This window comes from Botrytis porri (assembly GCF_014898465.1).
Source record: "Botrytis porri strain MUCL 3234 chromosome Unknown BPOR_029, whole genome shotgun sequence".
Taxonomy (NCBI): Eukaryota; Fungi; Ascomycota; class Leotiomycetes; order Helotiales; family Sclerotiniaceae; genus Botrytis; species Botrytis porri.
Window position 1 is genome coordinate 1,847 of NW_024066103.1, and position 139,537 is coordinate 141,383.

The following is a 139,537-nucleotide window of genomic DNA, read 5'->3' on the forward strand; positions in this document are numbered from 1 at the left end:
TATAAAGTACTTGAGTACTTTATATCAATTAAATAATTGAATGCTTAATAGGTATATTAAATAGAACTATTAATTAATTATAATTTTATTATTATATACTGTTCTGAAAAGAATAATTCATTTAAAAATATGCTTATATATTGTATTAACAAATTAGATTAATAAAATAGTATTAAAAAGAAAAATCGCTTGTAATAACTTATAAAAGATAATTAAATTAATATCAAGATTATATGTAAATCTTTTCAATAAAAAATAAATATTATTATAAATCTTAATTTAAGCGTCAATTCTCTGCTTTTTAATATAATCAATTATATTATTAAAGTAAATAGATTCTATTCAAGTTTAAAAGCTTTATATAATTATATAATTAGATTGTATAAGTATTTTATTTTTGAAAAAGGATTATTATTTTATAATGATTATTTATATATACTGAATATTAACAAATTTATAAACTTATTTGATTCGTAAAGCTTATGACTTAGTCTCTACTACATATTTCAGTATAAAAAAGATTTATGCTTTTTTAATCAAATAATATTATTAAAAAAATATAAATATTATAATCAACTAATATATATGAAATTACTATAAATATAAGTATAGCTTTATTTTAAAAGATTACACTCCCGATCTTTTTCATCTACTCCTTGTTTTTATATAAGCGTGATAATATATTACTATAAATTATTATAATTTTAATAAAGACAAATACAATTATAATAATGTATTGTTATAATTAATTGATTAATCAAATAGATAATTTCTATATCTTTTTACAAATCAATTGATTTAAGAGATTAAGTTTGTTTGTACTATATTATATTTATAAGTATTACGAACTCTTAAAGTCTATAATCTTTAATTATAATCCTTAATATATATCAAAATTCTAACAAGAATTTAATAATATCTTAAGAATATAAGTAAAACTATTTATTATTCATTATTTACAAACTAACAATTAAATTGAGATTTATAATCAATATCTTTAATAATACTTATAATTTTTTTTATAAGCTATTATTAAGATAATTAGTTTGAATTCCTATTAATAATGAACTACGCTTAATTTACACTTCCTTATGAATTATTAGATAATTAGATCTTATATGAGATTTTATATAACCACCTACCCCGTAATCCTTAGAATTAGAAATCTAACAATATTATGCTTATCAATAATTTAAATATAATAAATACTAAAGAGTATACTAATACAATAAACTAGTATTTAATTAAATAAAAGAGAATATTTTTTATATATAAGAGAAGATATCAAAAAAAAAGAAATCATTCAACTACTGAAACGATCACGAATCAACTACATCTAAGGGCCTCACAGGAGGCTCCCCTATGCCGCTAGTGATGCGCGCCCCCGGCGCGCCGAGCGGCTCCCCAACCCAAGAGGTGATCCCCCCTCAATCAAGTACCATTACCCCAGGGGCAAGCATTGCCCCTCCACCAATTATAAGATCGCTCACAGGCTCTGCCCTTGGCGTAATTAAGGATCGATTCGAAAGGATCGATAAGACAGAACGGGAGAAGCGAGAGGTGATCGAGGCGTTCGCAGCACTAGCGGATAAGCTTGCACAAGGCTTCCAGGGTCAACAACATAGACTCGCAGTGAATATTAAAGGGACGATCATCTCCACACTGCTGGGAGCAGCAAAGGCTACTTCTGATCAATGGATAGGGCTCACAACAGAGCATTCACGAACAGAAAGCAATAAGCAGAAGACCTACACTGATGCACTGAAAACTCGGATAGTGCCTGAGGCAGAAAGCCCCACTAAGGCCCCCACCAACACAGGACGCCCTGCTCCTATTGGAGGAGCGAACACTGAGCGTATAGAAGCACGCAGACTCAAGAGGGAGAATGACCGGATCGAGAAAACGATCCTTATAATAGCTAATGGGGAAGCTCTGCTCTCAGAGACAAATCCCTTCCTACTAAGACTCAGAATAAAAGAGGCAGTTACTGGACTCACATTAGCAGAGATCCCCTTCCTTCAAAGGAATAATACGGGCTGGACTCTACGATGCAGCTCTAGCGCCAGCCGGGAGAAGATCATGAAAGCAGATAACTCTGAGCGGGTGCTTAAGACCCTCCATGCAACAAGCATGCGCAGACTAGAGAAGTGGTTCATGTATGCAGTCCCACAAGTACCTCACGATTTTTATCACATCGAAGGAGCTCCTGCTCCTATGCCTACTGAGCTTATCAAAGAAGAGATCACAGCTCAGACCGGCAAGCAGCCGGTCAACTACCGACTGGCACGTAGCGGGGTTAACCCGATCACTAAAAGAGCCACCTGGATCATTGGCTTCAATACTGCAGTATCGCGGTTCCGACTATTCAATAGTAGCTCCTACTCGGTTCTCCTAGACAAACCCCGGGAAATTCAACTTCACAGTACTGGCTGCCTAGGGTACTGCAACCCCTTCACCTGCAACAGAGCCTCACGATGCTCGACATGCGGTAAACTAAACACTGAGCACGAGGGTGCACTCGTACACCAACAATGTACTAGAGCAGCTCAATGCGCCAACTGCCACGGACCCTTCCGCGCTGGCCACTCCAACTGCCCAGCTGCCCCTAGGGTCTATGCTAAGCGACGGATCGTTCTGACCGCAAAGGAACTGGCCGCAGTCAGAGCTGTCGGCAGAAAAGACTACGAGACGCTGCACAGAGCAGATATAGACGAGGCAGAACATACCTCTGAATCACCTCTGTCTCCTATCGTAACAACCGCAGAAACCCCGATCACTTCGGGGGCGAGGATCATAGCATATGAGAATGAGCGCCTCAGCAAGCGCCCACGCAGGCTCAGTACAAGTCTGCCGATCGCACCAACCGGATTACGCACACGCTCAGCTCGTAACCAGAGCCAACGGAATCTCAATATAGAAGCGCTAGCAGAGAAAGCCTTCACTCCAATAGACCTGGAGATGATCGATACAGAAAACTCTATAACAGTTGCCACTGCACCTAGACCCTCTCTATGAGTGATGCAATCAATGGGTACACTCAAAGAAACAAAGGCCTCACTATCGCTTGGGCGAACGCAGGCCGGGGACACGCGAATCATATCACACTACTACAATTAGCAGCGGAGGCTCAATTAGATGTGATCTGTATACAGGAGCCAAGACTATACTGGAATTCAACAACACAAAATCACAACGCATACGATCGATATCAGCCGACCGACAACTGGAACCTCCGAGGAGACTTGGAGGAGAACGAGCAAGGCCCTAGGGTCATGACATATATACGAAAAAGCGCGAACCTGAAAGTAGAGCAAATGAGTCGACTCGGAAACAGAGACCTACTCTGGATACGAGTCAATGGATACTCGATCCTGAATGTCTATAGAGCTCCGTGCACTTTGGATATTATTAATTACATTACACACCTGGTTCCAAATGAGCGTACAGTCGTAGGAGGGGACTTTAATGCAAAGCACGATCTGTGGGAACCGGGGGTGATCACAGCCAACCAGGGGGCACAGCTCGCAACATGGGCAGACGAGCAGGGCATGGAGTTTATAGGTACTCCAGGCATACCCACTCACGCAAGAGGGCACGTGATAGACCTGACCTTCTCCAACATACCGTTCGCTTATACAGAGGTACTGGAAGAACTCCATTGTGGATCTGATCATGCTACCCAGGTCACTACTCTGACGAATCGTGGAACAACAGAGTGGGATCAGTATCGCTATCGGATAAAGGAAGTGGATCTGCCTAGATTAGATGGACTAATGGCCAACCAGCTAGCTCACCTCAATGATGTAGACATTCAGACTACAACTGAGATTGAAACCCACGTCAGTGAGCTGGCGAATGCGTTAGAAAAAGCGATCCGAGCAATCGGCAAGATTGATCGGAAGGTAGGAAAAGCCTCGCCGTGGTGGACGGACGAGTGCAGAGAAGCCCACCGAGCACACATAGAAGCACGGAGGGGATCAGACCCGGAAAGGAAGACTAATGCTACTCATCTCTTACAAAAGGTAGTGCGACAAGCCAAGAGATCCTACTGGGCAATGCGTCTCGACGGAGTCAAAGACGACAAAGAACTCTATCGGGTTATGGGATGGCACAAATTAACCCCCGAAAGTAATGCGAAATCCCCCTCCCTAATAATCGGCGAGCGGGTGATCTGCGATACAAAAGAGAAGGCAGATGCTTTATTCACAGCGGTTCTGGATCGTTTCAGGGCAGACGACGACCTACCAAACGATCCGCTGCTCAATCAAGCACACAAAGGGATACTCCCCTGGAAAAGAACGATCTCTGCAGAAGAAGTGGAAAAAACATGTCATAGGAGCTACTTGCACTGCGCCTGGAGTGGATCGAGCCACTGTGCGCATCCTCAAGGCATGCTGGCCGAGCGTCAAATCACTGATCCGGGAGATATTTGCATCTTGCCTAGCTCTAAACTACTATCCAGAAGGTTGGAAGCTAGCGGAAGTAGTAATGATCCCTAAGGTGGGCAAGAAAGACAAAACGTCACCGCGGTCGTGGCGACCGATAGCCCTGATCTCCTGTATCGGTAAGGGGCTCGAACGGTATATAGCTAGTCAAATATCCTGGACAGCCCTGAGACACAAGGTAATCAGCCCGCAGCACTGCGGAGCGCTCCCCAGAAGATCAGGTACTGATCTAACGGCGGCTTTCACTCACGATGCGGAGCTTTCATTAGCAACGGGTAATGTGGTCTCGATTGTTACAATGGATGTTCAAGGAGCTTTTGACGCTCTCCTAAAGCGCCGACTCCTGAGCCGAATGATCAAGCAAGGATGGCCAACTCCGCTGCTCAAACTAATAGACTCGTTCCTTACAAATAGGAAAGTCAGAGTAAGACTCGAAGGCATCACAACAGAGGAATACCCAGTAGCATGTGGTACTCCTCAGGGGTCCCCCCTATCACCTATACTCTATATGCTATATCTCGCTGAGCTCCTCAACCGAGATACCAAATATCGCTTTGGCTACGCTGACGATATTGCGATCTATCACTCCTCCAAGCATCTCTCCACGAATGCCAGGATCCTTCAACGACGCGTTCGACAGATCATCCGATGGGGTAAGGAGAACAAAATCCTATTCGCCTCAGAGAAATTCGAGCTACTCCATATAACCAGACGACACGATACCACCAACCCACCACTAGTCGTTAACCCGGATCTGATAATCACTCCAGTACCGATTGTAACGAGTGGAAGCACTCAACCCACTCTAAGATGGCTTGGTGTCTTCTTCGATCGTCGGCTCTCGTTTCTACAACATGTCAAAACACGCACAGCGAAAGCCATGAAAGTAGCCTCGCACATCAGGTCGATCGCCCGCACTCTGCATGGGCCACCAGCTTCCTACTTGAGAAAAGCAGTGATCACCTGCGTCCTTCCAGTAGCACTATTCGGCACTGAAGTATGGTACGCTGGCAAACTCAAACCGAGCCTCGGTCAAAGCGAAGCAAGCACAGGCACAGGTATCAAAGGCCATCTCCGCTACATCAACAAAGTGATCAATACCGCCGCAAGAGGAGCGATCCCGGTATACAAAACTACACCGACCGCAGCTCTTATCAAAGAAGCCGGCCTGCCATCGGGGATAGTCGCATTAGAACACGCCAAGCTGCGATTCGCACTCCGCTTAAAAACGGTCGACAATCAGCACCTGCTAGTGAGCCGCCTGAAACCCACAGTACGAAAGCGCGGGCGAGGAGCAGGCACAGCTAGAAGGCCCCTTACAAGAATCCAACGGCTCGGCCTCCTCATCCCAGAGACCCAACGGCCGAAGTTACTTCGCCCGCACTTCTCGATAGGCTGCAGAACGGATCCGACGGAAGGGTTAACCAAAGAGGAAGCAGCTCAAGCCTTCAAAGAGTGGTGGCTGCAACTCCCACCTGAGGACTACACGATCTTCTCCGACGGATCAGAACAAACCATTGATCGTAAACACTGTGTCGGATACGGATATGTAATATATCACAATGGCACTCAATTAGCCTCCGGATCCAAGCAGATCCGGAGCGATTCACATGTGTTCGATGCAGAAGCGATCGGAGCGTGGCGAGGGCTGGAGCACCTGATCAGCACGTTTAAAGATCCCCCGAGTGGCCGGATCTGGATGTGTATTGACAGTACATCGGTCATCTGGGGTGTTCGCGGAAACGCGCCGCCCACAACGCAATGGGCCTTCCATAAGTGCCATAAGGCAATGAAACAACTTGACATTAGAGTGAAGTGGTCACCTGGTCACATGGAGATCGAAGGGAATGAGGAAGCAGACCGCCTAGCAAACGCAGGCGCAATTGGACCCATGGACCAGGCGATCGACAAGCTACCAACAATTAGCGGTGTCCGGACGATCGTTCGCCAAAAGCGCCTACGCGCAGAGACTGAGTGGTGGGAAGAGATGAATCCCTCTCTCTCTGCTAATTATAAAGAATGGTCTCCCAAGTACAACACAAAGGAGCCGAAGGAACTAACTCTGCCAAGAGCAGTCCTTCACCGACTACTAGCTATGAAAACAGGTCATGGCGACTACGCCGCTTACCATCAGCGATTTGGTCATCAAAACAACAAGCTGGACTGCTTATGCGGCAGCGCTAAGGAACCATATCACTTCTTTAAATGCACTATAAACAACCTAAAACGTTCAGACTGGCCCCTGGCCCCTGTAGAAATACAATCTAACAAACAGGCGATCACATATATCAAGAAACTCTTACACACACCTAGCAAGCTCACTCAGCTGATTACCGACTCAGAGTTCTACACTCAGATCTGTCCTAACTACTAAAGGACCCTTAGAAAGCGACCATCTTTTCAACAAAGCCCGCCGCCCCTTTTATAAACTTACCACTCAACTGATCACTCGAATATACCACACCCCTAAAAACCGCAAACCCAATATACAATATAAGAGCCTTGCCGCTCGGCTAAACAAATAGCAACCCACTCCCACTTCTTCTCCTTCACCATAGGGATCGGAGCCCACAACGAGCCTATCCACCCGGGAACCAAGCTCTACCCTAACAAGAACCCGGATCAGACGTACCCTTCTGGAAACAGAAGTGGATCGCACCTGCAGAGGAGCGAACAGCCCCTGGCATTGAAGTTAAATTGCTAAATTCGGTTGCGACGATCACGCCGCTCAAATAGTCCCTTATCTTAGCACGTCTAAATACCCTTAGGGAGGTTCAAGACAGACGTTAATTAATATAAATAAAATAAATAAATAAATAAAATAAGAGAAGATATTTTGATTAGCTAATTTATGTTACTATTTAATTGATTTTGATATGGAAAATTATATATGATTTAATATAAAAGACTTTTCGATGTAATAATCTTTTAAGAAATTAGATTACTTTATTTAAGAACGATTCAAGATTATTAATTGTATTAAAGATTCTTTTAGATTAGATTTACTATCAATTATAAAAGTCCATTTTATATTTCTATCCAATAAACTCTACAAAACAGTAAACAACCTATTGTTACGACAGACATCACATGACACATTCGCGTGTCACGTGAGGGAGCCTTGGGGAGCTACGGGCTCCAGGAGCATACGGATCCCAGGGGCTCCAGAGGACGAAGGTCTATATAACAGAATGAGTTTCATTATAATATGGAGCTTCGTGCTCAAGAACAATCATTAGTTTCATTACTATAGTTACGAGAATTGCAACCAGTTACCAACCTTATTGAATTCCTACTTGAAGTTTAGTCTAAACCACCTCGAGAGAACTCTAGACACTTCCACGTGACCCTAGAGGCAGCTCCCGTAACACTGCTCTCGCAGTTCTTCTACGACAAAGTGTTACACGTATTACATCTCTAGTTATATATTCTAATAATTATAAATTATTAAATTTGACTTTTGAATTTTTAATGATTTTTTATTAATATATGATTATGAGAATTTTAAATTATAGTTATAATTTAAAATACTAAAAAAATATTAATATTGAATAATACTATTAATTTAAAATTAATTTAGAATTAATTTGAGTAATTTAATAAGAAATGAATAATATAATATTAGAGTTATAAGAATTTCTTTTTTAAAATAAAAAAATAGTATGAAATATTAATTAGGTTTTACTAATTAGATATTATTAAGATTTCATTTATATAATATTTAGAATCTAATTGTTTGTTACGACGGGTAACATTGGATCACGTGATAAGTGTTATGTAATAGGACGTTAAAGCCTTTAAAGCCTAGGATTCAAGGAGCTAGAAGTTTTTGGAGTTTAGGATCTAAGGGATTTAAGTAGAATAGAATTATGAGTTCTGTAGAATAGAAAGGTTTATATGAAAAGAACAGATCTTATTATAATACAAAGCTTCGTATTCAAGAACAATTATTAATTTTATTATTATAGTTAACGTAACGTATGGGGAACTCGGACATATGGGGAACTCGGACACTTTTTCAATTATTCTACACGCGATCTTGTTCTACGAGCCACACAATCCTCCAATTCCAATTCCGAATCACTTGAACTATTCTCTAGCTCTTCTTCTTCAATCTCTTCTTCTGATTCTTCAATTGGGCGTTTGCGTGGCCGTCCTCGTGGCTTTTTCTCCTTCGGTTTTTCCTCCGCCTCACGTACCATTTTCAATACTTCCTTAGTACTAAAGACAAATTGACCTTGTAATTTGACTCTTTTGCCTTTAGTTCTTTTCTTTCGAGTCTCAATTACCTCCTGAGCATCAGAGAGCTGTTTCCGAAGTAGGGCTATCTCAGCATTTTGAGATTCTACAAGCCTAGTCATTCTCTTGGCATATCGACGAGTTGGCGATGCAGGAGAACCACTGCTTGCTAGAGCTGTATTAAAGATCTGATTTGCTTGCCTTAGCTCTGTTCCATCTGGAGGAGAACTCCTGAGTATAGACAAGTCTAGGTCTTGATTGGGGGTTCTCATTTGTGGAGTAGAAGGTTGCTGGGAGGAGTTAAATGGTAATGAATCGAGTACTTTTCGTGGGGCAAAAGGTACTAAACCAGCTCCTCTCCAGCCAGCTTTAATATTAGAAGAATTCAATGCTTTTTTTCTAATATTTTGAAAGAGTTCTACCCATTCAGCTCTTTGGATTCGCTTTACACCAGCTCGAGAATATCGATCGACCTCTAAAGCATGATATCGTTTCATTGGCCCATACACCGCAATATCAAGTGGCTGAAGCAAGTGAGAGCAATGAGGAGGTAATATAAGTAAATCAATATCATTATCTATACAGAAAGCAATAAAGCTACCTGTAATATGGCTTGAATGGCCATCCATGATCAAAAGTCGAGGTCGGTCACCTGACACTTTCTTGGATTCTGGTTCGAAAACCCTTTTTAACCATTCTAATCCATGGCTATTTGAGGTCCATCCATTTGTACTAGTAGAGAACTGCCAGCTTTGAGGTGTGTCCTTTGGAATCCATGCAGAATTCGTATTCTGAGCCTTGAAAATGACCATAGGTGATAGAGCATTTCCAGCTGCATTGACACATTCAAATGCAGTTATCCATTCTTGCTTGCCAGCTGTAACTTTCCAATTCGATTTCTGAGTAGAATCGACTATAATGCGCGTACTTTGAGTACTTCCAACTCCAAATCCGGTTTCATCCATATTATACATATCATCTAATTCATACTTTCGCTCAATGAGACGCGTGCGAAACGCGTCAAACCAAGCCTGAATATTCTCCGGAGTTGCTTCTTTAGCCCGATTAGACTCTAATTGACGTGAATAGCATGTTTTAAGTTCTGGATGTCGTTTTTGGAATCTATAGATCCATTCGTGGCCTATAGGTGGAATTTCTGTCGAGGTAGGATTTCGAGATGACGCGACCCGAACGCGTCGAAGACGAATTTCGTCGGCCATTTCCTTCACCAACATAGGTGTAGCAGGGAATCCAGTGATGGTAAGTCGTGAAATCCATCGTACAAGAGTATTTTCTTCTGCGTTTGAAAGAATTTGAGCCATTTCGTGGGTTTGGGAACGTGTTTTCTTCCCAGCCAGCCTATCAGCTAGGGTAGACTTAGGGACTTCAAAATGCTCTGCAGCCTTTCTAATTGATTTAAATTCTTTCAATTGAAGTGAAATTATAGCCTTTTGAAGCTTCTCTTCAATTTGAGCAGATGTAGAAGGTGATTGGGTATGCATAATAAAAGTTATTGCGGTTTCAAGTTGGTGATGGGCTAAAAGTGTCCGAGTTCCCCATATGTCCGAGTTCCCCATACGTTACGTTATAAGAATTACAATTAATTATAATCTTATTAAATTTCTACTTGAAGTCTAATCTAAACTATCTTAAGAGAACTCTAAACACTTCCACATGACCCTAGAGGCAGCTCCCGTAACATTGTTATATAAATATTATCGAGAAGAATATTTAGAATGAAATAAAATTATATAAAAGCTTATCAATAAAACAATCTAAATTAATTAATTATACTTTCTTTTTATAATATGAAGATTCTATAAGATTCGATTTTAATCTATTTTATTTATAAGTATAAAAACTATCAGATTTATTACAAACTATATAAACTCAAAATATTCTTTAAAAAAAACCTAGAAAAAGCAAGCAAATTCAATTCAATCAAGCTTCTTCCTCAAATTTAACTTTATTTTAATTCTCATATTATATATTCAATTTATTACTAAAAGCTAAAGTGACTGAGTCTTCCACTAGTACTAGAATACTAATCTTATTATTATTATTCTAGATTTTAACCTACAAGAAGAAGGACATACGGAGCTATCTCGTTTTGTAAGAACTAGCTCATCTCCTTGAAAATAAATCATAATATCGAAAAATCAAAAGAGTTAAAGGGTTTCATGATTTTTTCTTTCCCTCTGACCAATGCAAGACCATTCAAAATTCTTGAGATGCTTTCCAAAACGCCTTTCAAATGGTAAAGAGACCAAAGATTCCTTGATTTGTTGACTTTTAAGAATAAAGGTCTCTCCACAATCAAGCAAGGAGTTTTGACGAGTCAAAAAAAGAAAGTAGAAACATTTTTCAAAAATTTCATGGCTCTATTGGTCGGAATATATCGAGCAGAAAATGAACAATTGCCCTTATTTCCACAAATACGTACTCATAAACGCCATAAAATTCAAAAGGGTATTGAAGCTAAAGAATCAGAATCTTTTTACTACTCCTCTTAACTCCTTGATTAGTATTTCTTAGATTCATAAATTTCTGGCCAAAGTAGTCTTACAACAAAGCACCAATAACTCAATCTCATCATGAGATTCAATAACTTTGTTCAAATATCATTTTTGACTTCATTAATTCTTTTAGCTATATTCATCGCAGTTCCATCAAAAGCCAGATCGAAAGTACCATTTTCCATACCAACATTAAGAACTTTTCATTTCATACCTATATCACGTCCAAATCTCAATACATTCATGCAACAATCCGAGATTATATATCAACGAGGAGTAACAAAAAGAAGAGAAATTAGACATGATTTTCCAAATCGAGGATTTTTTCCTGCCAAGGATGAAATAACTTTCAAAGAAACTCCATGGAGTATTTGGGATTTAGTTACTCCAGGTTATGGTTGTCCATGGGAAATGGAAAGAATTGGTAGAATTGGAGAAGGAGGTTGGTGGATTTGTGGAATTAGTAAATTTATTGAAAAGAAAAAACCTTGTGTGGTTTATAGTTTTGGTAAGTAATTGATTCATGAATGTTGGATCAATTCATAGCTAACTTCAAATCAAAATAGGTGTTGGAAGTGATTCATCATTCGAAGCCGAAATACTTAGTCGAACGAAATGTGAAATTTGGGGTTATGATCAACATGTGCCGGGATTTAATTTTGGTGAAGAAGTTACAGAAGAAATGAGAGCAAGAGCACATTTTGAAAGAAATGGAGCAAGTAGTGCAACAGATGATGCAAATCGACTTGTTACAATTCAAGATATGATGAAAAGAAATGGACATGATTACATGTGAGTTTTCTAAAAGTCGCATATTCCCCTAGTCCTCATTGTCAAAAAACTTTTCCTTGACAAGAATTAAAGAAAAGAAAAGCTAATGGTTGAATTTTTGTGGGTATAGTGACATTTTAAAGACGGACATCGAATATTCGGAATACAATGCTCTTTCTTCCTTGAATGGTTATACACTTCCTGGTGGCGCTGGTGCACTTACATCTCCAGATCCGTTAAACCCAGAATTTCCTATTGGTCAAATACTGGTGGAAATGCATATATTTGAGTGGCAGGGTATTACTGCAAGTGTTTATTTGGATTGGTGGGAAAGTATGGAATTTAGAGGATTGAGAGCTTTACACAGAGAAATCGATACGGTAGCACCAGGTATGGGAGTTGAAGGAGGGGGAATCAAATTGTGTAGCGTAAGTATTCCCAATTCTTTTCGTTGTCAGAATAAATGAAATGAAGTGCGCTGACATTTTTTATGTAGTATACATTGTTAAACGTACAAGATTCGAGGAATAAACTTTATCATAGGTAAATTCGCTGAGGACATGAGGCGGATATGAGGCATGGTGGACATGAGGTGTAATGAGGTGTGGTGAGAGACTCTTTGAAAATAGATTTGACACAATGGAAGAGAATTATTGTGTGAATGGATTATTGGATGTACGAATGATCGCTGGATGTTAGCTGCCGGTTGCTGGATGTTGGTTGTAGGGCTTGACAAATAGACGTCGAGAATGAATAGAATATTGATATGGTTATGAAAATGCATGCGATGCGAAATCTTTTCGTCGTAATTGTTTGATTCTTATAGTGATACAGTTGAGGTTGAGACCCATGAACGAGAATAATTAACCTGGCGCGGTAATGAAAATCATTTTATGAGGTGGAATATCTATATTATATTTACTACATTACAGAGCGACCAGCGTTTCCTATGAATGATTGTCTCTGTCGACAAGTTGACGTAAAGCACCAAATCCATAAATCATGTAGTAGTACTAGGCATTTTACAACCTTTAGTTGCCGCCTCCAGATTCTTCATATTTTGTACAATTCCACCTGCAAAATCTGTCTTCAATTTTGCAACTGTCGCATTACTACTAGCCACATTACTTGCAGTCAAACTCATGGTCAAATTCAGTTCTTCCTGTTGTGCCATTGCGACAATTGCCAAACCAGGTAGGGCACCATTTCCTGCTGGAGCTATCTTTTGATTGTTTTGTCGAATTTGAATTCCTTTTTGAACAAAAGTCATAAGTGATGATTGTGCTGCATCAAACATGGAGGTATTAAAAGGTGATTGTTGAAGAATCTTTCCAACAGCAGTCACAGCTTTTTGTTCATTCCGTTGGTCTGCAATATTCGAACTGATTCCTGATGCAAGAGCTTGAACTTCTGGTGAACATGAAGTGGATGTTCCAGTTGATTTGGCACCAGCTGAACTTGTAGAAGATTTAGGGTTGGTATCATCGCTGGTCATATTCATCTTTTGACGAGATGAAAGACCATACATCTGATTGGCGGATATTGTTGGCTTTGGTGTAAACGGGACAGTTGCAGGTTCGGTTTGAATAGGAGATGCGAGGATCAATGTACCCAATAAAAGGAGGAAAAATGAAATGCTCTGAATGGAACTTCGCATATTGACGATTTTGGTTTGAAGTTCTAGGAATTGGAAATGAGTGTAAGGCTTTGTAAGAAAGGTCAACTTTCCCGATGTGTGATACCTGCCGGCTGGTATAATTAAGTAAATTGAATAATGATTGTTTGGGATACCAGAAATACAAGTGGACATCATAAGATTATGTATAAAATTTGTAACCCCGCGGTTTCAAAGGATTCCATGTGTTGAAACCGTATGTAAATGTTTCATGAGACAAACTTTAATGCGGACGTCATAAACCCAATGTTGTTTGAGGCGACGAAGGGTATTCAGTTGAGGCTAGGTAACATTTGACATTTGGTATGGAGGGGATTATGATCGTTGGGCTTGTTCAATTAACCTTTGCAATCCCGTTTCGATTCAAAACTATAAACTTCCCCGACACAATTGTGGTAGAAGTTGGCGAAATCTGGCTATGTAATGTTGTGGGCATCGGAAAGAATGTTAAAAAGATTGCGGGCAGAAAACTTCGCAACCTACACTCGATCTGACTATAGTAAAGTCTTGTTTTCACTTGACGTTTTGGTCTAACGTTTGACTTGGAGCGACGAAAGCTGTGTTTTCAAAGCATCTCAACGAGGGGTAACTTCGTATAATGTACGCAAAGCCTATGATCTCCTGGCCAAGAAAGCTATCCCTGGCGACGACTATATTCAAGAGTCGAAAAGCATATCCGAACACTTTGCATAAATTGATCCGCGACGTGATGCGCCCCAGATTTGTTTCTATAAAAAGTTTATGATCGCACTGACGATCAGTCAAAAGTTCAGACGATTGCAAATAGCAAATAGCAAATAGCAGATAATCTATTTTCAAATTAAAGATATTACTCCAGTGGCTGTGAATTCCCCAGTTTCATATTTCTTCTTTCCACTGCCCAATGCCCAATGCGATGAACTATGAAAACACACGCAAGGTATGTGAGATACTGAAATAGATGGATAGTCGAGACCCTAAATGGATTGTGTTTATGGGTCGAAAGACTAGATGTATCATATCAGGACATTTCTCATCCCGTAACTCATGATACTTGAACAGATAATTGAATAGATTGATCCGATGTCCTGATCATGCAAAATAGAAGTCTTAGAATTATTCGCAAGTAAAATTCCATTTGACACGCTAAATTGCGGACTCATAGCGCCTGGACCCCACCATTGACTTAGGCGTTGATAGGCATGCTCGAGGCATGACAGTCGTAATAGGCTCTGGCAAGAATGACCATGGTGTGTACATAGCCTGATGATCGCATACTTAATTACATCACCCCCCTAAACCCCCCCCCTACACACGAAAATCGCTTTCGGTGCGCACTCAATCACCACTGCGCTTTACGAATAATCAACGCTGTATTTACTGAATAGCCGCGAAGAATGATTTCAAAACGCGGGATGGATTGACCAAGGTGAATTCATGAGAATCCGACGTTCCAAATGACGGAATGAGTAATTAGATTTAAGCTAACCGCCCCGCAACTAGATAACAGAGCGACCCGATCAATCCATAAATTTTACTACAACATTAATGCGGTAGCTTGCGAAGTTTTTCGAACTCTATTATCAGACTGGCAGAAGAACTACACCCGGCGGCAGAACCATAACCGTTGCGAGCATGCCATGAGGATTGGATTTGGCCATGGCATCTTTTGAGTGCGCGAGTTGGAAAGGCGCAGATGACTTCCGCAGGACAGGGACTTGAGCGTGCGCCATCGAAGGAACCTTACAAAACTTCAATTCAATCGGCGGAGCACATACTATCTAGCTCGTCGGAGTAGCTTTACGACCGGCGGTGCATTGAGGTCAAGCCCGTCCAAGGAGTTGATTGATTCGGCTTCAGATGAAAGTAGGTTGGGAAGCCAAAGGGTCGCTGGATGCCGGCAGATATCCCATACAAATGCGAAGTTCTGAGAAACATACTCGCTATGGCTACGAGTAGATACATTACCGTCGAATCAATCAGGCAGTACCACCCACACAAATATCGAATTGACGGTCGACGAAGTAAAACTTGTTGTGCAGAATATCCTCGCACCTTTCCGCACCTTTCCGCACCTTTTCGCACACCCTCCCAAAGAATCCTAGAGGCCGTTCAGAAATATTTTAGAGCAAAATCGATTGGCACTTTAAAGACTGGTGTCAGACCATCCTGGGAAAACTTGGAGGGTCAGCCGTCAATGTCTCAATCGCTTTGGAGTAAGAGAGGAGGGAAGAGACGATGGAAACCGCCAGTACCAGAATAGCAGCAGGGACAATGCTATCTCCATTCGTTTGGTCAAAACGAAATTCAAGTAATTATTATTCTAGGCAGAGAAGAGAGTTTGGGAGAAGGGCATGCGCATCGGCAACTCTCACCAAAGGAGGACAAGCTAGGATCTAGTATTTGTTGGCGTTCCCAAGGTCTAACATTGAGCGATCTTTGGGGAGATATTGATGGGGAATGTTCGAATTGTTTGAAACCAAAAGAGGGTTTGAGTATTGAGAATTGGAGGTTGGAGTATATGTTGTGTTTTTAATCTGTAGATGAGAGCATTCGAATGTTGCTGGACTTGAAGAGTTGAGCTCTCAAGTATTTCAATATTATCATTCGATATTTCCCTCATCTACCATACAGTATTCCCAACATCATGCTTTCAATGCCCCAAGCCAGTGTATGTATTCAAATAAATAAACCACATCTTTCCTGTTAACCACCAAAAGCCACCAATCTTTACTAACCACCATTGGAAATTCAATAAATCTTCCCATCCCAAAGCAATCCAATCACAAAGCCACATCTTGAGCAGTATCTTTTTGTATAACAATGAAGTGACATTATCGGTGTGCTTCAGAATGTATTTGTCAAATGATGAAAAAAGATCCCCAGTAGGGTCGACATGGGGGCATATACGAGTGGAACGAATTGCTCGGAAAAATATACAGGTAAGAGTATTGTCATCCGATGAATCGAAATCTTCTGGTACTGCTTGCTGCGTCTCTAACTTCAAAGGTCGTGTCCATAAGAGATTGGAATCGGAGACGAATACAGTTTCATTTTTCGATTCCATTTCAAGACCTTGGATGATGTCGACATACTTGATGAATTGGGTGTAGAAGATCGGTGTAAGTACTGATATTTCTATGGATTTTGCTAATTCCGGTGACATTTGAGCTGACGGAGAAAACATAATTTCTGGGATATTGTCAAGAAGCCCGGCAGGTCTGTACTTTAAAGTCAAAGGCTGGTCCGTTACCTCAATAAGATGTTGTAAGAATTGTCGAAATAATGCCTCAACAGACATCTGGGTTTTATCGGCATGTCTTGAGATAGTCTTTTTGAACGGTTCCGGGCGCGAAACCCATGGTAAGGACCGTTTGAAAAATAATATAGAGGCTTGGACCAATGTTCGTGGGAATGTAGCAAATCCTACCCACCACCATGATAGAAGAAACTTAGTCTTTTCGAGTACCGACATGGTAGATGGGTCGAATGCATGGCCATCGGAGAAGACTCTTGCTACTAAGAATGGGCGTTCAGTAGAACTAAGCGTTAATGTGAGATCCAGAGGATTACTTCCAGAAAGCGATGGGAAAAATGGATCAGAAGCTGAGACGGAATATGAACCACTTCGAGAATTGAATGGAGAAACAAAAAATTCCTTCGACCAAGTGTTTGTGAACCTTGGTGGTTTGCCTTTTGGTTTCTCTATTTTGGAATCTTCCGCATCCTTTGGTGTAACAAAATAAGTATGACGTTCATCGAATGTATTATTGACTTCAAGGATAACAGCTTTCAATTCTCTATTCCTTGAGTAAAGATTCCATATTGAAACTGGGTTATTTTGATACCCAAGAAACTTAGAAGATGTCAAAAGATATGCAAATGGATAATCTTCATGATTTATACCCTAGATCTTGTCAACAAAAGCCTGAACATTGAAAGATCAAAATTACCTGATCGTGAAGAAATCTATGCAATTTCCCTTCCAGCCCACCAGAAACATGACCCCTCTCCAAATAAAAATCTCCATCCACGACATACCAAGGACTCATTGGTTGAAAGGATAATAACCTTCTATACCATGGGAGTCCATCATTTTCATCGACTGAAATCATTCCTCCAGAAGATCCCGCCCAACCAATGGGTATGCCAGTCAAAAGGTAGGAGTAGGAGAAACCATGTCTCTTTGGAGATAACCTCAAATGACTTGTTTTCGTAGGAAAAAGCATAGGCTTAAGGAATTGATCATCTAGATAAATAGATGCTACCTGAAGCCCTCGGACATATCGAATAATTTGAAGGATTGAAAACAGGGCACCCGTGCTCGAGGCAATGGTAATGATGGTTGATTGGTCAACATATTTCTGGATTGATTGTAAAAATGAATATCTATTCCGTATAATCGAGAAGGCGAAGATAGTTAAGATATCGGACACTGATCCGAATAACCCAATGAGTGTAATTGAGGTGAAGGCAAAATATGAAACACCCATGATGTGGTTTGGAAATCTAGGGGAGACGATGTTGAGTTCTTTGATAATGCATTTTCTTTTTCAAATGTTCCTAATATCAAGAATTATGAATCGTGAGGAAACCGAACGTAGAGGTAAATACGGGACAGCCTTTATATACAAGACCTCGGGGTTCTCGTATGATAGAAAAGCAATGATGTTTTAGAGTTGTCCGAACATGTAAAGTACATATGCTCAATGGGTACGTACGGATTGGTAAAGTCTAAAGTCATACAAGGATATATTGCCACACCATTTCATCTCAATACAGTAACGTTTCCCTTCTACGGCACTCACCGCTTGACGACATAACTTAACCCTGCTTACATAAGAAATTCTTTTTGTATCTGATTCATTCGGCGAGAGGAAGCGCTATTCAGTTGCCACAAATAGAAGTCATCAATCCTTCTTCAGCTTTTTACAACATACAACAACATCAGCGTCAAATACCTCGATAAATTTTCGGAATTCCTTTTCATTCAAGTCAACATTCTATTACTTCAAGCAACACTTTTTAATCGAATACCCACATAAATCCCAATCAAAATGGATGACTGGGAGTCAACTACAAAGATTGGAAAGAATGTTCGTGGAGGAGCTGGCGCAAACAGAGAGACTGTCATTAGAGGAGCTGCTGCATTGAACGCTGCTAAGAGAAGTGGAGGAGCTATTACTACTGAGAAGAAATTTGCTTCCGGCAATGCTGTAAGTCGAGTTCATTCAATCATTAACAATTACTCCGCGACCCCGCGACCTTCTTTCCGCGAGCCTTACATTCGACCGCCATGTGCCATAAACTGACCTATTCAATTAACAGGGTTCTTCAGGAGAAGGCCAACATCTCACAAAAGTCGACCGCTCCGATGAAATCATTAAACCAAAGACCGTTGGTATGGAAGTAGCCCGAGCCATTCAAGATGGTCGCAAGGCCAAAAACATCAAAACCCAAGCCGACCTCGCCAAACTATGCAATACTACACCAAAAATTGTCAACGACATGGAAAGGGGTGTCGCCACTCCTGATCAAAAAGTTTTGAACAATATGGAACGTGTTTTGGGTATTAAGTTACGTGGAAATGACATTGGAGGTTCGAAGTTTGGAGGACCGAAGAAAAATGCTACACCTGCTCCTGCAGCAAAGGCAGCACCCGCTAAGACTACAATTAAGATTGTTCCTCCTACGGCTGGGCCACCGAGTGCGAAGAGTGGAACTCCTGTTACTGGAACACCTAAGTCTGGTACTCCAGGTGGAGCGGACGATGAGTAAATGCGGGTAGTGTGATGACGATAAAAAGAGGCGTGGCCCATCAAATGAGTATTGGTGGACGGTAGATGGTGAAAGGTAGCTGCTTCAAGCTATGGAGTTTATGAATAGATGAGATGCATGAAAGAATAAATGAAAGCATTAGACATCAAGAGGTTTTCATTGCGTTGGATTTCAATGTTGTTATACCTGGCGATTATGGTCTATCAGAGTAGACAAATCATTTACTCAATTCATACCTTTTTCTCCAATTAATTCACAGTGTCTTGACTGTTTCCTGGCGAATTCTGTTCTTCCTATTAAGGAATCTTTTTTCGCCTGATTTTCTCCTCGATCTTGGCCGACACATAAACAAGATCTCCGTTTTGAATGCGCTATGGTGGGGTCAGTTCATGATGAACATTAAACATGCCCCCATAAGATGGCGCCGAAGCGATGCAGAAAGTTGGCCCAAAAGACAACATTCGGCACGGGAAGGCTGGTGACGGGCACCCACTGCCAGTGATGTTATCACTTAGGGCGGTAAATAAAAGGTCATTGGTAATTATTCATTCCGTTTAATTTTCTGGTTATACAATTCTATTGTTTCTTCCTTTCCTCCCTCCTGTCCATTGTTTCTCAGTCCTGTGTCCTGTATTCTGTGACCCGTATCTCTTAAAGAGCCGAGTAAAACCAACAAACCATACATAGTACATTGTGCTCCTAATATATACAAAACAACGGTATCTTTTTCAACCAATACAATATACAAAATCTTAAAACAGTCGTTTTCCGACACCCGATCTCGATATCCAATTGAATTTGAGGTTCAAGCAGCTTGGGCTTTCTTGACCCTATCTTTAACACTCTCCTCCAAAATCTTCTTCTCCCTATCAAAAATCACAGCTTCCATCTTCCCAATCTTAGCCAATTGAACCCATTCCGGCGCAATCTCGACCGCTAAAAGTCTCACAACGGTAGTTGCTTCATCTTTCGATATAGGAGTTTTGAATGAATCCTTCAATTTCCCAACCAAAGTCGGCATGGTGAAAGAGATTCTTTGTTGACCAGCTGACCCCGACGTACTTAAAATACCGAGGACCTTGACAACTTCCTCCATTCTTGATAAAGCTGCTTTGCGAGCGACTTGCGCAGGAGAAGGCGCCTGAGGAAGGAGAGATTGTTTGAGTTGTTTTGCACGGAGACGCTCGAGGAGTGTAGGTTTTTTTTCGGTAGAGGAAGGGGAGGAAGTGTCTGCAGATGTCGCAGCTTGAATAAGAGCAGGGGAAGATTTCGTTCTTCTGAGATCTTTTTTAGCAACAATGCCAGCTTTCATATCTTCAAGTCGTCGTTGACCCTTGGCAAGGAGGGGTGTCATTTCCGAGAGTGAAGAACAAGGTGTGATTGGTTCCGATGGTAATTGCTTGATGAAATCCTCTATAGTAACATCATCCTCTTTCGATTCCCACTGACTTATCAATATCTGCGAAAATATTCCATTGAGTCTTTCTTCATCAATTGGCCTCAAATTATTACCTTGTTCACCCCCATCCCCAGCTTCAATTTCGACACATATTTTCCCGGATCCATAATCTGATAGAGTAATTGTAGAAAGCTTTTGATCTTCCGTGCCAACTTTCACATGAGAGTTCAAGACACCAAGAGCCCGGCTGATATCATCCAGCAAAACCTTCCGTTTCCCCCATGCTCTGGCAACATCCGGACAGAGATTCCGTAAATCTGCGGGTGCATTGGATCCATTGTGGGCGCAGTGGAGGGTGAGCGTCGTGAGAAGTGCAGCGTGGAGGTTGATAATATCGATGAGCTCGGCAGGAAGTGGTTCCTTAAGGTCCTCTTGTTGACTTGCTTCCTCCTTCTTTCCTTCAGCGCCAATTTGTGAATGTTTAAGAGGAAGTGTCGAAACTGCCGAGCCAGAACTCGAAGAAATGGATCGTAGCGACGAAAGAGAAGGTCTTTTTTGGACAGGTCTCTTGGGGGTTTGTAAAAGGAGACGATCGAGGAGAGTGCGCGCGCCTTTTGTTGGGGTATCGGTAGGTATTGAGGATGTTTTGATAAGTTTGTGCGGTGTTTGTGGAACCTTCGACGGGAGAATCGGTTTTGATGGAAGTGTCTCAATTTCTTTGGGATTCGTCGTAGTCGTTGCTATCCCAATGACATTCGATTCCTCCTCTGCATCCAACTTTCTCTTCCTTAAATTCGTAGTAGTCGTTGCTATCCCAATGACATTCGATTCCTCCTCTGCATCCAACTTTCTCTTCCTTAAATTCGTAGAAGGTTTATCTAATTTAGTGACTGTCACTGATACCACGTCCTCTGGTTTATTCTTTGCAAGGTTTGACTTTGCTCCACCCTTTGTAACTGCTTTAGAAATCGTAGTAAAGGAACTCAACGGTTGAATCTTGGTAGTTGCTGCATTTCTCGAAGTAGGCGTCGCGACCTTTCTTTTTTTAACCGCAGAAGGCATGATGGTAATTGTGGTGGAAAGCAAGAACAATCAAAAAGACACAAGGCAAGAATTACACAAGCAAGGTATGCGAATGCAGTCAAATTAAGATAGCAAAATTGAAGGTGCCCAGGTGTTCGTTACTTTCGTACAAAATTTGAACAAGTTGGTTGATGGAGGAACGAGAGTTATAAATGAATTCACGACGCGTATAAGGTTAAGGGTCAAAGCGTGTTATAACGCGTTAATTGATTTTCATGACGGTACTCGACTGTACGTCAGGCTGTAGTGAAATGAAATACACATGAACCAATCAATCACCACCCGACCTTTCATTATCCTGTCAGTCCAGTTCCAGTGATATTAACATAATGCTTACTGCTATCATTTAATCAAGACCTCTTTTTTTTTTTTGCATAGGGCCGATTCTTATCAAATACGCACGCCACTTCAAATCCACAAGCATCAAAGGTAGAATCATTTATGATAGCCAGTCGGCAAGATGTTATACACCAGCAGGAACAATTCATTTCAGTGGTGGTGGTGTACCCAGCTAGGCTATTGAGAGTGTCTTGTCGATTGTCAACAAGAAGAATAACTTAAGTATCATCAAAGCATACATTTTGGCCTTAAAGCATTCTGAGGCTACTATACTGGGTAACCGGAATTTCTCAAGAAAAAAAGTCAGCTGTCAATATCACCGTCTTCATTTCAAGAAAAGTGCAATTTTGATTGCAGTTTCAATTTCGAGAAGCCCCCCGCGACTTCGTTTAAGTCTACTGCTGGAAAATTGACGAAACATTGTTAGGTCCGGCCAAGACGCATTACTGAGAGAATTCTAGAGGCAACTATTGAAGGTGCAGGATAAACTCCATCAGACAAAACTTACTGCGATCAAACCTCTGGCATATACTGACGACATACAAGCAGCACTGGGCATATAGCGACATGTCTCTCCCTTTCCTCCAAACTTTCCCACGAGAGATCCGCGACTTAATTTACACCTTTATCCTCGCAGATCCGAATGGTATCATTACTCTCTCGCCATGGTCTATGCAAGTGGCGCGGTCCTTTTCCATACTTCGAACATGTAAACAAATACACAGAGAATGCAAGGAAATAATCTGGGAGCATAAAGGGCTGAAACTGCGGGAGCTTCCTGTCTTAAAATCCAAGCTCGACAAGAGGATGTCAATACATGGCGAAACAACGCGATGGCATATATTCATACAACTGGAGGTATTAGATTGGGACGAATTGGAATGGGTTGAGCGTAGTCTGGCAGCAATGGCAGGGTCTCCACACAAATTGCATGGTATTACAATCAAAGCGAGCAAAGAACGACCACAAACAGTCGAGGAATTTGAGGATGTTCTAGACTTAAGGGAAAATGGGGAGATAGTCGATGGAAGGTTATATCAAGAGTATCCTGGAAATGCTTCAACGGACAAAGGATATCGGACTTGGATGATAAACACCAGTTGGCCTCGATTGTCTCCTTGGGCCAAGAGGAAATGGTTGGCAGAAGTGCTAATTGACACGACAGATACAAGCAAGCTTCTAAATAGGATTCATGACAAATTTGGCGGACAATTATACGTTGATGGGGTGTTATGTTTGAAAGATGGAAAACAAATTGCGAAGGGGTTTAAGCTTGATTCAAAAGATGGGGAACTCAAAATTATTCCAAGGCGCAGGTAGGAAATTGTTCAACGAGATTGAAGACGCTCGCATGATTTTATTTTATTTCATTTTTATTTCTTTGGGGGGGGGGGGGGGGGGGGGCGAATCCGAATCCATAAAGAATTATTTATAGGTTCATAGTTCTCTAGAATATTCAAAGCTGGTCCGACCTTGAGCTATCAGACTATTTAGTATTCCGATTTGATTCAATCATCCGAAGTCGTCATACTTGGGTCTCGAATTATGATGATCAATTCATTAATGACTCTCGTTGACTCTCGAGTCACTCAATCAACCCTTGTGAAAATCATCGGAGAATATTCAAAATGTAGGTTACCGGCGCTAGTCACAACTTTTTAAGCCACGCAACCAATGATGTACAATGAGGCTGTGACACTGACAGTACCGTTTCTTCACCTGCAACTTCTATGTGTAGCGCATGATTGTTTTTTCTATTCAATGTGCAGATTTGACTAAACCTGACAGCAGAATACCACTTCTATCTGAACTTTAAGCTCATGGCTCCTTAGCCTTGACCTCTGAGCCCAGCAAACCCCAGTTCTCATACTAGGTACCAGTCTCCAGTTTCCAGCTCCAGTTTCCAAGTCCTAGATTCAAAATGCGAATTGAAACACATCTCAATATCTTAATCGATATTCCACGGGAGATTCGAGACGAAATATACGATTATGCCTTTCAAACTCCATTCAATTGTGTCACTTACCGTTGTACTCTAAACAATACCTATAAAATACTCCCTTATGATCCTCAAAACGACATTTGTCTTTCCAACTCTTCACTTCCCGCTCTCGGTCTGTTAAGTACTTGTTCACAATTATATAATGAAGCTATCGTTTCCCTCTGGAAGGTCAATAGCCTTGGACTCTGGCCCGCGGATTTACTTTTTCGCATGGGAGATTTAGGTGACTATACTTTTATACATGTTCAGTCACTACAAGTAAATCTCGATTTGATTGATTCGGATGATTTGAAATGGGCAGAAATGTTATTCTTGAGAATCGGAGGGAACTCTGGTCTTTGTAATGAAAGGACCGAGGGGGAAAGTTGGGGTGGATTAAAGAAAGTTCAAATCAACCCCATGAGAACCGAGGAAATTAAGATGGATGTCAAATGGATGCAAAGGGTCTCAGAAGCTATGGACTTGCGGTGGAAAAGCGAGGAACTTTTCACTGGTATGAATCCAGATGCAGATAAAAGTTGGGGGTTATACTCTCGGTGGATGGAGCTTCTTCGTAAGGCGGGAACACCGGGCAGTGATATATACTTAGGAGACGGGGTGAAAAGGTCGATTAGTGTAAATACGGCTTGGGATGACTGGGTGTATTGGGACCAGAAGGAGTGGCTGAAGAAATCACCTCATGGGGCTGGTTTGAAGGGAATGGAAGAAGTTATGGAGGATTTTAGTGACACTTTTGGAGGAAAATTATGGGCAAATGGGAAATTGTGTTATGAGGGTAAGGAGAGACTCAAGAGGGTTTTCGAACTGAAACCGGTCGAACTTCTTGGAATTTATCCAGCGGGATGCGAGTGATTAATATGCTAACGAATGGAGGGACGAATAACCGTGAGATTTGATCTTAGAATCCCCGCGGCTCCTAAATCGTGGTATGGACATAAAGGATCGACGGGGGCGTAGGATTTCGATGGGTCAGAATAGAGATTCTTGAGCGATTGGCGTTGAAAGGAACGGGGGGGCGGTCTTTTAATGAAATGAATTGGCTTGTGACGAGATCTAAAAGTGCTAGCTATCTTCCAGTTCTCGGAGTTGTGAGTTCCTTTTGGGAGGTGTAGCATTGGGGAAACGGAGGATGCAAAGCGGGAGAAATAAAGACGATGAATCTTGGGGACGCGATCATGCGGAGGCTATTTGGATGAAAAAAATCGACGACATATAAAATGGTCATCAAGGATGATTTTCATAAAAGTGCGATCAAGACAACTAGCAAGCGATAAATCAATAATATGGTTAGTTTCCCACTGGGTACATGAATGAATGTAATTCGAGGTATGTCTGATACATGGGTGCGACTGTCTAGAAATGTGTCGAGTAACTGAGGATGGAAGACGGCATGAAAGATAGCATAAAATATGGGTATCAAGTCTCATTTCTTTATATATCTTTCTCTAGAAATCTACAATCCTCCAGCGGGTGGAACATATGGAGTAATGAGCATCTCACTAAACTTCTCCAACCTTTCTTTTCCTCTTACTTCCTCAACTAATAATGGCATCTTAACCACATTAAACTCATCATACAACTCCTCAATTTGTTCCAGATATTTCTTCTGCATCTTCCTTCTTGCATTACATTGATCACAATCACTTCCTTTCTTGGGGAAAAGTAATTGATTTACAACTATACAATGGGTATCAATGTGATAGGAGCCCAATTCTTGGATCATACGCTCCGTTTCGTAAAGAGAAAGGAATTCGGGTATGCAGACGCAAACAAAGGTAGTAAGGTTTTCGTCCTTGAATTGTCCATTTACTTCCGAGATAGTTTCGCGGAGACCTTCTAATTTCTCCATCATTTCGTTGAGATTTTGTCCATTTGGTAAAGAACCGTTGGCTCCAAGTAACCCATTCAACATAGGTCCAAATTGTGTGGATAATTGGGAGACTTTCGCAAGGGCTTTTTCGAGAACGGTGGGGAATTGAAGGAAGCGGAGGGTATGACCTGTTGGAGCGGTGTCGAAAATGATGGTTTCGTAGGAGAGAGATTTAACTTGTTTGAGGACTTCTGCGAAAGACATAGCTTCATCAATACCGGGAATCTGCCAAAAGCATTAGTAAATTAACTATCCAAGTACTTATTTTGTAGGGGCAAGGAGAACCAACAGCAAAGGCCAAATCTTGCATCATTCCACCCATGCCCGCAGCAGGTCCCTCACCCTCCTCAGCCTGTCCCATAAGTTCTTGGATACTACCATTTGGATCAATTTCCATAGCACTCAAATTCTCAAATCCATTAATAAGTCTAGCTTCCTTTCCAAACTTTTGCGAAAAGGCATCACTCAAATTATGTGCTGGATCTGTTGAAATGAGGAGAACTGAACGACGAACTTTGGCAAGTTGAATGGCCAGGGAACATGATGTTGTAGTTTTTCCTACTCCTCCTTTTCCACCAACAAAGATCCAGCGAAGGGACTTTTGATCAAGGATTGATTGGAGAGTAGGCTCGAGTTGATCGTCATCAGTGTTGATTACTGCGGTGGACATCTTGATTATGGCGGGATTATGGCGGGAGGAGAAACTGGATGAATGGGGGAGAAGATCCTTAGTTTATTTAGCGACGAGGTCAAGTTAAATCAAAAATGGCAAAGCACGAAAGGAAACAGGAGATGGAGATTGTTTTGAGTAATTGAAGTCAAGTTTGTATGATGGTAGTTGTTGGTTCCCGAGTTCCTTGTAAACTCAAAGTTCTTGGTGAATTCTAGAATTATCTTTTGCCTTCTGACGTCTTCTTCTTGCAAAGTTGTCAGACGTACAGTACAGTGCGCTAAGTGATTTGATTCGCTAGCCTGGCTCGCCTGGGAAGCTCCCTACCAGGCTTATCATTGGATCAATACATTTCTAAGGTGTGTTCATATTCAAATGTATTCGAGTTTGGAAAGATCAAACAATGTCATCGCATTCCCTTCAATTCATGTCTCTTAAGAATGCTGGTAAAGTCTAAAGTACAATTGAAGTACAAGGCTTATAACCATTATCTAGGTACCCCCTTCCCCCCATCAAGCTTTTAACACAAGGCTGAAGCGGCCATCTCCGATTTGCGAGGCAAGCTTTATTCACCACTAGGTAGATGTTTCTTTCTCTCCCGGTAAATTTGTCAACGTAAACTATTCATCTTTTGAGTGTTGTTATTGCTTCACTCTTCAATACCACTCAGCGCGCTTCCCTCATTCAAGATCCTTCAGACTTTATTAGAGATTCGCGTCACCCTCCCTCTACCGTTCTCACTCCTTCACACCATTTACAGTCGATGCCCCGCAACCCCACCTCTGAACATTTCAACGAACGTCTACAAGCTATATCCTCACAAATTACCCCTCAATCAGCATCTCCTTCGCACACAACAAAAATGGCAGAAAGGGATCCAATTACATGTCATGCTCTCGACACTACTACTGGTCGACCAGCTTCAGGAATCAATGTCTCTTTAATCTGTCTTTCCGAAGAGTCCACCATCTTTCGTGCCATAACAAACGCCGACGGTCGAATCGCTAATTGGCTTAATGAACAAGAGAATGTTACATCCAAGAAAGTCGGCGAATTGATTGTTGAAGGGGGGAATATACAAAATCAGAATCTGCCAATGGGTTCTAGCATGTGGAAACTTCGATTTGAGACCGGCGCATATTATGGCTACGAAAACACTTTCTTCCCTTGCGTTGAACTTAACTTCGTAGTTAAGGAGGGAGAACATTTCCACGTCCCGCTACTTTTGGGACCATACAGTTATACAACTTATCGGGGAAGCTAGTTTGGAGTCTTATGCTGTTTATTTCCATGAATGTAGTTATTTCATGATTCTGTTGAGGGAAAGAAATAATTACAAAGGGATACCATTATCAACCTTTCAATATCCGAACTCCAAATCCATTCAACTCCTCGCTTGCTTGATCAAATCCCATCCCATCCATTTTTGTGTTGCGTTCTGCGTCCATCAAAATTTCTCCTTCCAAATTCTCAACTCCTGGTTCCCTGTTGCCAAATTCCTCTAAACTTTGTGTAAGTTCAACTTCCTAAGAACGCCCTTCCTTCTGTCTCCTGGTCTATACCCTTGATCATCTCGATCCTCCATTTCCACAAATTCTTCGACTGTTTTGGGTGGGTCGACCAGATCGTTTTGTTTCTCGACATCCTTTTCTATCGTCTTCACATCGCCATGAACATGATTACCATTTGTATATTCATCGTTCTCATATAAAGGTACGCTTAGATGTGATCCTTTATGTCTGCTATGAAGTCTCCTAATGGAAAGTCGTGAATGGGAACGATAGATGTCAACTTCTGTGGATTCGAGAGTCGCAAAGGGTGAGGTATCTGCTTCGGGGTGTGGGAGCGTTGTGTTACGATCTATTTTATTGTCAGCTTCTTTCCTTGGTCCCCAACATACATGACCCCCCCCCCCCCCCCCACGGAAGATCGAAAGGGAAAGAAGGAATGATAACATACCATGACTCAAAGGCTCCGGAAATCCTGTATCCTTACCCAGGGAATTTCTCTCCATCCCCAAAGGTTCTTGCATGTTCGCATTCATGCTCTCGTTATCGAAGGTATAATCGAAATCGCCAAATACTTCCCGTCGCTTTCGGGATAGTCTATGACTGGATCGAACACTTAAATTTAGGGTGCTACTAGAGGAGGAATCTATCGAGTCGGATGTTGTAGAAGTTGAGGAAGTTGATGAGGATGGTCTCCGAAATGTAAGGACATTGTGCCAGAATGAACCCGTCATTTTGTTCGATTTGTATTCTTTTTGGAGGAGAACAAGAGTGAAAGTACAGTAAAAAGATAGATAGGTATGGTCGAGGTAATAAAAGGATCTTCAGTCTGAGTGAGACAATTGAGAGAAATAATATGTAAAATGGTTTTCGTGAGGTTCAACAAGTTGCTGACTCTATTCCTTCCTGTTTGGTGTAGGCTTGCAGTATGCAGAAACCTAAATATGCAAAGGCTCAACTATGAATCCTGTTCTACCACACCGTATTCTGGAATACTCGAGAGCTTTCACTCATTGGCTCTGGCTCACGAATGGATTGTCTTGACGGCGGTTGGCTTGGTTGATTGATCGATTGTATACTTGTAAAGGGAGACCATTCCAAGCCCCCCAAACACAAATGCAATAACAATTACAGATATTAAATCATTCACTTACAAATAAGCTCAATTTAGTTCAGGTTTCCATTTCCATACAGTAATAATAAGTATGAATGAATCAATGAGTACTAGGTATTATTATGAATGTCTCTAAGGTTTGTCTTGATGGGCGGAGTGATTCAGAAGTGCATTAAAAAAATGGAGAAATATTTGAACAGGGGGATCATGTTCCAAGATGTTGAATACCTGGGCATATAGAGTAAGCTTTTTAAGGGCTCGAAAAAGGGTAGGGACTTACAAGGTCATTGGTTCTAAGTGTGTTCTAACTTCTAAGCCTTTTCTGAGAAGATTCACTACCCAAGTAGATTTTCGAAGTTTTGAATGGTTGGGCTGATGGGAAAGGTCTTCGTGACGTAAAAGTTGTCATCACGAGGATTGACGGTTGAAGTTCATTGGGGAGGGAGGGGTTTTCGATGGTAATACGTCGTATGCAATTTTAGGGCTAGGGTGTACTTGACTACCTTAGACATTAATAACGGTACATCTTACACATAGGCTCGAGGTAGGCTCGTAGGATGTGTTACTTCGGTGGGTGATAGATACTACCCAGGCTCCAGGTATGTAGGAGTAATGCGCCTCCTTCAAGATTGTTCACTTCAAAATCCAATCGTAAAGAATTCTAAAAGGGGAAGCTATTCACGGGGACAAGATTCCATCTCTTGAATACTTAATTTTAAATATCATTAATTACCATCCACGCTATTAAGGTTAAAGATCAGATTAGGGTAAGTTAAATCCCCTTCCTCGATAAATTGATTTCCATACTTGAGTAGATTTCAGTGAAACCAAATCTCATTACCATACCATGCTTCCATTCCGTGCTTGTTCTAATCTATTTTTTGCTTTGAACATTTTGCCCCATATCGCCACGGCTGTATGGAGATTTCGGGAGCACGGCAAGCCTGTAAACGTCTACTCCGGGATAAGAGTGGCATTGATAGCATAAGTATGCATTTACATCTGGGTTTCAGAGTGGCTAGTGACAGATCAATTCGATGTTGCCCATGGGATTGGTTGGATCAAGAAAGAGAAAACAAGCTCACAAGGTATATGGGAGTACTTCGCACGGAGAAACGATAAACTTCAGCTGCAAGAGAGTGGCTTGAATATGCTTGGCTCGTTGGCTGTTACGTGTTGAATATTTTATATTTTTATCGGAGAGGGGAGGGGAGGAGAGGGGAGGGGGCTTATGATATGATTCTTCCTGATTACGGTTGCCCTACACGTAGAATACGAATTGGCCAAAAAAAAGTTTGCCTTTTATGTTAACTTATTCTTATAGTAATAAATATAATTATTCTTCAATCTTTCTTCAGATGGGGGCTAGCCCCCAAACCCCCAGACCTCGCTGCGCTCGAGAGACGAAAGGTTGAATCAACATTAACAAAGGTAACACGGCCCACGGGTAAGAAGAAGGTTTGGTCCTACGCAAACCCTGTTGTCATTGCCGTGCTCGCCGTCTTACCTATGTTATGTTACGCTGCGGGGTGAAAAGGAAGAAAGGCAAACTCGGCACGCTCGTGGCAACTTGATTGTTGGCAAAGGAATGATTTATTGGTTATGGCCAAGATCCAAGAAGTTGTTCCCAAGATGTGACTCAAAGGATTGAAATGAATCGTATGATCTCCGTTGATAAGATCATTACATGATACAAGAGAATCAGTTGTTCTTTTGTCGTATTCCATGATGCATTGCCTCATCCCGGCTTCGAGGTTGATACCTTAGAGCCCGACGGTCCCGAACAAGCAATTTTATCAGGATTAGGTGCTTTCTATTTATCTTGTTCCTCTCTCCTTTAATTCACATTCATTTTTACCACTCTTTTGCCATTTGGGTAGTTATACTCAAAATCTTCCCTTATTCAGAATTTTTTGTTGGTCAAGGAGACGATGATTCTTGATTTGTTCCTCATGAAAATTAAGATCAACAAATACGAATAGAATTTTGGTACTGATGGTAATTTGTCTCCACGCACAATGTTGACGATCTTTTCAAGGAATTACTTTTGTAAATCTTCAAAACTTAATACAATCACGACCAACATTTCAATCCTATCGATCTTATGGTACGATGCTTTAGGTATGATTGGAATCTCCTTTTTTTGGTCTTCGTAGTAAATCTTGATGAAGCATTCTCTCATTCATGAAGTCATGATATACCAAAGTTTTCATCCATCAAGACAAGGCTTACTTGCAATAATCACGAAGACTGGATGGTCGAGAATTTCAAATTTGGGAATAGATATCGAGACAAGATTTGGTAATCAAAGGACAACAGGAGATTCAAAAATTTGGAATGCGCGCTCTCTTTCTCTCTCTCCCTTTCCCTGAGGTCCGAGACACACGAAAGCAATAAATATCCCAAGGCAAAATTGGTAAAACAACAGATCGTCCCAAACGCGACAGCAGGGAGATCCTTCTTTTGGAGGAAAGTTTAACATTAGACCAAAGGTGCCAAGGTGGTAAATCCTGGGGGCGCTCTTCACTTGTACCATTTTTATTAATGGGGGAGATCGAATTATATGAGTGTATGAAGGAGAATTTCCTGATTTCGCATACATTCGAAAAATATTTCTTTTATCATTCATGTTCCTCCTACAGATTTTTGAGTCGGTCTCGAGATGTCCACACACATTTTTGAATGGAACGTATTTGACAAACGGTTGTAGAGAGCGACATAACATCGTTCCACCATGTTCGTGAAAGGTAATTTGGAACCGGATGTGGGCTGGCGCTTATTAAAAGGGGCAGAATTGAGGGTGAGTCGAACGAAATATTCCAAAATTGCTGAGTTCAATTGTTACTTCTTTTGTTACATGTTCTTCGTCGGGAATGCGCATTAATTGCTTATCAATTTGTTTGTTTCTCCTCTTTGTCGGTTCCCAGATTTATGCTTTCGTCGAGGGTTTCCAGTGTGCTAGAGGGGAAACGGTGGGGGGGCAAAATTAGATGGAGATGAGGTCGTCAACCAAAGCATAAAAATTCCTGACCCATTTCTGCTCGATGCCTGGCAAAAAATTGTTTCCAGAAATTTTGCCCGTATGTAACGAGACGTCGAGTGGTAATGCAAGTTATGAGGTGCGTGGAGATGCGCAGTGGTGCGTGGTGATGAGGGCAAAATAAAAGAGACCTTAGTGGGAGAAGTCAATGCTATCCTCAATTAAACAAACACTGCGAACCCCCTTTCTCTCAAACTCGGGTCCAGAATAACTTCGAACGCAAGGAAATCACATCCTAGGTGTGTTGAAATTTGAAAAAAGTCTGTGGAAAAATTGTTGAACATAAGAAGTCTTTATTCATTAATCAATTAACGACATGATGGTATATATACAAATACGAAAACTCTACCCAATCCGACCCATGCTATGCATTGCAAAAAAAACATTAATCATCAACCCATGTAAAGGTGATAATATACATAATAAGAATATCTCATCATACTCATCGGAACACTACCCTGCAGTAAAGTGCTCATTTTCGAGGTGCCCCTGAATCACCTGAACTTAATATTTAGGAGACTGATTACCTGCCGGAAGTCCCTCGTCATGCAAAACTCCGCCTTGGCCAGCTTCATTAACTTTTTGAAGCTTACCATTTCTAGTCTCCAAATTCATAGCGTCGGTATTGATATCCGTACCCAAAGTTGCCATCGTAGCAGCATCAAAGACGTATGCATGACTTCCTATAGGCTTGACTTCCAATAAATACATGGCATCAACTTCCTCTAGTGTTCTTCCACTCGATTCGACTAAGAAGAAGAAAACGACAAAGAAGGCTGCAAGATTACATCCAGCGAAGACGTATCCATACGCATATTGAATATCGTTCGTGATAAATGGTGTGAAGAATGCAAGCATAAAGTTCCAAAACCAATTCGCCGAAGTAGCGAAAGCCATTGCAACAGCTCTGTATCGGTATGGAAACATTTCACCAATACATGCCCAAACAAGGGGTCCCCATGTACTGGCAAAACCAACGATGAAGAGACAAGCAAAGACAATCATGACACTTCCAGCAGTTTTAGCTGTAGAACTTCCTTCTGCAGCGCCCTTGAACAAAAATTGTCCGACAGATGCAAAGATGAGGAAACACATAGTTTGCCATAGAGCAGCGATATATAAGGATTCGCGACGACGGAAGCGACGAGCCATATAGACGCCCAAGAAAGTAGCTCCAACATTTACACCACCGAGAATCATAGCAGTGACGTAGGAGTTTTTGATACCAACTCCGGCAAAGATAGTAGTACCATAATAGAAAAAGTAATTAGCACCAGTGAGTTGTTGCAACATTTGTAATCCCATTGCGAGAGAAACTCTGTAAAGCATTCTTGGGCCGGTAATGGCTTCCCACCATGGATGATTACCGCTAGATGCCATGCGAACCTTCTCGATTTCGGCTACCTCAGTCTCAATCATTGGGTGACTTTCGTCGACGCCATAGAAGCCAGCCATGGTGGTTCGAGCCTTTGTACCGTTGTTATGATTGAAATCATATCTGGGAGTCTCCGGAAGGAAGAGGATTCCAACACCAAGGATAATTGCCCAGATAAATCCAACACCCATAGGGATTCTGTAAGATGCTGTGCTGCTGAATGATTCGGTTCCATAGTTGATACAATCTGCGGTGAAGATTCCGATAGTGATAAAGAGTTGATAACACCTGTAATTCCATTGATTAGCCACCGCATTCCTTACTTCTTTGATACGAGGTTGATTCTTGAATAGGATGAAATTAAAGAGGAATACTTACGAAATGACGGCTCCTCTTACAGGGACAGGGGATGTTTCAGCCATGTACATTGGTACAAGGACCGATATTCCACCAACCCCCAAACCAGCACACCATCTTCCCATTGCAATTCCTACCCAATCACCAGGACCAACAGCCATTTGCGCAACAACACCAACACAAAAGACCATACACCAAGGTGGGACACATGTTCTGCGTCCAAATCTATTGGCAAGAGGTCCAGCAACCAAACATCCGATCAAGGTACCGATTGACAACTAGAACCTATTAGTGTCATTTTTGGGGTGGGAAAGTGAGGAAGGGGAGAAGGAACGGGCGAGAGTCTCAGATAATAGAACGGAGTAAAAACATACCAAGCCAACAATTAATCCAGATCGCACATTTGTGAAATAGTACCCAGTAGGGTATTTTGCCAAGTTCGTAGTTCTTTGACCAAACCTCTCAAGGAAAACTTTCATCTCTAAGAATCCAGAAATTTGTCCAGTGTCATAACCAAAGATAAATCCACCCATTGCAACCAACATGGTCATGAATATAGTGCGCAAAGTGATGGAAGGAACATGGAGATTTTCGTATTGCTGAACACCCTTTTCGGAATTGGCATTGAAAGCCCTGGCGCCAGTTGTCGCTTCCATTGACTCATTTCCTGAATTGACAACAGTTGATGAATGACTGTTGTCAACACCGCCATTGCGATTGCGACCAAAGCGAACCATGATCACTTGTGATCACTTGTGGTTAACGAACACAATATGAGATCGACTTTGCTAGAAATTAAGATATATCCAAAAGTTAAAAAACAATAAGAAGAAAGCTGATGAAGTTAGAATTTATGAAGCAAAAGGCTGATGAAGAGGAGGGAAGGTTGTAAATATATCTTAATGTGACGTCTTGTCTAAGCATGAGACTAGAACTGACTGGGCATCCGCTCGCTGCTCGGCCTTGTTATTTCTCGAGTCAAATAATGATACTAGATTTGAAATGAAAAAAGGTACCCAATTGACAGAGTTTTGAGACGGGGGTAAGCCGAGTCTTCCTGACTCTTCACCTCCGGCGGTGATATCTCACTAACAGTCTGTGATAATCCCAGGTCCGAGAGGTCACAAGGAATTCACGACAGGGAATGATAAAGTGGAATGGTCGGAGTGTCTTTAAACCTAACCTCCATATGGAGTTTCTGGAGTCCCCAAGGATCCATAGAAGGCGGTCTATCATTCGAAAAAATTCTAGTTGATTTTTAAACTCTTAGTGAAATGGATAAATGGCCAAGAAATGACGTTGTTCACCATGGGTTGACCCTTCTATACGAACGGCCCGGATATTTACCATGGAGCGGGTGCAATTCCACAAGAAAATCCCCTGAGAGATCCATATATCTTGATGGGAAACTCCAATCAACTGTCGCGTGGTTTGGTTTTGGAATCGGGTCGACACCCACAATAGCTGAGCATATGGAGATTTGGAGATTTGGACGGTCCTTTTCTCGGTGACATTATCTCAATTTCTGGGTAGTAGTCAGTAGTTAAGTCCCTCCTGTTGACGTGTCCAAGTCGAGTAATTTGATTGATCATCCCCCGGCAGTAATTGAGATAGTCTTTACTTTTTCACACGGGGTATCGGGGACTCCATGGCTGGAGAGATTGGAGAAATTGGAGTGCAGAAATCGGGTTACAATTGGAGATTGATTTGGGGAAATTCGGAGGAGGAGTGGATACCTACCAAGTAATTCTAGGAGGCGTCGCGGGTGTGGCGTTCGACTACAAGTATATGGGAAGATGACGTTCGATAGGGCGAGGACCAAAAATTAAATTTTGCGACATCATCAGATTGATCGATAAAGGAGACTGGAAAAAAATATAAAATTCTAAACGACACGATCAATTGAGTTTCTAGAATTTTCGAAACACGTTGATTGTATAATTGAGATACTAGCCCAACGGTGAATGAAGAAAAGAAATTAAAACAGTAGACTCCTACAATCCCCCAAAAAATCCCTTCTAGTGAGTTTCGCCATCTGGAAACTACTGGGTCGCGTCGTTTACTTCATACCTGCCGGGGCTACCTAGGTACTTAGTAGGAATCAGACCGCATTCATTTTTGAACAGAACCCGGAATGGCCGGATCGGATCGGAGGTACGCATGCTCGTATGTAAGCAATTCCATCATCCCATCTTGATTGAGATCCATCCAGCTTGAATTGGAGTCAGGTGTTTGTGCGCAAAGATTCCGGTGTCAGTCGGTTATACTACGGCTTAACCCAGCAACTCTTCAAGTGTGGGGGATTCTTTTCCTGAGGTGGGGGGGATTGTGGAGTGAGGAGAAACTTTTCACCGGGGAACCGACACGTGAACGAGGTGAGATATAACACCGTCGTCAGAACCACGTCCATATGCAAATCAATAAACCAGGCAAGTGAGTTGCCGAGCGTTTGAAAGATCTCTTGATAGCTACATGACTGTTGACCAACCTTTTTTTCCATGTTCAACTAAGTCGGTTTTTACCCCTCAACACGTGATATTCTAGGTGGCTCTCTTGTTAAGGGAAATCTACTTTGTTCTTGAATTCCATATTGGCATTGGTACTGATTGGTATGTAGCCTTGTCAAACCAGACCTAGGGAGTGTCAAGCTGGGGAGTGACATGCACAATAATAAAAGTCGCGTTCTGACTTGATTCCTCTCATCGAAAGGTACCGGAAGAACTCACTCACACTTGTGAGATGTAGACTTTACACGTTCGCCCATTTTCCCTTTCCTTCTTCTAGGGACCAATTCCGGAGCTTCGATAGGCATCCCTCAATCTAAAGGATATAGAGATTGCGAAATTCCTCAACAACTCCCCTCATCTTTTATGCACCATCATCTAGATAAAGAAGCTCTTAGGAGAGACTTCTCATCCTAGAACTCCTCTTTCACATGGCTATATCGTGTGGGTTATCCTCGCCATATCAATAAAACTGCAAGCCAGGGTGGAAATATTTTAGGAGCAAGCAGTATTGATCCTTCCACCGCTCAGATGACATAAAGCTTGAGATGAGAAAGAGAAAGATTTGAAATATTCGGTCCGCACCGAAGGGAAACGTACTGTCGATGTCTTCATTTAATTGAATAGGTGAAGAGGTAAAACTTTAAACATATTTTTCCGTTAAATGGGGTATGGTTGATGATGTTTTGAATAGATAAAGACAATTCAACTCCCAAATTTTCCAAAGTTCATTGTCAGTTGAGTAACGAGAAGGACCTTATCAAAGTGTACTAACCACATAAATATATCATTCACAAAACCGTTCCATTGCTTGAGATTTCGACTACGCATGTATGTCAATATCCACCCGACAAATCCATTCGCATGAAGATGTCAATATAACTCATAGAGTGATGAAGAAAACTAATTTGAAACTCGTATGAAAATCTACTAGGGATTCAGGCAAAATATATGGATAAATCCTTCGTTCAAAGTATTCTCAACCCATTTCTAAGAATTTCTTTATGAGTGTAACGTACCACCAAAACGTGAAATCTATATCCTTACGCCTCTGAGCTGCATCTGGAGATGTTATTCTAGAACTCATAGAATTCGGTCTAATTGTGTTTTCCTCTGCCAATTTTTCTCTTTCTGCTCCTAAGACTACCAGGGCTTTGTCGATGTCAAGGATCTGAAATGCTTGGAGTTGTTGAACTTAACTAGTAATTTTATTCTCTACCAAGTAGGTACAAATTGTAGGTAAATTTATCCAGGTAAGCAAGACCAGTACAGAACATGAGGATATCAACATACATGTACTCGAGCATGATCAATCTATCTCTCTTACAGTCGGTGAAATATACGAGGAAAGGTATGGAAAGGTACGTATCTAATAATACCTCGGTATGAATAGTCTAACTTATATACCGTCTCCCTTCCAAAAACGATACCTTTGATCAATCCATCCGTCCTCATAGAAACAAACAAGCAATGTATTGAATGGAGAGTAACCGGGGATTAATATGTTGAATCCTTTTCCATAACTATAAAAAACGAAATATCCATCTATTTTCCTACCAATTGAGTTTCTCATTGGCGGAAGATTATTACCCCCTGGCTACCGACCAACTCTACCTCCACTTCTCCAAATTCCCCATCTTTTGGCAATCCCCTTAGGATTCCCCCCCAGTTCAACATCACATCTAAACCTATCGCCATCAAATTTATATGCAGGGTCGCAAGGTTTCTTCTAAACAAAGCTGCTTTGTCGGTGGAACAATCTTCACCGAGAGTGAGTTTGTTATCTCTTCTATTTTTCCATAACTGTCGCTATTCAATCCGAGGACAAGATTTCTTTCCCTTTTTCCACATTGAACTTGGCATGAGATTGCATGAGAATGGCTTGAATATTACTCGCTACTACACACCACTACCAACACCAGAACGGCAAGCTCAATCTAAAGAACAAGAGATTGAAAGAGAAAGCCGGTATCAACAAACGCAAGTGAACGAAGCAATCGCCCTATTGAGCCCGTCTCTAAAATCCTTATCCAGATTATAACTCCATTTACCACTCTTTACTCCCCGTTGCATGCACTTCTTCCAATGGTTTATCTCTTCAAGCAGCCTTCTTTCTAACCCCCCCCCTCTTCATCCCTCTTCCGAAATTTAATCGAAAAGTCTCCGGCGAAATTTCAATAGCCTCTCGAATATTTCCTAGCAGACCATCGAGCTCCCCTCAAATAATCGCAATCAGACCACACCATACCGTACCTCCGTTCAATATTATATTGCAGTAAAGTGCATGGAATTATCCGATATCAGTTTTACCTCCCATTCCTTACAGTCCTCGTCTCAAAGTTGGCCCAGAGTTCGACCTTCTCTTCCAACTCGGATGTCTATCACTGTCACACCCACACTTTTATTCAAAAATCACGGGCTGCCATGTAGTACAGAGAAATTTAGCATGAGAACGATTTTATCCTAACCTTGAGATTATTGGACTTCTACATACCTACAAAGGTACATACATTAATATCACAAATAAGATATTAATCACACTTTCGAAATTCAATCGCCAACCCCGAATTCAATACTCGGAGCTAACGTTCATATTGCGCCTTCGATAGTACCTCATTAATATTTTACCGTCAGAAATACTTCAAGCCTGTTTACCCAGGTACAGCACCATCCTCTTCAAATCTAACAACCGGCAAAATTATTCGTAAAGAAGCTTTCGTCCGAAATTCTGGAGGTCATCTAGAACTTCCTTCAAAATTCTCCAATCTATCAATTATAAAGTCCAGTGAATCTATGGCAACCAAACAACAACAATCATCTCCGACGCCGATGCGGCCGAAGAGCACAAATGGAATTATCAATGGGAGTAAAGCGGGTATGGGAGACGAGAGAATAGTTGTAATTGTTTTTGGGCAAGGTCAAGATAGAATCGTTCCTGTTTTCGCGGATGTACTCGGGAAACCACATAGGATGGCCACCAGCTTTTCGGATGTTGGAGATAAAGATCATGGAACTGTTATAGGAATAGCAGCAAGTGATGCAAAGGGTGATATTGAATCCCGCAATCGTTCATTAATCGTCGCTATCAATGCTCATTGTGTGGCTTTGGGGATGCCACCAGATTTAAATCTCTCGGCTTCAACAGATTATGAATTTCTTTACACGGAGACACCATTTTTCCGACGAGATCTTTCACGATTTATCGCATTCATTTTGGGTCAAATAAGTCATCATGAAGCACTCATTACGAAACCGAGGACTTATTTCATATCGACCACATTCCCAGATGTTCGGACAGCACTATCTAATTTAGATATTCTTTCGGTTGGTTCAGATGCGGTAGAAATTCGCGTCGATTTACTCAAAGAAGGGTTAACTGATGGAACGTTCAATTCTGTACCAAGTTTGAGTTATGTTGGAGAACAAGTGATGCTACTGAGACAGCGTACAGAATTACCCATAATTTTCACGACCAGATGTACGCGAGAAAATGGTCGATTTCCTATGGACAACCCAGAACTTTATTACGAATACCTCTACCGAGCTATACAGTGGGGTTGTGAATATATTGATGTTGAGGTTTGGTTACCAGAGGATATTAGAAAAAAATTGTTCGAGCAAAGAGGAAATAGTAGGATCATTTCGGCTTTTCATGACTTCTCCGGAACATTCAAATGGCCATCGCTTCAGGCTCAAAACATCTTTCAAGAGAGCCGAAAATATGGAGATATTGTCAAGATGATTACAATCATTAATTCTATGTCCGAGAATTATGAACTTGAGTACTTTCGTTCTCAAATCAAAGCCAACTATCCTGATGGACCTCCATTATCTGCCGTCAACATGGGACAACTCGGACAATTATCTCGTGCTCTCAATACAGTATTTTCACCCATCACTCATCCTTTACTCCCTATCGTCGCTGCCCCCGGTCAAATGAGTGCCGCGGAGATTAATGGTGCTCTAGCAACCATGGGCCAATTGCCGAAGAAAAACATTTACGCTATCGGAACCTTTCGCACCACTCCTCAAGCAACCTTCTTCGAGAAATGCTTCAATGAATTAGGGTTACCACATAATTTCGCATCATTAGACCGAGGTGTCAAAGGATCCGTCGAAGCGTTCTGTTTACAACCTAATTTTGGTGGCGCATATATCAATCCACCTCTTCCATCTTCACAACCATACATACCTATGCTATCAGATGCTGCGCGCACTATTGGTGCTGTTGACACCATCGTCGTAAGAGGTGAAGGTCCATCATCAACTTTCATCGGGGATAATGCGACGTGGAAAGGTATTCGTGCAACTCTTACACGTGATTTCGCGCCTTCGGCATATAAAGGTCGAGCTGCTATTATTTTATCGAGTAATGGGGAAGATGCCGCGTCAGTAATATTCGCACTTAGGAGCCTTAACATTGGGAAAATCTATACAATTGGGTTCAAGGCACATGGTCCCTTAGCGGTGGGTGTCGAGTCTTTTACGTCAATGGACAGTGTTACAAAATCCGACATTCCATTTGCGATAATCTCAGCTTTACCACCCGAGAAAACTCATTTGGTGCAACCTCTTCTGAGATACTTTAATGGAAGAGACTCTCGAGGACAAGGAAAAGTATTCGTTGATCTCGCTCATGGACCAAGAAAAGGAGATCCATTGGCTGTCGCAGAGGGATGTGGATGGACAGCTTATGGAGTTGCTGATACGAGTGCATTTACAACAGTAGAGACGCTAAGATTATTGGTCGGACAGAACGTTCCATACAGTTTTGTGAGGTTAGCAAGTGGAAGAGGTCTATATTGATTGCTCGAAAGTGAGCCAATTTGCCGCTGGGCAGGCTGTATATGAATCTGGAAGTAAGAGTAACGCGCTTGTGATGATATCAGTGCATGGTGTGGTGTTCTCTCTATATTTAATGAGGCAGGCGTTAATGAATGGTATACAGAGGGTGGAACCGCGAATATACAAATGAGGGGATTGTAGATGAGAATTGAGTGCGGGGTGGCTCCATTGATTACATAGGTTAGGCAATGGATTTGTGCACTCTCAGGTGTAAAGAGTCGGGATCATGTTTAGACTGAGGACTGAGGATTGAGGATTGAGGATTGGGGAATTGAGATTAGGGATTGAAGGTTGCATTGTCTTTTATTTTATGGAATTTAGTCTTTCAATTAGATGCAACAATGTGGAAGACACAATGTTATCAAATACTAGGTATGCTTGGATGTTAAGTACATCACTTGCGTGTTTTTCACTTGTACTTTGTGCTTACTTCAATTCATTGATATTAGTCACATTTATTACTATGCCTCGAGACACTTTCTTTCAATCTGCTCTAGGTCTGGTTGGAGTATGTGACTTGTGCGCATTTTCGCTCTCGTAATATATCCATCATAAAACCCCCACTACAAATCATGACGCCGCCTTTTCCTGTACCAGAATCTTGATATTTTTGAAGTCTCTAATATTTGAATATCCTGTCGCCCATAACCATCCCATTTTGTTGTACCATCGTTTCCTTCATCACAAACCCTCTAGTGATGAGAATCAAGTCTTGAAATACTTTTGGTGTTTGCACGTCGCTGTTCGGAAGGCAGACAGAAGGGTTCCTAATGAAAAACGGGGTAAATCTCCCAACGTCTCTTCCAAACTCAATGCTTTGAAGGAGGCCCAATTTGCGTATATTAGATTCATACTTTCATGGGTGCGGATAGAGTCTTGGAATTCTCCAACCCTTAGAAAATAATTTTACAGAACCATTATCTTCGGCTGGAATATATGCATGCCGGAAATTAACCCTGCGCCGAATTGACAATCCACCTCTATTGAATACAATTCTCGACCTCAAAAAACACAAGTAATGAAGTCTAACTATTTCACAACGATTCCTAGCACCTTCCACCGGACGGATCTGAAGTCTCTCCTTCTACTCTCCGCTCATCAAGCACCGTAATCAATTTTGCGAATTTTCTGCTTGGGTGCATAGCTTCGAATCCCGGATTATCTTATTTTAGGAATTAACCGCCCCTCACTCGGACATTTTCCAAAACAGAAATGGTCATGACCAGCATGAATACTGAAGAAGAGCGAGCTAGTGGTCAAGTGGTAAATAATGAGCCTTGTGCCTGAAATAAGAGTCGACGGCCAACATAATTAATCACACGCGGGCAATGGGCAGTCTTCGTGAATTCGAGGACTATGATGCTCTAGGAACTTCCCGAAAACGCGCAAGTTTATTCTTAAAACTTAAAGAAATTCGGCAAAGTATCAGGAAATGACAATATCGAACGAACTTCAAGGGCGCATCGGTCCGTCAATTCGAGGGCTTGAATCAAGAGATGGCTTGTTATTCCTCAATTAAAGAGATCACACAATTGACAATGCGCAGTTCTTAATTATTGCAATGGTATTTTTCTGGTAAAATTTGAATATTCGACGTATTGATAGCCTCGAGGGATTTGGGGAACCGGATAGAACACAAAAATCTAGTCGAGTTCAAGGCGGAGTTACTCTCTTCGCTCGCACTTTTAGAAACTTTCCTCTACTGCGCTACCGCATACATTTCCCTCCATTTGAAATTTCGCAATCCTTAAATGGTGGTAAACATGGCCATCGCATGATAGCTGGTTGACGATGTTGCGCTTGGGTTTATGACCAGCATTATTAAATTTTCCTCAATCTTGATGTAGCTCCTGTAATGTGAACAATCATGATCTGAAAATACATTATTCGATATTCTTTACTAGTCACAAAGTTCAATTGATTTTAATGCCAGAGGGAGAACTTGTGGCTTGAGAGGGGAGAGCGGCAATAGGCTTCTCTCGACCTTCATTTGTAGCTTTCATCACTCCCATAGTGACCCATGATTGAATGCCGACATAATGAGTGAGGTAGTGCTCCCACAGTCACTTGAGTTGAAGAATTGATATTTATCTTTGGCACATGGCACAGGAAGTCATATGATTTTGACATCAAGGTATTGTTCTAGGAGATAATGAACCTCATCAACTTTGTGATTCCAAAATACCCCTCGAAGTATCTCAAATGTAGGATAAATTGAAATTGAACAAAGTAGTCGATAGTCTCCTCTCACTCTGATCATCCAATACGATCTGAGTGTCTTTTGCATGTAAAAACTCAAATTCATCGCGAGTTAAGATCCAAGGGACGGAGACGTGAGATTAGGACTGCGTAAGACTTGAGGCTGAAATTCATGTCAATGAACCCTTCAAAGAATTATCCAGACCATCAAATACCTAGTAGTATCTCAGACATATAGAAAGTTAAATTCACTGTACTACAGCTATTAAAACACTAATTCAGTGGTAAAAGATACGTGGTAAGATTTTGATCAGGAGGTTCGTACGGAGCATGTAGACATTTGTAGACCTCATCCCTGATAGGGAATAACTACATTATTTGAGACAAGACTGCATAAATCTGGGGAAATATGGGGTATCATCCAAGATGACATGCGTATGCAAATTTAATAAAAGGCACTCTATTAATCTGTAAAATCTGCAAGTACGTAACTTGAGATTGATGGGAAAAGTAGTTTGTTCGAGACCATTAATGAATAAATGAATAACGTGGTTCATATACGAGTGAATCATATCACCGAATGAATCACTTGAAAAATACATCAAAATTAAGTCATTTTTGATATTCTTATTTTCATAACTAATTATTATTTTTCAAAGAAAAAATAACGAAAAATCATAATAAAAATGAAATATTTATAATATTCAGATTTTTTTAAAAAAAAATGATTCATTTTAGCTTGAAATTATAACATTTTATATTATAAAAACTCTCTTTCTTTAATAACTTTAATAATAATGAGAATTTTTAAACAAAGATTAGATTTTTGAAATAATTAAAAAATCAGATTTCATGTAAGAAGTTTTCGAATAATTCTATTGGCTAATAAAGAAAATGTACGGTTACATACAAACGAATTTTGTATGTAAATTGAGTGATCCATTTGGTAATATGATCCGCTTGTATATGAACCATGTTATACCTTTAGTTGATAAATTATTAACAAAACTTATGATGAAGATTAATACAAAATCGATACCCAAGGCTATGACTAGGATCTCCAGTGTAAACTTGTCCAGGTCTCGTCGAAAAGAAAAGAAAAGAAAAGGAAAGGAAAGGAAAGGAAAAACAAGAGGAGGAAATGCCAATAACCTTGTGATGTCAGCAATTCTCTCACCGGGATTGTTGAAAACCACTGCGGAAAGAGGGTGACGGACCGAACCGACCGTGGCATTCTCTTATTTGAAATGATCATCGAAACGAGTGCGAATCACATTATACGGGACGTCGGACCCATTTCATACAAGTACCCGTCTATCACATGTTAAGAGCTTAAGAATGGAAATATTCGGTTCTATGATACTTATGACTTATGTATAAGAAGTGATGAAACTTTAGGGAGGGGCTTTTTCTTATGTTGTTTGCAACAGCTGGAAAGTCACCTGTATGTAACTCAACATTTTTGGTTGATAGCGAGTCCTTTTTCTGTATGTATATTTCTTGGTTCTTGGGCAACTTGGGGAGGTAGTAGACGAGTCACTAAAATTGTTGTAATGAGCGGGATGAAGTCTTGCTTCCATTCTACCTGATTCAGACATTTAGTGACAATGTTACAGAAGAGGAGCGCTGGGTAGTTGATCATGATCATGCTTCTGAGCCTCTGTCGTTTAGATACACTCCTTCCAGTACCTCCATATAAGCATTAGCATGTATCTCGTCTCAACATGATTAGTGATACGAGATAAATAAATATGGCAGATCATGAAAGTTGGGCATCTCTGCCGCGTGAAAGAGATGCGATATGTATTTTTTACCCAGGGATACGGATGTATTGTCTCGATTTATATTAGGCAGCTTCAGACGACAGACCCTGAAATGACCAATGCGATGTTATCCGATGCAGGTTATCTGAATACTACATGGAGCATCATACACAACATATCTTATTGTTGAGCTACGAGTCACAACCTGGTGGAACCTTGGGGGGGGGGTAATGAAATACCCATACGCGTACTTATGTTCAAATGCACCGTTTGCGCCTCTGATGAGGTGGGCCAGGTTCGTCCGAGTATTAAGGGATGTCTCCTGCATGTCGGAGATGCTACTCCTTGAAGCGTCGCGCGTGCTGAGGGATGGGTATCTGGCAACTCGATTTTATAGTATACTTTGGATCGGCCCATAATATGTAGATCTCCGCGAGTGATTCGGGAGTGATTCGGGAGTAATGCTATCGTGTAAAGTTAAACGGACAGTTGAGTTGCTTCCTTATCCGTAGTATGAAAGATTGCACAAGAGCGGACATGACGGAAAATGACATCCCTCGTATCATCGCGGCAGTTGATTCGTATCTGCACCATTCACTTAAGTCGGATTTGTCCCAGAGAAAATTCCTTGATTACTGAACCCCAGATACCTCGGGAACACAGACCATTCAATGGAAAAAGGGTCACACAGTAATATACAAAAAAAACGTGTATTCTGTGATGCTGGGTAGAAGTGGAGTGGCGCTTTGCATTTTGCGGGGAAGTTGTTTCAAATAGTCCAAAATGTAATTTCAATCTATACTGTTCCCTCTTACCCACCATGCGGCATTTCTTTCCAATTTAATTTCAACTTTTTGAAAATGTTTGGATGTGAAGTTGCAATGTATGGAATTAAGATCATATTTTCGAAGCATAAATCAAGTATTAAGATCGATGCACAACCTGGTTTCCCGCAACTTAATCACACGATTATTAATGAATGCTAGATGAGATGCATCGCCATCCACATATTCGATGGTTATATAGGACAAGGAATAACTTTAATACGACGCTATGATCTGTGATCTCCTACGTAGGTACGAGTAAAATATCTTGAACATCATTTCGAGATGAAGTTATCACATTTTCTCGTAATCTCTCCAAATTTTAATATCTCGGACATTTCAAAATGACGGAAAATTCCTGAGGCCTTCTTCTTGAATGTTCGGAGGAACCATTGCTATTTGGTCTAGTCGTCGGCAATTTGAAGAAGTGATGCGGAAGTATTGATGATCTAAAGATGGATGGATGGATGGATGGATGGATGGATGGATGGATGGTAACTGAGGTTACATTCAATATTTAATCTCCATAAACATACATTATTTTTCTACATGAAAGTACTTGTCAGCATGGCTCGCATTGGCGTATTAAATAATAATCTAAGATGATTTCGGAAGCGAAGCCGTTGAAGATGAGACTAGGGGGGAAATTAGAAGCTTTTCGGTTGATTTTACAGTCTCACAGTCTTACAGGTTGACCGTCTCACCATTTGACATTCTAAAAATGCAGGCGCTCCAATCATCGATTTTTTGTCATCGATCATAGAACACTACAGTACGAAGCTTTACGGAGAGCTTAACCTCAAATATGCTTGGCAGGACCGTAAGTCCGCGAAGAATAACCTTCCTTTGTGAATTTAAACAAGATGACACATCCGAGTAAATACTTATTCTAATTCAAGGGACTCGGGTCCAGGAGTAACCCCAGGAATTAGCAAAAGGTAAAGTTGTGGGTTATGTGTTGTGGCCCTTATGTGTTATGGGTTATGGGTTTTCAGGAGGGTTTTTTTCTTCTCCTCTGTGGATAATGAGGGATAGCTTTCGGGGATCACAGGAATGTTGGACAAGTCATTCGACCAAGCTTCTAGCGTCTAGCATATATAAATTTGAGCTACTCCATATTTGAATCTCAATTGTGGGGAGGGTAAATACGTGACGAAGTGGGAAACCGAGGGAAATGGGCATAGTACCGGCCGGGACCGTTGCAGCGTGAATGGAGAAATGCAGAAATGCAGAGATCTCACATTGAGAGATGCAGCGAGGTAAAGATTAAAGTACGAGCTTAGCCACAGTTCCAAATCCACGGAGTAACCAGAAAGAGGGTTAGGTATTTATGCAAGAAAGTTGAAGGTGACTCGCAAATTATGCAGGAAAGCGTCGTAACTTCTTTGCTTGCAACTAAGGTTATACGGAGTAGTTGCCTTTGATCTTTGCTTTTAAATTTACCCCCTTTACTCTATACATCGATTGGTTTACTTGATCGTTTCCCTGCCATGGTAAAGTATCATTTTGACAGCAGATTAAGGACCAAGGTTGATCTAATCGAATTTTACTCCATACAAGGAAACAAGGAGAGGTGCGAGAGAGGTGAGACGGGGGAAGAGGAGTGGAGATGTATGTTAGCTCATAACCTTGGATTTTTTTTTTTTTTTTTTGTCACGGTATACTTACTCTTGAGTCCTGACTGACTGATCTTTTTCTAGGGTTCCTGGTGCTTAAAAACACGATTAGTTAATTAGGTACAGCGCATTGAGCGCTTGCAAACGACATGTGTGTTAACGAGGATGGCGAACCAGTTGCTGTTTTTGTTTTTCTCACAACCCCAGTTTTTCGATTGATGTGTCGGAGCCACGATCTCCAATATGGTAAATGGTCCGTGGGATACTGCATTTCAAGTGCATTTGCACGTCTTCAACATAAAGTTCGATAGACTCATGATCATCTTTGGTGTCTAGTATGTTCGATCTGTACCTATTCTCTCTAGTATCTCCAGAGTCAAGGAAGCTTTCAGGTACCCGACAATTATCCTTTGCTCTCATTGCATCTTTTACTTTCACCCAAATTCCGGATTGAGTCCAATAACGCATTGAACAAATTTTATCCCTCATATTTTCCTATTTGATGAATATCTGCACGCACGAATTGGAGCGAACTTGAGGGAAATGAGAAATAAAGAATAACGGCACATTCAATATGAAGAATTAGATGATAGTCAGAACCACCACCATCACCACCACCATCACCACCACCTTCACCACCATCATCATTACCACTAACTATCCCTTCTACTACCTCGACCCAAAATCTTTTGACAATGTAACACTACCTAGGTATCATTTGCACCAATGCACTAACAATCCCTGACGATGCATACATACCTAGGTAGTAACAGCTCTCTCTCTCTCTCTCTCCCTCTCTCTCTAGCTTCACTCTCCCCGCAATCTTCCCTACCAAAGTATCCAGAATATCCCCCTGTCTTGTTTTAAACTGCTGTCGTGCCTCGCTTTCCTTTGAGAATCTTTTTTACTTTCTTACCAGGTACGATATTTCTGCATCTTTAAACAACTGATCACACCCCCATCTTCCCCTTATGACAAGGACATGGTGGGACGACGCATTCCTTCTTAACCCTTAACATCCAACCCTCATCTCATGCTTTCGTACCTTGGAGCTCTGTCTTTTCTTACTCACCGATACCAATCATCTCACATACTTCTAATCCTAGCCCATTGTTTGACATTACTTACACAGTACACATTACACATTACCACGAGCCGCCACGTCCAATCCCAATCATATACTTTCTTTTCCCTCTGCTTGACACTTGAATGAAAACCCTCACCACACTTGACACCATAATATATCAACCATCAACCGTCAATTTGTCAACCGATCAACAGAAACCGCTTGGAATATATCCCTGAGAGCAGTGGTTCGGTCAATGACTATCCGATCATCTCTGTAATTGGATTACATCTGCAATTGGCGAACGAATAACGGTTACCATTACTTTGGGAAGCTCCCATCGACCCGAGAATTCGTCGAACATCCAATACCTAACCAAAAACCGAAGAGGATACGACGCACATACATAAATACATCATCCAGTTGACCCAGTCTGAATCGGAAATTATTTGCATACTTTCCCCCCCAAAACCACCACACTCGTAATGTTTTGTGCATTGCGTCTCGACCAATCTTTATGATGTGACGAATCTTATTGTTACTACTGTACAACAATAATTTCTTCTTTCGCCTTTTCTTGTCATCTTGAAATTTCCTTTCGATACCATGTCTGGAAGGCCAGCGCAAGTTGGAATTGAACGATTACCAGCACGACGTATGAGCAACGAACCACGAGAATCAATGAATTGTAAATCTTGTAGAAAGAGGAAGGTTGGTTTTACTGTGCTTCAGCTTCAGGCGCAATTCTTCCGAGATACTAAAAGTTTTTCCAGATAAAGTGCAATCGGTTGCGACCGACTTGCGAAGCTTGTCAAGTCTTCCAATGCCCTTGTATTTATGGTGGGGTTTATATCATTCAAGAAATTCGAGATACTTAATCCTAACTTTTCTCTCCTTGAACAGATGCTGTCCCTAAGAAGCGTGGACCTAAGACGGATGTATTGGAAGCTTTATTAAAGAGAGTCGATGGATTGGAACGAAAATTGAGAGATGAGAAGAAATCCAATTCTCCAAATAATGATGGGAGTGCTTCCGGTTCTGGTTCTGGTGGGGGCGAAGCGGAAAGTCCTAATGAAGATACAAAACCAAAACGACCTCATCTGGATACAACCATTTCAAATATTGCAGATGAATCAGCTGTGTATTCCCCGACACCCATAAGGTATCTAAATCCCATCCTCATTTCCAATTTTCTTTTCAATTGACATATTCTCAGCGAGCCCTCTCCATCAGTCCAACAAGATGTCCTTTTGGATACTTACTTTGTTCGATGCCACGGGAAATCTTACCATGTACTTGACGAAACTTCTATTAGACAACGAGTTCAGTCAAATCAAATTCCAACATATTTACTTTATGCAATATACGCTGTTAGCGCAAGGTATGTTCGAATTTTTGTAGTTTACACATGACGATTGACTGATTTTTCTTCAAGATATACTTCCCATCCAAATGGCTATTTTGCTGCAGTAAGATTAAGTGAAGATTATGCTCATCGAGCAAGGACCGAAGTAGACATCGACGAACCATCTATCGATAATTTACAGGCCCTCTTATTGCTTGGTATTTCTTATACAGCATCTGGAAGAGGGAAGAAGGCATACATGATGCTTGGTACATGCCTTCAATAACTTTCAAACACTAAACAATTCGCTAACTGTACATAGCGAACGCCGTTGGAATGGCTGTTGCGCTAGAACTTCATCGCGAATTGGACCAGAACATACGAATCAGTCCTGTCGAGAGAGAATTACGAAGAAGATTGTTTTGGACATGTTATTTGATAGACAGATTCACAGCATGCGGCTCAAAACGACCATCATTAATTGCCGATAAATCTATTGTTTTACGATTGCCATCTTGGTCACCCAATCCAGCCGCTCTTCCCGTCGAAGGAGAGTTCTTTCAAAGTGGTTCAAATCTTCACTTCGGTAATGGAAAGAAGAGCCAAGGAAGCAGTGGAATGCTCATAGATATTGTGAGGATATTAGGAATTACTAACCGCTATCTCGCAGCTGGCGGTGTAAAAGGCAGGTTTTGAAATCATCTTTGTTCACCAATTAATTATTGTACGAATACTGACTATCATGCTATCAAAACAGGCGACTCTCATTTCCCATGGCACTCATTATCGAACCTTTCAAAAATTCGCCAAGACTTGGATATTTGGGCAGGTGGTACACAAGATGTCTTTACATCTGTTGATACACTTTTTGGACAACCGGACAGTACAACTCTCGTTCTCAGCAAACTTATCTATCATCTCATACATTGTCTGATATATCGACCTTTTCTTCCCATCGACCTTGCTGAGTTAGCTGGAACCGGTCAACATCAATCATGGCAAATTGAAGCCACAAATCTTTGTTTTCTTCACGCAAACGCAATTGCCGAATTGGTAGAGCTCGGAAAACAATCTGCATCGATAGAATGGCCTGCATTTGTGGGATATTGTATTTGTACTGCTGGTACTGTCCATGTTCATGGGACACACTATAAAGGCGGCCGTGAAGGTGAAGTATTTTCCGCTTCCGCCGATTTACTTTCCAGAGAAATGCAACAACTTTCCGAACTTCGATATGCATGGTCCTCAGTTCAGCATCAACGAGAAACTCTACAGACGATCTATGGATGTCATTCCGATCTGGTGAAAAGTCTTGGAAGTAATCCAATGCGCTTTAGTCCAGTCTTTCACCTGGAAGACTTTTTCGATAGGTATAGTGAATTGGGCCAATTCTTTGATGGGGCTCATATTAGTTTCTCGGATGTGGTCACACCCAATCCGGAAGCATATCAGGGCCATGACCTTTACGCGCCGACGCAATCAAATAGGAACGGTTCTATGAATGGGGGAAAAGGTTTGAATGGCTCAAATGATTCAACTACTGCTACTTCCAAACGCAAATCTTCATCATCTGCACGAAAACGTGCTCTTACCAATAGTTTAAAAGAAAGACCTCTAATGTCACCGAACGGGAGATCGGTTGAACAACTACCACTACCACAGAACGGTTTACTCGGTCATGATCCGGCATCTTATTCCAATCAAGGAAGTTCAATGACCACACTTCCACAAATACCCTTTTCGCCACCTAGTCAGAATCAATCGCAACCATATACTTTCTCACCATCGCTCTCTTTGAATCACGGGCAAGAATCAGATTTTGATCCAATGTTTGGTATGTCACATCTGGGCAACGGTGGGAATTTTTCATTTGCAGGAATGGGCGGAACTAGTGATGGTATGATGGGGGAGGAAGGTATGACACCGGGAGGAAGATCAAATAATGGGAGTACAGGAACAAGTGGAGAGGAGAAAGATCCTTTCCTGAGCTTGTTAGAACAGCTTGCAGAAAATGAACAACAAAGAGGCGGGCCAAGCGAATTGGACTTTTTCTTGAGTGGTGGACAGGGTTGAAAATAAACCTGGCACACGATACCTCATGCACGCCTATGGTTATTTTTCGATACATAAATGAATCATCTCACGTGGTTGAATAATTGGCACTCTGTCAAATCATACTTGCTTGGTTGAATTAACCTGCTACCAAATCATGGAGATGAATAGGAGGAGGAGGACCTTTTACACGGGCTAGGGAGAGACGACATCAGAAAGCATTTGAGGTATTTACGAGGATGGAAAAAACAGGTTCGGAAGTGAAAGAATGTACAAGGGACTGAGAGAATTGCATTGCGATTGAGAGTAAAGGAGTTTGAGTTGGATTATTCTGCGTGCGGATACGGACAGTATCATTGAGGGGCATATGAGGGTTAATTGGGTGCAGGTGCAACCTGGGGAATGAGATGGGGAGTTTCTGGGTGTAGGCTACATTACGGCGATATCTCACGATGGGAATCTTTTATATCTAGTAAGCAAATTTGGAGAATGAGGAAATTTCCATGCTCGCCGTCACATCACACTTTAGGTGCAAAAGCGATGTTCAATATAAATATATCTTCCAAGCACCAAGTTCATCTTGAGTGGTATTTTGATTGTGAGAGCCTGGAATTATTGCCCTTTTTCGGACGCTACGAAACATGGTTGCCCCTTGTTTTTCCTTCTTAGATTTAACATATCAATCACTACCTGGTTTGAGCTCATGAATTGTGCAACAAATCGGCGAAGAAAAGATTCCTCATGTGTGTGCATGATTTGAATCACGAAAGGCTCAACCGTGCGAAGTTCTAACCGCACTCGCCTGCTACACCCATCGATCGTCAATCACAACATGTACGGAGTAACTCAATCGTTCCGCATAGTACGATTGATTGACTTTCCAGAATCATGATTCGAGTTCTTAGAGAGTACGTACAATACTCCGTAGATGCCCAAGAGCCTCACCAGCCTCACCAGTGACATCCCTCGCCCCAAACTCTCCAATTCGGAAAAACAAATTGCCTCTCAATGTAACCCCGAGATTCTACTAAAATACGAACACTCATCCCACTTCTGATACTGCGCTTTTGAGAATTGTCCACCTAATTACCTTTACGAGTTAGGTACGTGTACATTTTACACTTTCACTTTGACTGCACAGTGGACATAGTGGATGTATGTAGCCGTCCCCCACAAAATGGGGGCTGCAAATTGAATTGCTGGGGATATTTAGTGTGGATGTTAGCCTTGGATGAGCACGTGCTGAAAAGTTAGGGTTATTTTGAAAGAAAAGGTGGGAATCGGACCGATGGAGTTCCCTCTTTTAGTAGTTTATTGTATAAAAGAAGCAAAACACGGTGCGTGATTTGATAGAGGAAGAGGGGCGTTTGGAGCATTAGGATTTTAGACTCAAGAGGAAGCGAATAGATTTTTGATTGACAGATTTACTTTACCCCGCGTTATGGGCGTTATCGGGGGTCGATGGGTAGGATAATGGAGCACGATGCAGTTAGGTACTAGGTACCGGTCGGTTAGAGTAAACTTGGGGGCAAGACGGCGCGGGGATTCGATCGTGATGTGCGTGACCTACTTAGTACGTACCTACTACCTACACTGTCAGATCTTAGTATCTTACTTTATTCTGTAAGGTTAGTAGGATGTTCTCATTACGGGTGAAGCTTGCGAGAAAGTACATAGTACCAAGTACATTATACGAAAAACAAGACTCTTCCTAGTCCAAAATGAATATCGGCACCGAGCGGATTTATAGCGGATCTTAGCATGTCGATTTTGTATCGCCGAAGTTATGATGAGGAGAATGCCGATAGTATTGAGTTAATCAGCTAAGCCATCGGACTTCATAGGTAGGTAGGCTCGTAGGGAGTTTAGGGAGTTTGAGGAGTTTGATGCTTTGCTAATTCTCCATAAATCCAGTAAGTTTTTAGTTCATCCTGTGAAAGACCAGGTCAAAGGCTAGTACATAGTGACTTTAAATTCTGGCCGTGATTAGTTATTGTTACCTGATGAATCTTTCTGTCTTATGAACCAATTATTAGTATTCGCATTGACGGACGAAATGTTTCATCAGAGATCATGGAATTTGATAGGCTCGGAAAACGAAATAGGGGTATTTTGAGATGTGATACGGAAAGAGAAAATTATCGAAAAGAGACATGATACGATGGAATGAAGTCAAGTGAAAAAGTGTGGTGAATTATAGTGAAATCCAGCTCCCCTGATTCGATGGCATTTAAAGTTTTGACAATATGGCTAAGCCTACTTATATAGCATTACTTCAAACAGTATGAGCAAGTATTGTCGTCTCAAGTTGCGAAATTGATCAATTCACTCCCAAAGTTTAAATTAAAAATAAATCAAAAAGGGTTTAACATTACATGAGAATGATGCTAACATCTAAGATACCTAATGTCGATTGATCAAAGCCTTCTGAAGACTATTGGAAAAATTACTTAGGTAACCTTATACTTGCGAAGTATCGGATGTTTATCAGTACCTATTCCATGCTTTCGTGGATCTCATCTTATAAATTTACATCAAAACTGCGCTGCCCATCAAACTTCCTTGGCAATTATTGACTCAGGATCAATGTACAGCTGGCATCTGCCTGCTTGACACCTGCTTGAAATGTCCATTTGACTCCTTTGGGAATGAAAGGGATTATCATACATGTACCGTGCAAGCGAAAAAGATTTTGTGTGATAATCAGGGAATTCCTTTCGATTCATGATCTTCAACCATATCAAAGTTTGATATCATTTTGACACAGAGAAATCGGGGATAAAAGATGAAAGGCATGCCAAAGTCTATGAAATATCGGAGAAGGCGAATAGATGAGGTAGTGTTTGGTGTTTGGTGTTTGGTGTTCGGTGTACGACGTACGATGTGATGTATACACACCTAGTATTCCTGATGTAAAAGCAGCCATAGGAAACTAACCTTAAAATGGTCATATAACTTACCTTAACCGAGGGATTAAAGTTTATTCATTTACGTCACTTTTCACTAAATTCATCAACTTTTTTTTTTATGATTCCATCGTCACTCTCTTTGAACAACCGAAAATCCCCCTCCCATCACCTGGGCATCTTTTCGCGATTCACGACCTCTTAATGGGAAACACTGAACGGTTTATTATAATTACCACCCGCCCCGATGGTAATTATAGATAGACTAATGACAAATAAGGTTTGGGTTATATTTAATCTTTGTTGATGCTGCTTTTCACTTGCTCGCATGTAAGTTTGACGACTTTTCATTGGAGATGATCCAATCCATAAGCCTCTGGTAAGTGAGAAGAAGGCTTTAGGCCTGTAACAAAAATCTCTTCATTTCCCAAGCTTCGCCCCATAAAGTCAACGAATCGGCAATGGCGTCCGAACTACTGGAATTGGGCTATTCAAGGTCTTGCTATGTTCTGAATGGTTGATTGGATTCCAAACTCATTATTTTTGCCAATCTGCCAATAACTTTGAATCCCAAAGTCTTGATGTGGGAAATACCGGGGTAAAACGTCCTCCTCGAACTACGAAGTACTAACAAGTGCCCACAAACGTGCGAGTGGGCACTTGGGAACCGGGAATCGGGAAAAGAGGATCAGAGTAGGTCATGATCATCTATACTCGACCTATTGTCCAGACTGTCCGCTGCTCAATCCACATATCGAATCAACTTCGATATACATCTACGCCGAAAATAATTCAACAAGAGAACAAATCATCACCACTTGTCCTCCGACACCCTCATACCGATTATAGCGTAGGACCATTTGCGCTATATACGATCTCGAAAGCTGGTTGGCACGCGCGAAAAGTAATCCCATCGAAAAACGAAAATTCGACATTGGCGAATACGAATCAGCGAGTTGAATTGAAGGCAGAGATTGGATCGCAGGAGGGGGGGATACATCACAAATCGTGTTTGTTCGCCTCATTGGGAATACAATTGCGCGCAACTCTCACCGATCGCAAAAGTCGCACTTCAATATTATTTCGGTACATCAGAGGATGGAAATACGGAAATTGTTACATTCGACTTAGGAGTGGAAAATGACTTAGGGATCGAACTCGAGACGAATCAATTTGAGACAAAAATATATAAACATACAATGTCAACATCAACAGATCCTATACCATCGCGCAGTGAGCTGGTTTTTTGGGTCACTACCATTACCTTTATTATTACGAGCATATTTGTTGTAGCGAGATTGGTTTCTAGATTCGGAATTTTGAGGAAGAGAACTCAGGATGACTGGTTTATCATACTCTCTTCGGTAAGATAGGATTTCTTCTGGGGGAATAACATGTTGAACGAATGGGATTACTAACACTCATGAATCTTATGACAGATCTTTGCATTTGGGTTAACTTTCTCGATTGATTATGCAACAACCAAAGGCTTGGGAAAGCTCGATCGTGAAATCAAGGAAGAATGGGGCCCTCAACTCAAAAAAGCGGAATATGCATTTACAGTACTTTATGTGAGTTATGGTCGGTGGATATGGTTGGTAGATCATGAACTAAGTTCCCAATTTCTGACTCCTTCTACAGAACCCATGTTTGATGGCGACAAAGACCTCAATTCTCATTTTCTACTTACGTTTAAGCCGAAATACTCAAAAGCTCCTGAGGTGGGCTTCATATATTACCCTCCTCGTTACTGTTTTGGATGGTATCGTCCTTACTTTTGTCAACGCATTTCAGTGTAGCCCTGTTTCTGGTGCGTGGAGGACAGATACGGATGCGAAATGTCTATCGATAATCACCATCTATCTAGCATCAGCCCCTGTGAATATCATTACGGATTTGGCCATATTGGTTCTACCGATTCCTGTTCTCACTGGAATGAACCTGCCCCAAAGGCAAAAGGCGATCTTGGTTTTTACTTTCTCCTTGGGAATTTTCGTTACAATTGTCGACGTTGTCAGAATCTATTATTTACAGCAAGCCTCGAATGACTTCCAAACATCCGTTTTAGCTCACTCGCAGCTCGGCGCAGGATATGATTTTGCCTACAATGCCTCGCTTGCATTTATGTGGTCGGCTGTTGAGGTCAATGTCGGGATCGTGTGTGCTTGTATTCCTACCTTGAAGCCACTTATGAAGGTAATATTACCCGCCATGCTTGCGGACCGAGTATCCGGAAGAACAGGCTCGCACACCCGCACGGCAGATAATCTTGAGTCTGCGAGTCCACCCAATGGTAGCCAAGGCCAATTAGCCACGGTCGATGATCATTTACCACCAGGAAACAACGCGTTGACAGACAGTCCTCTATCACCATTGTCAGATACTCATCCTGGAGGTTATCGAGAAGACATGGAGCAGCAAGAACTCAATATGACAGAATTCTTAACGGCTCCTTCAGCTTTTGGCTTGGAAACCTTGCGACGAAATTCTACAGCACGTACAGCAAATACCACTTACTTTGGATTTGTCAATATGAGGGTACCAAAGTCAATGATGAAGACTCGTGGGAGAGAAGCTTTCAAATATTGCATCTTGGTCACCATTTTATTTTTTCTTTGGGGTTTCTCGTACGGATTACTCAACAGATTGAATCGCGAAATAGCAGCGCTAGCCAATTACTCCGATGGCCAAACCATAGGATTATCTGCCGCATATTTTGGAGGTTATGTCATTGGAGCCCTAACAGTAGGACAATGGGTCCTGAGACATAGTGGTTTCAAAGCTACATTCATTTTGGGACTTTGTATTTACGGCACTGGCACATTAATGTTTTGGCCCTCCGCAGTTTTAACATCATACACTGGATTCATACTGTCCAGCATTGTTGTTGGATATGGTCTATCGATTCTAGAGACTGCGGCAAATCCATTCCTGGCTCTATGCGGGCCAATGCAATATGCTGAATTTAGATTGATGCTTGCCCAAAGTATACAAGCCGTCGCATCACTCGTGAGTCAAACTATGGCAGAGAAGGTTTTTTTCAACGGAGTACAAATTGAGGGTAAAAAACACTTGACTCTAATTGATGTTCAATGGGCCTACCTCGCGATTGCCCTCTTTACCGTCATCCTCGCTCTATTCTTCTATTACATGCCTCTGCCCGAAGCTAGTGATGCCGACCTTCAAGCACAAGCGGAACTTTTCGAAATATATCCATCAAGAAAATTACCCTGGACAGGCACATCCATCATTTATACGACTCTCACCATCGGTGTTATAGCTCAACTCTGTTATGTTGCAGCACAGGAGTGTATTTCAGAATTCTTCAAACCATTGTTAATTTCATTTGTCCCTAGAACGGGTAGTTTCAAATCATTCTTCACACTAAATAACGATGAAGATTACCTACTATTAGGACATGGACTTTTCGCCATTGGTCGATTTGTTTTTGCACCTCTCTGTTTAGTGGTCCCACCACGAATTCTATTGCTCATTGCTTTAGTTTGCGTTACCATATTTTCAGCTTTCGTCTTCGCCATCAATGACATATCACAGTCTTTCCTTGCTGCATCCTCTCTTTTAGTTTTTTTCTTTGAAGGTCCGATTTTCCCACTGGTGTTTTCTTTGACCATTCGCGGTATGGGAAAACATACAAAGTGGGCATCAGCATGTGTAGTAGCATCAGCCACTGGAGGAAGTGTTTTTGTTTTTGTTCTTTTTGGTGTGCGAAAAATTCATACCATACAATATTCTTTTGTAATTCCTTTTGTATTATTTTTGATGGCATTTTTATATCCAGTGTATTTAAATTTTGGTGGTGAAGGTGTGAGGCATCAAGTTGACCCAAAACCTGTCGTCATGGGTGGAGGAGTTTGGTCGGGCAGTGATGAAAATAGAGAAGCTGGACATGATTCCAGAGGCAATGAAAGCAATAGACCGGACACGCCTCTTCGGAGGTTAAGTCGTAGAGTATCTGTCTTGGTGCAGAAGATGAGTCTTACCGGGAGAAAGTGTAGCACGGAATTACCCATGGTAGAGCACAGAGAAACGAGAGGGAGGAAGAACAGTAGTGAATGATTAGCTTGGGCGGTACAAGGCGTATTTGGGCTTGGTTTTGATTTTTGACTCGAAATTAGCGGGCGTTTAGGGTATCCGAGAGGATCAAATCTTAGATATCCAGCTTTATGGGTATGGGAGTCAGTGAATGGAAAACTTGGGCACGGAAGGAAAAAAATACCCTCGATTATAATCGGGACAGCGCAGGCTAGGGTACTTACAATGCATACATTACAGACAGCATTTCGGGTCAAGAGATATTTCCTCTTATCTGGCTTTGGGGTTATCTCCCATCATCACAGGACTTACGATTTTATTCATGTATCAATAGTTATATTTATATGTATTATTATTATTATTAATGAAAGACGAATATCATCCAAGGATTGATTGACTGCATGTTGTGAATATACTTGTCGGATCTTGCGTGCTTCACTTCACCCCGCAATCATGTAATTCAAACTCACGAATCATGGCAGATTGAGAAGTGTACTCTAAATCCCTCTGCGCCGCTCCAAATTGACGAAAGACGATCTAGAATAGTTAATTACCTCATGCTTTCATTGATATAATCGAGGCCTCGTCCTAATCACTTGCCCCGCCCTGCCTCGCTTCCCTCCCGTCTCTCCCCTAAAATCGATCGGGCTCGTCCGCCAAAACGTCAGCATAACTGTAGTCGAATTGGTTCCCCTCCACGATCCACGTTCTTAACATTAATAATCTTTACTCGACGTACTTGGGTAACTCTCCATTTTCTTTCACTTCTCCCGAAATTTCGAATGCCGCCTTTTACTTCCCACCCTACCGTATCCTATCACTTCTTACTCTACTCTCCTCTCTCGATCCTTTTTTCCTTCCGAAACACAATCCGCCCCCTCAATCCCATCCCATCCCATCCCATCCCATCTCCCCATCCCCCACCAATCTTCCCCATTACCCCACCTCCTCACCCAAAAAAATCCTCACCTCCACCAAGCCCCTCCGTCCCCACCACCTTACCATCACAGAGCTTCCAAACGAACAAGTCAATAATTATCCACCCCGTCTTCCCGCTGTACGCTCGGCGATTTCACACGCTCGCTAATCTGTATGTTTAATCAATGCTTACGGTTTGATGGATAGGCCATTCCCCGCCTCTTGCATCATACTCACAACATCTTACACATCAATTAATTAAAATGATATATTCTTAAAAATCTCATTCATTATCTCATCTCATCCCATCCTTTCATCTCATCATCAACCCTTCGTCACCTATTCATCCTCTGTGTATGTCTCTTAGTAAAGCAATGTATGGGGTATGTGCACGCAGAAACAATGCAATACAAGAATTCATAGCCAGTACTGTAACCACCAACTCAACATCTCATGTCAGATCCATCCTTTCCCATCAATCACAACAACCCAGCAGAAGTTGCACGCTAAAACACCGTATCCCATATCCTTCCATATCAACGTCAAGTAAGAAAATGAGCATTAATTTCCCAACTCCATTTCATAATGTTTCCTTCCCCTTTCTTATTCCGTTGGCCTCGCTCCTCTCCCATATCCATCTCTCAACTGGCCCGTTTCTTCCCCTTCCAATTTACAAACTCATCCACCCAAACATTCCTGTCATTCCTACCAAAACCACCGTCGTAACCATTCCAGCTCCAACTCTATCCCCTGTAGATGGCGGTTTGACAGCATCCAAACTAGTCGTACTTCCACTACCCGCTGCACTATTCCCAACACTAGTTCCACCTGTACTATTCGTAACCGGGGCTTGAGTGTGTTGAACGAGATTTACAAAAATAGCACTCATAGCTGCCATTTGTTGTCCTACACCAGATGTTCCATCCCAATCGGTTCCCTTACTCCAACTTAATCCACATGTTCTACCATTAAATGGACTCGAGCCTGAACATTGTTTGGCTGCTGCGACTGCGGATGCTTTTAAGTATGGCATGATTAGATCATAAGTATAAGGAGCCATTTTTGTGGTTGCAGCCAACCAACGAGTGAGGAATGCCTTGAAGGAAAACATATCAGTTGTACATGAAAGTTTTGCTTCGCAAGCAATTTCATAGGCGATATCACCGGTAGGAAAGAAGTTTTTGAATGTAGCATTGAGAAGTCCATCGACACGTTCTTTCCAAATTTCGGAGCCATTGGTCTAATTCCATGTTAGTATCGAGATTTGAGGGCATCAAAAATCGAAAGGGAAAAAAACGCAAGGAACTTACATGATTATACATGGTAGCTGCACCGAGTAAATACACTCCCGAATTGTAAGAAAATTGAACCTTGTTGATATCCGTACAATTCTCTTCAATGTGAGCACCATCATAAATATTATAATCTTTGTCCATGTATCCAACACTTTTCACCCAATTCCATGTTTCTTCAGCAAACTGGGCATACGTTTCGTTATTGGTGTATCTCGCGAGTCTCGCCCCAATATTAAAGAAACATCCATTTGCGATAGAGTTCTTATAATTGTAACCCGTAAGATATGGATAAACTTGCCAACGTAAACTATCAATCATTAGCCCAATTTCCTCTCCCAATCTCAAAATCATAAGAGCTTACCCTCCACCACAAGTAGCATTATCAATTCTCACTGCTTGAGTATTGAAGACCGCTTGAGCCAAAGCCAACCAACCTGGCCTGTCCGAAGGAGGATCTGGGAATTTCGTTTCCGCTGCAGTCATAGCCGTCATTCCCCAAAATCCTTGATCATCATTTCCCATAGATTGTGACCAATTCGCAGGCATCATATCATTGTTTGCCCCAGTTTGCCATTGAATCCCCGCCATCGCATCATCGTTGTATGAGGAATCGCCAGTATAATACCAATAATCGATAAGAGACCCCCACATTGCACCGGATTCCCACCAATAATCTAGACAACAAGTATGAAGATCAGTCTCAGATTTCTATTTTCATGTCGCATTTGTATTTGCGCAAAGGCGAGAATGGAGAGCAAAGAAAGAAAAAGAAATCCAAACTTACAACCCCAAGAAGGATCTGGCGGAGGTCCAGGTAAAACTCCAGGTATTCCTCCCGATTGATTTCCCTTATAATATGTCATCATATCGTATGCGATTGTCGCGGCCGCATTCTTTATTGAAGCTATATGGAAGAACAAAAACATCAGTTAGCAAGTCTGAGTCTGTAGAGTAAAGGGCCGTTTTCGAATGCCCGAATCAAATTCCTAACAAACATACTATCGTCATCCAGATTTAATTCTATCTCAGCATTAACCATCGAGGAACTGAGTAGAACTGCCGTCGCAGCCGATAAAGCGAAAGTCGGAAGCATTTTGTCCAAAGTTTCTCGATACTATGCAGTGTGCAGCGCGTAGAATGTGATGCCGCGTAGTGTGTGTTTGTAGGTATGGAAGAGTCGATGTTGAAGTTGGGAATCCTGAAGAGGTTTGTAGGATTCACTCAATCTTAGAAGTATCCTTTCCAAAAGGTTCAAATCGATTTAAGAAACGAATGGACGTCAAATACTTCTTTTTATGTTACGAATTTCCCTCGTGGTGATAATCCATCAATATGAAAAGAGAGTCATTGAAAGAGTTGTAGAAGTAAGTGACAATAAGACGATGAGACGAAAAGGTGTGTGAGAGTCAAGAAAGAGAGGGAAGAGGGAAGAGGGACGATGGAAGAAGTAGAAGAAGATTGGTTGTAATGAGTGAAAAGTTAGTAGTGAGATAATCTCAGATGGATTCATTGGAGGATAATCCCAAAGCAGAGCAAGGTTTATTTATGTAGCGCTTTCTCTTTTGATTCGCAGCTGAACGTTTTATGATAGGATCCTTCCCTTCCCTTCCCTTCTTCCCTTCCCTTCTCCCCTGGGCACCGCCTCTCATTCAATTTTACATGATGAGAAATGAATGTAACGATACATACTAGGCAGCCCTAGTACTAGATATCTACAATGTCGACATATCAATTCTCTCCAAAAATTCCATCCTTTCTTCATGGGGGCAAGCCCCCAGACCCCCATAGCTCGCTGCGCTCGAAGGGTTCTACTTCCAATCTAATCCATCTTCACAGTAGTAATCATCCATAGAGGGCCAGCGGAACGTTAACTGTAAAGTAGATAGAAAGGGTTCATATTTCAATGCAACAGTGTAATGTAATATCTACGAAACCCTCCAGCAAAGTGACAGTCATCCCTCAAATCCATCAAACATTAACAAAAGCTTTTCCAAGCCCCTTCTATCCTCTCCAAGCTTTTCTAGTCATCCCTCAAATCCATCAAGCCTTATATCATTACAAAGCCAAGGAACCCAAAAGTTTTCTTTTTCTCATCCGTCCGTTCGTCCGCCTTTCCCTGAAATGCTTGAAATGCTTGAAATCCCTTCCTTCAGGTACTACCTAGGTATGCTACATAATTGGTCTTTGTACCGCAGAGTCCAGCCTACAGAGCCCACCCAATTGCGCTCTGCTCAAGCTTATCCTTCGCACTCCATTGTCATTCCAGGGTATATACACCCCGACACAACCTTGAAAGTCTTTTTGGCGGGAACATTGAACATTCAGCATGGATCCCTCAAATCTCCACCGCATCGTATCGTGTCATCTAGGATAGAATTAGAATTATCGGGTCATGAAAACAAGATAAAGAGTGGCCCGGATAAAGCTGTAGTGGATCTGGAATACCTACCTACAGCCGGGTTTATCACATCAATGATTGGTTTTAATATTCAATGGATGCACATTCACATTTACTGATGATTGGATAGATTTATCCAATCGAGGAAGTCTCCCATCCGTCAGACTAACAACTAAACCCCCGAAACCATCCCCTTGGCGCCCGTCTTGCCCGCCCATGCATTCAGTGAGTGCAGTGCCTATCGTATGCTTCAAAACCTAGTACAACTTATCATGAAATCATTCATTGTCGCTCGAGTATATACAATGGGAAGCGCTCATATATGAAAAGGTCACCTGGTGGGTCTTTAGAGATAGATGTCATACTGAGAAAAACTTTCATATAGCCTTACACTTCCCCTAGTCATACCTATTCACCCATATCATATACCTACCTACATAGGTAGTAGGCGCTTATTACCCCTAAATTCTCCCTCTCCCCATCACCGAAGGGTCCAACCCTATATAAAACCCTACCCCCCAAGCCCCCAACACAATCTGCCCCTTTCCCTTCAACGCCAAGCCCGCCTATCTATTCATGTATCAATTGAAGCAAGTAACTACCCGCATTCCATCCCATTCCACCTTTCCCACGTTCCCACCGTCGTGAATGCAAGGAATGTGGACATGTAGATTATGACGACACTAGCCTTATCATCAGTGAAAGGGTCGAGTTTTCAAGCGCTCTGAGATTGAAGGTAATACAGAATGTAGAATGTATTGTTCAATCCCTCAGGGTCAAGAGTATTTCTCCAAATTATCCAGATGGTTAGGATTGCCATCACAAAATCACAATTCATTTCAAAAGTCACATCAAGTGCTTAGACGACAAGTATAAGTTCAATACTTTTTCATTGTTTGTAAAAGAAGGAATGTCCCGCTGTCTAATGTGACAATGAATCCATCCACTATACTTCATGTTTGTTTAATTTTAAAAACTCCATCTATGAAGACCGGTCATTGTGGTATCGATGAACCACCAAAAAATGCCGCAAAAGAAAAAGCAAAAGCTAATACCATAATTTCCCAATTTTAATACTACCCATGCAATGCAAAGCGCACGTTCTTCCCATAACCACAACTCATCTCATTTACAAAGCTGCTGCAACGGCAAAGACGGCTCCAAGGGCAAGTGCAACAGATCCGGTTAGGGATGCTGCACCACCGGTGGATTCGGATGGGGAAGAGGATGATGATCCAGAGGCAGATCCTGAAGATGATCCAGATGAACCGGATCCTGAGGTGGATGTTCCGGTAGCACTTGATCCAGCTGAGGACTTGAGGGTAGAAGCAGTGTATGTACCGTTAGATGATCCACCGGCTGGGGATCCACCAGCTGAACCAGTACCACTTGGGGAGGCGGCACCTGAAACAGCAGAAATACCAGCACCCATACCGGTAGGAGAAAGACCAGAACCAGAAGAGGCGACGGATCCTCCAGTAGCAACAGCTGCAATACCACTGGTAGTCTTGGAAGAAGCAGTTGATGAGGAGCTTGATGTAGTGTTGGAACAGCTGAGATCGAACAATGGGGTGGTGATCAAAGTGCTACCAACGATACCGAAAGATGGAGTAACGGACGAGGCAGCGTTTTGATCTTGAAGAGTGTACCAGTACATGTTGATCTTTCCGAAGTTAGGGCATCCAACATCATCCCAGTATGTCTTGGCGTTATCAGCACTTGGGACTCCACCACCAGCGGTAGCACCAGTAACAGGCCATCCGGTCTCAGTGACCCACACAGTCTTTCCAGTAGCAGATTGTGTAGCGGCTAAAGCAGAGTTGAAAAGAGACTTTCCTTCACTGACTCCGTTGGCCTCAGTATCTTGGAAGTATGGGTAACTGAATAATATGTTAGTTACGAAATAGGAAATTGATAGACTGCTAAACTTACGCATCCATTCCAACCCAGTCAAGGGCCTCTGCAACAGCACTGTTAGATCCGTTGACCCAAGCGGTCCATGTATCGACATGTCCAATGGAAGCTCCGCTCAAACCAGTACCGGCAATTGCTTCTCTGACTTGTTTGATGTAGTCGACAAGGTCGGCTGGGTTGGCACCATAACCAGCTTTGGCAGCGATACCAGTTGGGGAGTTTCTGTACAAATCTTCGGATCCTACAGAGATACCAACGACTCGGCTAGTGAAAGCGGTACCATATTGTGTGATGGCTGCCTTGAGAGCATTGATCTCGGCAGTAACACCGGCAGCTCCACCAGAAGCCCATAAACCAAGGAGAAGAGTTGTGTCTGAGGCAATAGCGGCTGGAATAGCTGAAGTTGGGTCGGTAGTATCACCTTGCTTGAAAGATTGTTAGCATCAAGAAAAACGTGAGGTAAGTCTCCCATCGACTTACGAGCATAGTATATAATCTAGCAGAGTTGAAACCAGAGGTACCAACGAGAGAGTTGGCAGTCTCGAAAGCATCTTGGAAATCAGATTGAACTCTGTAAGAGCCATCTGCGTTTGTTGCACCATAGTTGAAACCTTGGTTGACAGCACTTGCAGTGGAAAGCGAAGCCGCAACGGCGAAAAGAGTCTTGGAGAGCATGATGAAGTATTATGGTATTATGGTATTGATTGATTGATTTTGATATGTTATTGGAGCGAGACGTATGATGTTGTTGTTATAAACTGAATGATGAAATCCACAAGTAAGAGAGAATAAGTCGAAAAAGTGATTTGATTGTGATGAGCGAGTGAGTGTAGAAGAAGTCAAAGTCGATGGAGGATAACGAATGGTGTGGAATTGAGTTTGGAGGTGGTAGTGAATTAAGAAAGAATGCCTCGGAACTATCAACCTTAAAGAGAGAGACTTGGAGCGATTGAGGAAAGATCTAGAGTCTAAAAGAGTGTCTAAGGATCTTGAAGAAGGAGGAATGAGAGATCTGGAATGGAATAGAAGGAAGAGAGAAAAAGCTTCAATTACATGTTATTATTTATTGGGGATTTCAACCTTGTAAGGAAAAACTGGGGGAAGGGAAGGGAAGGGAAGGAGGGAGGGAGGGGATTGAGGATTGAACATGTAGTAAGGGGAGAGAGAGGGCAGGGGACGTGGTTGAGTGGAGGGTGGATGGTGGATGGTGGAGGTCTCGAAGAGGTCTTTATTACCAAGGTTGGTTGGTTGGTTGGTTGGTTCAATCTGGTCGGATGAACCATATAAAATATCAAATTCCATCGTACCTGACAGGTAACCTAGTGAGGTGGCTGCCAGGATAACAAGCAGGAACCACTTCTTTCGATTTCGGTCCATCATTTCCTTTCCTTCCCTTCCTCCAATCAAATGTCATTCCTCAGGGGAGTAATTCTCTGTGAATTTCCTTTTGGGGATTAAATCAAATGAAAGAACCTCCATACCTCGTACAGGCAGGAAAGTGAGTGAACACGATCGATGCCAAGTGGGAAATTCTCCTGCCGGTTTCTTGGACATCTGGGGCAAAAAAAAGAAACGAATCGTGCCACTGCCAGGTTCCAAATGGTTCAAAAGGAGAAACATTTCCCATACTTAGTATTACACCCCGTGCCGACACTCTGACCAATCAAATTCTATCCTGTGCTATTTTACATGCTTTGGGACCTGCATTAGTTTTGCGTTGACTGCTCCAGCGCTGCATAAATACCTAGGCAATGAGTGCAATTGGGCCACATTGATGGTGGCTCTGTTTTAAGTATAAGGATATGTGAATAGTAGGGGAGAGGAAGGAAGACCGAGATGATTACCGTCCAAGGCCTCCAAAGACCTACAGTGTAGCTCTTTTTGACCTACATTCGCCGCCCTCGTACAATCCGCATTGCTTCATGATTCATCCAATGGCAATGGTATATTATTCTCTGCTACTCCAACATTGAAGTACCTAGTGAGAAGATTGACTTTATACCTATATGCTCATCTTTTCGTATGGGAAACCTTAGCATAGAAAGGCGATATCCAAGTTATAGCCAAAGAGAGCAAAGATAACTTACTTATGGAGATTTTATCCAGGACTTCGTATCCATAAACAGCAAATCATAGCTACACGCAGATAGGCACCGGTAGGTAATCACTTCTATGTAGACTTTCAACCAATACGAGGTAAATAAACCATCCCTCAAGCTTTCTTGGTATTCCGTCAATACACAGGTTCTCTTCTTATTTCGAAAGTATAAAACAAAAACGTGTTGACTTTTGGTAACTATCTAATTCATTACTTTCCCATGATAACTCCTATGATAACTCCCATGAATCATTATGAATGAATGGTAGTTAGCTTGCGTCGTCATTTATTTCTATTTTTACTTTGCGATCCGTTCCTTTCCTTTCCTTACCTATTTGCCTTCGGTTTGAAGTTCGAACATCTTCATTTCGGAAAAAGAATCTCGAAAGGAATCCATCCAATTGTTCTCGAACCTTGAAATGTCTTGCATGTCCAATCTTTTTCTGGGCCACTTCCACATCACGTTCATGGTGCGAAATCACCGACAGGATTCTAGATGTCAAAAGACAACGATATATAAAAAGCTATGAAACTCCTTCATTTCGTCTTTTCCTTTCCCATCATCCATCCTACTTTGGTTATGAATCGAATCCTCACAATTTCCATTATTGTTGTATGATGTTGATGTTCATTCGTTGGCATTCGAAAATCTCCAGACTCGGAGTTGAGACTCAGAAGAAGGCAATCGAGAATTCCTACCATAGTCCAGACCTCCTTTACCACTTCTTCTAGATCCCGTTGATCATTGATTGATCATTAATTGATGAATGAACCATGGTTTACTCGGTACTATGGATACATGTATTGATTACTTTACCCGTGATTCCATAGTTTTGAGTCTTGACCTGGTTCTGGCCAGGGATTTTCCAACGGAAGCTTACCCAGAGAACGACATGGAACTCCCCTTGGAGGCTATGTCAAGTGAAAAGTTCAACAAGCATACCTACAGAGAGATATATGATCTACTCCCATACATGGATGTGATGAAATTTGATTACGACGACATCGATAGTTTGATGAGATAATCTAGGAGTGTAAATATGAAATGAGCGCATGGCAAGTACGGTGAGATGACTTGATTTATTTTGGGATTGTTTGTTTACTGTCAACGATTCATAAGCCTCTACACCAGAGTGCAATTGACTACCATTCTCCAGAATGATTTCTCTTTTTTTTTTTTCTTGTTTCTCTTTCTAATGGAAACTCGACTCGAGTGTGAAATTCTTCATCCTATCAACAACTCTCGAGTCTCTAGGCCCTACCGTTGATCTGACTAACTTGATACACTTTTCCCGCAAAGATGGTCTTACGCCGAACAACCCTTGGCAACCCTAACATCGGACTTTTGTACCTCACATACTCCAAGATATTGAAGGTATTGAAGGACCAAAGCACATCTGAATACCTTCTTAGCTCTGTGCTTTATTGCCACTACAATCTACGGATAATGAAGAGTTTTCATATCATACATTAGTCCTCAGATTCAAATCGTAAGTCGCGATCCACGATTAGATTTGGCTTGGAATCCAAGCCATCTGTGGAAGAATCGTCGCAACGCTATGTGTCGATCAATTGGCTAATTTCGTAATTCGGTATCACGAACGACATGTCCCGGCTCGAGACCGGTACAGTACCCCATTGTCAATCTCTGATGTCAATGCCCCGCGTTCTTGGCTGATCTCTTTTCTTTTTTGTTTGAGGGGTGCTGCTTGGATGGTTCAGACTCGAGAACCAAGACAAAACGCAAAGTACAGACAAATATTTCGGCTTAATTGTGATGGAGCTATTCAAGCTCTCAATCAATGTTGCAAAACCTCAAGTTGTCGCGTCATCTTATTATAGACACGTCGTCTTGTTAAAGCGTGTGTTTCGGTTGCTTGAGTTTGGACGTGAATAGACAATGAGTAGTACTCAAAATCCCTGGCCGCATGATATGAAGAGTGTACGGTCACGTGGTCTGCGTTCACGAGAGTGGTTGATCGATCAGTGAGAATATTCGTTGAAGGGGACTTCCATCCGCAGATGATCGTGTCATCTCTCTTGAAATAGACTATGACTTCTCTTTTTTTCAGCACGATCTCCTTTCCTTGCTATATATATATACACATTTATCGTATTGTCGACCTAGCGGTAACATCTTCAAGCTACCGGAACTCTCGGGAGATTGGATGTTCTATTATGCCCGGGAAATCCGGAATGAGATATGCAACAAATGATTTTGAGGGATTGAACAGTCTCAAAGTAACTACAACCGGAAGGCTCGGGGGTGAGACATGCAACAAAATATCTATCAAGTCTTCTAGTTGCTGTCCGGTGATTACCCTTCCATATACTCGGATTCTTTTTCGGGAAGTTCGGAAAAAAGATATACAGGAAAAGCGATTGTGACAAGAACGAGCATCATTATGCTATTGGTTTTCATTCATAAACCGGATTTTTCGGAGGAGATATGCAACAAATATTCCTTTGGTTGTGGTGATGAGAAGCGCTGGATACGATTGGATACATACATTTTTAAACTCCTTGGAAGGAGGTCTCGGGTAAGACAAACACAAGAAACACATACCTCTTTTCAGTTTCATTCTGGCACTTCTCCGGAAATTTCGGAGGTAAGACATGCAACAAAGAAAAGTTCGTGGTGGTAACGTGATGCCATGTATGAATGAGCATGTATATATCTACCTGCTCCCATCCTTGAAACTATTGTGAGATGGGCTTACGAGATGTCTCAAGCGACTGGAAATTTAGAGGAGGTAAGATGTCCAACCAACGACCTCCTCCAATAGCCACCTGGAAGGGACTGCTTGTGTATTCATTCACCCCAGAAGAAGATTCTGCGGCAATATATTCAAGAAGCACCATTCCAAGCAAACATTAATTCAATATCATCGGAATACCTGAAAGTGAGACGTGCAACAAGAGTCAAGGTGAACACTTGACTTTCCATTGACTGCATGACTAGATAATGGGAAACCTATCACTTCTTTGCTCTTGGGGGTTGAGGTGGCTTGAGAGGAGGAGGGGCTTACAAATTACCGGTGTTCTTTGAAGATCGATTGGGTTTTGATGAGCGGTTGATATTTGAGTATTCTGGGAGAAAGGGGGAGAAGGCGGGGGAGGCGCGGATGAGGGATGTTGTGGTTATGGATAAGGTAGGTAGGTATGTTCTTCGGTTTTTGAATTTTATTGCCGGATATTTATGTGAATTGTCGTTCGATCTCATACTTCATTTTTGTGCGCCGTCAAATTTCCTTTTGATTTCAAATCCTACCTAGGTAAAGATGATCCATTGTTTCCTTTCTCGTCGCAAGCTCATACCAAAATTGTAAAGCGGGTGGATTGGAAACGGTACAGAATGATCATCTTGAAATCCCTAGTCTGGGATATCAAGAACATGAGAACTCATTTATTGATCTATGTTATCGTTTAAAATATTTTAGATTTACCATTGCAAATGGCTTAATGCTCGTGTGTGCATATTTATCCAATCCATGGATATTCCGGAACCTGTCACCAGTCCCTTCAACCCCTCCTCAAATCCACTCCATCATCATCTACCCTTCAGAAAATATACCTAAAATTCTCATTCTCCCTATCCGTCAAATCTGCAAAAGCAGTATCATCCAAATCCCTCCTTCTTCTTTCCTCCTCATCCTCATCCGCAAATTCATCTCCCCGTCCCTCTCTCACTCCACTCGCCACATCAATTCCCTGCTGCAAGTCCCTCTTCTCATTTTCCCTCTTCAACAGGAATCTCAAAATGATAATCAACACTGCTTCCGTCAAATGAGACACAATCATACTCCATATCCCCAATTGATATTTCGGAGCCTGAGAACTCTTGTAAAAGAACGGACCTGAAATATTCCCCACGCAAAGGCCTACAAAAAGCGTCGCGTTCGTGAGGATTTTCTTGGTATGTCCCGCGGTATTAGCTGACAATACCGAGAGTAATAATACGAAAGAGGCATTGTAGGGTCCGGTGAGGTAATACATTATGAGACGAGGAACCTGCTGAGTCTGAGGAAGAAATTGAAGTCCGAACGCGCCAGTGATGTTGGGGAGGAGAAAGATGAGGATCATGATACAGCGATTGTTGGGAGGTAAGCGATCGTTGAGGAAGACGCAGAGGAGGATGCTGAGGGCAATGAGGACACCGTAGGGAATTTGCATGATGGTTGTTATCACTTTTGTTTGTTAGTTGTGATTTATATCTTCATTTATGGGTATTGACAATAATCGAGAAGAAGAAGAAGAAGAAGAAGAAGAAAAGGGTGAGAAGAAAAACAGGGGAAACTTACAAGTTGAGTATCCAAATCCTTTAATGATCAAAGTACCGAAATTACTAATTCCTCCATTCGGAATGTTCGCCACAAGTCCAATCAAAAAGAACAGGTAAGTTTTATAATCCCCCGCCCACTCTTTTACTTGTTTCCATTTGAAGGTTTTATTTTCCACTCCCGTTTGATTTTCCCTCAATCTCTCCACTGCCATCCGCTTCTCATCAATACTCAACACCCTTGCCGTAACAGGACTATCAGGTAAGAAAATCCACAAAACAATTCCCCAAATACAACAACAAGCACCGACGATCAAAAATTCATATTTCCACGACGCTAAAGACCCGCGGATATTTCCAATTCCGTAGCCAATAAGCCCTCCGAGTGCAATACCCACACCGTTGGCGGAATACCAGAGACCGATTCGGATGGGTTGTTCGCGTCGCGTGTACCACATAGATGTGATGATCATGAACGAGGAATCACTACAGCCTTCTGCGGCACCGGAGAGGGCGCGGAGAACGGCGAGTTCGGTGAAGTTGCGTGCGGCGGCTATTGAATGTTGGTGATATGAATCACGAGGAAGAGAGTTCTAGCCTCAGATGCAAAAGGGAAAGGAAATCTTACCCTGACACATGAGAAGAGCACCCCACATGAAGATATTAAAAGCGAGGTATTTCGCGACCGGAAACTTCTGCATCAAATAATTGGTGGGAAAGGCCCAGGCGAGCCAGCCAAAATAGAAAATACTTGAAAGCCAGGAGTATTTCGTCCCTTCCAGATGAAGATCATCTTTTATTCCAAAGATGGCGGCGTACGAAAGAGTGGTTTTATCGATCTAAAGTGGTATTGGCAATTGTTTTTGTTATTTTAAAAAAGGGTAGAAAAGCACAGTATGAGGGTGAAAAGAACAACATACATAGTAGAACATGTAGCAGACAGCTAGACAAGGTAAAATGACCATATCGATTTTCTTGATCAACTTCCTCTCTTGAACGGGATCAACCGCTTGATGCAATTGTTCCGTATCTTGGAATAAAGCAAGAGCTGTGTCACCCTCTGGTTGTTTCCTCTGCGAGGGCTTCCATGCTGGCAAGGAAGATTGCGGAGAAAGGGTGTCGAATTGATGGTTGCCTTGTTGAACTGGAGGACCCTCGAGATGAGTTACTTCTCCCTCCCCTTGTTTGTTTTGGTCCATGGCTCTGCTGTCTCCCTATCTTAATTTTCTAGAGAAGAAGAAGGAAAATGGTAAATGGTGAAAAGCCCCTCGATATGTGACTTCTCGAGATAGATTATGTAGTGATACCAACAATGAAGTATAACTCAAAAGACGCGCGAAAATCAATCCTCGTCTCCACCTCATCGGCGTTGAAACTTGACAATGAGCGAGCGGTTAAGCAAAAGCGAGCAAGTCGGCAATTAGCGTTGAAATTTATATGAATTGAGTAATTCCCCCTTGTTTTGTGTGAAATACTTCGGGACGATGAAGATACGAAGCTAACATATGGAGTGTTCCCGCGGGTTATACTGAACCCCCGACTGGGGGAGAATTCAATGACCCCAGATTCCCAACCCCGCCCTTTTCCGATAGCAAATTATGAAGATTCTTGGTTGCTTGCATCATTATGCGTCAATTAGCCGAATCTCTAATTATCCGTCAATCAATTGGGGAAGGTTACGCGCGAACTTGGTAGAGATTGGCTAGATCGGCTGGTTATCTCTAGATAGGTACTGAGACGTTGCCAGAAATCAGGCGAGCGGTAGTCTTTTACGAGAGAACACTAGAGTGGGAGAGTGGGGGTACATGTGTTGTTGAAATGTGGAGTAGCGATTATATTTCCTCGTGACCTTAAGTTGGTTTCTTACCTAGCCCCTACTCATCCGCGTCGGCAATGAATGAAATGAAAACTTCTGCTAATTTCTTTGCTAGAGGGAGATGGATGAAGGGTAGCGCACAAGAAATACGGTATATATTAATCACTAGCGATGTGTTTACTGAGACACTCAACACGACCGTTCAAATGAGATCATCTCACACGAGTCTACAAGTTGGAACATCCAAAAGGGACAAGAACAACTACTCGATATGCCACATTCCCATAGAGAATTGAAAAAGAAAGAAACTATTCCTAATTTCATGCGCCATGATGCTGGGCTGGCCCTCCGGGGACCACTGCCGTGGAGGCGGAATAATTGTGACGGGTTCTTTATTTAGTAGAACTGCACAGCTACAAGAATTGAAGGAGCCCATAAAAATCACAAGGAAAAGATGTGCGATAGTGTGCAAACTCAACTTGATTTGGCTTCGAACGGTTTAAAATACAAAAAGATAAACGAAAACGGCAATTTGATTCACGAAACGATCGTGGATACTGAAAGCGAGCAAAGAAGTTCCATTCATAGCATCCACTTTTGTCTATAGCTGTAACTCCATCAATCCATCCCAGGCAAGCGTAAGGAAATGTCGAAAATCCGCCCATCAATCATAACCGACATCAATAACTCCCATCATTCCTTGCATCCGAAATCAATCCTGCGCTTGTGATTCATAAAAGCGCATCTCTTATTCCACCGTTCCGACGCAGCCTTCCAAATCCTATGCATATTCAGATAGAGGTGCCTAGTTGCATCCACAACTCAAAAATCCACTAGCATGATAAAATCTCCCTCCATCCATAACCCCAGTTCCAACACAAGTTCCCACACTCTGCACACCCTGCTGCGCGACTCCCAAATCAAAAGTCTGAGTAACACCACCTGAACAATCGGTGACTCCTTTCCAAATACTATAGGTGCAATCCGTATCGGCCGGAAAAAGCATGATACCTTGAGTTAGGATATTGACGCAAACTCCAGCGGTGATGTTACCTGAGGAAACATTGATACCGCATTGGGATGGGGATTGGTAGCCTTGGTAGTAATCGAGTTTGGTGGTGAGGGTGGAGCATGTGGAGATTGGGGAGGTAGAGACAGGGACGGGTACCGGGGAAGCGAGGACGGCGGTGAGGAGAGTGAGGGGGAGAATGGTCTGAAGATTGTTAGTATGTATTTATTGAAGTGGAGGGGAAAAGGATGGAGACGGACTGTGAAGAGCATTTTGATTGAGTTAGGTAAGGATATAGTTTGGGTTGGTTGTTTGATGATAGTGATATTGATGTATGAGTCCGTGTAGTATTATGTGGCAATCGCAGTGGCGGTGGAATAAAATTGTAGTTGGATATAAGTTGTAATTGTATGATGAGGATAATCGAAAGCTCAGAGCATAGAGCCAACGCCAATATTTATAGTTCTCACATCTTATCTCACCCCTTCTCACCTTCGCCCCTCAGCACCATTACCAAACCAAAATATCAAGCAACGTTGAATCAAGAATGAACTTTCGTCTCGATCTTTGTGAGTAATACGACAGAACATGATTATACAAGGACCTAGCCTTGTTCTTTACATACATTCCAGACGCCTCCTCTACGCAACACAGTAAGATGCATGAATATGCAGTTCGTGTCTTCCCACTCTATACGATAGCCTGACAAGTGAAAGCACGGACCGATTGGAACTCACGCTGTGAAGCACGAGAGCCTCGTATCAATAGAATATCTTCTCAACGATATCAAGACCAGAGAGCGTTAAGAGGCGGGTTCCGAGATTGTGGTTAACTTGCACTAGCAAAGACAGAATCAATTACATGATTTTTATTCTTTTATGATATTTGAATATGTGTAATTGAGAGGGGAAATGAGTAGGATGACGTAGGTATATTAGATCGAAGCCATACATATGTTGACCTCAATGTCCAGCTTGCATACTGAATGCGGCGTGGAAGTTTCCATTCTACAGTTATCCATGCATTTCGATAAACAATAGCGAATCGATTCCGCGGGATTTGTTCGCACTGGTAATCAAGTAAAGTAATTCTGTAAATCAACATACCATGCTGAAGATTATTTTCAGCCCATGGACTCGGTTTTGCGTAGCTGTGTCTCCTTGACCCTAGCAATATATCTCGTATCGAGTAGGGTATTTGACAGAATGGAAAAGTGTTTCCACATTTGATCATCTCAGCATCGAATACCATCCGATAGGTTATTCGGATGATATTGATGGACCTGCGTATATATAATACTAGGAACTGAAAATGATACGCAAGTGCATCTCAATCATACTCAATAGATGTTCTGCAAATCCTGAAATATGATGGGTGTCCCAATATATTGTTCTAGAGCATAGCCTATCTACAACAATAATAATGATGACTGCATGGTAATAATGTGAAGATGTGAGGGTTGTGAACGTGGCTGACGATGACTGACTTAAGCGAATCTATCTTACCGGACTTTCAACACCGACCGACCTTGAGGTTACATCGTAAAACGTTCGGATTTACAAGCTCCAAGGTCCCCGTTCCGTAAGCATTGAAAAAATACAAATAAACATATAAATAGAAACAGCCCGGAACGTCCCGGTATCTACGAAGAAATTCCTGAAAATCGAGAACATTAGGAGTACTCTCGTAACGTTGCTTGCGAGAACAATTCGTGAAGATAGATAGATAGTGAAGTAGGATTATAAAATTGGCAATGGGTGATAAAAGGGTTGAACTTTTCCATGTTGCTCAACCATATCGTATTTCTTCATTGACATAATAATAGATGGTGATAAAAATGGTTGATAGGACTATTCAACTTGTTGATTGCTACAATGATCTGCGCCGAGACTTGAGCTGCAGGAAGTTTTCCTATCGCGGTACGGGCCGTGCATTGCATCACATAAGAAATTGTTGAATCAATTGATATGTAATGTATGGCAGACCACTCGGTCATATAAAACCGCCGAAGTCAATATTGAACATGAGAAATACAGAAAGATATCGTGTTGTTGAATTGTTATGAAGACGTGGGATGATTATTAAGCGACACAGACATCTAAGTGGGATATCCTGACCCCTCTTTAGCTTAGAAGTAAAGATTTCAACAAAAAGATTTCAGCTCGTAGGAGACGTTGACGGAAGCAGCTAGAAGAATGAAAGACGAGGGTGCTACCTGTGACGATTGAAAATATACCGGAAGAGGTGCAGATCACTGTGTTACCCTGGCATTTGACATCATGCCAGGAAACCGTTACACCCTCCAAAACGCCACTCATAACACTTGATATAAATTGAACTTACTTCTAGAATCCTTTTCGTCCGTGCGAAATGAAGAATGAGACCAGACTTGCATAGCATCATGTTGTGTGGGTGTCCAATAGTCGAGAGTAGTAAACTAGGTGTGAGCTTTGAAGGAAGGTCCTTGATAATAATCCAATGTATTAAGTGAATTTATTTGGATAACTCAGATGGTTGAAGGTTGCAATGATTGGACTGCTTTGAAGATTTCCGATGTTTAAATGGTCTTAAAATCCCAGGCGGGTGGAATTCAGGAATAAAATGATTTTCATTGTCAGAATACGATCCAGACTATTGGAAACCCTGCTTTATTCTGCATCTTGTTGAACATTGAAAATGAATATATTGCATCGTGTCTCTGTAGTGATATCACTATGAACGCCAAATTCTTCGAAAAAATACATACTTCCAATCTTCGCGAACAATCATGCAGCTCTTCTAGCTGTTGTACTCATTAATGTAATTTTCTTACCCTTTTTCTTCTTCCCTTGAGATGGTGGTGGAGGTGTAGCACTTGAACTACTTTCTCCGTTCAAGGACGCCGCCTGAATTTGAGCAATTAATGAATCATTCTCTGCTTGAAGCTCTTGTTCCCAACCTGGTAGCCAACCGTCATCCGCATTACTATTGTACTGAGGATGAAGATCAGGCGAAGATGGTGTTACCAATGTTGTTCCCCAAACAGTTCTTGGCGCAGGAGGGCTCGTAGATGGGGAAGCTAATGCTCCGAAAGAAGAGCCTTGACGTGAAGTCCAAGGAGGAGATGCATCGATCGGGTCAATAGATGCTGATGCGAGCTGAGCGTAATCGATATCGGAATAGTTTGCCGGGGATATTTCGGGTTGCTTCTGTCTAGCCGTGGCCCAACGTGCATTATCCTCTGCTTTCTCAGCACGCTGTCTATCTTTCTCCTCTCGAACTTCCTTTTCCCTATTACGTTTCCTTCGTCGCTCAATATCCTCTCTGAACTGATTCAAGATTTCCGGTTGAACGACATCAGTCCAATTGCATTCTAAAAATCCTACTTCACAGCCAAATGGCAAATGAGCTAAATATTTGGTTCTTTTTCTCAATTCATCATCCATCACATGAGTCGATACGCGTTCGACGCGGGGGAGTAATGTTGAAGGGAATGATGCAAAGTTTCCAAAAGCTGATTTCAGAATTCTGATATCGAGAGGAGCGAGATAATAATGAAGAAGAGCTTGATAAAATAAATATGGGGCATCTGAATGTCTCTCGCTTGGTTGGGCATTCTTTGGACGTAGTTTCCTGTCGTTTTGTTGTATGCTCTCTGAGTGGGATTGTGAAGGATCTGAGATTGGAACAGGATGGGACGAAGGTAGTGGTGGAGTCACTGTCGAGTCCAATTGGAAAGGAACAGCTGATGGAGATAGCGTGGAGGTTTGCTGGACATAATACATCTCTGGAGAATTTTCATCGACAGGATTGAACTGGATGGGTTGCCTTTTAGGCTTCTTCTCTGTTGGCTGACTTGGTGGAGGAGGTGGTCCACCAATACCTTTTACTTTCTCCTTCGCATCGTTTACGGAATTTACCGCTTTCCGAGTCCACTCGGGCTCTTCCCCAAACATCAGTTCATCTTCATTCTCTTGTTGTTTTAATGCCTCGATTTCCAATCCAAATTGTTCTATCATATATTCCTCACTTCCTTTCATGATTCGTGCATAATCCGTAACCTCGGCAGCGAAATACCATGGAATATCTTCCGATTTATCGAGTACATCCGCACCATCTCTTGGCAGTGCCAAAGTGCTTCCAGGTTGTCGCATAACTAATCGTAATACAACATCTTCTCCTTCACGAGGGGCCGGCCCTTCTTGTCCGATATACCATCTAACGGGTCTAGTTTCTGAGCTATAGATAGTATCCCAACAGATTGGGCATGCCTTCCATCGAGCCTTTTTCTCCGGTAGAGGGTTTGTGTCGTCGGTTGAGTGCATGTAGCGAATAAGACATGGTAGACAAAAAATGTGTCCGCATTTTGCCATTCGAGGAGCTACAGGATGCGAGAGACAGATTGGACATGATGTGTCTTGTGATTCGGCAGATGCGAGAATTTGAAGAACGTCATTCCAGTCTAAAGGTTGGTCTGCGAACAGAGCTTGCTGCTTATAATCTCCATTTGGCCTGACTATAAATCGATAATTTGCGTGAATATACCTCGCCTTATCACTCGAATGATGGCCAGATCCAATTCCATATATATTCCCACGTCTTGTTCCTCTTGCGATTGTGTTTCGATAATCCTGTGGCCTAGGAGGAAGAGCAAAGCTCATAAGATGTGTAATTGATGTTTGCCCTCTTCGACTATTGGCATTTCTCATAGCCGCCTAGCAGTATTAGCACTACTGATTGTCTGTAATCTACTTGTGAAAACGAAATATCCTCATGGTCTGCGATAAACGGATCTTTTGTACTGTGCTGATTGCTTGCAATCTACCGCTGGAACATGAATGCAAACAATGGGAAGGTGAAGAAATGCACGACTTACGGATTCCGCCATAGCATCCTCATCCGCGAGCCTAGGTTTCTTGGAATTTCTATGTTGTTTTCGTTGACTTTGATTGTTTCTAGCAGCCGCAGATACACCACTCGATTGACTACCAGAGCGCCTTGTATTTGACTCGAAACTTGGAGATGTAATTTGACCCTGCTGTTGTTGAGTGGGATTATGTGCGGTATTGAGAGATTTTCCACCAGGCGATGACGCGCTTTGCTGAACGGGGTTCATAGTTCAAAATCTTTAGATATAGAGACTTCTCAATGTTCCAGCCTAGGCTTGATAATCAAATGGTCTCTCGAGCTGGGAGTTGAGTTGAATGTGTAAAGAGGGAAGTATCAGATGATATAAAATGGATCCGAATAGTGTATCTTTATATGTCCTAAGGTGACATTTGGTTGCTGGATAGAGTTGGTGCACAATGTTCTCGATCAGATCCGATTTGATAATCGTCGGTCCTTCGGATAAGACAATGGCTCTTGATATGCGTGAATAGCTGTGGTCGAAAAGTATGAAATACAAAGCTAGAGTAGAACGATTGAACCCTAAGAATGGGAGAGTAAGGACTATGAATAGTAAAAAAGATCTAGGTAGTTGATTTTGGAGAAGATTTCAAGCGCCACAAGGACGTTATTGATAGAGGACAGGAAGAGTCACTCCAGATCAATCACTTAATGAGGATGAGGGGCGATTTGAAAGCTCCCTCAATGTTATCGGTAATCTTATAGGGGAACGTTAGAGACACGAGGCGCAATTAGATCGTTCGTCATACGCTCTCTACCTAGGTACATGTTTGAGTCTATGAGTCCATGAAGAAGATATCAAATTCATGAGGATATATTGGAGCTCACTTCAAAGCATTCATTCATTACCTAGGTACATTTTTAGTTCGAAAGACTATGTACATTTCCACCTCACGTGCAATATCTAATGAATCATTTCTCATATCGTTCTGGTCGGCATACAAAGAGAGCCAGTTTAATTTGTTCCAGGGACTCCAGCTAGGTCAAGATTACATAGGTACGCTCCTCTGTGGTTTGTTTGGGGGCAAAAAGTCTTGGCAAGGCTCTCGCTTTTTTGGCTCAGTCATCTTCTTTTTTGATCTCCATAATTTTGGAGGACTTCAGAAATCTACTTACCCCAAATCCAACTTTATAACACAACGACATATATTTCAATAATAGTTATATCAATAGCTTTATTTATGCAGATTTATCTTTAAAGGTACTGCCATCGCGCGCTTTTTAAATATAGAGATATCTTTTCTCTTTAATGCGCTAGTACTTTGGAGAACACACTCAAGAGAGCTCCCCCCATCTAACGAAGAGCCATCATCAGTTTCGCGCGACAGCTCCTGCCAATCCAAATCAACCTGGACAAGGTAGGTTTGGAAAGAACGAACTTCAGCAAGCCGGCATGATGAACGGTCGTCATCTGCCGGCAGGGCAAGGTATGCAACAAGACCTGGGAAGACGGAGACCTTATAGTCATCAAGCTCAACCATATCCACCGGCGGCACCTCTGTACAATGGGTACATGCACCCGTACAACGCGAATTATTACCATCCACAACCATTGCCTCCTCAATATTATAATAATGGCTTGAATCAACAGTATAACCCATACCAACACTACGGTCGTTCGCCTCCGCCAATGATGACGCATTATACTCACCCACCACCACCTCCGCTTCAACCCCAAGCACCACCTTTCGTTCGACCTCAGCCATCTCCTGCTATTGCTGCCTCTCACCCGCCAGTAATTGCGTCGTCTTATCAGCCAGCTCCTGCGCCTCCACTACCTCAAACTCCCTCGAGCTTCTCAACACAATCGTCCACCACCCTTTCTGCAGGACCTCTTACGCCGCCAACTCCACAAATACAACCTCTTGCTCAGTCTCCACCTCCAGCTCCCAAACACTACATACCTTTTCAGGCACCTGTATGTTATACTCTTAAAAACGCATTACTCAATTGCTGACATCACAACTAGCTGCCATGGATATCCCCCAACACCACTGCACCCTGGCCGACCAGGCGGCGTCGGAAAAGGAAGCAGAGTCCAGAGTTGTCTATGAATCCCGTGGAGCTTCCAGGTCTAGACAAGGAAATTGATCCTGCGTCGAAGAAGAGCGCGGAGACGTCAGAATCATCGTCAGAACAAAAGCCGAGCACCGAAGAAGCTGCAGAGTCTACACCTGAAACACCCACTACTACCCAAGGTCCATCAGAAGACACTGAATCTACAGTGCCAACTACTCCATCTTCTACAAAAGCTTCGTCTCTACCTGCAGGCGGAGAAGTGACTCCTGTGGCTACAAAATCCCAGCGAGCTACTGTCCCTGCTATCCCTGCTGTTCCTGCCATACGTGCCATTTCAAAATCTCTACCCAAAAGTACCCCATCGACGAATTCTCAAACTACCAATGGCGAAGTTGCAGCTGAGGGAGAACTGACCAAGTCCGAAGCAACGAATGAGAATGAAGCCAATGGCCCTACTACTGAAGAAATTAAGGCAACACCTCCCCCTCCTAAAGCATGGGCTACACCAAGAGCTTGGACTGGCCTTTTTGGTTCAGCTGGTGCTCCTACGGCCCCTACCACTGTCAATGGTGGACAGAATGGATCCGCCGAATTCGGCAAGAATAATTCGGAATCATTAGCTGAAGCATTGCGTTCATTTAAGGCCGAAGCCAAGGACCCCAAAATATCATTTCTTGAGCCTCGAGGTCTAGTGAACACTGGTAACATGTGCTATATGAACTCGGTTTTACAAGTTCTCGTTTTCTGTACCCCTTTCTATGATTTTCTTGACCAAGTTAGCAAGAAAGCAGCGCATAGCTTTAAGAGTCAAACACCTTTAATTGATGCCATGTAAGTACCAACAATGCGTTTTGTGTGATTGTCACTAACAGCCTACAAGGATTATGTTTATGCGGGAGTTTTCAGTTATTGATTCTGCAAAATCAATTGAGCAACTCAAAATGAGACTCAAGGACGGAGAACTTGAGCAATACGGAGATTCTTTCACGCCAGATTTTGTCTATGATGTTATGCGACGCTTACCGAGATTTGTCACAATGCAGGTTAGTTTGAGTGTATCCTTTGACTTTGAATCTACTAATATATGCCATAGAGAGGACATCAACAAGATGCGGAAGAATTCCTTGGCTTTTTACTTGAAGGGCTTCATGATGAATGTGTACATGTCATGAAGTCAAGTGACTCGAGCAAAAATTCGGCTGTCACCACACCCATGAACGTACCTTCATCTCCTACCAGCGATACTGCGAGTCGACGCGGGTCTGTTGATGATGTATGGCAACAAGTTGGACCCAAACAAAAAGCTGCCATTACAAGATCTTCTGGAACTAATACTGGCTCTCCAGTCACGAAAATCTTTGGTGGTAGCTTGAGGTCCGAATTGCGTGTACCAGGCTTGAAAGACTCCATTACTCTTGAGCCATATCAGCCATTACAGCTTGATATCGGTTCTCCGGATATTCATAACATCGTTGATGCCTTGAAAGGTCTCACACATTCAGAGGTTCTTCATGGTGATTTCAAGTCCCCAAAGGGTCCCAACGTAACCGCGACAAAGCAAGTGTTCATTGAGACAGTACCACCTGTCCTCATCTTACACTTGAAGCGATTCCAATACGACAACACCGGCGGTACACAAAAGATTTGGAAGAAGGTTGGATATCCTTTGGAACTCGAATTACCAAAGGAAGTCTTCCCAAGAACTAAGCGTACTGTTTTTGCTCATGATGGATATCCAAAGTATCGTCTCATCGGCGTTGTCTATCACCACGGTAAAAATGCCAGCGGTGGACACTATACTGTAGACGTTAGAAGACAAGATGGAAAGGAGTGGATCAGACTCGATGACACTGTCATCAAGCGTGTAAGAAGTGAAGATGTAGCTGAAGGAGGAAGCGAAGAAGATCCAAAGGTTTTGGCTGCTGCTTTAGAGGCTCATAAGAAGGATAGTTCATCGTCGGGAAACATTTTTGCTTCAATTGGAGAAGAAAATGGAGGGACTGAAGAGGATGGATGGAAACAAGCCAGTGGATCTGGAAAGAAATGGTCAAGCGTATTGAATGGCGCTTCCACACCAAAGTCCAAACCTGCCACTGGATACGGGGCTAGTAAATCCTCACTCATGGATAACAAGGTCGCGTATCTTTTGTTCTATCAGAAAGTATGAGGGTCTTATTGGTGTAATGATAGGGTTGGGTACGGTTGATAGGAGAATGAAGAGGACGGCGATGATTGATGAAGGAAGCCGGACAGGTCATTGAGTGGGATGTCATGATTGATTCTCAAAATGATGAATATTACGAGAAAATGAGATGAAATGACGAGAAGAGAGATGATTCGTGCTGAATGTGCGGTCCTTTTCGAAAGTCAGGTATCCATATTTCGCAAATCAGCAACGAAACTTTGGATGGGCGGTTGACCTAGTCTTATATTAGGGTTAACAAAAGATGCATTGCAACTTTCTTGTACATTACTTATTCGGATAACTTCCGAATTTTGGCATCATTTCTATGGCATGAGCGGTTGGCGCATGTTTAGGGAGGGAATTGGCGCGCAAAATACAGTATATGTTATGAGGAAGTTCTATGTATAATATTTAATGGCTATTCACAACCGACCATAGCAATCAAAAACTAGCGATGAACAACTAGTCACATGATGTTTTTTTTGTGTTGAACTCAGCTGGGATGCATAGAGTGAAACACAACTCCGAATATGTTGAGCTGCCCACCTGTCGAGCCTGGGTATGAAGATTAATGAAGCATCATACGTCCGTCTGGTTGGTAATACAATGTTTCGACTATTCCTCTTATGTTTGAATCGATGAGTTGGTTGAGGCAAATAGCCCCGCAACTATTTGTTGTCACTACCTACCTAGACAACACTTAATACACTTATTAATCACCTAACACATATCTAATAGCTACATAATTATACACTGAATACGTCTATTCAATACTACCTGACTAAATACCATTATCGATAACTATCGTATTCGTGACTTAAGGTTAATAGGTGGTAGGCACACCCATACGCATTACTATCCTTGCCCCTTTATTAAACTTATGTAAAAACGTAATTTGTCAATTAGGATCCCTATCTTTTACTACCTAGGGCTACTCGATTCTCGAAGGCTTTATTTTAAGGAGTCGTGGGAGTCACAGGGGATAAATGAAGATCAATCCGACTCAATGTATGGCTTCTGAGTGGCTCGACAGAAATGGGAAACGGGAACTAGTAAACAAATATTAATTTAAAATAATTCCCAATGTAAAATGGAGTCTGATTTGATTCTCATAATTTTGTTGACACTTTTTCTTGTACGCGTATGGAATCATGATCTTTGAGCTTCTATTATAGCACTTTCCTTACAAGCGCTTCATTTGAAATTATATGCGGTAAATTATTGGGTTATACTTGCCCCAACTATCGTTCCGTTCCGAAATTACAAAATGTCTGAAGGACGCGAAAGATATTCTTTGCGGCAGACGCCGAAGTAAGTACACGCTGTTATCTTTTCTGTTCTCTTTTCATCGGAGAGAGAAATCTAACAATCTATATAGAAAAACGGAACGTGCTGGCTTCGTCGAGACTCCACGAATCCGTCGCCAGAGAAAGTCACAATTTCAAGAAGACGCAGACGATTCTTCCTCCGCAACAGATAATCCGCCATCCAGGATGAGATCCTCGAGTAGAAAAGTCAATATGGTCGAGACAGCAACAACCAACGATCATGTCAGTAATGGTGCAGCAATCAATGGCTTCACTTCAGCATTGAATGACTCTAATACGATCGAATCATTGAAGAGTGGGAGCGCAAATGTCAAGGGCGAAACCGAAGAGAAGGCAGTCAATGAGAAATCAACAAAGGTTACAAATGATCCTAAGATTGATGCTTCCGGCCATTTCGATTTTGGTGGTTCTTTCGGCGTCAGTGCTATGATGATTGGATTCCCTTGTCTCATGTGGTATATGTGGATTGGAGCAAGCTACTACGATGGAAAATTTCCCACACCGGATCCAGGTCAAGAATTCCTCGATTTTGTCAAGCATATGGGCGATCTCGTCTACACAGGGGCATACCCAAGTCTTCGTGCCTGGAAAATCTACTGGGTTTTCTTTGTCTTTGAGGCTCTCTTGTATTGCTTTATGCCAGGAGTTTGGGGTTATGGTAAACCGCTTCCTCATGAGGGAGGTAAGCAATTGAAATACTATTGCTCTGGAATTTGGTCTTTCTATTTCACTATCATCACTGGGGCTGTCTTGCACTACTTGGAAATTTTCAAAATTTATACTCTCTTAGATGAGTTTGGACCAATAATGTCGGTAGCCATTTGCTCCGGGTTTTTGGTCTCAATTGTTGCTTATTTTTCGGCTTTGGCACGTGGAGCTCAACACCGAATGACGGGCTATCCAATTTATGACTTCTTCATGGGGGCCGAGTTGAATCCAAGAATGTTCGGTATCTTGGATTTCAAAATGTTCTTTGAAGTTCGTCTACCTTGGTTCATTCTCTTTGGTCTTTCCTGTGCCGCTGCTGCAAGGCAATATGAACAATATGGTTATGTATCAGGTGAAGTCGGATTCTTGATCATGGCTCACTTTTTGTACGCAAATGCATGTGCTAAAGGAGAGGAGTTAATCATCACAACCTGGTATGCATATCCCTGTACACACCCTAAAACAGTCTACTAAATCTTTTAGGGATATGTACTATGAGAAATGGGGCTTCATGTTGATTTTCTGGAATCTCGCGGGAGTTCCTCTCAGTTACTGCCACTGCACAATTTATTTGGCCAACCACCCACCCTCTGAATACGCATGGAACAAGTACTTCCTTTTCTTCTTATACACATCGTACCTATTCGTATACTGGGTCTGGGATACCACCAACAGTCAAAAGAACAGATTCAGATCTCGTGAACGTGGAACTGTCACAGATCGTAAAGCATTCCCTCAATTGCCATGGAAGGAGGTTATGAACCCACGTGTCATCAAAACCAAAACTGGTGACTCAATTTTGGCTGATGGCTGGTACGGAAAGGCTCGCAAAATTCATTACACTTGCGATTTCTTCTTTGCTTTCTGCTGGGGACTCATTACTGGCTTTGAGAGTCCATTCCCTTGGTTTTATTGTGTCTTCTTTGCCGGTATGATCTCTCATCGTGCTTACAGAGATATTCAAAAGTGCCGGGAGAGATATGGAGAGGCTTGGGAGGAGTACGAAAGATTGGTTCCATATCTGTTCATTCCAGTAAGTTCCGCCTTATTCCCATCAATTTGATCGACCCTAGTTCGCTGCTAACCTAATCAAAGGGTATCTTTTGAACGGTTATATATCATGTATAACAATACCGAATGACTTCGGTCCCAGTCATCTAGACGGATGTTTGGAAGTGCCCATGGTAGCATTAGATATTAAAATAAGAGCATGGGTAGCTCGTATAGTAGTCGCAGTAATAAACTTCTCTTGTACATTTTTATTGATATAGCTTTTAATGCCCAATTGCACTTGAACGATAAACCCAAAATTGATTTCATGAAGCTTGGTTGAATCATTAATTAATAAATAGGGAGATACCGTCCATATATCTTATTTTATGTTGCTAGCGAAGCTAGAAACCACACGCGATTTTAGAAGACCTGACTAGAGATAGAAAGGTTGGAAGACTTAATTTCAAACGAATACAAGATGCAATCACCTCGGAATATGACGACGGTCAGTAGAACATGCAAATCTATCATAGCTGTGCGATGTACGGCTGCTAGCCTTTCATGCAGCCTTATGTATGGTAAAGGTTAATGAGGCTGAAAAGGAGTACGGCGTTAGATTTCGTCAACAATCTCTTATCGATGTAGCTATCAAAGCTTATTACTTTGACAACAATTCTATCAACCCTTAAAGACCACATACGCAATTTCTCAATTTCAATCAACGCGAGTTTTCGACTATCGCGTCCTCCTCTTTTATATCTTCTGTCTCTTTCTTCAACAAACTCCACTTCAATTCTATACCATCAACAAATATTCAAAGTCATCATGGTGGATATCAGAATTGACAAGAATTTGTTTCAGGAACGATTATCACACTTTATATCATCATGGAAAGCTGATAAGAGAGGCGGCGACGCGGTTTTCAATGGCGCAAATAGTATCCTGGTGTTAATGGGGAAAACGGAGGATGTGGCAAGCTTCCAGAAAAATAATGCAATTCATGTGAGTTTAAACACCTGCGAAGCGCTTCACGAGAAAACTGCAATGGAGGGGAGGTCGAATGCTGATGAAGAAATAGTTTTGGCTATTAGGCTATGAGTTTCCTGCGACGCTCTTCCTTTTCACAGTCGATTCTTTATACATTGTGACGACGGCAAAGAAAGGTGTGTGAATCTCCATTCTATGTGCGTCAAAAAATTGAAAGCTGATATTGGAATTGGAATAGCGAAACATTTGGAACCTTTGAAAGGTGGAAAGATTCCTCTCGAGGTCTTGGTTAGAGGCAAAGATGCAGCAGCTAACGAGAAGCTTTTCACAAAGATCGCAGATGTCATTAAATCATCAGGGGTGAGCCATGACCAACATTACTATGCGCAAAAAGAACAGTCTAACAAATTTCTGTTTATAGAAGAAAGTTGGAATTCTACCAAAAGATACATCAAGTGGCCCTTTTATCGATGAGTGGAAGAAAATCTATACCGAAATCAAGGACGTTGAAGAAGTAGATATTGCGCCAGCTTTATCTTCTGCAGCTCTGGCAGTAAAAGATGAGAATGAATTGGTAAGACACTAATTACGAGGTGGAAGAACTGGCTTATGCTAATAATTTCACAGCGCGCTATGCGAAATTCCTCAAAAGCATGTACCGCACTCATGAACCCATACTTCGTCGAGGAAATGTCAGGTATTTTAGATGAGGAGAAAAAAGTCAAACATAGCGCCCTGGCCAACAAAGTGGATGGTAAATTGGACGACGCCAAGTTTTGGACTTCCGTGGAGCTTCCTAATAAACAGAGGATGCCAAATGACTTCGATTCATCACAATTGGACTGGACTCATGGACCTATCATACAAAGTGGTGGAAAGTACGATTTGAAGATGAGTGCTCAAGTCGATGATGAGTTATTACATGCTGGTGTCATCATTTGTTCTATGGGTCTTCGATACAAAACCTACTGCTCCTTAATTGGACGAACTTATCTTGTCGATCCAAACAAATCCCAAGAGAGCAACTATAAATTCTTATTACAGGTTCACAACCTTGTTATGAAGGAAATTCGGGATGGCGTTCATGTCAAGGATATCTACGCCAAAGCTTTAGCCCTCATCAGAACCAAAAAACCTGAGTTGGAGAAGCACTTCTTGAAGAATGTTGGAGCTGGAATCGGTATTGAAACAAGGGACCCTACTTTACTCCTGAATGCCAAGAGCACTCGCAGCTTAAAAGACGGAATGACTCTTTGTGTCACTACAGGATTCAATGATATCGAGAACAAAGATCCTCAAGACAAGAAGAGTAAAATCTACTCCTTGGTATTGTCGGATACTGTTCGTGTCACTCAGGCGGAACCTGTTATTTTCACAGGCGATGCCCCCTCGGAACTTGATGCGACCTCATTTTTCTTCAAGGATGAAGAAGATGAGCCCGCACCAGAACCAAAAGCTACCAAGGCAAGGAAGGATTCGAGTGTTGGGGCTGTTGCAGCCAAAAATATCACCAAGACAAAACTTCGGGGTGAGCGATCAACTCAGGTAGACGAAGGTGCCGAAGCCAGGAGGCGTGAGCATCAAAAAGAGCTCGCAAAAAGAAAACAAGCCGAAGGTCTTGCAAGGTTTGCTGAAGCCACTGGTGATCAAAATGGTGTTGCTGTGAAGAAATTCAAGCGATTTGAATCTTACAAGCGTGAGAATCAATTCCCTCCAAAGATCAGAGATCTCGCTATTGTCATGGACGCAAAAAACTCAACCGTTGTTTTACCCATTATGGGCCGTCCAGTACCTTTCCACATCCAAACTATCAAGAACGCCAGTAAAAGTGACGAGGGTGAATTCTCATACCTCCGAATCAATTTCTTATCTCCTGGTCAAGGTGTTGGTAGAAAGGACGATCAACCATTCGAAGATGCTTCAGCACACTTTGTTAGAAGTTTGACATTCAGATCTCATGATGGAGATAGATTTCAAGACATTGCCAATCAAATTGGTAACATGAAGAAAGATGCTGTTAAGCGTGAACAAGAGAAGAAAGACATGGAAGATGTTGTTGAGCAGGACAAGTTGGTTGAAATTCGAAGTAAGTTTGCGACTTGTAGCAATTCCCCCCCCCTTTTTTTTTACATCTTACTGACATTAACCAGATCGTCGTCCAATTGTTATGGACAACGTTTTTATTCGTCCAGCTATGGATGGTAAGCGTGTCCCTGGAAAGGTTGAAATTCATCAGAACGGTCTTCGATATCAATCCCCTCTCAATCTTCAACACCGAGTCGATATCCTTTTCAGCAATGTCAAGCATCTCTTCTTCCAACCTTGTGACCATGAATTGATTGTCATCATTCATGTACATCTAAAGGATCCAATTCTGATTGGTAAAAAGAAGACCAAGGATGTTCAATTTTACCGCGAAGCTACCGATATTCAATTCGATGAGACTGGAAACAGAAAGCGAAAGTATAGATATGGTGACGAGGAAGAATTTGAAGCGGAACAGGAAGAACGAAGACGTCGTGCTGACCTCGATCGACAATTCAAAGCATTTGCTGAGAAGATTGCCGACGCTGGTAAGAATGAGAACGTTGATGTCGACGTGCCTTTCCGTGAACTTGGGTTCGGTGGTGTACCAAATAGGTCCAGCGTTTTCTGTCAACCTTCCACAGATTGTTTAGTTCAACTCACTGAACCTCCTTTTATGGTCATCACTCTTGAGGATATCGAAATTGCTCATCTCGAACGTGTTCAATTCGGACTCAAGAACTTTGATATGGTCTTTGTCTTCAAGGACTTCCACCGTGCTCCTTACCATATCAATACCATTCCCGTCGAATCACTCGAAAATGTCAAGGAATGGTTAGATTCAGTCAATATTCCGTTTTCTGAAGGTCCACTCAATTTAAATTGGCCAACAATTATGAAGACCGTTACAGCCGATCCCCATGGATTCTTTGAGGATGGTGGATGGGGTTTCTTGGCAACGGAATCAGATGATGAAGGCGGTGATGAAGAAGACGAGGAATCTGCTTTTGAAATAAGTGATGATGAAATGGCGGCTACGGAAGAAAGTTCGGATGAAGATAGTGATTTTGATAGTAATGCAAGTGAGGATGAAGGAGAAGAGGATAGTGATGAACAAAGTGAGGGAGAGGATTGGGATGAATTGGAGAAAAAGGCCAAGAGAAAGGATATGGAAAGTGGATTGGAGGATGAAGAAGAAGCACCCAAGAAAAAGAGAAAACATTAAGTGCATTACTTGATGCGTGGATTGGGTGGTAAGGGCAAAGAGGGAAATAGTGACAGCAGATAATGGCATGGTACTGGGATATCTTTTTGAGGGATAGGATGAATTGAGATGAGATGAGAAACAGTATCTCAAATTCTTTACTTGTATTTTTTGAAACATCTTTTTGTTTTCTCGCTCTCTATAATTACTAGTCTTTGGTTGGCGTTCGGAATGAATGATTTGATGAGGGATGGGGAAGAGGTATACAATTAAATTAAAATATTTTATGGAGATGGATGGATATAGTGGGGTGAAGAAAGAAAACCCCCCTCTTCGAGAACGAGGACAGGGGTAGGAGGAAGCGAGGAATTGGGAAGCCAGTAGTAAGTAGTTGGGGGATAGGAAGAAATAAAAAGTTCTTTTTTTTGACTCTCGCTTTGATTTTGTGATTTTGTATTGATAGGATGTGTTCATGTGGTGTTTGATGAATGAGTTTGAACTTTGGGGTGGGTATCATCTGATTTATTTCATTTTATTCGTCCCTGGAGAGTGAGCGAGTGAGTTATAGACATAGGGGGTGGACCTCTGCTTCCCATTCATATGTATATTCACCTGCCCACCACTCAATTTCATTCCAAATTTCAAAAAATGTCATCAATAGAGAGGTAACATTATATTACGATTAATCCGCCAGATAATCCTCTCTATCCACATCGACATCTCCCTCTCCATCTACATTATCACTATCTCCACTCCCATCATCTCTCCTCCCTCTACTATTATTTCCACTCCCATTGCCACCTCTGCCACCACCTCCAGAGAAATAGCCCTGATCAATTTTCCAAATCCACTCTACCTTTTCCCTCTCGCTCCTCGCTCTAAATAACCACGTGTTATTTGTTCCGTAGACTGCAAATACCGTTTCTTCTATTTCTCTTCTGCTCTCTCCATTACCATTTCCATCAGCATTAGCGTTTCCTCTCCCCCCATAGCCCATAATTCCCATGCCCTTTCCACTTCCGCTCCTTCCTCGGCCTCCATACCCATAAATGCCTCCTATGCCGTTATTACTCCAACTTTGCTGTGCACCCGCACCCGGATCAGCAGGACTACTATTCCGACTTGCATTTCTACTCGCGTTCCCGCTCCCACCCTGTCTTTCATTTCTCAACAATTTCGCAATCTCAGGACTATGATCCACCCTTGCATTTCTCAGTCCAACCACATTTACCTCCTCCCCACTATTCGGACCCGCAACCGCATGAACATGCAGATACGGTCGTCTGAGCTCTACAAATCTGCGTATCCATTTCGTACTATCCGCTGAAGGAACTAAAAGCATTCCCGCTTTGAGCACACTAGGATTCTTTTTGATCTGAGAAATAGTGGCGAGATGCTGAGGTATGGATGGGGTAGGATGAGCGTGTGGAACGGGCGAGGTTTGACGAGATCGAGATGTTTGGCGGGAGTTGGCGGTGGATGGGTGGAGTGAATTTGAGAAATTCGATGGGCGGGGTGAGTTTGAGCGGGAAGTATAGGATGTGAAAGAGGCTGTGTGGAGGAGAGATGGAGCGGGTGAACCATTGATAGGTGGTTCGATATTGGTTGGTGTAAGGATAGTTGTTGATGGATCGCGGCAGAGTTGGAAGTATTTAGTAAACTTTTCAAGAAGAGCGGTTTGATGTGGGTTGTATTCGGATGGATTCAGGAACTTTTCTTGTTCTTGACTTAGATCATGAGGGGTAGAGTCAGTGCCGATGGCAGAATCGGTCTTTTCTGTGATTTCGTTATTGAATTGACCGTCCCCGTGTATACCTAGAGCATTTCCATCAACAGATGATGGGGTTACCTCATCTATCGATAATGGAGATGGGAAACTTTCCTTAGTAGCTGGCGGACTGATAGGAAGTGGTATGTCGGCTGGATCTCGATCGATAACCTGTGGAATTGAAGGAACGGGTATTGATACTGGTACTGGTGTCGATGCGATACGTCTCAATAAAGGCTGAGCAGCATCGATTTCTGCCAGTCTTTGTCTCTTTCTCCTCGCCGAAATAAAATCCTTAACCAAACTAATACCTCTCGGTGTCCAGTTCGTAAGAGCTTCTTCCCCTTTAACATAATCTTCCGATGTATTCATTCTCCACAGATCACTCACTCTTTTTACGGCCACTGGACGAACAGAGATAGAGTAAATACTAGTCATAGAATGAACAATTCGTACACTTTGGAATAATGATGCGAACATTGATGTAGAACGAACATAATTGCGCGACATGATTTGAGAGCAAATATCCATATTGAAAGTCATTGGACGAGACAATTTCTCTGATTTGACATCCCATGAAAGGGACATTTGAACTTTGTATTTGTCTGCCGTTACCCGATCAAGGAGTAAAGATTCATGAGCACTCGAATCCCATTTTCCAACGATACAAACATTGCTGGTGCCGTTTGCATTTGCTTTGACAATGGGCTTTGAAAGCAATTTGAGGTAAAGGGGAGGGGTCGAAGGAGAGCTGAGATCCGGACTTTTCCCAATGTGATCAACGAGTTGAATTCGTCCCACGCGTAAACCAGTGATATCCGACCAAGGTAAAGCATCACCAGAATTATGCGTCAAAGTAACAGCAATTCTACGTTGCAAACCTTGATGAAGTTGGAATGTTCCTTGGTCAAGCTCACTCGTTTGAATCACTTCAACTGCTGGATAATCGCCATTTTCGGCCAACTCCAGTATTTGAACTTTAGCAAACACATCATGTTTCTCTTCAGAATAGAACTGCGACTCTGATATACGAGCACCCTTGCGCTTTTTCTTTGGTTGGGGAATGTTGTCTCGCATATCGTCCCAACTTAAAAGTCTATCCAAATGCATTGATGAAACTTTGGCAAAGATGGCCACACGAAGAGAAACATCTGTGGGGCCAAACATTGGAACGCTCATACTATGCACGCTTTCGAATCGGATTGGACCTTCATCAAAATCTTTAATCATCTGGGTCGTTGTAACGCCACCTTCATTTGAAGCGGGAGGTATAAACAATTGACCATGGACTTCCGTCCCTTCCCGCTCAGCAAATCCTATCATTTCATGCATAACAACATTAAACTTCAGGGTGTTCGAAGGGGCTTTTGCTGACGATGGTTCCAATGAGAGCTTGATGATACCAATAGCATGCATCGTAAATGGTGAAAGAACATCAAGAGTAAAGTCCTGAACTCGACTCTCAAAAACTGCTGATAGAGGGACATCAACATCTCCAACGTGTGTATACTGCGGCATACAAGTTTCCATGAAAGGATTGTCGAGTCGGAAGTGTTGAAGGTATTCTGGTCGATCAAGGTATTGATGCATTTGCCTCATCTTCCGGATACGATCCTGAAGTTTCTCAAGACTCCATAGATGAGCCACATTATTCCTGAAGTCTATTACCCGTACGCCGATGCAAGGTTTTGTTGCATCTTCTAGATGAAAATCATCTCCCTCTATATCATTAAGAACCATATCATAAGAAGAACATAAAGCGTGCCCTATGTCAACAACAGCAAATTGAAAAACAACATTCTCATCCATTTCATGACTCATTATTTGGGCTTCCTTCAAGATTGCTGCATTTCGAAATACAGCCTCAGCCATTTGAACATATCTTCGTCCTTGCCAGTGTTTTGCAACTTTCTCGGCAATCACAATCTCTCTCTCTGATAGTGGAGGTGGTCCATCTGGTCCCGATTTAACCGGGGACAACTCTTGTAATCTCTCTTCATATTCTTTTCGTTGAACCTCCAATTGCTTGAGCATCTCCTCTTTAACTTCTCTGAGAGTCTCTTCCATTCTCACTTTTTCTTTTTTGATTTCCTCAACCTCGACATTTGAGGTTTTAGCTGTCTCAAGTTGTTCCTGGAATTCTTCTCTTTGCTTCTCTAACTGGACTTGCATTTCTTCTCTAACTTCACGCATTTTATCTTCGACTTCTCCTTGTTTGGGTGTTGATGGCATGGTAAGTGCAGTGTCCAAAGAGAAGTTATCCAAAGTACCGTTTGAAAGATACTTTTCTCGCATAGGATACGAGGTTACCGAGTCTAGATCATCCTCTAAATTTGCAGTTGCACGCTCAGCCCTTGCTCTTTGAACATCCTCAAATAATACATTGAGCTCCTCATCGGACAAACCTGCAATCTTTTGATCGGTTCCTAAAATAGCTCCAGCTGCCTCACGTCTAGCTAATGACCAATCAGAAAGACCCCGCCCAGGCACTGGAGAGTCTGCACGACTACTACCATCAAAGTCGAGATCGGAAATAGCTTTGCTGAATGTTCGATCATGGGTTGGCCGAGGGGTAGATGTGGGCGAGAATTTGTCCCAATCTTTAAAAGTTTCTAGTTGATTAGCAGTAACAGAGTGCCGCAGAAGGCTCTGCTCTGCGCGTTCCGCTCGAGCCTCGGTTGGATTGTTGAACCTAAAGATATGAAAGTCGCCAAGAATAACTCTGAAACCACTTCTCAAGCGAGTTGGCTTTTCGACTCTCTGTCCGTTGACCATCACTGGTGCTCCTTCATTTGGTATAAGAGTAACCACATTATCGACATTCTCAAAAGTGCAATGGTCATGTAATATACGAGTTCCATTAAGTCGAATTTCCGCTGCATGGGCTGCATTCGTATCGACATTTCCAACCGAAGTCGACCCAGGTTTGAGGTTGTACACAAGACATTCTGCTAACAGTGGATCATCGGACAAATTCACAAGATGAGGCATCTTCTTTGGTGTATGTAATCCAACAAATCCCTTTTCGATACTGATACCCAATTCTTCCAAGGCAGCTTCTCGCTCTTTGTGAATCTCTTCAGTCTTTTGTAACTTCTGTTCCCAAGTCTGGTTGAGATCTGAGTAGAGTTTCTCGCTTTGATTGAGTTGTTCGGTGATTTCCGCTTTCGATACCTTCTTCACAGCACCATCTGATGAAACAATTGTGACCATTTGCTTCTCCAAAGGTGTACCTTCTGCATAAATCTCATCTGCTGGGCCTGCCCCTCCTCCGCCACCTCCACCACCTGTCAATTTACCTCGCAATTGAGCCAATTCTTCTTTCAACTCACGGATCATACGAGCATTCGCGTCCTCGTTTACAACTGCGTGATTCTTGATTCTCTTCGCACTATCAGCATATCGCAAGGTACTTAAAGTTTCATCGAAATTTATATCTGCAGGACTAATAGCAGCAATCATAGCTGTCATACTGTTTCCTCCCAGAGAATCCTTCAGAAGCCATGTCAAAACACTGTCTCGGTAAGGGACTTGATTCCCCTTTCCCACTTTCTTCTTCTTTCCTTCTGATAAGTCGGCCAGCGCAGCAATAACTCTACCAAGTGTCGATAGAGATCTATTAATCTCCGCACCTTCTTTCAATCGAGCTCCAGTTGCACCCGTAGAATTTGCTCGCTCGGAACCTGCCAAATCGACCAAACTAATTTTCGCAACCTTTTCCATTGCCATCTTTGTTTCAACATCCAATCGTTTTTGAGTCAAAGTCAAAGTGAAGACAGCATGACTTCTACTAGAAGTTTCGTTCATATTCGTAGCTGCAACGGTACGGGCTTTATTTCCCTCATCCATCAGGTTTTCAATTTCTTGAAAACTACTCACAACCAATTTCGCCAAGTCTTCCACATATGGTCCAGTCGAAGGATGTTCTCGAACTTTCAGGTTGCCTTTTGTCGATGGGTTTAGAAGATCTCGCACTCGTTCGTTGTAAATTTCCAGGTAGGATACCTCGACTGTGCATTTCAAATTCTTGTCCTGTTGTAATTCCCCTATCCTCTCAAACATATCTTGACAAATCTTTGGAATGACACCAGCGTCTTTCCCATATCCCATCATCGAGTAAGATTTTCCCGAACCCGTTTGACCATATGCGAAGATACAATTATTGTAACCTTGAAAGGCATTATCCAAAAGAGGTTTTCCCAGATCTGTATGGAGATTGTCTTGTCCTGCGTAACTCGGATCATTTTTGTCAAAGGACCAGTATGAACGATCGAAAGCGAAAACCTTCTGGCCCGAATCTCCCTTTCCACCCTTTGCATCCCTTGATTTCGCCTCATGTCCTTCTGGTGGTGTGATGACCGTTTGCGCATCTTTCATTTGCACTATACATTTTGCTCCGCGATCGATCTCTATCCCGAGTCATCAGTCCTGACACAAAAATGGGGTTTGGCAACATATCCACCGCATACCTCTACTGTTGAACGGCCTACACCGCACAACGACTTTAATATTTCCTCCACCACCGGGCGCCATGTTTGCAGATGTTCAATGGTCCAGATTATCCTTTTTGTGAAGCTCTCCTTTCACAACCGCGATGTCTGCGAGAGATACTGTTTGGTTGAAGGGATCGTAGATTGTGGTCGAATAGACAGGTGTCCAATGGAAAATGCGGCTTCGGGTTGAATGAATCATCGAAAGAGAAAAGGAAGGACGTTAAATTGATCAGTGTATCGTGGTTATCATTGTTGTTATCGTTAGAGGTCGTTATAGGAATTGCGGAATTATTTGCTTTTTAGGTTTCTTATAGATACCCGGCGTCAATGGGGACTATGTATGCGCCTGGATGAAGTTACCTGGGGTAAGATTTCCCTTGAAATAACAATATGGGATATTTTAGGTGTGTTGGTGTATTAGTTTTGAAGTAAGACAATAGGTACGGTGGTATGTTATGGGATTCAAATGAATGTTGAACTGAAGCTTATCAGAACTTAGAGATTGTACTGTATTTCGTAAAGATTTTAATATCAGATGATGTGGCACAGGTCTCAGGGTCTCTGTCAGTAATATTTTAATGTTGACAGTCGCGTCGCCGGGGCAAACCTCGCGTCCCCTTGAATTTGTTTAAATTCGACAGGACAACAAGATGAAGGGAGGAGGTTATCCTGGTTGTTGATACAGTCAGTTTCAACAAATGAACAAATCAATAGAGGGAATGGTGTCGAGGGGTGAGTAAAGTAAAACATAACGTGATCTTAGTATTTATTCTGTTGATTGATTGGTTCGGAAGGAAGGTCGAGTTGGAATTTCGATCTAGCGGGCGGCGGTATGTTAGGTTTGTTACTACTTTGTACATCGTGCAATGACTCCTGTGAGTGATGGGATTTTGTGGAGTAAGAAGTGAAGCATGAAGGGAAGCATGAAGGGAAGCATGAATGTGAGCTCACGAAGGTTGGAAGTGTCTTTCAAGCTTCCTACTCAATCAATAAGACCTTGCACAGATGAACTACCAGGAGGACACTCTTCCTTGAGGTCTATGACTTGTTCAAGACTTCAAGTTCTCTACCTAGGTACTAATCAAGTATTATCAATCTGATCTTCACATTTTTACATTCACCAAATGCTCTCGGTGCGCCATTCTGGTTAGGTACATCGATACTACTCAAATAGTATCTGCATGCACGCACACAAACACATACACACAACACAATACACTCTTCATATATCGATATTCATCAAAACACAGCTCGATACCGGCCGTGAGAGAACCCCTTTAACGAGTGGGTGTAGAGAGACACCGTACCATCGGAGCAATCCCTTCTTACTCTTCTGGGTGAAAGGAGATACCTCCCAGGTAATACATCTGCCCCGCCATAACCCTTTGAGCGCCGTTTTACTTCCAAATCCGAAGAATTAGGACAAAACATTGAATGTCCCGTCGAATAATCTCCTACTTGGTTGTCTTACTCGTACACTCATGTCTCTCGGGCGCCAATTCCGTGAAAATCTTATGATGTACAACGAGAAGATTGGCAACCACTTACATCGTGTACTACCCAAGTATATTATTCAATGTGTAACCCCCTCCATCGTCGTGATCAAGAATGGGATTACCGAAGTTTCGGGGAACCTATCAAAAGAATCCGGTTGTGTGAAAGATTACGATCTGTTGCAATCCGTAACCCCAGATGTATCTACCCGTCATGATGATCAAGGGTCCTTTTTAATGTATGTATGTATGTACGTATGTATGTATATGTATATGTATATGTATATGTATATCTGTACTTAGGGCACAAGAGTGAGTATGGTGGACGATGAAAAAGTTAATCCTATGGTAACATGTGAGTACGTACCAAGGTAATCTGGAGAATTGACTTTTTGATTTTCTGTATTCGAGACATGGCAATGGGACGTAGACATTAGATCGTTGGACAAATAAACAGGTTAGATATTTAAGTTAGACCTGATGTAGTGATATGTTACAAGACACACCATGTTGATCCAATTGATAAATTACCTTGGAAAGCATGTTTTCGATATTGAAGAAGAACGGTGTATGTTGTTGTACTGTTGGTAAAGTACTAGGTGTGTATTTGAATGGACTGGCTCGACTGGTATAAAGACACCACGAATTCTATGCTTCCATGTAGGAAGGCAGGCTTCGGTAGGTAGGTACTGGTATCTAGGCTCGCTAGGTGCTTATCCGTACGGGAGGGAATGTTTATCCTGAGAGCGCCGGCTCGAAATAAAACGGACCCTTACATGAGTGAGGATAGGGGAAGGAGCAATTGTTGGGGAGCGAGAGGCGAGAGAGGGAGAGAGAGGGAACCCAAAGAATGACACACAGGAATTAATACCTACATACCTATATACCTATATATGTATATACTTATATATGTATATACTTATATACCTATATACCTACATACCTAATACCTAATACCTATATACCTAGCACTACATACCCAATACTCTGGGTAAATCATGAAAAATACCTAGGCACATGTACTTACAGTGCAAACAACATTGACCGCTCTTCTCACAATCAACAGAGTACCTAGACAGATGCTTCCTAACACAAATCGGAAGCCCTATTCATTAATCCCATATTCCATCCATACACATCACAATATTATATGACACACCTACAAAGTATATATTGCATAGCATATTACATACATTACATACATAATAACCCCTCCCTGCCCTGCCCTTGCCCCTCTTTCGCTTTCTCTTTCCTCTTCCCTCTCAGCCCCTCGATTCCATTTCACGACGAGATTCATTCTGATTTGTTGACTCTAGCTTCAACCCATCTCACCCCAAACTTTACTGTAATAACCTAGGTTACAATATGGTACATTCCCCATTAAAAATACATTAAAAACATCCATATATATACCAAGGCAATCAGCAACGCCACATCTGCGCACAATTAGAATCAAAACCTTACAACCGAGAAAAAAAAATAGAGAAAAAAAATAAAGCAGACTAAGAGAGAATTAAGTAAAGAGCTTGGATATAATTCGAATTCGGTACTTTCCCCAAACCCTTTGCATACAAAAGATTTCATCCTCTTTCACGAAAACATCTCAGTCACCACAAAATCCTCTTCAACGTACCAAGATATTCCCATAAGAGACTTTGTCAATTCAAATTCTCTATCATCTCTCTCAAGACATCCTCAATCAATTCTATCAACAAATCTGTAAGTTGTTCTTGCTCGTCGTATTGTTTTCTATCCTCCTTTGTAACCCCACTTCAACCCACTTCGAACTTGAAATCCCTTCAAAACTTTCGATTCTTTCAACCCATCAAAGCTTCTCTTGTTTACCCCGACGGATTGAAAATACTAACCAGGGACTCAATTCTTTACAGAAACCTCAGACTCTCTAATCATAATGGATTCTTTCGGAGCTCAACAAGGCGGTGCCCCAAACCGTGGATGCTTTACCTGTGAGTTGGGGTCAAGTTCTTTACCTTTACCCTTCATTCCTCAAGTCGAAACAGTCATTCTCCAACAAATCCAACCTTACCAGAAGCATCGCCACGGAGGATGAATAATTGCTCAAGATACTATCTGAAATTCATCATCTGTCGGAAAATTGGTGGTTGATGTTTGGAACATGGAATCAAAACACGATTCTTTCGAACGAAAACTCTGCAACAACACTTCTGCACAACGAACAATACATTCATCACTACTTCAGATCAATCATCTTCTAGCATTTTTGGGATATCATACGAATACCATTTAGTGCTCTGGAATTCAAGCTGATTGCAAAAAATATAGGCGGAACTGAAGGTCACCAAGCCCGTGAATGTCCAAGCCGTGGACCACCAAAGTGCTACAACTGCGACAGTAAGATATTACCCTACAATCAACAATACAACATTATATTGACATACTTTCAGACCCAGGTCATTTGAGCCGTGATTGCCCAGAGGGACCAAAGGAGAAGGTCTGCTACAGAGTATGTCTTGATTTTTCCATACTTCGATTCGTCAAAGTCATTAACAATCTCTTTAGTGCGGTACCTCCGGACACATCTCCAAGGACTGCTCCAACCCACCAACTGAGGGTGCTGGACGTGGTGGCGGATACGGAGGCGGATACGGAGGTGGTGGTGGACAACAGTGCTACAAGGTAAGATTAAGATGTATCGCCCCCACTACATGATCTCTCTCTAACGCGATTTATTTTACAGTGCTCCAAGATCGGCCACATCGCCCGTAACTGTCCAGAGGCTGGTGGCTATGGTGGAAACCAAGGTTACGGAGGTAACCAAGGTGGATACGGTGGTGGATTCGGTGGTGGTGCCCGTCAAGGAAGCCAAACCTGCTTCTCATGTGGTGGTTACGGACATCTTTCCCGTGACTGCACCCAAGGTCAAAAGTGCTACAACTGTGGTGAAGTAAGTCTTCTTCTACATCCATATCTCATTCAACCAGTATACTAACAAACCCTCCAGGTCGGTCACTTGTCCCGTGACTGCAGCCAAGAGACTTCTGAGGCTCGTCGATGCTACGAGTGCAAGCAAGAGGGTCACGAGAAGCTTGATTGCCCTTTGAGAAAGAAGGCTTTCGGCCAAGAATAAATTTAAGTGCTTGATGCACGGCACATGACTACCTCGAGGTCGACTATTCTACACATTCACGGTTAGGAATTATGACGAAACGACAAAACCTTAGGGATTTTTTTCGAAGACTAGTAATTTCGTTCAAGGATCACGGGAACAGATAACCTCTTTGTATAATTGTACCGACTTTTTGCGACAACGGAAAATTTGTCGCCTTTCATTTTCTATTTCCTTTTGAAAAGTAAAATACCTATTCCTCTTTTGGAGTCTTATGCTGCGTTGCTTCCATATCTGAGTTTAGAGTTTGGCCCTTGCTTTTCCAACTTTCTATCGGCACGGATGGATTCAAAAAAGTCATATCACTCAAAATTTTGCGTTTTTTCTTATTTAATTTATTTTGCGAAGGATGAAGTTTCGAGGATGATCGATGCTAAATTCTCCATGAAATTTCCATGATGTGAAGGAAAGAAAGGAGATTTATGGATTGCTGGAGCATATGATTCATGAGGCTACGACTTGAGTTAAGGAGATTGGTATCGATGGATAAAGATATCTGGTGGGCACTGTCAAGGGACACTGGAGAAGAATGCATGCGAGCGGTCGGATAAAGTAAAGTGAAGTGCTTGAGAACAAGACCAAGAATAAGATTAAGAAATGAAGTCAAGATATATGAAGAGCGCATTTGATTGTTTTCAATGCTGTCGTGATGACAATGTGAAGAAGAGCGTTTGGTGAAGATGATCAAGTGCGAAAGAAAATTGAAAGTTGAGGAATTGTGTGGTGATAAGGAGCTACTTGATGAAGAGGAGGGGGAAGGGCAAGAAGGAAGAATGGGAACATCCCTTTCTTTGTCTTCTGAAATCTGCGTGATTGATCAGAGAGTGATGTGAAACTTGGGCTTAAGAGTCCATGTGTAGAGAATGCCATTTGTGGCCTTGGATAGACAACAGAGTTGATTTATTGAGATGGATGGGTTTCGATCAAATGGATGTGGATATGGATACCAGGTATTATGTATAAGGAAGGGATGAAAGGGGGAAAGAGGGATATTATCTCAGCAGTGAATTGGATTTCGGTACATGTTGTTAATGATTTATGGTGTGGTATGGTGATGGTGTGTACTTGGGTATTTATGTATGTAGATATGTAGATGTGTAGAGGTGGAGTTAGAGTTAGAGTTAGCTAAAGATGGGAAAAATATCATTTCTGTGTAGGTGGGTATTAATAGATACGCGGCTGGGGGAGGGGGAGAGGGGTCAGGAATGTATTTGAATATGGATATGGAGGGTAGAAGATGAGAGATGATAAATTTGTATCGAGTCTCTATGTCTGCGGTGTTGAAAAGGTGATGGGAAATTCTCATTCGTATCGAGGTATTCGGTAGAGAAGAAATGATGTGTGGGTGATGGTGAAAGAATGTGGCGTCTGGAGTCTGGATTAGAATGAGGGTGGTGGATTTGGATTTGGCTTTGGAGTGTTGCGTTGTGTTGATTTCGGGTGATATTTTCTCGACTTTGATATAGCAGCTAAGATTACATGCGATGATGAGGATACGTTTCCAGTAATAGGTCCCTGTGCGCTCTCAATGCAGTCTTAGTTATCAAGTACGTATATTTCCTAGCAATCTTCCCTTTACTATCCTCCCCATTATAACTCAAAGCCCCCAAAAACCATGTATAAAACATCCCATTGTATTTTCTCTAATTTTTATCTAACTATCTACTCTCCGAACTTGCAATACACATCTCTCCCGCTATCTACTGTATTGTGTCGTATCGTCGTATCTCTAATTAGTATAATCTTTCTATGATTCGTCTCCATCAATTTCTCTCGTCGTATCATTTATTCCTCCATGCTCGCTCGCTTTATCCCAAGCCCTTATTGCGCCCGCTCGATCGTTCTCCATCCCATGTAAGCCGTAACGTGAGCGAAGATGTAGGTGCAAGAAGCAATTGTCGAAAGTAAGCAGAAGCGCAAACATGCAAAAAAGCAAGTAAGCATCCCGCTCCAAACCGCAAAGCTCCATACGCATTATCATGTTGGGTAGCCCCGCATCATGCAGCCGCCCATCATCAACAGCTCTTCGCAAACAACTCCCTAGACAGTAAATCTCCTCTCATCCTTAATCTCCAACGCCATAGCTCTCGTAGCCTTGCGTCCTCCACTCTCCCTAACACAATCTCTACCTGCCTCATCAATCTCATTCCACGCACCCTCTTCATCCTTGATCTTTCGCTCCTCCTTACACTTCTTGCAAATCTCAAAAATATCTCCACTACTACTCTCCCAGTGACATTGACTACCTCTACGATTTCTCCAAAAACCCGCTCGTGGTCTATTTTCCCAGCTCCATCGAGGAAGACGAAGAAGACCCTGGGCGATATCATTCATAGTCATCGATCTGGGGAGAGCAGGGTCGTAGCGTTGAGCATTGTTAATCTCGGTACGATGTTCACGGAGAACTCGTTCGTCAATATTGAGGGGATTTTCGCGATGGAGATTCAGTTGTCGGAGTAAGGTGTCATAATATAGTTGAGATGAAGGATGGTTGACAATCATACTAGCGTTGTTTTCTGATCTCAAGGTTGTTGCGCGAGGAGATGTAGATGTGTTATCTTTGGTGCGGGTTTGGATTCGCATGAATGGGATACATGCGAGTCCGATGCTGGCAAATATTATGGAACAGATATAGACACGTCGGTAAGGGATAGTTGGGTCTTCGATACTTTCTTCTTTTGAAGTGGTGGTGTTGAAGATGGCGGATGTAATGGCTAGACCAATGGTTATGGAGAGTCTGTAGGCTGTTTGAATGACTCCTACACCGAGGGATGCTTGAGTTGGCATTTGTTTATTTGCGTAGAGCTGATTTTGGTTAGATACAGGTAGGTAGATTTGAGGAAAGAGGACGAGCGAATGTGATGCGAAACAAAAGGCGGAAAAGAAGGGGGGGGGAAAGAAAAGGTAGGAAAGAAAACTTACATTCGCGACGATGAACTGAAAATCCGCACCGATGACTGTAATGACAAGTGCCGGAAATAGGAATAGCCAATATGATGTATCTTCCTCGATGAAGAGCAATAGAATTGCCCCGGCAAGATACATCAGAGATCCAATACCCATCACAATGGTTCCATGCATCTTTTGAATAAGCCATTGACCCAAGAAACTCCAAAATACTCCTGCCACTGCTTGAGGCAACATACGAGCAGCAATTTGCAATGGTGTGTAATGTTGTACATCTTGCATGTATAATGCGATCCAGAATTCGTTTGTGATGAAGGACATGTAACCGAATCCCATACAGATTACACAAAGACTAAAGTTGCCGTTGCGCCAAACCGAGAGATCGAGAAGGGGATTTTCGTAGAAGTATTCCCAGGTGATAAATCCAAGGATGAAGAAAACACCAAATATAAGTAAAAGAACAACGTGTACTGATAGCCAACCACTTTGAGGTCCTTCTCTGTGAAGTCATCAGTAAGAGTGCAGAATTGAAATTGATTAATTACTTACGTCAGTCCTGCTGATAACAAAGCGACAGCCAAAACAATGAATATAGAACCAGCATAATCGAATCTTCGGATGGCATCTGATCTATTACCCACTCTTGTAATCACCGGCACAGTCCAAAAAGCAAGTATAACCAAAAGAAAAAAGAATATAGCCATGACGACAAAACTCGCTCTCCATCCATAATATTTGACGGCGAGACCGGATGAAACACTTCCTAGAATGAAGCCGACCGGATTACCAGTTCCAAGAGCACCACATGCCATGTTTCTTCGACGACCTTCTGGATAAGCGGTGAAGAGGATACCGAGAGCTGGTGGAGCAATTACTGCTGTGCACATTCCAAGAAGGCCACAGATGACGATTAGTTCGTATGGACCTGGACTCCAAGCGGCGACGAAAGCAAAGGCACTCATAAATAGTAATCCGATAAGTAACTGAATCTTTCGACCCAGTTCATCCGCTACTTTACCGAAGAAGAGCATAAACGAACCACTGCCAAGTCTAATTGATTGTTAGCATCCTACTGTCTGATCCACGTCTGTGAGAGTAGACAGTATAAATATGGAGGGGAGAATTACCCAACTGCAGCTGCGATCCATGTTACTTGAGGAGCAGAGGCTTTTAATCCTTGGCCTATCGTATTGGTCATTATGAGAATGACACCTTGGATGATGGTTGTAGAAGAAGAAGCAAGCATAACAGTAAATACGAAAGCCCATTCTTGAGCCCAGTTTGTAAAGCATGAGGGTCGAGAGTTTGTGTCGTGGTCGGTCATAATTTGGAATCTGCTTGGCTCGAGGTTGCATTCTTTGACTGTAGGGTCGTAGGCTGAAAAGGTCTTGTCGGGATGATAAGCGTTGGAAGCAATCAGTTCCGGGGCTCCACGACAGATTCGTCCCGGAGGAAGATAGATTGTGGGCGGAAGAACATCAACATGAGCAGGAAGCTCCGCGACACTCTTTTCAACGTCAAAAGAGCCTGCCATCTTTGTGAGTATCCCAAAGGTGTCGTACTTGCCTCTCGGTATGATCAAACTTTATGCGGCGAAGCGAAAAGGTTAAATTAAAAGATTTAAGAAGTTCTTGCCTGTATGTGGTTTGTGCCAGCGTGTATTGACGATTGCAGAAAGACAGAGTTGTAGAAGCAGAGATTGTCTACCTAAATAGTGAAATATGCGAGAATCTGATAAAGTGATTGTTGAGGATCTTGACCCACTCCTGGAAGGTAAAGCAGCTTAGTTTTGTGTCTCGGGATCAAGAAAAGACCGAAATCGGCAAATGATTTTATTCGAGGGGGTCATATGAGACGAGGAATTTCCGGTAAAAACCTCGGATACGGAAGCACGATTTCAACACGGAGAATGACTTTGTTAGTGTACTGGCAATGATCTCCAAGGTGGGATTATTGTAATTTTGCGTTTGAGACGTTCGAGGATTATATTGTATGATAAGAAGTTTGAGAGAAGCCTTCCTATGATTCCTGTTTTGTTTATCACTGAATAGTACCTGGGGATATCTCTTCCTCAATATTCGGTGCAGGAAATACTGGGTAAAAATTGCAAATTGGTCCACAACTAATTCCCTCTCTATCCAATCCCAAAAGTATCTGGCAACTGACTTAACAGGAGTGCTGTTAATGGAGCTAACGAGGAGAATTCACTCTATTCTCCGACGTTGCTGCACATGTTCCACAAGTTTCATATGATAAGTTGAAGTCTGAAACAAGTCAGAATATCTCGATCATGGAATTCACTTGGAAGAAGAGCAGTAGATCAGAGATGGCAAGAGCACTCTAAGACCACTGAAGTAAAGTTTACGAGTGATTCTCTTGTTGAAGGAAAGTTCTACCCCGCAGTTAATGCGAAACTCTGACTGTTCGATAAGAGGGCTTCTGATGGGAAATAACGTATGGTTAAATTTCATAATAGAACGATGCAAGCCGCCAACCACAATTATGAACGGTGTAGGTAAGTCGACATCACCTTGCAGTATTTTCAATACCAGAGCGAGATGATTCAAATAAGACCTACGTTCTCCATCTGTATGATATAAGTGCGCATGCGCGATTGTGAATTACTGTAGTGATTCACCATAGTCATTCCTTTTTACCACAATGACTCGGACAACGACGAGAGAAGAGTACTTCAATGACAGCAAGCAATGGAAAGGAATTCATACTCCATTTTGTCAGGTTATCAAGGGTAATTGGTTCGGATCAAATATCACTTGAGATTTTGGTCAATTCTCATAAATTCCACTTGAAGGTAAGATGTCATCCTATATAGATATCGATGACACTTGGTTCCAACAGAAGAGAATCATTTCATTTCCCAGTATCCAGCTTCGAGATAAATATGGTATTTATTCTTTGGTACAACAATTTCAGAGGCGTCCCTTTACCCAGGAACAATCAAATGAGGCTGATCTCTCAATGTTTGGTCCTTCAACTCGAGGGACTTGTCATTTTTATGTGCCATCATGTGTGCGCGACATCAAGAACTAGTAAACACTGGTTCTAGCTCTCGAATCATCCATTGCATATCAAAGGCCATATTTTCATGAGGCGATCAAAGGCACGATCTCTTTCTAAAGTGCGTCACGATACAAGGTGATTTCTGGAGTAAATGTCTAAAGTTGTTCAATTGTCGGTGATTCTTCGGATCGGAATTTGAAGAAGAGCTCTCCGACGCTAGCAAACTTGACCTGACCTCTCTGAATTCAAACCCTTGAGACCCTTCCTCTCATTTATTCGACAGTCCATTGTTCAAGGTTCTTCAAGGAAAGCTCACCAATATGTTGTGAGCAAATTTTACTTCCCATTTCATGTGTTTAAATGAAAATTTGGGTGCGAGTTACTATGGTAAGCATGTTAAGCTCCAGCTTAAGGTTACTATGCCCTTTTCCACGGCTTTATCAAGGTCAATCGATTATCACGTCCAATGAAAATAATTCAAGAAAGCTTGAATATTCCTCATCCGTGCTATGTTTCTATAAACTTCTCTCAGACCCTAGCTGTAATGTTGTTATACAAAAAAGTTCTCCTTGATTCAGACAGCCGGAATGATTTCCTCGACAATTGTGTCTACTCTGATATCCAAATTCGCCAACATTTAGTCATAATCTTCCTCGTCCTCGTCTTCATCTTTGTCACCATGGAACTCTCGCATTTGGTTGGGGTTCCCAAATTGAGCTTGCTCATCCCACATCGCCGCATTGCGTGGCAAGACAACAAAAGCTTGCTGTCCTAAAACAGCGCCGCCGGGGATATCCAGCTCTAATAAACCTAAGCTTGTACGATATACAGGCGCACCAGGAAGACTCTTGCGGAGGCCGCTGCATCTCTTAATCTTCGTCTTATTCTTCCGACCTGCGTCTGGATCATTGTCCGTTCCTTCTTCAGCCGAGTCGCCATCATTCGCTGTACCACGAGGACCAATGAGCTCGTCCTCGTCATCATCGACACATTCTTCTGAATTGCAGCACCCAATATCACTAGAATGATGACGGTCCACCAGCACCATTCAAAAATATCCCGCTAGGCTACTACATTCCCATTTATATCCACCCAAGTTGATTCGAACAAGATGTTCTTGCAAAGCTGGAGCCAGGGTTCAAACATAAGTCGCCAGAGGACTTCACCTGCCGCGTTCAAGCCGTACTCGCGTCTCCATTTTTCACCTCCAGCCCAAGATCTACTCGGGGCCTTATCCAACATGTCACTATCATTCATCCCCAGCGCTGTTCAAAGAACAGATGGCTGCACAAAACTCACCTCCTGGTCATCGACACGGCAAACCCTGATGAGAAGGGCATGCTGATGGTTAAATCACCATCGTGGGGCGTAAGCCACTTAGAAACGACAGGAAACACAAACTTGCGCGGCCTCGGGAAAGGAACGGCCCTTGCTACCCCTTCGCACATCCGCGTTCCGTATTCCTGCAACGATGGTCTTCAGACACGTTTCTTAATCTTGGCTAATGGTGATGCTGATTGGCCATCGGAAAGTGTGCGCGAGCAGCCAGTCTTCATCGCCTTCCAGTACAACACAAATGGAAAAGAGCTTGGCTTTTGTGCTAACTCGTTTGATTCTGAGGCCGCCAATCGGAGTCTTGGAGAGGAGAGATTGGTTTATGCGCCTGAAGTGACTAAGCGGCCAGGTCATGGTCTGGAGCAGATTATATGGAGTTATGGTGAGGCTCTGAAACGATTTCCTTGGTTCTGTCGTGAAAAGCGTTTCATTGAAGGTCTTGAAAAGATATTATTCATTTGTATAGATGATAATGATGTGGCTAAGACGGGGTTGTTGCTTGTCCGTAGATCATGGGATGGAACTTTGTGGGACCGAACTCGGGATGAACTACTCGGTTTGCCTATCGATCATGTCAAGACTGTGAGAGTTCCAGTCAAAGAGGCACTTGCTATACTAGAGAAAGGGAGGAAGAGTGAAACAGATGGCATGAGTGATAGGCTTGAAGGATTTCTTCTTGTGAGCGCTTCCAAGTGAGCGCTGATACTCTTGAAATGATATCAAAAAAGTAACTCGATAAGAGAATGGGGCCACGATAATCAATAAAGTGCTACAAACGCTTATTTATCGCACTATCTAAGTGATTGCCACCTAGTTTGCTGGGACCCTCGTATTGTACTTAGCAGTTATCCTTAGCACAATTAGTGTATGCGAGGTTGGTAGCACAGCCAACGATCTTGCATCACAATATGTTACAGATAGTTCCTTGAAAGTGATCTGATAAATTATTTTCATGTTAATACATTTTGTATCTTGATAAAGATTTGTCCACCAATCATCAAATAAGTTGATGGCCAGACTCTTACCGTATAAACCCCATCACCGAGGACTGAACCTCAACCGGCCAAATTCTGACCAATTGTCAACATCATGCCTTATTTTTATTCTTCATTTACTCCGAGCATTTTTTAATTACACCATCAAGCTGCACCAATCATGCTCTTCCCCTCTTCAACTTATTTTGTTCACACCATCTTCCACCCCAACCCGCAAAAGTCATGTCCATTGTGCAGGATCGATTTGTGATTTCAATTCTATTGTCTTTCCAACCGAGGTGAGACAAAAATTTCGACACAATTTGATAAAATTTTGCTCAAGATAAATTGAAATGTTCTGCGGATAGTGATTGTTGGGCTGCAGAAATGGCCTCCAACTGAACCACCTGCGTTGTGTAGAAGACGGAACCCTGCTTTTCTATTATCCTCTTGTATTCCCACTTTCGACCCTCAATTTAAAATCATCTTGCTGTGTGTTTAGAGGTCATCACAGGCCAGCGTTTGACACTCGTAGGAGTGTCTTTCGATTGTTTTGGGACCCGTCTGATATTTCATCCCATGTCCGATACACAGACATCGATCCTATACCACATTGGTTGGTGTATGATTGAGTGCAAAAATCTAATCATACTTGAATTCTATCTTTTTTGATTGTGTAAAGATCTCGAAATAGCTTCAAATAGGCGAAGACGGTATGACGACCTTCGAATTCCTATTGTACTGACTGTCCCTCATGCACGACGCGACATGTGAAGGCGAAAGAGTTGATGGCGATGGAATCGTGTGCGTGAGACATGTTGGAGAAAAGACTAATGGTGCGAGACGTGGAGATGTTCCCAGATAGGTATGCGGTAATTCCACCATTTCGTTATCACTCTCCTTTGATCTCAAGATATGACTCTCCTCCGATCCCAGATTAAGACCTGAAGACTCCTCGTGAATTGCCATTGATTTACTTGTACTTCTATCAACCTCAATTCGGTCATCTAAATGAATTTGTATAGTCTCCAAGCTTTCTTCTGCAGTCTGTCCAGGTCTTGGCTCGCTGTAGCATGTCGTGTTAATTCCCATCTCGACATTATCTGACGGTAGTTTTTTCCTTGCCAAATTTGTGGGGATTCGCAATGATGCTAGTGATGGGATCGCTGCATTTCGGAAATGATCTGGGAAGATTCTTCGAAGTAGTGGTCGGAGAGTAGCGAGAGATGCGGCGAATATGGCTATTCCGGGTTCAACGGTCGACCAGACGGCTAGGGGGATGCTTTTGAAGAGGAAATCATCCGTATCTAATATACTTGAAACGGTGGGAATACGAATGATGGTTGCTGTGCTAGCACTGTGCGGCATATGACATTAGCTATCTGTTCACAAGTTACGATGATAGGGAGGAAAGAAGGCAAGATAAAAGAGAAGAACGCACATAGCACCACACGCCACAATTCCCCCAACAATAAGTCTTATACCGGTTGGCATCTGCACATTCCACAACATGACAATTGGCAGTAAAGCCAATGCCCAATCACTTCCCGCGCTTATAATACTATGCAGATATGTTCCACCCAAAACGATTCCTCTAGGTAAGCAGTTTCCAGTACTTTTACCAGGAGTCGTAGCATATCGCTCCCAAATAAAAGGTATAGGCCAGCATTGTATGACCACGCACCAGAAATATGCAAAGCCGAAGGATATCACAATCCACATGATGACTTTTACAGCGGCGCGATGCCAGGGGATAATCATAATTCGGAGGTAGAAAAGGGCGATGGCAGTTTTTATTATGGTCATCGCCACAACATAGGCCCACTCTCCGAAATACCAGTACTTTTTATAAGTTAGTCACATTTCGAGTTGAATGATAGTTCATGTTCCGGATGGGAGAGGAACCTACTCGAATCGCCCATAGGAAATCACTTTCTTCCAGATCTTCTTGATGTCGTCCGGTTCCATAATGTAATCCTACTAAGACGAAACTCGTGTACATGGTATAAAAGGCCTATCATTTCATGTTCAATTAGCTATCAATTCTTCTATTCAATTGAAACAATGGTATGTTGACACACCAAACTGAGAATCATCAACCAATCGTCCCATCCCATAACATTCTGCATGAAGTACCTGACATAAGTTCTCAATGACACCCCGATGAATGCCAGCGGGTAACACACATACACAGCTACATGTAGCTGCCATGCTTCACTTTCCGTCATTCCGAATCAAATCCCGATTATTTGCTCTCTTCTTACATACTATTATCGACACTGAAGGTAAGATCTTCATATGCACCCCAACATTAAAGCAAAGCGCCAGGGAGCACGCGATGCACAGAGAAAGATTTATGGGCATCCGGGCTTTAAGATCTTTCTTTCCAATCCCTATTCCTGGAACGCCTATTTCATCATTGGACCGGAAAATCGTCGTTACATTTCCGTTCCACGATCCCAGAAGTTCAAATGGATTGCCAACCATCAAGAACTTAAGGAGAGGTCCGTGCATGTGAATTTGGTGGTACGGAGTATTGATTGATGGATCCATCCGCAGATCATCGACCCGACGCCCCCCCAGGATACATACCAAGCATGGATGATCTCCACCAAGTAATAAAGTTTCCCTCCGTTAGGGATGGGCAGATTACGATTATATAATATGGGTGGTGAATATATAAGTTAACTCTATATTATAACGCTAAGATTATTCATATAATTAGTCAACCAATCAAATCAATAGGATTGTCAGAAGTAGACAGCAAGTTGTACACAAAGTACATATGGTAGTATATAGAATATGAAAAGGGGGGAGAGGTGAAAGCTCTTCAGGAGGTGCGTAGCACGGACTACACACGTGATTTCCAACAAGGATAAATGAAACTAGAACCAATTCTGATGTTACGGGAGCTGCCTCTAGGGTTACGTGGAAGTGTCTAGAGTTCTCTCGAGGTAGTTTAGTTTAAACTTCAAATAGAAATTCAATAAGGTTATAACTAATTGCAATTCTTATAATTATAGTAATAAAATTAATAATTATTCTTAAGTATAAAGTTCTATATCCTAATGAAACTTATTTATTATATAGACCTTCATTATCTGGAACCTCTAGGATCCATATGCTCCTAGAGCTCGTAGCTTCTTAAGGCTCCCTCATATAATAAGCAAATGTGTTATGTAATGTTTGTTATAACATCTGAATCATTTTAAGATGAGTAATAAAAAAATTTACTATAAAGGAAACTAAAAATAAATTTTATGAATTTTAATAATCAAATCATTAACCCTATTACTTAGTATAATTAATCTTATTCAAAAGTAAATCTATAGATCTTATTAAAAACTAACTACTTTATTACGAAGGTATAAAAGTATAGACTAGTAACGATTTATAGAGTATTAGTTATATAATTTATACTTTATAAAATAATTATTCTCTAATATTTTCTTTCTAGTTTTTTCTTGATTTGATTTAATCATATTCATTATTTTTGTTCAAAAAAATATACAATATGTTTACTTTATATTTAGATTTAAGTATTATTATACATCGTCAGGTTTATTATACTTATAATAATTATAAATCGCTCAACCCTACCCTTCGTATAAACCACGGTTTTCTTGAAGTAGAGGAAAATCCCGATGCGTGTGGGTTATTGAAGATGATGATATCGATAACGATATGTTGCTTTTAAGGTGGGCGCTGTGAAGATTGAGGTTGTAGATGTGGAAGAGGTGGGAGAGGTGTAGAATTATTAATACCCCAAGTTAAGGCTCTTATATACTGGTCGGCAAGTCCCGCCTTTCATATTTATGCCCAGCAACGCTGAAGTCCGAGTGTTAATTCAGCATCTCCGAATTTGAGAAGGGGTTTCGTTAACGTGGTTTATTAATATGTACATCATATCAGTATGTACATTACTTTAAAATACATCAAAATTAATCTTTTATTAATATTTTTATTTAATTTATTAATTATTATTTTTTCTCTAAAAAAGTTTCCTTATAAATAATAAAAATAAAATATTTATAAAATTTGATCTTTTTATAGATATTTTAATTGTAGTTCAAGAATGTTATACTTTGTATTACAAAAATCTATTTCTTTAAATAACTTTATTATTATTATAAGATTTTACTATTTTAATTTATTTTTATATTATTTATATAAATAAATATAATATATAAGAAAAAATTAAATTATATTAATAAATAAAGAAAGTGTATAGTTACATATAATTGTTTTTTATATGTAAAAATAATGATGTATATACTGATATGGTGTACGTACTGATAAACCATGTTATCGATAAGTTCAGTACCCCACTTTTCGGCCACTCCTCTTTTCGGCCACCTCATAAATCTCATCACTCTAATCAACCACCTCTCTTCAATCTTTAATGATTTAATAACTATTAAATCAATTAATTCAAAAATTTGATATATTGTTAATTATATTATGGGTAGTGGTTATATTGAAGATGATATTGCTATGGCACTTAGTGCTATAGTAGGAAGTATAATTATCAAAAAAGCTGGTTTGAATTATAGAATATTCCGTATTATTCTTTAGTGCCATATAAAAGATCACCTTTCCCATTAAAAAGATACTCAAAATATACAAAAGATAACCCCAATACAAGAGAAAGTATTAATCAAATGAATATTAGTTCAAAAGGTTTTGAACATTAGTCCTACATATCAGTAGATATAAGAAATTGATAAAACCCTTTTCGAAATGAAAGGGAATAAGCCTACATTTAGAAAACAATGAATATATAACTTTCTATTTAGAAACCCTGAAATTCAAATCAAAAAACAAATCAGAATCAATAATTAATATGTTTTAGATACTATTATCGAAATTATTAGCAAGTTTTTCAAAAAGTTGAATTTGCCGGCTATTATTTATATTAAACCAAAAAACAAATGGAATATAAATAAAGCTGGTATTATAAAAGGTCAGGGCTTGAATGATATAGTATTTAGAAGTGCTGAGAGATGCTTTATTCAAAAGAAGTAGTTTGGTACAAGAAGTTGAACCTCTTTTATTGAATATATTTTTGTTATAGGAAAAGCATTATTATTCTTTGTTATATATAAGAATAAAAGTATTCAACAATAATGGTTCTCTATTAAGCTTGATATATATAAGGATTAGAAGTTCCATGCTATAGAAAATGAATGGACTATCAATGAAACAGGTCTAGCATGGCTAAAAGAGGTCTTTATTCCTTAAACCGCCCCTTCTGACCCAAAAGAGGCTAGATTGCTTGTTTTGGACGGGCATAAAAGCCACAAAACCACTCAATTTATGCTTGAATACTTCAAGAACAATATATATCTTTTATTCCTTTTTTCATATACATCATATATATTACAACCTCTTGATTTATCGATATTCTTTTTTCTAAAATGTAAATACTAGTATGAGCTTAATAAATTAGATTCATTATCTAATTCTATACCTATAAGCAAAAGGAATTTTCTTATATACTATTAGAAAACAAAATTAAAGAATTTAACTCTGAATAATATCATTTTAGGATAGAGAGCTTCAGGTTTATAGCCTCAAAACCGTGTTAAGCCTCTTTTGTTCAGATTATTGCTTGAAAATAGTAATAAAGAAATTCAAAGTTTGAATTCGATTTCAGATAATGATTTCATACTTCAATGGAATATAGATTCATCTTTGATTCGATGGGAAACGCCACAAAAAGCAAATGATTTACGAAAATATATATTAATATTAGAATCTGAAAAAGAAACAGACTTATACGCTCGTCGATTACTCTTTCGAAAGATCCAAAAAGTATTTGATACTAAGGACTATGAAATTATGAAGTCTAAACATCGAATAAAAGAATTAGAACACAAATTAGAATGTGTTATATCTAAAAAAAAGAGGAAGGTTAATACTAGCTCAAATTCGAAGTTTTCTGGGATTAAGGCTATATACCAGGCTCAAATCGAAGCCGGTGATCGTGAAATTGATAGGGTGGACTTCAATAGTATATATGAAACTGATACTACAGAAGATTGTATTGTAATTGGATAGTTTTTGAATTATTGAAGTTTAAAAATTGTATATATATATTTTATGAGGTGGCCGAAAAGAGGGGTGGCCGAAAAGTGGGGTACTGAACTTAAGATTTATCATTTTATTATTAATCTTATTTGCTTGGGAATACGAGTGTTGTCAAGCTCATTTTGACATTACGATGACCGTAGACTGAAAGCGTCAAAAGCTGTTAAAGCTGTCATTGAATGAGATTAATTTCTTGGCGAGGGTTAATATGAATGTAATTATTCCTCCTGTGTGAAAAATACATCATTAGGTACAACTCTGGATTTATGAAAGTTTCCTTTACTTCAACGAGTGCGTATATTTTCTGTTGGCCAGAGTTTAATGAGTGGATGAATTCGAAAGTTCTTGATTTGGTCGATTTCCGTAAGATCTCATAAATACAACATTAGGTCGCGAAGTGTAAAATTATTTGATATAACGTAATTTATCAATACATACATCATATTAATGTATACACTACTTTTACCTCAATTTACACTTTCAAACTTATATTATTTAATAATAATTAAATCAATTAATTAAAACTATTTAAATTTTAATAATCTAAAATCTATTATATTATTTTAATAGATTTTTATATTATAATTTATCTTTTTATATTTATTATAATATTAAATAAAAAATACTTTTTTATTAAATTTATTCTCTTTTTAATATTTATTATATTAAATCTAAATATCAATCTTTTATTAAAATAATATATCAAAAGATTTTTATTTAGTAAACATTTTTTCTTAATATAATTAAGTTTTTTATATATATTAATATTTACTTAATATTTTATTTATTATTTAAAGTATATAAATCTTTATATTCAAAAGTATATTTTTATAAGCTAATTATTCTATACTTTTAATTAAAGTTAATATAATCTTAAATATAAATATAAATGAGCTTAATTAATAATAAGTTATTTGAGATTTAACTAATATTAATTAAAAAAGAACTTTAATTAGGTTATAAAAGGTTTAAGAAATTTATTAATTTAAATTGAAAGAGAAAAGGATAAGTATACAAATTCAAATATCTAATTTCAAGAATATAATTTTAGAATTAAATAGAATTAAATTTGTTCCTTAAAATTCTAATTTTATATTTTAAAAAGTAATTGATTTTTTATATATAGCTTTAAAAGCTATAAAGAATTTAATTTTTGAAATATGATTGATATATACCTTAATAAATTCATTAATTTAATTATTATATAAATGTTTTAGATTATTAAAATAATTAATATTAAGTAGTTGAATTAAATAATTTAAATATAATAGTAAATATAAATATATAATATTATTCTTTTTATAATATACTTAAAAAACTATTGATTTGTAGCTTTTATATCTATTCAGTATTAATATTCAATATTTACTTTTTCTTCGATTCTTAATATGTTTATTGAAATATTTCAATGTTACGGGAGCTGCCTCTAGGGTCACGTGGAAGTGTCTAGAGATCTCTCGAGGTGGTTTAGACTAGACTTCAAGTAGGAATTCAATAAGGTTGTAACTGGTTGCAATTCTCGTAACTATAGTAATGAAACTAATGATTGTTCTTGAGCACGAAGCTCTACATTGTAATGAAACCCATTCCCTTATATAGACCTTCGTACTTTGATCGAATCGTCAAGTCTACTCGACTACTCGAGTCGACAAGTCGAATCGACTTTCCTTCACGTGACACTTGTCCTCGTGACCTGGTAAGGCTACCGCTTATTTAACCTGTGCTTACTAGCTAATCTGTAACCGTTGTGCAACCTGTGCCTACTGTGGGGTAGGTGCCAATAAAAGATAGGTACCTATCTTTTAATCACTGCTTATTTATTCGGTTACCGCTATCTTTAGTTACCCTTTAATTCAACTGTCCCTACAGTGCTGTTTTCGTAGGTCCCAACACCAAGGCCTTAGGTTTATCTTATAATCCATGTTGCGGTGCGGGTACCTCCGTAACATTCAACTATTTTAAATCTATTTCATTATTCATTTATTTATTAAATATAGGTTTAATAGTTTAATCTATAGGAAGATCGATTTTAATATATCAATTAGAGAGATAAACTTATTCTTGAATTATTAAAAATAAAGGAATAATTTTACCCTTTCTATTTCCATATATTATTACTATATGTTACGCCGGTCCATCCTCGGTACCGCGTCACATGACTCTTAGCACGTGATGGACCCTGCATGACAGGCATAACGGAATGTAGGTCCATACAGACCAAAGGTCCAGGACCTCTCTAGGTCCTGAACGCTCCAGTACAGTACGAAGGTCTATATAAGGGAATAGGATTTCATTACAATGTAGAGCTTCGTGCTCAAGAACAATCATTAGTTTCATTACTATAGTTACGAGAATTGCAACCAGTTACAACCTTATTGAATTCCTACTTGAAGTCTAGTCTAAACCACCTCGAGAGATCTCTAGACACTTCCACGTGACCCTAGAGGCAGCTCCCGTAACACTATAGCCCATTCTCGATTGTCTAATTGTATTATTTTGTTTCTATTATATCTTTTAATATTAGTAACAATTATTATTATTATATATATAATTCTTATTATAAAATCTGTTTCATTGAAATTATAGAAATCTTTATTCAAAATATTATATTTTGTTTGTATATTTGTAACTAGTCGAAACTACTTTTCAAAAAGTTTAGAATTTTCATAAAGAGTTTTTTGAAAGTTATAAATATAATTAAAACGTGTTTTTAATTCTTTATATCGTTTTACAAATCGATATACCTAAAGCTTTTTAATAGCTTTTCCTTTTTTCAATTTGAAAAAATAATTTGTTATATCTTTTATCCTTTTAAGTTTAAAAGAAAAACCTCTCAAATTTATATCAAGAATATATAAAATAATTATTTATTTTTCTATTTTAATAAGTTTCAAATTTTATAATCGAAATTTAATTATAAGAATTATTCTATTCATTTTTTAAATAACTATTATATATATAATATTATATAGTTTAATAGTTTTTCAAATCGAAAGTTTTTTGTTTTTTTTAATAGCTTTAATAATTAAGATTATTCTCCCTTTTTTATTATTTAATTATATAATAAATGATTAATAAATTGTATATTGAAATTGAAGAATGTAAATTGAGGTAAAAGTAGTGTATACATTGATATAGTATATGTACTGATAAACTACGTTAGTTACTTTGTAAAGAAATTAATAAGGTAATTGATTATTACAGTTTTAAGTTGTGGAAATGTTCATTGTGAATTTCCTAGGGTCGAGGTGGAAAGTTTAATTATATGATGTGTGTTATGTTAGATTCTAGTGAAAGATCATAGAGTAATCAATATAGGGGATATTCTCGCTTCGAGTGATCAATGTCTGTTGGTTAAATTGGAGCTTTGTTCATGAGATAACTATATAGAACTTCATTTTTAATCACCAATTTGGGTGTATAGTAATAGATAACATGAGACATCCCTTTGCAGAAAATTTTGAGTCAGAAAGCCTGTATAAAAGTGTGAGAAAGTCAGTAAGTATCACAAAAATGATGTGTATGAAATTCTTAGGTAGAAATCAGTGAATAGAAAGCAAAACTTACTCAATTTTCTTGAACACGGCCTTAATTGAGGTCGCGAATTGATAAAAGCCGTAGAAGAAGAAGTTTTGCTGTTGAACCAGCGAGGAGATAGGATCAAATTTTGTTGCACATCGTAAAGCGGTGGAAGTAAAGTCACCGAAAGTAGACCGGGTATTACACGGACTTGGACCGATGGATGGAGAGGGAGAGGGTATTACTTTTCCAATCATTATGTTGCATATCGTAAAGCGGCGGACCAAAGTAAGTTGTGGCAATACCATAGATTCTGCTCTTCCGATCAGGCAGAAGGACAAGGCCATGACCAATAAAAGGGGTGATCCGGAAATCTGGACTCAAATGTTGCATATCATAAAGCGGTGGGAGGTTTTTTTTGGGGGGGGGGGGGGGGACCTTGGCATAAAGAAGATTCGTCCAATAAGATAGATAACTCTATTTGGCATTCTTGTTGCATGTCTTAAAGCGGTGGAATTCTCCATAAACAAGCTTGAAGATGGCAGAAACGAAAAGTCACATAACAAGAGCGGGAGATGGCACTTTCCCTCCGTCTCTTTACTTTTGCATTGGATTCAATTGACAAGTAGCAGGAATATCTTTTAAAGTTGTACTCTCCGCTCTTTTTATTTTTAGATAGAACCAGGACTGTATGCAATAGCCACTTTTAAGAATATAAACCTGAGGAGTGATTATACCGACGGGGAATAGAAACTCTCCTACAAAGATTCAAAGTTATGCATTCTGAGAACCCACGATTAACGTCATCTTTGAGTTTCAGTTCCCAAGAGAGTTTCCAACTCAATTCCAACTTTTTCCTGACGAAACGAAATCCATAGAATATCCTAGTGATCTCAGATTTTCCGTTCTTCTCTTACCCGCCATGTCATCTACGTTCAAGTGATTGGAGGTCTTTAATGATACAGTCAGTATGGATCGTGAATATTGTATATATCTTTTGATTTGAGTCTTAAAATTTCCCGTTGAAAGAATATTTTCTGATCTAATACGGACAACGGGTCACCAAGAACACTTCAAAGCCATGAGACAGCGTCTGTAGTATATTTGCTCGTAGAAAGCAGAACTTTAGAATTGCCAATGATAGAGAATACTCATGAATTTCAAATTATAATGTTGCACATCTTAAGGTGGTGCGGCTACCACCGGACAGATTCCAGATCTAGCCTCATCCCGGGAGAAAGTGGTAGAAATAATAAATAAGCCAATAGGAAGATTCTCGCGACTTTTGAATGCATTTTTGCATGTCTTAATGCGATATGGCTGCTTTTACCACACATATTTCTCGGCAGAATGATTGAGAATCAATTAAGACCTGCGTTACTACCAAACTATATCCTCAAGTAGCAAAGCAAAGATGGTCGCTCTACATACAGTTAATCCCTCCGGATCTATAGAAGATAAGTTATTACTCAGTTCACTACATCTACTACAGGCTCTATTTGAACTGTATTGGCCCAGCTTCCTGTGTTTAAAAGGACCTTAAGTATCTCCTCAGAACTCGGAGCGGGCCTATTATCAATTGTTTCGTAGGCGTTTACTCAACCTCGCATGCTCTTGAAGACTTCATTTTCAATCTCAAGCTCTAACAGAAAGACCAATTGACATTTTTGAGCTATATTTATGATTGTGATATGCGAGGGGACAGAAAGTATGGCACGACGTGAAACCTTTATGGAAACACGAGATTGGGCGATGCGGCCTCCGCGAACATCTTGAAATTGCAATTGAGTACATCAAAATAATTCACCTTGGCTAACTACATGTTGGTAGTTATCAGAATACTTGTATGGGCCACTCCGCATGCAATTAGTGTACCTCGGATGGCTCTACATGTCCAGATTTTTGTTCACTACCCTGCTATTTCTAGAATTCTAGGAATGTGTTGAACTTGGCGGCATATGCAATACTTTCATTCGGATTCAACTGCGTATCATCAATGGCAGGAAGAAAATAATTCCTCGAAAAAACCAACGTTGCTTTGTTGATGATTGCTATATTATAGGTATTTTTATTCAAATATGAACACAAAAGTCCGAGCGTCTGTCGCGTAAAGTCGCTTCGGCCCCTGATGAAAGATGCCTTCAACTATATAGAAAAAGTCATCTGTAAGAAACTGTGGATGTATCATTATAGATGATACCTGTTCCAAGAAAATGAATTGTTGAGACAAAAGAATATTTTGATTGTTTAGGTTCTGAAAGGCCACAAAGAGAAACCTCAATCACGGTGTTTGCAATGAAAGTGAATTTGAGAGTCCTTCATCATAAAATGATTGCCTTCCAGACTTCAATTTCAAGCCACCGGATTCGAAGATATGCAACAAAGAAAAAGAAGTGCTAGCCAGAGAATAAGAATTGCAAAATGCTCTGATTATAGAACAAGTGAATGTCAACAACATGTGATATAAAGCGTGGAATTGAAGCCTGTACTTCAAAAGGTGCAACAGTAGAAGGGTCTGTTTCTTAATGGTCAGCTTCAGAAATCTAAAACGTATTAGACATGCAACATTATTAAAAAGAGTCACCTGAATCTGCAAAAAGTAGGTAGGCTAGCATGACTTGTGAAACATTGAAAACTAAGACGTGCGACGTTGCTGTATTTAGACTGTTTAAACTGGCCGATTCGAGGAGCGGCTTATTGGGGAAGCGGGAAGAGATAAGATCAGAGATGGGAATTTGGCGGGTGGCTTAGAACCTTTGTTTATGGTCATGAATCAAGACGGTATCTTCGGCTTTGTGTATGGCTTTCTTTGAGCATGGGTCATTTAAGTATGCAAGCTTGGTCCAGTGGTGCCGTTTTTAAAACGATTGCAGGCCGTAAGACATAAATGTGGAGGAACGGTTTAACCTCGACTAACAAGAGATCCACGCCGCTTTTCTGTAGACGTGCAACATTAGACCTTTACATTTAAGCAGACACTATTGCACGTGGCTTTTAATTCAGACGTGCAACATTTCGTTCCATTTGTTAGGCTGAAGTACCCTGATAGGCAGTGCCTAGTCTCGAAACCCTGTCGATTTGGCATTGTTAAGGCACACGTGAGTTGTAGATATGCAACAAGATCTTAAGTGGATATTGTGAAGAGAAAGTATATTCCACAGTAATAAATCAAGTTTATGCTGGGCTTGTAACGTAATTGATGTGGCCCACACGAACCCGATAGCATCCCTACATCTCCTCTTGGAGCTTTATGCGATATACTGCGTATCAATTAGCTGAATTTCAATTATGCGTAGAGGGCATTGAAAGAAGCGACTCTTACTTTCGCGTTTCAAGAACCACCGAGTTTGATCACAATATGCCTTCCATTTCCTTGGAATTCGGGTCAGACTTTTGCCGTATATCGGTCTGTTTGAGGGTTGTATCACTATTGAACCTTGTATTCGTTCCACTATGTACAGTTCTCATGCCTTTTTAACAATAGAAGGAAGACCAATCAAACCATTTTCCAAAAAGTAAACTTCAAATTACATGTGGGTGTGACGGTACCTTGTATGAACTGCGGCAAGCAACAGACTATGTCCGAATTATTTCCTTTTAGAGCCATGGAGTTTCTCTACCAAGTGCTGAATAAGTACTTCGGTAATTGTACTAACAGTTGTGTGGGGTTGCAGCGACTTCTTCGTGTTGGTGTTTGAGGTGTACGGCGTGACTTGCCGAAGTAACCTTTGGCATGAAGCACCAGATTACTATAATCCAAGTAGTTAACATATCATTGCGATAAAATTTGCTTATTTGAACTTCAAAGTGTAATGAGAAAAAGACTAATTGACATAAATTAAACTTATGTTATTAGAAAGTTTTTTTTTTTCAGATGAAAAAAAAAGTCGCCCTAGCAAATCTTTCTAATAATTATGCCATTTCTACAACCCCGCCACGAATTGTGACAGGATAACGGAGAACCTGTAGGATTGCGGCCCAGCCCTACCATACATCTATTTACCATATTAATCATCAGCGAAACCTTGGAAAATGGCTGTCATAAGTTCTATCTCCCCTAGAGACTACATTAACCAAACCTTCTTTCGCTTTCCACCACTCGCATGATCTTTTCTGTTACAGGTACGAAAGACTTCTAACACCTGTATTGAAGGAGTAGCATACATCTCAAGTATAATTAACTTACTCACTGTGCCTCATGTTGCTACTTTCCCAGGCTCCCACTATCACATAGCACTCGCAAATCACTGCATTATGACACTTGATAATTCTCCATTAGTACCTAGCTTCTTCTTTGCACGTCGTACACTTTGAAATTTTTACTTTTCATTTAGCAAGGAACTCTCAAGATCTCTTTTAAATGCTTGCTTTATAGTATTAATTATTCGATAATGTCTGAGAGATCAAGTAAGATGATAGAGTCGCCAATCCCTGTTCCGCCAGAAGCTGGTCTTGAGGTTGGGTATCCAAGACATATCAGCCATCAAGATGGGTTGCAGGTGGATTGGGAAGTACAAGCAAAATACGAGACCGCGCTCATACAGCGAGAAATCGTGGCGGAGCTGGGAGGAAACCGACAATTCCTAAGAAATCATCGTAGAATCTTGGGATTGAGCGTCATGTGGTTCTGGGTCTTTATGGTGGTCATTGTGGCTATTTTGGCTGCTGGAATTGGGAACAAAATCGCCAGCGGTATGAAAGAGAAGAGCAAAAATAATCATTCAAAGTAAGAATTCTTTGTAAATTTTGCACAATTATCGCTAACCTATGGATACCAGGCACAGCCACACTGAGAGCTCAAACATTACATCGCCATGCCAGATTGATTCAGGGGCAAACAGCAACTCCATACTCCCAGTAACATCGCATCAGGATACAGTACCCACGAACTTCCGACTATTTTGCAATCGAACTTTCGATGTAGCTTCGAGTGTACGTCTTATGTAGTTTGCAATACCTGATTCTAGAGCCAATATGAATGGTTGTATGGAAGCATGTTTAGATCACAACGCAGGAGGATCTAACAGCAGCAATGACAAGTTCAATAACTCGTGTTGTGCTGTTACCATCAATACAAACGAGACGACCGGACAACAATGGTGCAAGTTATTTTCAGCCACCGAATGGGGAACTGATGCAGTTGGAGCAGATTGCGCTGTTAATCTCTCGCCACTAAGCTTAAATGACACTATCGGCCTTCAGACCAGAGTGAGAAACATCACGCTTGCTTCAACTACCTTTGCAGGATGTACACCAGCGTCAAGTGGGAGTTGCTTAGAGGTATTCACAACAAAAGGGGGTAGTAACAACTGCTCCTGTTAGCTTGCAGTCGGTCGTTTTTGTCTCAGAGCTGGTGATCGGAGGTCAAACTCCAACGGCATCGAAGCCAACATCCACTACCTATCAATGAAAAAATTCATTACAGGGGACTCTATCTATGATCTGTCGCGAATGGATATATTGCCGGACTTGGCGACCATTTGCCGATATTGCCGATCCTCGAGGTGGGTTTCTGTATATTAGATTTGGATTGTAGCCTTGATGGCGGCTGTAATTGTTTGAGGCATTATATAATAATCATCAATCGTTAAGCACACCAAAAAAGAATAGGATATGCAGTCACTTATCACCAAAACAAAAGGTGAGCATGTGATTGTGGAAGCAGATCCACCCTAAAACCTGGGCAAGAAGACGAGGGCAAAGCGTTGTATGTACCAGTGCGAAATTATTCTTCCAATAGTTTGAAAATTCCTGTCGCAAACCTCGGTCTTGGGCAATCTACCTTAGATCCAATGATCACTTGCCCCAAAAGAGAAACATCGAGAGCTCACTCATAGATCTACTACAGTGGTAAGAGCTGTCTACATCATATCCTAAGGGTTTCGCCGAAATTTACGAATGTGTGCCTACCAGAGGAACTCTGTTGCAATCGGCGATCCAATACTGTAAGTTACTGGACCTGATGGGAAAAAAAGGGAAAGCTGAACGAAATTCGAAGACTGTGGTTTTGGTTACTATGATAAGAAAAACGAAGATCATGTGGTAGATGCGCTGCAACGTGAGGATTTTGACGAGCTATAGGAATAGCCGTAAGCCTTTGGGGGGGAGGGGTGTCCGACGCAGCTACGCCCGAGCAATAATCCCCACGCCCATCCTATTATCAAAGTTAGTTTAAAATCGCGAAACGAACGCGGCGAACGTGGTTTATAGCCGTTAACTAGACCCAAAGAGATTGAGGATGACAATTCCACATAGCAGTGAAAGTTGGAGAATACTCGCTAATCAACCCAGATTCCAAGAACGCCCGCAGTACGAAGAGATACTCAAAGCCCTGCGCGGCATTCACACAACCCTGAGACAATGACATGAGGTGGAGGTACCAGGATTTCGTAAGTAAAGCGCTTGATGTGCTCGCATAGTAGCTTGGGAACCAGCACTTTTGGGTACACAAGGAGACGAAAGCCAGCTGACTACGCGGAATACCTCATCTCCATAGCACTTGCACCAACGAAACTTGGATTTGCAGGACTTCGAAAGTTTCTTCACTTGATGGAGAGGCGTTCAGTACATGCCTGCCTAGTCTCAGCAACGAAAAGCGAGAGCATGAGATAGTGATGTTGTGCTTGAATGTGGCCGAGTCACTTCTCAGCAACAAACCATCAGGCCCGGGGTAGTGCCAGGGCAAACCTGTGACAGGCCAAAGAGGGAAACGAAAATGGAGACCCAGTACGATTTGAGAGGCAAAGGCTCCCTAAGCTCAGAAGTTCTTCTGTATCTCAAGCTACTGATTGGGACACAGACACAAGACTGCCTGATGCAGCTCTACCCAACCAGTTTCATGACAGCCTTCGCACACATACTCATCGCGAAGAATGACAAAACTGTCAATTCTTGTCGTTTGAAATTAAGGCCGTGGTATAAAGCTGGTGGATCTTCTCCGGCAAAAAATCATCGTGGCTCGGTGGAGGGCATTTTAGCCAGCGAATCCGTCAATGGATTTACGCAAGAATGTGAGCAAGAAGTTCCCCCCGTTCGCGATATGAACTGAGAGTACGTCGTGAGACCATTATTTTGCGGTAAATATTTAACAAAAACAAGCTAACATTCAAATTCCATCAACGCAAATGAAGAATTGCTCTCTCGGCGAATCAGTCGTGATAATCTGTGTTAATAAATTATCATGACATTATCCGGGGTGTCAGGAGTGAAGTTGGGTTCTGCCTGCCTGTACAGTAGCCAAACCGAGCCCGTGCCACGCCAAAATTACTGACGTAAAAGTAACTTGACAACGCGACGCGCCACTTCAACATTTCACTTCACAACCGCGATGAACTCAAAATTCAGCATCAATTGTAGAAATGGAGCATTGGAGGAATGGCAGACGCGAATTGTTTGAGCAGTTGTCCAATATCTGCAATAATATTGAGCAGAACCTTGACAATGGTAAGGTTAACCTCTTAATTGATTGGGGTTGTTTGCTGATCATGTTTGCCCCGCAGAACTCGTGAACGGAGACAATACAATTATTCGAAAGGATGAATTGGAAAAGTTGCGTTTGAAGGCAAACTCCTTTGAATCTGATAATGAAGAACATGCTGCCCAGATCAGATCGAACGAGGATTCGCTACATGAGAAGGGAGTGAGGATTAAGATTCTGGAGGAAGATGTGTCAAGGCTCAAGGAGGAGCTTCGATCGAATCGAAATGCGGTTACCAGGGCAGATAAACTTGAAGAAGAGAACAGGCATCTTCTGGAGGAACTGAAGAAATACCAGAATGTGACTTCGAGGGTGGAAGATCTTGAGGAGCAGAATAAAAGATTGTCGATGGAATTAGGCAATGCGGCCATACGAGCAAGAGATGCCGAGCTTGCTAGTACCGATAATGAGAGATCAAGTTCATTTGACAACGGACAAGTACCTTCGATGAGCCGCCAATCGAATCATAAGGAACTCGACAATGAGCGCAAGCGCATCAAGCAACAATGGTTGATGCAGAAAGAAAGAGCAGATAAATATGCCGAAATTCTGCGAGAGAAGAATGCGCAATTACGTCGATGGGAAGCGTGGAATAACGAGCAGCATATGTCACATACGGACAAAGCTGATGAAACTGAAGTACAGACGCAAAGAACCCGGAAGTCGAGGTCAAAATCGCAAGATTTGGAAGGAAGAAAGTCTACGATACCTAATAACCAAAGCCATGTTGATGTCGCTCCTCAGGCGACCGGAGTCCCTGTAACGAGTCCAAAACAAGATCTTTCATCGAATGACATTAATCAACAGTCTGATGTGGATGATCCTGGGCATGAACATGGTCGAAAGGAGGAAGTAGATCCTGAATCCCCGCAACTTCCAAAGCATGTGCGAAGATCCCAGCGTGTAACCAACGTCGAGGAAACTCAGTTTTTGCCCATTGAACCATGCCATTCGAGTTCTACTCAGGATCCAGAATCTTCACCATCTGGTAGTAGGGCAATTGCTACTGTCGGCGAGACAAACATAGAGACGCCCAAGATACCATCATCCGACGATGCCCCAGAGTTTATATCTGCTCGCCCTGTGAGGAAAAGGAAAAGGAACGAGCGCGAACCACAACGCAAGCCTTTAGCTAAGGTTAAGCTAGAGGAGCTCGATTCAAGTAGTCCCATCACAACTAGAATACTTCATGCCAGCGAAAGTCTTGATTTAGATGACGTTGGTGATAAGGTTGTCACACCAAGGAAGCGCCGTCGAGCATTCAGACCATACATAGAAGACGTCGAGAACGGAGTTGAGGATGCGGTGGGTGATGAAATGTTACTAGATGGCAACATGAACAAGCAAAATCAAGTTCCTACTCCTGGCATCATCGGGCAGCCAGGAAGGACAATGATTACACCAGCGACTAAGAGAGGCAAAAACTTAGTCGGAAAAGCTTTACGGCCACTCAGTACCAATCGTATCCTTCCAAATACAACGGATCCTAACCTGCCGACTAAACGGCAACGGAAGTCAAGTGCTAGCGTTCGAGGAGTGGAGGATATACTCGAAGATGGAGAGTCAAGCAGTCCCGCAAAGACCCCTGTGGCTGTTGAAAAAGGACGCATCCACTCTGCAGACCTTCTCAATAATCTTCTTTCAAGCTCTCCGCCCACGAAAATCACCGCCTATCCAACACCGCAATCCGTAGCTCCAGAAGTACGATCGGTAATGCACCCACCGTCCAAGTTATCGACAGAGATAACGACAAACCGCCTTGAAAAACACAAGACCTTAGTTGCTACTCCACACTTCCAAAAAGATCGTGAAGATCTTGACGCACAGGATGATACTCCAGTGCCAGGAAGAAGGGCGATTATAAGCGACGAAGGAAATGGACTTGCCAAAAAAGCTTCTAGCCGCCCTCGGAGTGTTATCAAGAGAGAGATTTCCGGACCAGAACGAAGAGCATCTGTAAGCGATGAAGGGGCTGAAACCGTCAAAATTTTTACTGGCCGCCCTCGATCAGGTATCATGAGGGAGATTTCTAGGCCTTCATTAAGAGGTTCAAGGCGAGGCTCAACGGAAACACCTCGTGAAGCAAGTAGATCGCCTACCAAACTCACTCCGAAAGTAAAGTCAGGGAGTTTCAAGGTACCGACAACAAGTAAGGGAAAATCGAGAAGAGGAATTGGGCGGGATCTTGACTCGGATGATCCCGAACGAGAGCCTTACCGATTACGATCTGTGACTACGTTAAAACTTGATCACTTCAAAATCAATCCAAACTTCAATCAAGGTTACGACTATGCATACACAGAAGTAGTTCGTGGTAAGGATCGTCAATGTCTTCCGGGTTGTGTTAGAGAAGAATGTTGCGGGAAGCAATTTGGCGCTTTAGTGCAAGCCCTGTATCCCGCGAGGGAAAATCCTACAACTTCACAAAAGGCAGAGGAAGATACACTTCTTGAAGAGTACTTAGGTGACAACAAACACAAGATTTGGACTATGGGAAAAGAAGAGAGAAAGGACAGTCTAGCACAGGCTAGAAAATGGAAAGCATCCAACACAATGGGGAAGCATAAATCTGTTGTCCCAAGGAGAAGTACACCGCCTGGATTCTGGGAGGCTGATTTTCCTACTACACAAGAAGATGAGGCATTCAAGAAGAAGCAAAAGGAAATAGAGCGACAAAAGGTAGCCGAAAGATATGCGGAAGCAATGAGGCCGGGAGGTGCGTGGTTGTTTAAAGACGAGTAAATGATTATCCAAGATTTTGTGATTCAAATGAGGAGTACATATGGGATGGCATGGGATTGGTGTTTTCTGGGAGTATAGATATATCCAAATAGCGTTGTTGGGGACTTGATTTGTTGTGCTAAGTATTGGTAGCGGCTCTTTTTGGGGAGGGGCTGGCCGGGAGCATTGCTCAATACACAGTATTGCTATGAGCCTTAGAGCTGACATGAATATAACGAAATAACTTTTGACATCACTATGGGGTGCTTGAATACACCCAATACTCTTGATAGATATCTAATGATCCTTTCCGACATCAATAGTACATAATATTGTATTTTTACAGCTTTAGCTCTGTTCTCTCCTTAATGTGGCTGGACGTTTTGAAAGTGTGGCTGAAATGCGCTAAATTTAAATCGCGGCTGCGGAAACCACGGGCTTGAACTGCGCAATCAATCATCATTATCGCGACGACAACTTTCAACAAGCACCACAATTCAACTATTATATCGGAACCTTCTGCGACCTATATCGAGGAATAACATCAATCACAATATCCGGCTCATGATCGCAAGTCAATCTCAAGATGGCTGATCAACCACCGGCAATGCAACATGAGGACTCCATCAGTTCGCAAGATCCTCATTTACATGGTGACAAAGGAAAGACGAAGAGTAGACGGCCAGCAAGTGAGGAACCCATACTTCGATGCCACACATATGAATTGTATGCTGATTACAATTTTTAATGAATAGATACGGCGTTCAGACAACAAAGATTGAAGGCATGGCAGTGAGTGGTGCTTGGTATTTATTGCCCAAGAATGAAGCTGACACGATGCAAGACCAATTTTAACACCAAAAACCGTACTTCCATTATTCTTCGCCATCGGAATTATTTTCGCGCCAATTGGCGGAGGGTTGTTATATGCTAGTAGTGTGGTCAGTGAATGACAGCCGATTTCTAAGGAGTTGTCTTGATAAAGTCATGACTGATGTTTTGGATTAGGTCCAAGAAATTGTACTCGATTATTCGAAATGCCATACAGATGCGCCAACCTGCACCGATTACCTCGATACAGGCTCTCTCATGCCTGATGATAATGTTGCAATGTTTTTCAAAACGCCATATGTATATGAAGGAACTCCTCCGCAATGGTGCAGGCAAGATATTAACCAAACATATTACAACGGCAGTGTCGCGCATGCAACTGTTCCAGCTGTACAATGTCGACTCACATTCCCAATCAAATCCGAAATGCAGCCTCCTGTTCTATTCTACTATAAGCTCACCAACTTCTACCAAAACCATCGACGATATGCTAAGTCCTTCGATTCTGCTCAGCTTTCCGGCAAAGCCGTCACCGCAAGTACCATACATTCTGGCGATTGTACGCCACTTACGACTGTAAAGGATAATGGTGTCGATAAGCCATATTATCCTTGTGGTCTAGCTCCAAACTCCGTGTTTAATGACACATTCTCAAGTCCATTTCTACAAAATGTCGCAAATAGCACCTCAGGTGGCGTAGTCTATCCTATGAAGAACAACTCGGATGTGTCATGGAGTAGCGATAGAGAGCTATATGGTCAAACAAAATACAATTGGTCGGATGTCATTGTTCCTCCAAACTGGGTTAAGCGATATCCAAACAATTACAGTGATGATTACCATCCTGATCTCGAGAACGACGAAGCATTCCAAGTTTGGATGAGATTGGCTGGTTTGCCAACATTTAGTAAATTGTTACAGAGAAATGACGACGATACTATGAAAACTGGACAATATCAAGTCAACATCACACATCGTAAGCTTTGATTCTGCCATGTTCTATATCTATCTTTTAACAATCCACAGTTTTCAATGTTACCGAATATGGCGGCACTAAATCAATCGTTCTTTCAACCCGCACCGTTATGGGTGGTAAGAATCCTTTCCTAGGTATCGCCTACATCGTGGTTGGAGGTCTCTGTATCCTGCTCGGTGCACTTTTCACCGTGACTCATCTTATAAAACCAAGAAAACTGGGTGACCACACATATTTGAGTTGGAATAACGACAACCCTACAACGGCGACTACCAGTGGACGTGAAATGGGTGCGAATATGGGATAGACGCTGGATCGATTTTGGATCAAGAAAGGGGACGTGTAAAATAGAGATGGATGATGAGATATGAGGCGGGGTTGTTGTTTTCGAATGTTTTCCTCTTCGTTACCAATGGGCAATCTGGCGTCTAGGTTTTATGAGCTTTTGATCTGTGCTGCTTTTGAAAGCATTCTGCGATACGAGGAAAAGTGGATGGAAGGAATCTTTGGCTGGACTGGGGAATCAATGGGTGCTACGAATATTTTGTGCTCTTACTTTTTGGATTAGAAAGAAATTTATTACTTTGAAATAGACCGCGGATGAAATCCGTACAGGCCAATGGACATCCAGGGTTTTCGAAATCTCAAACATGTCCTTGTAAGTTTTCATACGCCAATTCTCGGCCCACATTTCAAAACCATGCCATCTTTGATGCTTACTTATGTTGCATCAAATATGCCCTACAAATTATGATAATGAAAATAACCAGGGCGATAGCAGAATCAAAATCTACAAATTTCCTCACCAATAGTTTCAATTTCAAAGTAAGGCACCTTGGATGAAGAATGAGTTTGAGATTAAAAATTAATGATGATTAAAATATTCCTGTGCAATGGTCCTCCCACTGATGTTTTGCAGATATGCTTACTAACAGAAATTAACAGATTTAACTTGTGTCCATCTTGTGAGATACGTTTATCTTTCTTCACTGGCACCATCTATCCATCTTTCCCTCCTTCTCATCCGTCTAAGCTCAGTCCCGAGATATCCACGTCGCCGCATTCTGTGGCCGGCTCCTACTTCCTCAAATCCTGCAATTCAATATTAATCCCTTGATCCTGGGTGACCCCCCTCGATATCATCAAGGTATCGTACTGATTAGTTGCCGAAAAGAATCTTTTTATAATATCATCAACAGTATCGATGTGCAACTTTGTACCAAAAACATCCTGGCTCCAGCAATTATTGAGAATTTCAAGACCACTTCCCTTCTTGGTTATTCTTAATTTACCACGCCTGTTCCCCGGGTACGAGAAAAATGTCAACAGGGCCGATTTTGCTCTATTTCTTTCGGATTCGGGAGTTGGATAGTATTGGATTGTGTCTTCGGAGATTGGTGTAATAGGCTGGGTAATCGTTAGATCTACGTCTGGGTGAAAGAAGTCGGGAAACTTTTCCAGTGACTCTTCAAGTATGCCTGGTTCTGAATCGGTTTCACTTGAGTTTTCGGGGAGTTTTGGGATAATCTCGGCTTCGGGTTCCTTCTCAGATGCCATCGGAGTATTGTCCTTGGATGGTAGTGAGAGAGATTTATTGATGACCGAGTCTTCTTCCATGGCAGGCTTCTTCTCGCTCGATACCAAACCATTTTCGGGATGTGGTGGTCGAAAGGTAGCCCGGAGGGCTTGTCGCTCCATACGTGGTCCTGGTCTCATGATTTCCTTGCCTCGCTTTGCGACTGTTATATTTTCAATCACCCTTCCAGACATCGGATTGTGCATTCTACGAAGAGTCATGACGTCGGAGTGTTCAATCTCGAGATGATAGAAATCGTTGGGGTAGTGAGTCGTTCAGTATCTGAAATGTAGTTCTTATATATATAGTAGATTGAATAGATGATCTGAATTTGATGAAATGTATCGAGCGATGGTTTGATAAATTTTCTTGAGAAAGGTTGTGACAGTACGGATGATGAAACATTTTATTCACATTAGAAAGGTAGAGCTGACCTAAAAGCCGTAGTACATTCTAGTACACATTTAGTACGCAAATTAACTACAACGAGAATCACAGATAGCTATCTTCTACGAATATCGGGTCACAGGAAATTTCAGCGAATGAGTACTGAGTTGTGGTTGAAGAAAGGTGGGACCACCCCCTTAGTAAATACGTTAGAAGGTCTCTAGAAGGCACTAACCAGCCAAAGGCCGCATATCATTCAAAAATGGCCTAAGACAACTAGTCTTAGATAGAATTACATCATTATCGTTGTCAGAAACTTTTTTTTCACTGTGACGATGTGCTAGGGATTTGAGGCTGCTATTGTGATATCTTGTCATCGCCTAATTCAGGGGAGGCGGCTGATAAAGGGAACTGATAGAGTTTGTCGAACACTGGCAACAATATCGATCAATACCCATTGTCATAATTTATTGTTCAGAGACTGTACAACGAAACAAAGCATACGATAAATTTAAGCCTGTAAAGAAATAGAGTTTGGATTGTGAAAATCACCTGTCAAGCGTAATGCTTAATATGCGACTAACTTACGCTTTCATAGAGGAACATCTCCGGACACACGTATCGCTTAAGATGCCGAATAAGATATCAGACACTGTGAGATTGATAGAGGATGGGGTTCATAAGCGCAGATGGGATAATGTTGTAAGAAAATGGTACTTGGGATCTATGTATATATCATAAATACTGTTGTGCAAATCCTGATCAAAAGGATATATGTATTCGAAAATTCTAGATTGATTGAGGATGAAAAAGCAGTAATTACGCTTTGGTTGCACTCCAATAATCAAAATCCTCTGTCACTATAATCTACATCAAACTCCTTTCAATTTTATAAACCGACTCATTTTGCCTCTCAAATTTACTCGAAATTCCCACAACATGTCCTACAAATCCCCGGTCATGACTTGAAACGCGCGACTACATATCGACGAGTCTTAATTTGGAGTGGGAAGTCGCTCTGATATCGATCTACTTAATTGCAACAAAAATGATACAACAACATTGATGAATTTATACTAGTCACTTTCCGTGATACTGCTCAACTACCATCTTACGATTCGAGTAATCTAACACCAAATTCTCAGATGTAATTATGGTATGCGACTAAAACAAGAGATGGTATGCTTCCATGATCCATGTTTGTAACAGAGTCCAAAAGATTGTGACTTGATTATTGTTCCCTCGAGGCCTTTTATATAGTTCTTAGGTTTCTCTTACAGTCAAAATGGAAAGATGAATTCTTTGATGTAGGCACTTCCGAACAGGAGCCCAAGACTGATGCCTGTTGAGTATAAATTTGTGTTACTATTCATTTCTTGTTTGTTAATAAAGATAAAATGATCAAAATAATGGGTCAAATGGGAGATTGTTAGCCGTGCCCCGAATAGCCAGGTATACATAGAGTTCCCATTGAGATGAGTTGTTGAAGTGTATAATGATTTGTAAGATGCCTACACATACTTTTACGGGAGAAGCGTATGAGTTGTATTGCTGTCGATGTTGGCATGAGGAAGTATTAAAATGACAGCGATAATGATACAGCATGTCAAATGATGACAATGAAATTACATCAAGCAACAAAGTTTATGTAAAAACAGCATCATAACTTGAATGCACAATGGGAAAGTGTGCAGAATCCTAACATTCCATTTGAATTCGAAGTAGTGGCTCCCTCAATGATCGCCACTTGTGGGACAAGTAAAGGTAACCAAAGGCGAGAATAGAACTCGGCGAGATACTTATGCTAATTCCAAAAGCCCTAAGTATAACTTATGATAACATCTTAATCCCAATATGAAACACCCCGGATCCACAAGATTGCTTTAGAAGTATTCACCGAATCCTCTGATCTCTCTTATGTAAGTATTAAAGTATCAGATGGGATGATTATTCAATCTCATATCCGCACTACCAGATGCTTATAAAAGCATCATGCTTTGCAGGTGTGATATCAAAGGAGTCGTTGGGTGTAGAGGATATCACTTTGAATATAAAACTTCCGAGTCTTTCATCCAGACAATCTGTGAACATAAACCTAAATTTCTTTACGAAAATGCTTAGATTCATTAAACGGTAATAACTTATTCAATCCGAACCGCTGCAAACGACAGAGATAAATAACGATAATAAAAATACTGTCATCTCGTTAACTCAATATAACCCGCACGCAACCCAGAGTGCAGACACTCTACCAAAGATCAAAGATCTTCAACACCAACTACCTGAGTCCCAGATTTCATCACACTCCACCTGAATGAAAACATACCATGACCTCTTATCACACTGCACCTAAAAACCAAGCCGAGAAAACACTCAAATTCATATATGAAGCGGCATACCTTTGTAGGTACACACAAGCTATCTCGAGCGATAGCCTAGTAACACGAATCCGCATTTATACAACGAACTTACGCGACGTCAGAGATGAAGAGAATTCACATTTTACATTTAGCTTTTCCTCGGCGTGGAATTCAGCGGGGAAAATGAAGGTTTGTATGTATGTGGTTGGGTTTTCCTCACTTTCTATCTCTATTTTTATCTCTATCTCTTGCAACGGCTGCAGCTGCAGCTGCGGCATCAAAATTTGAGCTGATAGTATATGGAGTGACGGAGTCGCTACACAGGAAGAACTTTTGATGGGAATTGATTGGCTTGCAAAGCTAGCTTCGGTATAATCTCACGTGAAAATCTGGATAACTGTCTCTTATCTTGAGAAGTATTTTCTCGGGAACCTAGAGAACGAAGATATTTGCATAGTGTTGAGAGTGAAAAGGAGGAAAGATAGGATGGATAGAGGTGGTGATGGTGATGGTGATGGTGATTGTGATGGTGATGGTGATGGTGATTGTAATGGTGATGTTGACAGTAATAGTAATAATACCTAGAAACGAAGCGAAGGGGTAATGATGGTTGCTTCTCGCTACCATTCCAAATTATCATCATCATCACTACTTCCTCACTTCCTTACTTCCTCGCTTCCTCACTCCCTCACCCTCCCATCCTACCGCAATATTCAACAAATCACCTCTCCCCTTTGTATGTATACCACCCACCACTCACCCACCACTCACTAACTCATATACCACCTACCTCTCCCCCCACATCATCAAACCTACCCCCCAAACTTACACTTACACGGAAAGAAAGAAACCCATCTTATTACACCATACCATGACCATAATTCTAGTCTGCTGGCTTATCAACGCTCATCTTATCATTCCCAGAGATAGTAGTGAAGCAGTAGGTATCTGATATTCCATCCCCCTCTCCTCCCTCCCCCTTCCCCTCAACCGATATCTCAAATCGTCACAAACTCGTTCTGCCCAGATATCTTATCAATCTCCATTTATACCCAAAGTATTCAATGTCCAGCATCTCTATCCAATAAAAGATAACTATGAACATGCACACAGACTAACAACCTTGACAGCTCCAACCACTCAAATTCACATCACACAAGCACCAGAAGCAATCTATCAAGGAACCTCTATCGGCAAGAAAAATTCATAAATTCGAATTATAAATAAACTTTAAATCTTAAAGAAAAAAACAAACTATTTACTTGTATATCAAAAATATTTCCATGCAGGAGGACGTATCACTCCAATCCACTCGCATCTATTTCATCGGTATGGTAACCCCCCATTCATCCGATTTCATTCCAGTCATCCCCATAGAAGCATAAAAAACAAAAAGGTATCGCAGCAACCAATCGGTTGATTCCGAACTCCATCATAATCCATAATAAATCAATAGCTTGCTCATTCCTGTGTCCTCGTGCCGAACGCCGGTTTCCTTTCCAATTCATCATCTTCACCTGTATCATCAAGTCCATCAATTCACATGATCACACTCCGCCTGAATTCTCTATCTTCCGTAATTAGGTTTCCTCGCCATATTAACAACTGGCGGTGGTCCATCTTCCAAAGGATAAGGCGCTACAATGCCCGTTCCATTTCCAATAGGTCTTCTTTGCATGGCATTTCCAGGCCTCTCCCCATTAATCGGTGTCTTTGGTGGTACTGGCGGTGGACCTGAAACTCTCCTTGGGTTCCTTGGCGGCGGATCCGAGATTCTTACATCTGGTCTAGGATATTCATCCAAGCTCATGATTGCAATTTTATCAGATCCAGACGCTGTTCGATATTGTGATGGCGTTGGAGAACTGACTGTCAATCTGTCGCCATGATCTATTGGGTGATTCAAAGGAGATGAATGTGGTGAGGAATGATCTGGAGACGAGATTGGCGAAAAAGGATCATTTTTGATAGAACCAAGAGGAGCAACTTCGAGACTATCATGATGTCCGGATTCGTAACTTGGTCTCGGGGATGGTGTCCATGCTGCATTGCCGGAAAGAGGCGTCAAGGGAGGGACTTCAGCTGGGAGTTCCACAGCCAATGGATTAGCTTCTGGAACATCGGGTAAATTCTTGTAGCTTTCTCCCCTGTTACCCATCGATGGTACCCTCATGTGACCATTAGCTCTTTGAATTGCTCTGTGAATTTTTGACAACTTCACAGCTGCTTCGATATTCATTTTCTGAACATCACTTTTGCCGAGATATCTTCGCGTACCGGTACTGATATCTGCGAGACGGTTCCACTCATTCATACCAAATTCTCCTACACCGATCTCCACATTTAGTCGATAATAATTTTCAATATTGACACCTCGTTTGCTTAGATGTTCTTCCTTCATGTATTGATGTGTGATTTCACATCCCTCGATTTTGGCTATCAATCGTCTTTTTGCATCTGCGAATTCGCCCAAGAAACCTTCATACCACATATGTTGATTTTGATCGCTTCCTGGTGGTCTTTTTCCTGTTCCTATGCTGACAAACACACCAACATCTCGCCCGGGCCATTCATTGACTGTAGCTTCATCGAGAGCAAATGGCGCAGGATTATATTGACCAGCTCCTTCGTCTATAAACACTGATTGTCCGATTTGAATAGGTTTGAATGCGAGTCCTGTGGCTGATGTTGCTCTTCCTGCTTCCCAAATCTTACAATCATATTCGGGTGATGGCTCTTTTCGTGAATCGTAAGACCTTAGTATGGCCGGCGCGCCGCCTTTACGTGTACCTTTATAGATTGCCGTCACAGCCCTATTCTATGTTAGCTATTGCGTATTTGAGGCATCTAGTGTAACATACGTCTTGGTCCTTTCTGGGCGATTGTCATATAATCTGGCGTTAGGATTTCCCCACCTCGATGACATGTAAGGTTTATTTTGGTAGCTCGCGGGATTTCTATTACTGAAACTTGCGACACTAGCATTGCTTGAATGTCGTCTTGGTTCTGACCTCGCTGCCGGGCTGAAAGGACTAATCGGACTTCCGGGAAAGGCGGATGCTGGC

General features: G+C 41.4%; 34 protein-coding genes across 34 annotated transcripts in view; 17 read left to right on the forward strand and 17 right to left on the reverse strand.

Moving 5' to 3' along the window:
* Positions 1-11,278: 11,278 nt before the first annotated feature.
* Positions 11,279-12,762, forward strand: EAF01_011996 (uncharacterized protein; the record flags this gene model as incomplete). The annotated part of the gene is made up of 4 exons (XM_038920254.1): positions 11,279-11,708; positions 11,767-11,992; positions 12,102-12,399; positions 12,468-12,762. 4 exons carry the CDS (start codon positions 11,279-11,281, stop codon positions 12,516-12,518), a joined length of 1,005 nt encoding a protein of 334 aa, XP_038764219.1. The 3' UTR covers positions 12,519-12,762.
* A 209-nt stretch (positions 12,763-12,971) lies between these two features.
* Positions 12,972-13,628, reverse strand: EAF01_011997 (uncharacterized protein; the record flags this gene model as incomplete). The annotated part of the gene is made up of 1 exon (XM_038920255.1): positions 12,972-13,628. One exon carries the CDS (start codon positions 13,626-13,628, stop codon positions 12,972-12,974), a length of 657 nt encoding a protein of 218 aa, XP_038764220.1.
* A 1,942-nt stretch (positions 13,629-15,570) lies between these two features.
* Positions 15,571-15,888, forward strand: EAF01_011998 (uncharacterized protein; the record flags this gene model as incomplete). Its single annotated transcript, XM_038920256.1, has 1 exon — positions 15,571-15,888. One exon carries the CDS (start codon positions 15,571-15,573, stop codon positions 15,886-15,888), a length of 318 nt encoding a protein of 105 aa, XP_038764221.1.
* A 161-nt stretch (positions 15,889-16,049) lies between these two features.
* On the reverse strand, positions 16,050-18,302 carry EAF01_011999 (uncharacterized protein). Its single transcript, XM_038920257.1, has 2 exons — positions 17,579-18,302; positions 16,050-17,532 (listed from the first exon to the last, which is right to left on the reverse strand). The coding sequence occupies exons 1-2, from the start codon at positions 18,116-18,118 to the stop codon at positions 16,279-16,281; spliced, it is 1,794 nt and encodes a 597-aa protein (XP_038764222.1). The 5' UTR covers positions 18,119-18,302; the 3' UTR covers positions 16,050-16,278.
* Positions 18,303-18,457: 155 nt separating this feature from the next.
* On the forward strand, positions 18,458-20,000 carry EAF01_012000 (uncharacterized protein). The gene is made up of 2 exons (XM_038920258.1): positions 18,458-18,841; positions 18,954-20,000. Exons 1-2 carry the CDS (start codon positions 18,683-18,685, stop codon positions 19,401-19,403), a joined length of 609 nt encoding a protein of 202 aa, XP_038764223.1. The 5' UTR covers positions 18,458-18,682; the 3' UTR covers positions 19,404-20,000.
* A 208-nt stretch (positions 20,001-20,208) lies between these two features.
* Positions 20,209-21,864, reverse strand: EAF01_012001 (uncharacterized protein; the record flags this gene model as incomplete). The annotated part of the gene is made up of 1 exon (XM_038920259.1): positions 20,209-21,864. One exon carries the CDS (start codon positions 21,862-21,864, stop codon positions 20,209-20,211), a length of 1,656 nt encoding a protein of 551 aa, XP_038764224.1.
* A 927-nt stretch (positions 21,865-22,791) lies between these two features.
* EAF01_012002 (uncharacterized protein) lies at positions 22,792-23,718 on the forward strand (the record flags this gene model as incomplete). The annotated part of the gene is made up of 2 exons (XM_038920260.1): positions 22,792-23,540; positions 23,676-23,718. 2 exons carry the CDS (start codon positions 22,792-22,794, stop codon positions 23,716-23,718), a joined length of 792 nt encoding a protein of 263 aa, XP_038764225.1.
* Positions 23,719-24,145: 427 nt separating this feature from the next.
* EAF01_012003 (uncharacterized protein) lies at positions 24,146-25,078 on the forward strand (the record flags this gene model as incomplete). Its single annotated transcript, XM_038920261.1, has 1 exon — positions 24,146-25,078. One exon carries the CDS (start codon positions 24,146-24,148, stop codon positions 25,076-25,078), a length of 933 nt encoding a protein of 310 aa, XP_038764226.1.
* Positions 25,079-25,679: 601 nt separating this feature from the next.
* On the reverse strand, positions 25,680-26,766 carry EAF01_012004 (uncharacterized protein; the record flags this gene model as incomplete). The annotated part of the gene is made up of 2 exons (XM_038920262.1): positions 25,680-26,321; positions 26,386-26,766. 2 exons carry the CDS (start codon positions 26,764-26,766, stop codon positions 25,680-25,682), a joined length of 1,023 nt encoding a protein of 340 aa, XP_038764227.1.
* Positions 26,767-27,159: 393 nt separating this feature from the next.
* Positions 27,160-28,030, forward strand: EAF01_012005 (uncharacterized protein; the record flags this gene model as incomplete). Its single annotated transcript, XM_038920263.1, has 2 exons — positions 27,160-27,261; positions 27,350-28,030. The coding sequence occupies exon 2, from the start codon at positions 27,530-27,532 to the stop codon at positions 28,028-28,030; it is 501 nt and encodes a 166-aa protein (XP_038764228.1). The 5' UTR covers positions 27,160-27,261; positions 27,350-27,529.
* A 117-nt stretch (positions 28,031-28,147) lies between these two features.
* On the reverse strand, positions 28,148-29,494 carry EAF01_012006 (uncharacterized protein). Its single transcript, XM_038920264.1, has 2 exons — positions 28,726-29,494; positions 28,148-28,626 (listed from the first exon to the last, which is right to left on the reverse strand). Exons 1-2 carry the CDS (start codon positions 29,006-29,008, stop codon positions 28,268-28,270), a joined length of 642 nt encoding a protein of 213 aa, XP_038764229.1. The 5' UTR covers positions 29,009-29,494; the 3' UTR covers positions 28,148-28,267.
* Positions 29,495-32,932: 3,438 nt separating this feature from the next.
* EAF01_012007 (uncharacterized protein) lies at positions 32,933-34,897 on the reverse strand (the record flags this gene model as incomplete). The annotated part of the gene is made up of 3 exons (XM_038920265.1): positions 32,933-34,091; positions 34,182-34,438; positions 34,535-34,897. The coding sequence occupies 3 exons, from the start codon at positions 34,895-34,897 to the stop codon at positions 32,933-32,935; spliced, it is 1,779 nt and encodes a 592-aa protein (XP_038764230.1).
* A 4,560-nt stretch (positions 34,898-39,457) lies between these two features.
* Positions 39,458-41,470, forward strand: EAF01_012008 (uncharacterized protein; the record flags this gene model as incomplete). The annotated part of the gene is made up of 1 exon (XM_038920266.1): positions 39,458-41,470. The coding sequence occupies one exon, from the start codon at positions 39,458-39,460 to the stop codon at positions 41,468-41,470; it is 2,013 nt and encodes a 670-aa protein (XP_038764231.1).
* An 8,113-nt stretch (positions 41,471-49,583) lies between these two features.
* On the forward strand, positions 49,584-52,395 carry EAF01_012009 (uncharacterized protein; the record flags this gene model as incomplete). The annotated part of the gene is made up of 7 exons (XM_038920267.1): positions 49,584-49,688; positions 49,751-49,817; positions 49,881-50,139; positions 50,194-50,358; positions 50,413-50,591; positions 50,645-51,007; positions 51,080-52,395. 7 exons carry the CDS (start codon positions 49,584-49,586, stop codon positions 52,393-52,395), a joined length of 2,454 nt encoding a protein of 817 aa, XP_038764232.1.
* A 4,084-nt stretch (positions 52,396-56,479) lies between these two features.
* EAF01_012010 (uncharacterized protein) lies at positions 56,480-59,357 on the forward strand (the record flags this gene model as incomplete). Its single annotated transcript, XM_038920268.1, has 3 exons — positions 56,480-56,644; positions 56,720-56,851; positions 56,922-59,357. 3 exons carry the CDS (start codon positions 56,480-56,482, stop codon positions 59,355-59,357), a joined length of 2,733 nt encoding a protein of 910 aa, XP_038764233.1.
* A 1,564-nt stretch (positions 59,358-60,921) lies between these two features.
* Positions 60,922-62,639, reverse strand: EAF01_012011 (uncharacterized protein; the record flags this gene model as incomplete). Its single annotated transcript, XM_038920269.1, has 5 exons — positions 60,922-61,491; positions 61,562-61,853; positions 61,908-62,220; positions 62,331-62,450; positions 62,546-62,639. The coding sequence occupies 5 exons, from the start codon at positions 62,637-62,639 to the stop codon at positions 60,922-60,924; spliced, it is 1,389 nt and encodes a 462-aa protein (XP_038764234.1).
* A 2,434-nt stretch (positions 62,640-65,073) lies between these two features.
* EAF01_012012 (uncharacterized protein) lies at positions 65,074-66,533 on the reverse strand (the record flags this gene model as incomplete). Its single annotated transcript, XM_038920270.1, has 3 exons — positions 65,074-65,824; positions 65,877-66,283; positions 66,339-66,533. The coding sequence occupies 3 exons, from the start codon at positions 66,531-66,533 to the stop codon at positions 65,074-65,076; spliced, it is 1,353 nt and encodes a 450-aa protein (XP_038764235.1).
* A 4,765-nt stretch (positions 66,534-71,298) lies between these two features.
* On the reverse strand, positions 71,299-73,685 carry EAF01_012013 (uncharacterized protein). The gene is made up of 4 exons (XM_038920271.1): positions 73,156-73,685; positions 72,864-73,074; positions 72,258-72,788; positions 71,299-72,143 (listed from the first exon to the last, which is right to left on the reverse strand). The coding sequence occupies exons 1-4, from the start codon at positions 73,432-73,434 to the stop codon at positions 71,518-71,520; spliced, it is 1,647 nt and encodes a 548-aa protein (XP_038764236.1). The 5' UTR covers positions 73,435-73,685; the 3' UTR covers positions 71,299-71,517.
* Positions 73,686-74,390: 705 nt separating this feature from the next.
* EAF01_012014 (uncharacterized protein) lies at positions 74,391-76,289 on the reverse strand. The gene is made up of 2 exons (XM_038920272.1): positions 75,321-76,289; positions 74,391-75,264 (listed from the first exon to the last, which is right to left on the reverse strand). Exons 1-2 carry the CDS (start codon positions 75,330-75,332, stop codon positions 74,857-74,859), a joined length of 420 nt encoding a protein of 139 aa, XP_038764237.1. The 5' UTR covers positions 75,333-76,289; the 3' UTR covers positions 74,391-74,856.
* A 1,536-nt stretch (positions 76,290-77,825) lies between these two features.
* Positions 77,826-80,155, reverse strand: EAF01_012015 (uncharacterized protein; the record flags this gene model as incomplete). Its single annotated transcript, XM_038920273.1, has 2 exons — positions 77,826-79,754; positions 79,916-80,155. 2 exons carry the CDS (start codon positions 80,153-80,155, stop codon positions 77,826-77,828), a joined length of 2,169 nt encoding a protein of 722 aa, XP_038764238.1.
* Positions 80,156-81,060: 905 nt separating this feature from the next.
* Positions 81,061-84,627, forward strand: EAF01_012016 (uncharacterized protein). Its single transcript, XM_038920274.1, has 4 exons — positions 81,061-81,865; positions 81,917-82,797; positions 82,847-83,009; positions 83,060-84,627. The coding sequence occupies exons 1-4, from the start codon at positions 81,341-81,343 to the stop codon at positions 84,131-84,133; spliced, it is 2,643 nt and encodes an 880-aa protein (XP_038764239.1). The 5' UTR covers positions 81,061-81,340; the 3' UTR covers positions 84,134-84,627.
* Positions 84,628-85,418: 791 nt separating this feature from the next.
* EAF01_012017 (uncharacterized protein) lies at positions 85,419-87,294 on the forward strand (the record flags this gene model as incomplete). Its single annotated transcript, XM_038920275.1, has 4 exons — positions 85,419-85,462; positions 85,530-86,621; positions 86,671-87,220; positions 87,283-87,294. The coding sequence occupies 4 exons, from the start codon at positions 85,419-85,421 to the stop codon at positions 87,292-87,294; spliced, it is 1,698 nt and encodes a 565-aa protein (XP_038764240.1).
* Positions 87,295-88,005: 711 nt separating this feature from the next.
* Positions 88,006-91,417, forward strand: EAF01_012018 (uncharacterized protein; the record flags this gene model as incomplete). The annotated part of the gene is made up of 6 exons (XM_038920276.1): positions 88,006-88,182; positions 88,259-88,343; positions 88,406-88,527; positions 88,589-88,741; positions 88,795-90,253; positions 90,318-91,417. 6 exons carry the CDS (start codon positions 88,006-88,008, stop codon positions 91,415-91,417), a joined length of 3,096 nt encoding a protein of 1,031 aa, XP_038764241.1.
* A 661-nt stretch (positions 91,418-92,078) lies between these two features.
* Positions 92,079-97,697, reverse strand: EAF01_012019 (uncharacterized protein; the record flags this gene model as incomplete). The annotated part of the gene is made up of 2 exons (XM_038920277.1): positions 92,079-97,573; positions 97,634-97,697. 2 exons carry the CDS (start codon positions 97,695-97,697, stop codon positions 92,079-92,081), a joined length of 5,559 nt encoding a protein of 1,852 aa, XP_038764242.1.
* A 3,005-nt stretch (positions 97,698-100,702) lies between these two features.
* EAF01_012020 (uncharacterized protein) lies at positions 100,703-103,430 on the forward strand. The gene is made up of 7 exons (XM_038920278.1): positions 100,703-100,869; positions 101,040-101,117; positions 101,455-101,523; positions 101,577-101,635; positions 101,692-101,808; positions 101,870-102,076; positions 102,134-103,430. The coding sequence occupies exons 2-7, from the start codon at positions 101,063-101,065 to the stop codon at positions 102,257-102,259; spliced, it is 633 nt and encodes a 210-aa protein (XP_038764243.1). The 5' UTR covers positions 100,703-100,869; positions 101,040-101,062; the 3' UTR covers positions 102,260-103,430.
* A 908-nt stretch (positions 103,431-104,338) lies between these two features.
* EAF01_012021 (uncharacterized protein) lies at positions 104,339-106,739 on the reverse strand (the record flags this gene model as incomplete). Its single annotated transcript, XM_038920279.1, has 4 exons — positions 104,339-105,103; positions 105,221-105,704; positions 105,755-106,255; positions 106,333-106,739. 4 exons carry the CDS (start codon positions 106,737-106,739, stop codon positions 104,339-104,341), a joined length of 2,157 nt encoding a protein of 718 aa, XP_038764244.1.
* Positions 106,740-108,863: 2,124 nt separating this feature from the next.
* On the reverse strand, positions 108,864-109,274 carry EAF01_012022 (uncharacterized protein; the record flags this gene model as incomplete). Its single annotated transcript, XM_038920280.1, has 1 exon — positions 108,864-109,274. The coding sequence occupies one exon, from the start codon at positions 109,272-109,274 to the stop codon at positions 108,864-108,866; it is 411 nt and encodes a 136-aa protein (XP_038764245.1).
* Positions 109,275-109,570: 296 nt separating this feature from the next.
* EAF01_012023 (uncharacterized protein) lies at positions 109,571-110,257 on the forward strand (the record flags this gene model as incomplete). Its single annotated transcript, XM_038920281.1, has 1 exon — positions 109,571-110,257. The coding sequence occupies one exon, from the start codon at positions 109,571-109,573 to the stop codon at positions 110,255-110,257; it is 687 nt and encodes a 228-aa protein (XP_038764246.1).
* A 244-nt stretch (positions 110,258-110,501) lies between these two features.
* Positions 110,502-112,974, reverse strand: EAF01_012024 (uncharacterized protein). Its single transcript, XM_038920282.1, has 4 exons — positions 112,617-112,974; positions 112,445-112,549; positions 111,977-112,377; positions 110,502-111,892 (listed from the first exon to the last, which is right to left on the reverse strand). The coding sequence occupies exons 1-4, from the start codon at positions 112,761-112,763 to the stop codon at positions 111,232-111,234; spliced, it is 1,314 nt and encodes a 437-aa protein (XP_038764247.1). The 5' UTR covers positions 112,764-112,974; the 3' UTR covers positions 110,502-111,231.
* Positions 112,975-124,535: 11,561 nt separating this feature from the next.
* On the forward strand, positions 124,536-125,554 carry EAF01_012025 (uncharacterized protein; the record flags this gene model as incomplete). Its single annotated transcript, XM_038920283.1, is given in 4 exon segments — positions 124,536-124,870; positions 124,923-125,076; positions 125,092-125,424; positions 125,441-125,554. 4 exon segments carry the CDS (start codon positions 124,536-124,538, stop codon positions 125,552-125,554), a joined length of 936 nt encoding a protein of 311 aa, XP_038764248.1.
* Positions 125,555-127,502: 1,948 nt separating this feature from the next.
* Positions 127,503-130,363, forward strand: EAF01_012026 (uncharacterized protein; the record flags this gene model as incomplete). The annotated part of the gene is made up of 2 exons (XM_038920284.1): positions 127,503-127,587; positions 127,644-130,363. The coding sequence occupies 2 exons, from the start codon at positions 127,503-127,505 to the stop codon at positions 130,361-130,363; spliced, it is 2,805 nt and encodes a 934-aa protein (XP_038764249.1).
* A 565-nt stretch (positions 130,364-130,928) lies between these two features.
* On the forward strand, positions 130,929-132,456 carry EAF01_012027 (uncharacterized protein; the record flags this gene model as incomplete). Its single annotated transcript, XM_038920285.1, has 5 exons — positions 130,929-131,031; positions 131,098-131,134; positions 131,187-131,283; positions 131,351-132,149; positions 132,200-132,456. The coding sequence occupies 5 exons, from the start codon at positions 130,929-130,931 to the stop codon at positions 132,454-132,456; spliced, it is 1,293 nt and encodes a 430-aa protein (XP_038764250.1).
* Positions 132,457-133,226: 770 nt separating this feature from the next.
* On the reverse strand, positions 133,227-133,946 carry EAF01_012028 (uncharacterized protein; the record flags this gene model as incomplete). The annotated part of the gene is made up of 1 exon (XM_038920286.1): positions 133,227-133,946. The coding sequence occupies one exon, from the start codon at positions 133,944-133,946 to the stop codon at positions 133,227-133,229; it is 720 nt and encodes a 239-aa protein (XP_038764251.1).
* Positions 133,947-137,662: 3,716 nt separating this feature from the next.
* Positions 137,663-139,537, reverse strand: part of EAF01_012029 (uncharacterized protein) — a 3,294-nt gene continuing 1,419 nt past the window's right edge. Inside the window, exons 2-3 of the mRNA XM_038920287.1 lie at positions 139,334-139,537; positions 137,663-139,285 (exon numbers count right to left, since the gene is read on the reverse strand). The exon at positions 139,334-139,537 is cut by the window's right edge and continues 376 nt beyond it. Coding sequence (XP_038764252.1) covers positions 138,040-139,285; positions 139,334-139,537 — 1,450 coding nt within the window. The 3' untranslated portion in view covers positions 137,663-138,039. The remainder of the gene's footprint in view (positions 139,286-139,333) is intronic.

Coding starts and splice junctions, on each gene's coding strand:
- EAF01_011999 (XM_038920257.1), bottom strand. CDS start 18,118: ATGGGTGTTTCATATTTTGCCTTCACCTCAATTACACTCATTGGGTTA. Junction 17,533..17,578: donor ATAGATTTCTTCACGATCAG/GTAATTTTGATC, acceptor GACAAGATCTAG/GGTATAAATCATGAAGATTA.
- EAF01_012000 (XM_038920258.1), top strand. CDS start 18,683: ATGGATGACTGGGAGTCAACTACAAAGATTGGAAAGAATGTTCGTGGA. Junction 18,842..18,953: donor AATTTGCTTCCGGCAATGCT/GTAAGTCGAGTT, acceptor TTCAATTAACAG/GGTTCTTCAGGAGAAGGCCA.
- EAF01_012006 (XM_038920264.1), bottom strand. CDS start 29,008: ATGACGGGTTCATTCTGGCACAATGTCCTTACATTTCGGAGACCATCC. Junction 28,627..28,725: donor TCCGGAGCCTTTGAGTCATG/GTATGTTATCAT, acceptor ACAATAAAATAG/ATCGTAACACAACGCTCCCA.
- EAF01_012013 (XM_038920271.1), bottom strand. CDS start 73,434: ATGGACCAAAACAAACAAGGGGAGGGAGAAGTAACTCATCTCGAGGGT. Junction 72,789..72,863: donor TGCTCTTCTCATGTGTCAGG/GTAAGATTTCCT, acceptor AACATTCAATAG/CCGCCGCACGCAACTTCACC. Junction 72,144..72,257: donor AGGATTTGGATACTCAACTT/GTAAGTTTCCCC, acceptor AACAAACAAAAG/TGATAACAACCATCATGCAA.
- EAF01_012016 (XM_038920274.1), top strand. CDS start 81,341: ATGATGAACGGTCGTCATCTGCCGGCAGGGCAAGGTATGCAACAAGAC. Junction 82,798..82,846: donor ACACCTTTAATTGATGCCAT/GTAAGTACCAAC, acceptor ACAGCCTACAAG/GATTATGTTTATGCGGGAGT. Junction 83,010..83,059: donor CGAGATTTGTCACAATGCAG/GTTAGTTTGAGT, acceptor TATATGCCATAG/AGAGGACATCAACAAGATGC.
- EAF01_012020 (XM_038920278.1), top strand. CDS start 101,063: ATGGATTCTTTCGGAGCTCAACAAGGCGGTGCCCCAAACCGTGGATGC. Junction 101,809..101,869: donor GTGGACAACAGTGCTACAAG/GTAAGATTAAGA, acceptor TTTATTTTACAG/TGCTCCAAGATCGGCCACAT. Junction 102,077..102,133: donor AGTGCTACAACTGTGGTGAA/GTAAGTCTTCTT, acceptor CAAACCCTCCAG/GTCGGTCACTTGTCCCGTGA.
- EAF01_012024 (XM_038920282.1), bottom strand. CDS start 112,763: ATGACGGAAAGTGAAGCATGGCAGCTACATGTAGCTGTGTATGTGTGT. Junction 112,378..112,444: donor ATTTCCTATGGGCGATTCGA/GTAGGTTCCTCT, acceptor ACTTATAAAAAG/TACTGGTATTTCGGAGAGTG. Junction 111,893..111,976: donor ATTGTGGCGTGTGGTGCTAT/GTGCGTTCTTCT, acceptor TATGCCGCACAG/TGCTAGCACAGCAACCATCA.